Raw genomic sequence first — 144179 nt, 5'->3', positions numbered from 1 at the left:
ATATCCGCTCTCCCCGGACCCCGCGTTCACTATATCCGCTCTCCCCGGACCCCGCGTTCACTATATCCGGTCTCCCCGGACCCCGCATTCACTATATCCGCTCTCCCCGGACCCCGCATTCACTATATCCGCCCTCCCCGGACCCCGCGTTCACTATATCCGCTCTCCCCGGACCCCGCGTTCACTGTATCCGCTCTCCCCGGACCCCGCGTTCACTATATCCAGTCTCCCCGGACCCCGCGTTCACTACAGTGGGGATCGAAAGTTTGGGCACCCCAGCTAAAAATGTGTATTAATGTGCATAAAGAAGCCAAGGAAAGATGGAAAAATCTCCAAAAGGCATCAAATTACAGATTAGACATTCTTATAATATGTCAACAAAAGTTAGATTTTATTTCCATCATTTACACTTTCAAAATAACAGAAAACAAAAAAATGGCGTCTGCAAAAGTTTGGGCACCCTGCAGAGTTAATATCTTGTACTGCCCCCTTTGGCAAGTATCACGGCTTGTAAACGCTTTTTGTAGCCAGCCAAGAGTCTTTCAATTCTTGTTTGAGGTATCTTTGCCCATTCTTCCTTACAAAAGTCTTCCAGTTCTTTGAGATTTCTGGGCTGTCTGTCACGCACGGCTCTTTTAAGGTCTATCCATAGATTTTCAATGATGTTGAGGTCAGGAGATTGTGAAGGCCATGGCAAAACCTTCAGTTTACGCCTCTTGATGTAATCCCCCGTGGATTTCGAGGTGTGTTTAGGATCATTATCCATTTGTAGAAGCCATCCTCTCTTTAACTTCAACTTTTTCACAGATGACATCAAGTTACCATCCAAAATTTGCTGAAATGTTATTGAATCCATTTTTCCTTCTACTCGTGAGATGTTCCCTGTGCCACTGGCTGCAACACAACCCCAAAGCATGATTGATCCAACCCCATGCTTCACAGTTGGACAGAGGTTCTTTTCATTAAATTCTGTGCCCCTTCTTCTCCAAACGTACCTTTGCTCATTCCGGCCAAAAAGTTCAATTTTAACCTCATCGGTCCACAGAACTTGTTTCCAAAATGCATCAGGCTTGTCTATATGTTCATTTGCAAAGTTCAAACGATGATTTTTGTGGTGAGGACGTAGAAGAGGTTTTCTTCTGATGACTCTTCCATGAAGACCATATTTGTACAAGTATCTCTTTATAGTGGAATAGTGACCACAACTCCAGTGTCTGCCAGATCTTTCTGGAGGGATCGTGCAGTCAAACGTGGGTTTTGAATTGTTTTTCTCACAATCCTGCGAGCTGTTCTGTCTGATATTTTTCTTGGTCTTCCAGATGTTGCTTTAACTTCCACTGTTCCTGATGACTGCCATTTCTTAATTACATTCCGAACAGAGGATATTGACATCTGAAAAAGCTTTGCTATCTTCTTATAGCCTTCTCCAGCTTTGTGAGCGTCAACTATTTTCAGTTTCAGTTTTCTAGACAACTGCTTAGAAGAACCCATGGTGCTGATTGTTGGGGCAAGGTCAGATGAGTCTGGGCATTTAAAACCTTTGAGATTGACATCACCTGGTCTTCCCAGACGATGATTGAGAACAATCCATGACACTGGCAGGTCTCAGCTTGGCAAAGGGGGCAGTGCATGCTATAAATTCTGCAGGGTGCCCAAACTTTTGCAGACGCCATTCTTTTGTTTTCTGTTATTTTGAAAGTGTAAATGATGGAAATAAAATCTAACTTTTGTTGACATAATATAAGAATGTCTAATCTGTAATTTGATGCCTTTTGGAGATTTTTCCATCTTTCCTTAGCTTCTTTATGCACATTAATACAAATTTTTAGCTGGGGTGCCCAAACTTTCGATCCCCACTGTATTTCCGCTCTCCCCGGACCCCGCGTTCACAATATCCGCTCTCCCCGGACCCCGCGTTCACAATATCCGCTCTCCCCGGACCCCGCGTTCACTATATCCGCTCTCCCCGGACCCCGCATTCACTATATCCGCTCTCCCCGGACCCCGCATTCACTATATCCGCTCTCCCAGGACCCCGCATTCACTATATCCGCTCTCCCAGGACCCTGCATTCACTATATCCGCTCTCCCCGGACCCCGCGTTCACTATATCCGCTCTCCCCGGACCCCGCGTTCACTATATCCGCTCTCCCCGGACCCCGCGTTCACTATATCCGCTCTCCCCGGACCCTGCATTCACTATATCCGCTCTCCCCGGACCCCGCGTTCACAATATCCGCTCTCCCAGGACCCTTCATTCACTATATCCGCTCTCCCAGGACCCCGCATTCACTATATCCTCTCTCCCTGGACTCTGCGGCCAATTTTTGAAATCTATTCAACCCATGTATGGCTTGCTATAAAGGATCTGCTTGGCGCCGGATACCACAGATACCTTCAGAGGTCTCCTGGAGTCCATGCCTTGATGGGCTGTTTTGGCATCCAAAGGGGGAGCTGCTCAGTATGAGGTGGGTGGTCATCATGTGATGGCTGATCGGCGCGTACAACAATGGCTCATTATTCAGTTGAACACATCAGGAAGTCCAGCAGAGATGGGAGATGTGGAGGCCGATGAGGAACATTGTCAGTTTCTTATCAGGATGAGATGTGATGAGTTCACTGATAAATATTGCTGCAGAGGAGGCCATGCAAAGGCTGCAAAGTCGCTGTATCTCAGGGGGGTGCAGCCGGGGGGGGTTCCCTCTCTAGGGTGAGCTAAGATTGAACCTGTCATAGAACTTCCAATGTTGGCTTCTTCTAGACAATGCTGGTTCCCTGGCTGTCAGGGTCATCCTCCGGCTTCTCTGCTTAGCAAACCACTAGAGTACCCTTCACCCCTGAAACGCATTGCCTCGGTAACGGACTTTGGGAACCACTGAATTGGGACCGCTGGCATGGAGCCAGAGAAGACAGAACCATCTGCCTGTACAGTGCCGTCTGTCAGTGCCTCCAGACAGTGCTATCAGTCCGTGCTGCAAGTCAGTGCCACCCATCAGTGCCCATTGCTGCATATCAGTGTGTCATCAGTGCCTGCTCATCAATGCCCACCAGTGCCGCCTCATCAGTGCTGCCTCATCAGTGCCACCTCGTCAATGCCCACCAGTGTCGCCTCATCAGTGCCGACTATCAATGCCCATCAGTACCGCCTATCAGTGCCCATCATTGATGGCTGCAATCAGTGCATCATCAGTGCCTCCTCATCAGTGCCACCTCGTCAGTGCAGCCTTTCAGTGCCCATTTGTGCTACCTATCAGTGCTGCCTCATCACTGCCTATCAGTGCCCATCATTGCTGGCTGCATATCAGTGCATCATCAGTGCCTCCTCATCAATGCCCACCAGTGCCGCCTCATCAGTGCCACCTCGTCAGTGCAGCCTATCAGTGCCCATCTGTGCTACCTATCAGTGCCCATCAGTGCTGCCTCATCAGTGCCCATCAGTGCTGCCTATATCAGTACTGCCCATCAGTGCTGCCTATTAGTGCCCATCAGTGCTGCCTATCAGTGCCCATCAGTGCTGCCTCATCAGTGCCACCTCGTCAGTGCAGTCTATCAGTGCCCATCAGTACTACCTATCAGTGCTGCCTATCAGTGCCCATCATTGCTACATATCAGTGCATCATCAGTACCTCCTCATCAATGCCCACCAGTGCCGCCTCATCAGTGGTGCCTCATCGTCAGTGCCACCTCATCAGTGACCATCAGTGCAGCCTATCAGTGCCCATCAGTGCCACCTCATCAGTGCCCATCAGTGCTGCCTTTATCAGTGCTGCCTATCGGTGCCCATCAGTACCACTTATCAGTGCTTATCATTGCTACATATCGGTGCATCATCAGTGCCTCCTCATCAATGCCCACCAGTGCCACTTCGTCAGTGCAGCCTCTCAGTGCCCATCAGTGCTGCCTATCAGTGTCGCTTCATCAGAGCCCATCAGTGAAGGAGAAAAATTACCTGTTTGCAAATATTTATAATAGAAACAAAGAAAACCTTTTTTTTTCAATTGTTTTGCTGTGTTTTTGTTGTCATCCAAAGTGCAACAGCACTGAAAGCTGAAAATTGTCCTGGGCAGAAGGGGGCAGGGCGGACTGACCATTAGAGCTCTCGGGCACTGCCGGAGGACCCAGGGTCAGTAGGGGGCCCCATGAAATGCCCCTGGTACCTTTTTTATAGGCTTTTTTGGGTGTGCTTTGAGTGTGGGTGAGGACACATGATCCCCTATTGCCCGGGGGCCCCATGAGTTGTCAGTCCGCCCCCGGAAGGGGGTATAAGTGCCCGGTAGGCAAGAGGTTAAAAGTGACAAACAATCGTTGGGTTTAGATACACTGTAACACATGTTCCTGTAGTATACTGCATTCCTCCTGCGGGATGACGTCATGTCCGGGGATACTGAAATGGGAAGGGCGACTGTTTCTCCTCTGGTCAGGAAATGTGAGGTTTCATTTCTGCCTCATAGACAATTTCCCAAATCGTTGACTTTTTTGTTGTGAAACACCCAATCTATTTCATGACCGTGTAGCCGCTCGGCGTGTGACAAGCACATGACAGCGCATGCGTGCGTGCACATTAAATGATGATCTGTTAATAGAAGAAGGTGTTTCCTGTCTATCCCCGCAGACATGACCAGGGGCGGACTGACCATTTGGAAACTCAGGCACTGCCCGAGGGCCCGGGGTCAGTAGGGGGCCCCATGAGATGCCCCTGGTACCTTTTTCATAGGCTTTTTTGAGTTTGGGCAAGGACACAGGGGCCCCATGATCCCCTATTGCCCGGGGACCCCATGAGTTATCAGTCCACACCTGGACGGGGGTCTGAAGGGTAAATCCACCTTTGTTGAGAAAAAAAAAATTGTTCCCCTTTAGTTGATCGATGTACATTGTAGGAATTTTAATGAACGTTTGCAGCAGATTCCCACCTTTTGTGGTCCTGAAGAAAGAGCAATTTGTATCACCAGACCGGTTCCGAGTGGGAGGAGTCTGGTTCATTATCATGACCTGGTGCACTCTGGGTGTTCTCATGGGGAAAGCTGCAGGGGCTGCATCCCTTTAGACGTAATTAACCCTTGGTGGGGTATTTCACCCAAACTGAAATTCCTATTGCAGAGGATGCCTAAAACTTGACTTGTATCTTAGTGTGGATCTCTGGGGACAATTAGTGAGCTAATCACAAAGCAGGAAATGACATCTCTGGGGGGGAGGGGGCGTTCTGTACACCAGCAGTCTTAGGGGCGGACTGACCATTTGGGCATTTGGGCATTGCCCAAGGGCCCAGGTGCACCCAGTACCTTTCATAGGCTTTTTTGGGTGTGGTTTGAGTGTGGTAAGGACACAGGGGCCCCATGATCCCCTATTGCCCAGAGGCCCCGTGAGTTGTCAGTCCACCCCTGAGCAGTCTACAGAACACCTCCAGGATGCCATATTGAATTGAATTTTACAGAAAATATCAGCACTGAAGACTGAAAAAGAAAGGCAATTTTTTTTTATTAAAGCGAAATTCGAGCCACCCCCCCCCCCCCCCCACAGGGGCGAACTGACCATTCGGACACTCAGGCACTGGCCGAGAGCCCGGGGTCATTAGGGGGCCCCATGAGATGCCCCTGGTACCTTTCATAGGCTTTTTTGGGAGTGGTTTGAGTGTGGGCAAGGACACAGGGGCCCCATGATCCCCTATTGTCCGGGGGCCCCATGAGTTGTCAGTCCGCCCCTGCACCCCCCCCCCCCCATAAAAAAAGTAAAAGTCAGCAGATACAAATACTGCAGCCACTGACTTTAAATATTAGGGCGCTTATCTGTCTAGGGGTCCAGCGTTGTCCTCACCCCGAGATGATTCTTCAGTTGGCTGTCGGGTACTGGCGCCACCATCTTGACTAAGGGAAACCTTTTGGCTTCACAGCTGGTTTCCTACTGAGCATGCTCAAATCGTGCTGCACTTTGAGAATGGGCACACTTTCCAGAGGACTGCGACCCATTCACAAAGTGCAGTGTGATTTGAGCATGCCCAGTAGGAAACTGGCTGGAGGGAGGGCCAGAGGGCAGCTGAGGGGGGTGGGGGGGGGGGGCATAGAGGCAGAAAAGTGGGGTTTCCACTTTTGGGTGAAACTCCGCAACAGTCTTTGTGTAGCAATTGTATATATTGTATGATATTTTTTTTTTTAAATTTAAAATATATATATATTTTTTTTCAAATATTACATTTATTTATCTACTTTTAGGGCAACTTTTTTTGTTGTAGCAACAGGGTCACCTTAAGAGGACATTTGACCCACCGGGACCCCCATGGTGATCCTGGGACAGCTCTCCCTGGACAGCAAGAGGGTGCAAAAAAAAGTTACTCGCTTGAAGCAAAGGAAGTTCCGGAATATATATATATATATGGCGTCAATGAGAATTTATTATTTTTGATCAAATTAAATTGTATAAAAGCACCAAAAAAAAAAAAGAGGAAGTCACATGACTGCAGGAACAGGATGGAGGATATTGTATTATATATATTTCTGTATTCTGTTATACTTATCACCATCTTCTGTGTCATCTTCCCCAGCTGCCGGGACTTCTTCTTCTTATTATTTATGGAACTGCTAACCACACTTTTTCTTTTTTTCTGTCATTGTGATTTAACAGTTTTTTTTAACCCTTTTGCTGCATTAAACAAAAAAAACAAACAAAAAAAAAAGGTAGCCCTGGCATTCATATCATCTATTATATATCTATACGTGATATGTCGTATCTCCCAGAAGTGAGTCGTCCCCCTCCCCCGGACTGTATGTATATATATATATATATATATATATATATATACATATATATACAGTATCTCCCAGAAGTGTCCCCCCCTCCCCCGGACTGTGTATATATATATATACAGTATCTCCCAGAAGTGTGTCCCCCCCCTCCCCCGGACTGTATATATATATATATATATATATATATATACAGTTGTGGCCAAAATTATTCAACCCCCACTGAAATTGAGTGTTTTGGCCAGTTTGACATTGCTTTTGATCATTCAGTCATCTTGCTTACATTTACATTAAAGAGGCACTTGTAGGTCAGACAAATATAACATAACAGTTATAATGAAATAACCACAAATGTCTTTTCTGTGCTCACAGCATTATCAGTTTTATTCAACCCCCAAGTGACATTCAATCTTAGTACTTAGTACAGCATCCTTTTACAGTTATAACAGCTTTTAAACGTGAAGCATAGCTTGACACAAGTGTCTTGCAGCGATCTACGGGTATCTTCGCCCATTCTTCATGGGCAAAGGCCTCCAGTTCAGTCACATTCTTAGGCTTGCGCACTGCAACTGCTTTCTTTAAGTCCCACCAGAGGTTCTCAATCGGATTTAAGTCTGGTGACTGCGATGGCCACTCCAAAATGTTCCAGCCTTTCCTCTGCAACCATGCTCTAGTGGACTTGGAGGTATGCTTGGGATCATTGTCCTGTTGAAAGGTCCAACGTCTCCCAAGCCTCAGGTGTGTGACGGACTGCATCACGTTTCCATCCAATATCTCCTGGTACTGAAGAGAATTCATGGTACCTTGCACACGCTGAAGCTTCCCTGTACCTGCAGAAGCAAAACAGCCCCAAAGCATGATTGACCCTCCACCATGCTTCACAGTAGGCAAGGTGTTCTTTTCATCATAGGCCTTGTTCTTCCTCCTCCAAACATAGCGTTGATCCATGGGCCCAAACAGTTCTAATTTTGTTTCATCAGTCCACAGAACACTATCCCACAACTTTTGTGGTTTGTCCACATGGCTTTTGGCATACTGCAGTCGACTCTTCTTATTCTTTGGAGACAGCAAGGGGGTACGCCTGGGAGTTCTGGCACGGAGGCCTTCATTACGCAGTGTGCGTCTTATTGTCTGGGCTGAAACTTCTGTACCCACATCTGACAAATCTTTTCTCAGTTCCTCAGCAGTCACACGGGGACTTCTCTCCACTCTACGCTTCAGGTAGCGCACAGCAGTCGAAGTCAGCATCTTCTTTCTGCCACGACCAGGTAGCGTTTCAACAGTGCCCTTTGCCTTGAATTTGCGAATGATGCTTCCTAAGGTGTCTCTTGGTATGTTTAACATCTTTGCAATCTTCTTATAGCCATTGCCCTTCCTGTGAAGAGAAATCACCTCTTCTCTTGTCTTCCTGGACCATTCTCTTGCCTTCACCATGTTTGTAACCACACCAGTAAATGTCTAGAAGGAGCTGAGTATCACAGTCATTTTAAAGCTGCCTAATTGGTGCTTATTATGCTTGATTGCTGCTCGGTGACATCCACAGGTGTTTTCAATACCTGATGGAAAGCACCTGTATGAACCTCTGTTCTTCAGAGTGGTAGTCTTTAAGGGGTTGAATAATTGTGGCAATGAAGAAACCACATAAGAACCATTTACTACTGTATTACATAAACAATTGATGTCATTTTAGTTGCATTTGGGTAGTTACAACGTCCTTGTAGGATTTGATTCTGAATACAATTCCAAATGTACACTATAGTCCCTAAACCCCTTTACAGCATTGGGGGTTGAATAATTTTGGCCACAACTGTATATACAGTATCTCCCAGAAGTGTCCCCCCCTCCCCCGGACTGTGTATATATATATATATATATATATATATATATATACAGTATCTCCCAGAAGTGTCCCCCCCTCCCCCGGACTGTATATATATATATATACAGTATCTCCCAGAAGTGTCCCCCCCTCCCCCGGACTGTATATATATATATACAGTATCTCCCAGAAGTGTCCCCCCCTCCCCCGGACTGTATATATATATATATATATATATATACAGTATCTCCCAGAAGTGTGTCCCCCCCCTCCCCCGGACTGTATATATATATATATATATATATATATACAGTATCTCCCAGAAGTGTCCCCCCCTCCCCCGGACTGTATATATATATATATATACAGTATCTCCCAGAAGTGTCCCCCCCTCCCCCGGACTGTGTATATATATATATATATATATATATATATATACAGTATCTCCCAGAAGTGTCCCCCCCCCTCCCCCGGACTGTATATATATATATATATATATATATATAATATACAGTATCTCCCAGAAGTGTCCCCCCTCCCCCGGACTGTATGTATGTATGTATATGTATATATATATGTGTATGTGTATATGTATGTGTATATATATATATATATATATATTATATATATACACAGTATCTCCCAGAAGTGTGTCCCTCCCTCCCCCAGACTGTATACATAAATATATATATATATATATATACAGTATCTTCCAGAAGTGTGTCTCCCCCCCCCCTCACATTTGTATCAATATTTGATTCTCTCTTTTCGTGTGACAACACTGAAGAAATGACACTTTGTTACAATATGATGTAGTCAGTGTGTATATATATATAGACCCCGTTTAAATTTCAGCTGTTGAAAGAGGCACAAAGAGGGAAATGTTTTTTAAAAAAAATAAAATGAATAAATAACAAATTTGCAGAATGAACTGGCTAATGGGTGCGTGAACTCCCAATCAGGGCCCCTTTTTGCTTTTTCATTAAAAAGGTCTACCATGTTTTAGGATGAGAGTAGAAGCCTACCTTGGTCTGGGGTTTCCAAGCCTGGAACCCACATCCATCACCCGTTTCAAATGGAATTATTAACATTTTTGTTTTCCTTTTTTTTAATTTTATAATATTCTGTATACATTTATTACATTTAGGTTTAAAAAAATAAGACAGGCCGCCAAACCCAGCACTCCTGATGAAGCCCTAATAACCCTCGAAACACGTTGCCTCATTAAGATTAGACATATATGTGTATATATATATATATATATCATATATTAACATAGAACATTTTATTGATAAATGGACTTCCTTACTTGGAACTTTTCACTGCTCTGGCGCTCTTTGTTCCCTTTCATATAGCGGCCCTTTTGGTTTGAAAGCTTCTTATCCACAGTCACTGTACTTTAAAACATGGAACATGGAAGCCCCCTTGTCATGTATTTCATAGGGGATTTTTGCATTTTTTTTAGATATACATCCGTCACCCGTTTCATAATGAATTTTTTTTATTTTATTTTAATATTCTTTATCCATTTATTATATTCAGGTTTAAAAAAAAAAAAGACAGGCCACCAAATCAACTGCTGGACCAATCTCAGCACTCCTGACGAAGCCCTAATAACCCACAAAAAAAACGAATAACCCCTGAAACGTGTTGCCTTGTTAAAGAACATTTTATAGAAAAATGCATTTTTTAGTCACCCGTTTCAAAAGGAATTATTTGTTTATTATTTTTTTTTAATTATGTAATATTCTTTATCCATTTGTTATATTTAGGTTTAAAAAAAAGACAGGCCTCAAACTCAGCTGCTGGAGTGAACACAACACTCCTGATGAAGCCCTAATAACCCCCAAACCCCCAAAACATGTTGCCTTGTTAAAGAACACTTTATTGATAAATGCATTTTTTAGTCATCCGTTTCAAAAGGAATTGTTTGTTTATTCATTTTTTTTTATTATATATTCTTTATCCATTTATTATATTTAGGTTTAGAAAAAAAGACAGACCACCAAATCAGCTGCTGGAGTGAACCCAACACTCCTGATGAAGCCCTAATAACCCCAGAAACCCCCTAATAACCCCCAAAACATGTTGGCTTGTTAAAGAACATTTTATTGGTAAATGCATTTTTTAGTCACTCGTTTCAAAAGGATTTATTTGTTCTTTTTTTATTATATAATATTCGTTATCCATTTATTATATTTAAAAAAAAAAGACAGGCATCTACATCTACATCCGTCACCCGTTTCAAAAGGATTTGTTTATTCTTTTTTTTTTAAATTATTCTTATTATATAATATTCCTTATCCATTTATTAAACTTAAGTTAAAAAAAAATTAGACAGGCCTCCAAATCAGCTGCTGGAGTAAACCCACCACTCCTGATGAAGCCCTAATAACCCCCGAAACACGTTGCCTCATTAAAGAACATTTTATTGATAAATGGACTTCCTTACTTGGAACTTTCCACCTCTTTGGTGCTTTTTGTTCCCTTTCATATAGCAGCCCTTTTGGTTTGACATCTTTCTATCCACAGTCACTGTACTTTAAAACATGGAACCTCCTGGAAGCCCCCTTGTCACGCATTTCAGAGGGGATTGTTGCATTTTTTAGATATACATCCACATCCATCACCCGTTTCAAAAGAAATTATTTGTTTATTCTTTGTTTTTATTATTATTATATAATATTCTTTAACCATTTATTATATTTCAATAAAAAAAAAAGACAGGCCTCCAAATCAGCTGGTGTAGCAAACCCAACACTCCTGATGAAGCCCTAATAACCCCTGAAACACGTTGCCTCATTAAAGAACATTTAGTTGATAAATGGACTTCCGTACTTGGAACTTTCCACCGCTCTGGCACTCTTTGTTTCCCTTTCATATGACGGCCCTTTTGGTTTGAAAGCTTCTTATCCACAGTCATTGTACATGGAAAATGGAAGCCCCCTGGTCACGCATTTCATAGGGGATTTTTGCATTTTTTAGATATACATCCACATCCGTCACCCATTTCAAAAGGAATTATTTGTTTATTCTTTTTTTTTATTATTATATAATATTTTTTATATATTATACTTAAGTTAAAAAAAAAAATAGACAGGCCTCCAAATCAGCTGCTGAAGTAAACCCACCACTCCTGATGAAGCCCTAATAACCCTGAAACACGTTGCCTCGTTAAAGAACATTTTATTGATAAATGGACTTCCTTACTTGGAACTTTCCACCTCTTTGGCGCTTTTTGTTCCCTTTCATATAGCGGGCCTTTTGGTTTGAAAGCTTCCTATCCACAGCCATTGTACTTTAAAATATGGAACCTCCTGGAAGCTCCCTTGTCACGCATTTCATAGGGGATTTTTGCATTTTTATATATATATCCACATCTGTCCCCCATTTCAAAAGGAATTAGTTGTTTATTCTTTTTTTTAATTATTGTTATATAATTTAATATTTTTTTTTATTATTATATCATTTTTATTTATGATTTCATAGGGTATTTTTGCATTTTTATATATATATCCACATCTGTCACCCATTTCAAAAGGAATTAGTTGCTTAGTCTTTTTTTTTATTATTATTATATAATTTAATATTTTTTTTTTTATTATTATATAATTTTTATTTATAATTCATAAGGGATTTTTGCATTTTAATATATATATATCCACATCTGTCACCCATTTCAAAAGGAATTAGTTGTTTATTCTTTTTTATTATTATGATATAATTTAATATTTTTATTTTTTTATTATTATATAATTTTTATTTATAATTTCATAGGGGATTTTTGCATTTTTATATATATATATCCACATCTGTCCCCCATTTCAAAAGGAATTAGTTGTTTATTCTTTTTATTATTATTATTATTATTATTATATAATTTAATATTTATTTATTTTTATTATATCATTTTTATTTATAATTTCATAGGGGATTTTTGCATTTTTATATATACAGTGGGTATCGAACGTTTGGGCACCTCAGCTAAAAATTTGTATTTATGTGCATAAAGAAGCCAAGGAAAGATGGAAAAATCTCCAAAAGGCATCAAATTACAGATTAGACATTCTTATAATATGTCAACAAAAGTTAGATTTTATTTCCATCATTTACACTTTCCAAATAACAGAAAACAAAAAAATGGCATCTGCAAAAGTTTGGGCCCCCTGCAGAATTTATAGCATGCACTGCCCCCTTTGCCAAGCTGAGACCTGCCAGTGTCATGGATTGTTCTCAATCATCGTCTGGGAAGACCAGGTGATGTCAATCTCAAAGGTTTTAAATGCCCAGACTCATCTGACCTTGCCCCAACAATCAGCACCATGGCTTCTTCTAAGCAGTTGTCTAGAAAACTGAAACTGAAAATAGTTGACGCTCACAAAGCTGGAGAAGGCTATAAGAAGATGGCAAAGCGTTTTCAGATGTCAATATCCTCTGTTCGGAATGTAATTAGGAAATGGCAGTCATCAGGAACAGTGGAAGTTAAAGCAAGATCTGGAAGACCAAGAAAAATATCAGACAGAACAGCTCGCAGGATTGTGAGAAAAACAATTAAAAACCCACGTTTGACTGCACGATCCCTCCAGAAAGATCTGGCAGACACTGGAGTTGTGTTCACTATTCCACTATAAAGAGATACTTGTACAAATATGGTCTTCATGGAAGAGTCATCAGAAGAAAACCTCTTCTACGTCCTCACCACAAAAATCATCGTTTGAACTTTGCAAATGAACATATAGACAAGAACTTTTGGAAACAAGTTCTGTGGACCGATGAGGTTAAAATTGAACTTTTTGGCCGGAATGAGCAAAGGTACGTTTGGGGAAGAAGGGGCACAGAATTTAATGAAAAGAACCTCTGTCCAACTGTTAAGCATGGGGTTGGATCAATCATGCTTTGGGGTTGTGTTGCAGCCAGTGGCACAGGGAACATCTCACGAGTAGAAGGAAAAATGGATTCAATAAAATTTCAGCAAATTTTGGATGGTAACTTGATGCCATCTGTGAAAAAGCTGAAGTTAAAGAGAGGATGGCTTCTACAAATGGATAATGATCCTAAACACACCTCGAAATCCACGGGGGATTACATCAAGAGGCGTAAACTGAAGGTTTTGCCATGGCCTTCACAATCTCCTGACCTCAACATAATTGAAAATCTATGGATAGACCTTAAAAGAGCAGTGCGTGACAGACAGCCCAGAAATCTCAAAGAACTGGAAGACTTTTGTAAGGAAGAATGGGCAAAGATACCTCAAACAAGAATTGAAAGACTCTTGGCTGGCTACAAAAAGCGTTTACAAGCTGTGATACTTGCCAAAGGGGGCAGTACAAGATATTAACTCTGCAGGGTGCCCAAACTTTTGCAGACGCCATTTTTTTTGTTTTCTGTTATTTTGAAAGTGTAAATGATGGAAATAAAATCTAACTTTTGTTGACATATTATAAGAATGTCTAATCTGTAATTTGATGCCTTTTGGAGATTTTTCCATCTTTCCTTGGCTTCTTTATGCACATTAATACAAATTTTTAGCTGGGGTGCCCAAACTTTCCATCCCCACTGTACATCCACATCTGTCCCCCATTTCAAAAGGAATTAGTTGTTTATTCTTTTTATTATTATATCATTTTTATTTATAATTTCATAGGGGATTTTTGCATTTTATATATATATATTTATTTTTTTTTTTTACATTTTTTTCTATATTTATTGATTATGTTCAGGACTGAAAATTGCATTTCATAAAATTGGTTTTGTACCCGTTATGCTTTTTAATTTGCAAATTTTTTTTTCATATTTACCATGAGCAACCAGCAGGGGGTGAGCACCCTTCAAGAACAGTAGACAGAGGCTATTTTGCTGTGAAACAAACCTGAAGATCGGGTAGACCAAATGGAACCGACTACACAGGGAATCACATTCCTCTCCTCCAGCAGAGGCAGCGCTGCCTATCTTAGAGTCATTTATACACAGGCTGCCAACAAGCAGGCAGGCGCTGCTCTTTTTCGATAGCCGGTTTCCTCTTCGTCTGGCTGAGCTGATTCTGCCGTATTACAAGCAGCATAAAAATAGCAGCTTGCCCCTCCGTGCGCTTCCTCCGTGCGCTTCCCCCGTGCGCTCTGTCTGCACAAAAACCTCAGTCATGGTGAGTCACATCACATTACCAAAATGAGGAAAGTGCACTTGTTTGCGGTTGGGCGAGGAGAGCGGCACCTTCCGGTTTCCAGTCATCTGCAGCCCGTCCTTCCTAGAAGTCTACATAATTCTGCACCCCGGATGTCACCTTGTTTAATAACACGGCAGGAAGAGAAATGACAGGCAGACGGGTTTCAAAGAAAGATGATTTCTGATTGGCTGCTGCAATTGACTGCTTTTTTAAAATGATTATTCAAAAGTAATTATTTCAGCATATGGTGGGGAGACAATCATCCCGACTGTCCTGTCTCTCAGAACTCTAATGGGGAGATATATGTGCTGTACACCCGCTGTGTCCATTATGAGGGGTTCCCACCATCCCTGTGCTGAGTTCCCAGGTCTGTACGCCCGCTGTGCCCATTATGAGGGGTTCCCACCATCCCTGTGCCGAGTTCCCGGGTCTGTACGCCCGCTGTGCCCATTATGAGGGGTTCCCACCATCCCTGTGCTTAGTTCCCGGGTCTGTACACCAGCCGTGCCCATAATGAGGGGTTCCCACCATCCCTGTGCTGAGTTCCCGGGATCTCTTGTTACTGGGGGATCTAGTGGTGCTGGGGGTTTATTGTTGCTAGGGGGTCTATTGTTTCTGTGGGATCTATTGTTGGGGGTCTTTGTTGCTAGGGGGATCTATTGCTGCTGGAGGGGGGTCTATTGTTGCTAGGGGGATCTATAGGTTGCCAGGAGATCAATTGTTTCTGGGGGCCTATTGTTGCTAGGGGGATCGGTTGTTGAAGGGGTTTATTGTTGCTAGGGGGTCTATTGTTTCTGTGGGATCTATTGTTGGGGGGCTTTGTTGCTAGGGGGATCTATTGCTGCTGGGGGGGTCTATTGTTGCTAGGGGGATCTATAGGTTGCCAGGAGATCAATTGTTTCTGGGGGCCTATTGTTCCTAGGGGGATCAGTTGTTGAAGGGGTCTATTGTTGCTAGGGGAATCTATTGTTTCTGGGGGTCTATTGATACTAAGGGTGCTCTATTGTGGCTGGAAGGTGTCTATTGTTTCAGTGGGATCTATTGTTGCTAGGGGTAACTATTGTTGCTGGAGGGGGTCTTTTGTTGCCAGGTGATCTATTGTTACTGAGGGTCTTGTATTGTTGGTGGAGATCTATTGTTGCTGGAGGGTGTCTACTGTTTCTGGGGGGTCTGTTGTTGCCAGGGGATCTATTTTTGGGTGTCTATTGTTGCTAGGGGCATCTATTGCTGCTGGAGGGGGTCTATTATTGCTAAGGGAATCTATAGTTGCCAGAAGATCAATTGTTGCAGAGGTCTATTGTTGCTAGGGGATCTATTGTTGCTAATGCTGATCTATTGTTCCTAGAGGGGGTCTATTGTTTCTGTGGGATCTATTGTTGCTAGAGGAAACTATTGTTGCTGGAGGGGGTCTTTTGTTGCCAGGTGATCTATGTTACTGAGGGTCTTGTGCTGTTGGTGGAGATCTAATGTTGCTGGAGGGTGTCTAGTGTTTCTGGGGGGGTCTATTGTTGCCAGGGTATCTATTGTTGGGTGTCTATTGTTGCTAGGGGATCTATTGCTGCTGGAGGGGGGTTATATTGTTGCTAGGGGGATCTATAGTTGCCAGGAGATCAATTGTTGCAGGGGGCCTATTGTTACTAGGGGGATCTATTGTTGCCAGGGGAATCTATTGTTTCTGGGGGTCTATTGATACTAAGGGTGATCTATTGTTGCTGGAGGGGTCTCTGGTTGCTAGGGGGATATATCGTTGACAGGGGATCTGTTGTTGCTGGGGCTCTAGTGTTGCAGATGGAGATTGTTGTTGCTGGAAGGTGTCTATTTTTGCTTGGGGGGTCTATTGTTGCTAGGGGCGATCTATTGTTGCTGAAGGGGGTCTATTGTTAGTAAAGGGACCTATTGTTGCCAGGGATCTATTGTTGCTATGTATATTTATTGTTGCTGGAAGGGGTCATTGTTGCTGGGGGAAACTATTGTTGCTGGAGGTGGTCTTTTGTTGCCAGGTGATCTATTGTTGCTGAGGGTCTTGTGTTGCTGACGGGGATCTTTTTTTGCTGGAGGATGTCTACTGTTTCTGGGGGGGGGGGGGTCTTTTGTTGCCAGGGGATCTATTGTTGGGTGTCTATTGTTGTCAGGGGATCTATTGTTATTGGGGGTCTAGTGTTGCTGGTTCAGATCTATTGTTACTGGATGGGTCATTTTTGCTGGGGGTCTAGTGTTGCTAATGGAGATTTATTGTTGCTGGAGGGGTCATTGTTGCTGGGGGAAACTATTGTTGCTGGAGGTGGTCTTTTGTTGCCAGGTGATCTATTGTTGCTGAGGGTCTTGTGTTGCTGACGGGGATCTTTTTTTGCTGGAGGGTGTCTACTGTTTCTGGGGGGGGGGGTCTTTTGTTGCCAGGGGATCTATTGTTGGGTGTCTATTGTTGTCAGGGGATCTATTGTTATTGGGGGTCTAGTGTTGCTGGTTCAGATCTATTGTTACTGGATGGGTCATTTTTGCTGGGGGTCTAGTGTTGCTAATTGAGATTTATTGTTGCTGGAGGGGTCATTGTTGCTGGGGGAAACTATTGTTGCTGGAGGTGGTCTTTTGTTGCCAGGTGATCTATTGTTGCTGAGGGTCTTGTGTTGCTGATGGGGATCTTTTTTTGCTGGAGGGTGTCTACTGTTTCTGGGGGGGGGGTCTTTTGTTGCCAGGGGATCTATTGTTGGGTGTCTATTGTTAGGGGATCTATTGTTATTGGGGGTCTAGTGTTGCTGGTTCATATCTATTGTTACTGGATGGGTCATTGTTGCTGGGGGTCTAGTGTTGCTAATGGAGATCTATTGTTGCTGGAGGGCTCATTTTTACTGGGGGATCTATTGTAGCCAGGGGATCTATTGTTGCTGGGGGGGTCGATATCTGGTGGGTAGGGAACAAGGGGGGACTTGGAAGGGGGAGTCCCTGCACCTATTCCCTGAGAACATCCCTGCTGTGTAGCATAGTGACTGCGCTGCACGGCTCCTATCAGGTTCCATCTAGCAGTCGGGTCTCTGTGTGGGGGAGGTTTTATCTCGGCAGTCGTTGGTCAGCTGATCTCTCCGGAACACACAGATTCTACAATAAAACAGCAAATTATGGAAAATTGTGAACTTTGCACAAAAATAATGACTTCACTGGAAACACCCCGAAACAATTCTCTTTTGAAACCAAGATCCTCTTTTCTGGGCGTCGGCGGGTGTTTCCCCGCGTTCCTCCCCGCGTTCCTCCCCGCTCAGCGCTTTATCTCGATAAATCTTTTTGATTTTTTTTCTGCTTTTAGATGTTGCAGAAGTTTCAGCATTTGGGGTTCCGTCTCATTGGGCCAAAACATAAATGGCGGGATGAGCCCCGCCCGTTCCTGTCCAGTCCAGATGTTGCACCTCCTGAGGTTGCGCGGCTGCGCCGTCACGTGACCGTTTCCCGCATTTCACGTATTTGGCTATGAACCAGCAGAGGGGCATGAAAACGCAGGAGGCCACCGCAAGCCGTACGAAGTTCGAGACGGTGTGATCTCCTTCCGTTGTTCCTCCTGCAAGGACAGAGAAGACCGCAGAGGTGAAGACATTCTTTTCTACGACCTTAAAATGTAAATGTTCGGTTGGATTTCTATGTTCAGCCATTTCGGGATGAGGAAAGGCTGACCGTGGAGTCCACCAATGGGGGCGAGTGGTGGGAAGTCAAGTGTGTGCCGGGATTGTCTCTCGAAATGTTATCAATCGCTAGAGAACTGAAATCCTGGGTGGTGGTGTCCCAACCCAACGCTTCTCCCTCACCCTGACACCAAACCAGTACCCGACCCAACGCTTCACCCTCACCCTGACACCAAACCAGTACCCGACCCAACGCTTCACCCTGACACCAAACCAGTACCCGACCCAACGCTTCACCCTCACCCTGACACCAAACCAGTACCCGACCCAACGCTTCACCCTCACCCTGACACCAAACCAGTACCCAACGGTTCACCCTCACCCTAACACCAAACCAGTAACCGACCCAACGCTTCACCCTCACCCCGACACCAAACCAGTACCCGACCCAACGCTTCATCCTCACCCTGACACCAAACCAGTACCCGACCCAACGCTTCACCCTCACCCTGACACCAAACCAGTACCCGACCCAACGCTTCACCCTCACCCTGACACCAAACCAGTACCCAACGCTTCACCCTCACCCTGACACCAAACCAGTAACCGACCCAACGCTTCACCCTCACCCCGACACCAAATCAGTACCCGACCCAACGCTTCACCCTCACCCCGACACCAAACCAGTACCCGACCCAACGCTTCATCCTCACCCTGACACCAAACCAGTAACCGACCCAACGCTTCACCCTCACCCCGACACCAAACCAGTACCCGACCCAACGCTTCATCCTCACCCTGACACCAAACCAGTACCTGACCCAACACTTAACCCTCACCCTAACACCGAAACATTATTACAACCCAACGCTTCACCCTCACCCTAACACTTAAACCTGACTTTAAAACCGAACCCTCAATCTAACACTTAACCCAGACTATAAAACTGAGCCCTCACCCTAACACTTAACCCTGACTTTAAAACCGAACCCTCACCCCAACACTTAACCCTGACTTTAAAACCGAACCCTCACCCTAACACTGATTTTAAAACCGAACCCTCACCCTAACACTGATTTTAAAACCGAACCCTCACCCTAACATTGATTTTAAAACCGAACCCTCACCCTAACACTGACTTTAAAACCGAACCCTCACCCTAACACTTAAACCTGACTTTAAACCCTAACACTTAATCCTGACTTTGAAACCTAACCCTCACCCCAACACTTAACCCTGACTTAAAAACCGAACCCTCACCCTAACACTGATTTTAAAACCGAACCCTCACCCTAACACTTAATCCTGACTTTGAAACCGAACCCTCACCCTAACACTTAACCCAGACTTTAAAACTGTACCCTCACCTTAACACTTAACCCTGACTTTGAAACCGAAACCTCACCCCAACACCTAATCCTGACTTTAGAACCAGACCCTCAATCTAACACTTAATCCTGACTTTAAAACTGAACCCTCAACCTAACACTTAGCCCTGACTTTAAAACCGAACCCTCGCCCTAACACTTATTCCTGACTTTAAAACCGAACCCTCACCCTAACATTTAATCCTGACATTGAAACCGAACCCTCACCCCAACAGTTAACCTGACTTTGAAACCGAACCCTTAATCTAACACTTAACCCTGACTTTAAAACCGAACCCTCACCCTAACACTTAACCCTGACTTTAAAACCGAACCCTCACCCTAACACTTAACCCTGACTTTAAAACCGAACCCTCACCCCAACAGTTAACCCTGACTTTAAAACTGAACCCTCACCCTAACACTGATTTTAAAACCGAACCCTCACCCTAACACTTAACCCTGACTTTAAACCCTCACCCTAACACTTAACCCTGACTTTAAAATCGAACCCTCACCCTAACACTTAATCCTGACTTTAAAACCGAACCCTTAATCTAACACTTAACCCTGACTTTAAAACCGAACCCTCACCCTAACACTTAACCCTGACTTTAAAACCGAACCCTCACCCCAACAGTTAACCCTGACTTTAAAACTGAACCCTCACCCTAACACTGATTTTAAAACCGAACCCTCACCCCAACAGTTAACCCTGACTTTAAAACTGAACCCTCACCCTAACACTGATTTTAAAACCGAACCCTCACCCTAACACTGACTTTAAAATCGAACCCTCACCCTAACACTTAATCCAGACTTTGAAACCGAACCCTCACCCTAACACTTAACCCTGACTTTAAACCCTCACCCTAACACTTAACCCTGACTTTAAACCCTCACCCTAACACTTAATCCAGACTTTGAAACCGAACCCTCACATTAACACTTAACCCTGACTTTAAAACCGAACCCTCACCCTAACACTGATTTTAAAACCGAACCCTCACCCTAACACTGATTTTAAAACCGAACCCTCACCCTAACACTGATTTTAAAACCGAACCCTCACCCTAACACTGATTTTAAAACCGAACCCTCACCCTAACACTGATTTTAAAACCGAACCCTCACCCTAACACTGATTTTAAAACCGAACCCTCACCCTAACACTGATTTTAAAACCGAACCCTCACCCTAACACTGATTTTAAAACCGAACCCTCACCCTAACACTGATTTTAAAACCGAACCCTCACCCTAACACTGATTTTAAAACCGAACCCGAACCCTAACACTGATTTTAAAACCGAACCCGAACCCTAACACTTAACCCAAACCCCTAATGCTGGATTAACCCTTACACCACGGGATGCCAAAAATCCACTGATCACGCATGGCAGGGACGAGACGTTGTGCTGTTTATATCATTTTGGAGACGTTTGGACGGATGTATTATCGGGCTTGGGAGGGTAGCGAGCGCCCGAAGGAGAGAACGAATGCAGCGTGAGAAGTCCTGGAGGGAAAACTACGGCGGCATACATGTTTTCATGCTATCACTCACTGTAGCTACCCCCCCCCCCCCCTTTCCCCCCCTCAGTGTTTATATTTGTCTTGCATTTATGAATCTTTATTTTACAAAGTCCTGTTTTTTGTTTTTTTTTTGTTTTTTTTTATCGTCGGAAAGCAGCGTGTGATTGCTTTGTAAATATGTTTCCTGTTGGCGATTGTAACTTTGTTTCAGGAAACCGCATCGCGTGCGGAGCGTCGGCTTTCTTTTCTTTTTCTTTTTTTATGATGGTTTGTTGAAGTGCGACTTTATAGGAAGTGATTCCCACTGAGAAAATCAAATGGTGAGATGAAATAAAATATGTGTACGGTCGCTGCGTTACGCGGTATGTTCGCTCGTTTTATGGTTTTATTATTGCCTAAAAAGTGCCAAAATCACTCAACAATCTTGTATTGCTCTACAAAACCACACAAAGCAAAAAAAAAACGAGGTCAACTCTGATGGAAGTCGATGAGATGTCTAAACACAGCTGCAAAGACGATTACGATGATTTCCAAAGGTGGATTTATTAAGAATTTGCAGGGCTGTTCGCCTTGTGAAACTGCGTATATGTTCGTTCAAAATGGGGTGTCAAAATTAATGTTATTGATTTTCTATTTCCTATGATCACCAGCTCCATCTAGGGGTCATAATGGGGTATTTTCCTGAATCACTCTATGACAGGGGTGTCAAAATGAATGTTATTGATTTCCTATGATCATCAGCTCCATCTAGTGGTCATAATGGGGTATTTTCCTGAATTACTTTCTGACAGGGTTGTCAAAATGAATGTTATTGATTTCCTATGATCACCAGCTCCACCTAGTGGTCATAATGGGGTATTTTCCTGAATATATTCTGACAGGGGTGACAAAATGAATGTTATTGATTTCCTATGATCACCAGCTCCACCTAGTGGTCATAATGGGGTATTTTCCTGAATGACTTTCTGACAGGGGTGACAAAATGAATGTTATTGATTTCCTATGATCACCAGCTCCACCTAGTGGTCATAATGGGGTATTTTCCTGAATCACTCTGACAGGGGTGTCAAAATAATTGTTATTGATTTCCTATGATCATCAGCTCCATCTAGTGGTCATAATGGGGTAGTTTCCTGAATTACTTTCTGACAGGGGTGACAAAATGAATGTTATTGATTTCCTATGATCACCAGCTCCATCTAGGGGTCATAATGGGGTAGTTTCCTGAATTACTTTCTGACAGGGGTGACAAAATGAATGTTATTGATTTCCTATGATCACCAGCTCCATCTAGTGGTCATAATGGGGTATTTTCCTGAATCACTCTGACAGGGGTGTCAAAATAATTGTTATTGATTTCCTATGATCACCAGCTCCACCTAGTGGTCATAATGGGGTATTTTCCTGAATTACTTTCTGACAGGGGTGACAAAATGAATGTTATTGATTTCCTATGATCACCAGCTCCATCTAGTGGTCATAATGGGGTATTTTCCTGAATCACTCTATGACAGGGGTGTCAAAATAAATGTTATTGATTTCCTATGACGACCAGCTCCACCTAGTGGTCATAATGAGGTATTTTCCGGAATCACTCTGACAGGGGTGTCAAAATGAATGTTATTGATTTTCTATTTCCTATGATCACCAGCTCCATCTAGGGGTCATAATGGGGTATTTTCCTGAATCACTCTATGACAGGGGTGTCAAAATGAGTGTTATTGATTTCCTATGATCACCAGCTCCATCTAGGGGTCATAATGGGGTATTTTCTTGAATCACTCTGACAGGGGTGTCAAAATGAATGTTATTGATTTCCTATGTTCACCAGCTCCATCTAGTGGTCAAAAAGGAGTATTTTCCTCAATCACTTTATCAACAGGGGTGTCAAAATAAAAGTTATTGATTTCCCATGATCACCAGCTCCATCTAGTGGTCATAATGGTGTATTTTCCTGCATCACTCTATGACAGGGGTGTCAAACTGGTGGCTGTTGCCAAACTACAAATCCCATGAGGCATTGCAAGATTGACAGTTACAAGCATGGCTCCCAAAGGCAGGGGCATCATGAGACTTGTAGTTTTTCAACAGCTGAAGGGCCGCCAGTTTGACACCCCTGTCATAGAGTGATGCAGGAAAATACCCCACTATGACCACTAGATGGAGCTGGTGATCATAGGAAATCAATAACATTCATTTTGACACCCCTGTCAGAAAGTCATTCAGGAAAATACCCCATTATGACCGCTAGATGGAGCTGGTGATCATAGGAAATTAATAACCTTCATTTTGACACTCCTGTTATAGAGTGATGCAGGAAAATACACCATTATGACCACTAGGTGGAGCTGATGATCATAGGAAATCAATAATATTCATTTTGACACCCCTGTCAGAAAGTCATTCAGGAAAATATCCCATTATGACCACTAGATGGAGCTGGTGATCATAGGAAATCAATAACATTCATTTTGACACCCCTGTCAGAGTGATGCAGGAAAATACCCCATTATGACCACTAGATGGAGCTGATGATCATAGGAAATCATTAACATTCATTTTGACACCCCTGTCAGAGTGATGCTGGAAAGTACCCCATTATGACCTCTAGGTGGAGCTGATGATCATAGGAAATCAATACTCATTTTCTATTGTCCTCAGCGTCACCTAGTGGCCATGATGTGCTATTTTATCGATTTGACATGTTTCTGGGAGTCTCTCTGTTTGGTTTAGGCTGTCTTACCTGTTGAAGATAATTGCGGTGACCCAATCCTTTCTGTGTCTGAACCTTTGTAACCTGTTGAAAAGAAACAATTCCCAGCATAATGCAATCATTGTCTGCATTGTATTAACACTCTAATCATGCAGGGGTCTCCAAACTACGGCCCTCCAGCTGCTGAAGGACTACAAGTCCCATCATGCCTCTGCCTCTGGGAGTCTTGCCTGTGGCTGTCAGAGTCTTGCAAGGCCTCATGGGACTTGCAGTTCCTCAACACCTGGAGGGCCGTAGTTTTGAGACCCTTGCTGTAATGAAAGGAGCGGTCTACCCCAAAATCCTTATGGGTGGGCTCTGAAGGGTTTCTTATGTCTCGATGGCTTTGAGATCTCCCCAACTTGACTTCCCAGCTTGGTTTATCCATCAGCCCTGATCAGGACCTTGATGGGGGAGTCTCACTCCTGCTGCTAGAATCTCCTTCGGTTTAAAGGTTGAATACCCTTTGTAAGCCCCTCAATCTGCCTCCCCTGACCTCGGTAATAATAAGTCAAACATAAATGTAGTTAAAAAGGGACAAAAACGTTAAAGTAGGACTTCCTGAGGATGTTTCCAGCTCCACCCCTTTGTCCCATTGAATTTGATTTTGTATCAAAATGATTGATTTTGCTTTGAAGAAAATTCTCCACATTCTCCATCCAGCACCACAGGAGGAGATTAGCTAAATAAAAAAAAATGATGGGTGCACGCCATTTGTCCAGCTGAGAGCCATGTGATTGCCATGACAGTGCTAACATGGGAATCACATGACTTCTTTTTGTTTTTTAAATAAAGGGTAAGGTTTGGCATTAGGGTTGGTGTTAGTCTACATCTAACCCTACACCAATCCTAAAACTAACCCTATTGGTTACTGTAACATTACCCTGAAACCGAGCCCTAATGCTAACACTAATGGTAACCCTTCCCCTACTGGTAACCCTACTGGTAACCCTGGCCCTAATGGTAACCCTAGCCCTACTGGTAACCCTACTGGTAACCCTACTGGTAACCCTACTGGTAAGCCTAGCCCTACTGGTAACCCTACTGGTAACCCTAGCTCTAATGGTAACCCAGACCCTAATGGTAACCCTTGCCGTACTGGTAACCCTAGCCCTAATGGTAACACTAATGGTAATCCTCGCCCTAATGTTAACCCTCTCCTTAACAGTAATCCTAGCTCTTATGGTAACCCTCACCCGAACTGTAACCTGAGCCCTCATGAAAACCCTTGCCCTAATAGTAACCTTTGGCCTAATAGTAACCCTAACCCTAAGCATAACGCAAGCTCTAATGGTAACCCCTGCCCTCATGGTAACTCTCACCCTAATGTTAACCATTGCCCTAAGCGTAACCCTTTCCCTAACGGTAACCCTAGCTCTAATGGTGACCCTTTACCTAATGATAACTCTCACCCTAATGTTAACCGTTGCCCTAAGCATAACCCTAGCCCTAATGGTAACCCTTTACCTAATGATAACTCTCACCCTATTTGTAACCCTTGCCCTAATGGTTACCCTTGGCCTAATAGTAACCCTCGCCCTGAGCGTAACCCAAGCTCTAATGATAACCCTTGCCCTCATGGTAACCCTTTCCCTAACAGTAACCCTAGCTCAAATCCTAAAACTAACCCTATTGGTCACTCTAACATTAACCTGCAACCTAGCCCTAACACTAATGGTAACCCTTGCCCTCATGGCAACCCTCACCCTAATGGTAACCCTTGCCCTCATGGCAACCCTCACCCTAATGGTAACCCTTGCCCTCATGGCAACCCTCACCCTAATGGTAACCCTTGCCCTCATGGCAACCCTCACCCTAATGGTAACCCTTGCCCTCATGGCAACCCTCACCCTAATGGTAACCCTTGCCCTCATGGCAACCCTCACCCTAATGGTAACCCTTGCCCTCATGGCAACCCTCACCCTAATGGTAACCCTTGCCCTAAGCTTAACCCAAGCTCTAATGGTAACCCTCACCCTAATATTAACCCTTGCCCTCATGGTAACCATCACCCTAATTGTAACCTGAGCCCTCATGAAAACCCTAGCCCCAATGGTAACCCTAACCCCAATGGTAACCCTAGCTCTAATGGTAACCTGAGCCCCAATTGTAACCCAGGCCCTTATCAGCTCAGCATCACCACAATGGTAATCATGAGGGTAAGGGTTACAGTTACAACTTTTTGGTACAAGAACAGATCCAAAATAGTTGAAAGAACCCCCCCCCCCCACCCACCCAACCCTCAGAAGTAGATCAAAGCTTATTGCGCTGTTAAAAGCATACAAAAACCACCTGAGCCCTATTAACTCCAACGCATTTCACCAAATTAGCAAGATCTTCACCAAAATTTTAGGCAAAGATTTTTGCTATCCATCATAGTGAGCGTCACGTCTTTTCCTCCCTCCAGCCTTGATGCTTTTTCCTTCTCAAACAATACATTTTCTATTCAAAAGCGGAGGCGTGCGTTTGAATGAAAAAAAGGGCGGATTTGTATAAGAATGTCTGCGGACATGAACCGTAAAGTATTTAGGAAATAAATAATACACAAAATTGCTCAGTACGATATCAAGTATGAAAACAAGCAATTCTTCCAATGAGCCACGAGATGGCCCCAGCTACATTGTTTCATAGTATGAGTGGAATGTGATCTTTAGGAACAATGGAGCTTCAGCACATCACCGCCATCTCGTGGATTCTTTTGAGATTTCTTTTTTTTTTTTGTCTTTCATATTCGAAATACAGGCATACCTCGGTTTACAAATTTAATGCGTTTTGCGGGGGTTTTCGTATTGCGAAAAATTTGTAAACTGAAACGCGGTTTCCCATAGGCATGCATTGAAAGCCAATTCATCCATTCCGGAGGTCAGAAAAAAGTTAAGTATTTTATCCATTCAAAACTCTTTATAAAGTGCACTTTAAAGGCATAAATACTGTACAGGGACATGATTAAAAATGAGTTCGTAAATGCATTGAAAACCAATTAATCCGCACCGGAGGTCAGGCAAAAGTCAAAAAAAGTTTTATCTGTTCAAACTCTTTATAAAGTGCACTTTAAAGCCATAAAGGGACATGATTAAAAAAAAAATTCGCAAATGCATTGAAAACCAATTAATCCGTTCCGGAGGTCAGAAAAAGGTAAAAAAAAAGTGTTGTTCATTCAAAACTCTTTCTAAAGTGCACTTTAAAGGCATAAATACTGTACAGGGAGATGATTAAAATTTTTTTATAAATGCATTGAAAACCAATTAATCCGTTTTGTATTGTGAAAAAAAATCGTAGACCGAGACATTATTTTTAATGGGTTTTCATTTGTAAATTGAAAATTACGTTAACCGAGGCGTTCGTAAACCGAGGTACGCCTGTACATTAGTGGACATTAAGGAGCCTATCAAATGGATGATATTTCTATGAATCTTAGTTGAAAAATGCAGAAAATAAAACCTAACGTTTATGTTCTGTTTCCATTAAAAGTGAAGTATGGGCTTAAAAAAACCCAAAAATTATTTCACCCTGGTAAATGAAGCATCGATTCGATGCTGCATCTGTCCCCTGCCGGCTCTGTAATGAGAACTGAGCGATCAAGAACCACTGATCGCTCAGTTCTCCCTGTCAGTTACCAGCCCTCTGCTCTGCCCCGCCAGCGCTCACTGTGAAGGGAGTGGGAGGGGCTGGCTCAGGCTCTATGAAGATCACTTCAGGCTTCTAGGTGGATCCCAACCAGGGGCAGACTGACCATTTGGAAACTCGGGCACTGCCCGAGGGCCCGGGGTCAGTAGGGGGCCCCATGAGTTGCCCCTGGTACCTTTTTCAAAGGCTTTTTTGAGTTTGGGCAAGGACACAGGGGGCCCATGATCCCCTATTGCCCGGGAGCCCCATGAGTTTTCAGTCCGCCCCTGATCCCAACCACACGGTCATGATTCACTAATGGTAACCCTTGCCCTACTGGTAACCCTTGCCCTAATGGTAACCCTAGCTCTACTGGTAACCCTTGCCCTACTGGTAACCCTAGCTCTACTGGTAACCCTGGCCCTACTGGTAACCCTAGCTCTACTGGTAACCCTGGCCCTACTGGTAACCCTGGCCCTAATGGTAACCTTAGCCCTACTGGTAATTCTTGCCCTACTGGTAACCCTAGCTCTACTGGTAACCCTTGCCCTACTGGTAACCCTGGCCCTACTGGTAACCCTTGCCCTAATGGTAACCCTAGCTCTACTGGTAACCCTGGCCCTACTGGTAACCCTAGCTCTACTGGTAACCCTTGCCCTACTGGTAACCCTAGCTCTACTGGTAACCCTTGCCCTAATGGTAACCTTAGCCCTACTGGTAATCCTTGCCCTAATGGTAGGGCAAGGGTTACCAGTAGGGCAAGGGTTACCATTAGGGCAAGGGTTACCATTAGGGCTAGGGTTCTCCAGCCTGGACCAGTCCTGTGACGTCAGTCGACTGCGGGCTTAAGGGGAGAAGACAGGAGGGTGCTTCTAAGTGCAGTATTCCACTGTGTTTTATTACGAAAACAGTTAAAAACACTTACAAGATATGCAAGATCAGTGAGCTCATCAATGGTGAAGCCTGTGCGGGGTCCTGTCACTGTGGGTCTCTCTCATGCTGTGCCGGCCAGCAGCTGCAGGGGGGAGCAGAAAGCACAGGTCCAAGATGGCCGCCGCTCTTCTGGGATGCCTGGTAAAATGCACGCCGCCAGATTGGAGTGCACACACTGGAAGTTACATTAAAGGGGGCAGTGATGTGTTCAAGAGCATGCGAAATAAGCTCCTTCATCAAGACCTTGAGGTCTTCACCAGGCATCTGGAAGAGCGGCGTTTCCTTTCCACCAAGCAAGATCTATTGAGTCTATGAACCCCAACAGAAAAATCATGACTGCAATCAATTGGCTTTTTTTTTATCCTGTCAACTTTTGTCAAAAATACACTGCCAGTTTCTGAAGCACTTTTATATTTATGTTTTCTGTTTAACTTTTTCCTCTTGTAGGGAAATTTGATTTAGTGCAGTCTCATCAAGCGATTTTTATTCACTTGAGAATGTTTGGAGTTATACACTATAGGGCCAAAAGCCTGTGGACATCGGACCATCACGCCTACATGAACTTATTGGACATCCCATTCCAAACCATGGACATTAAATTGGAGCTGCCAACCCCCCTTTTTTTCTGGGACACCGTTGCTCAAGACTTTGTAGGGTGTCTGGGGGAATTAGCATCCATTGAGCCAAAAGAACATTTACAAGGGCAGGTGCTGATGATGAATAAGAAGACCTGGCTCACAATCAGAGTTCTAATTCATGCCAAAGGTGTTCACTAGGGTTAAGGTCAGGTGTGTGTAGGCCAATTGAGTTCCTCCACACCAAACTGGTCAAACCATGTCTTTATGGAGCTGGCCACCATTTATAAGGTCACGTACTGATGTTGGATGAGAAAACCTGGCTCACAATCAGAGTTCCAATTTATCCCAAAGGTGTTTGGTAGGGTTGAGGTCAGGGTTCTGTGCAGGACACTTGAGATCCTCCACACCCGACTGGTCAAACAATTGCTTTATGGAGCTGGCCACCATTTATAAGGTCACGTACTGATGTTGGATGAGAAAACCTGGCTCACAATCAGAGTTCCAATTTATCCCAAAGGTGTTTAGTAGGTTTGAGGTCAGGGCTCTGTGCAGGACACTTGAGATCCTCCACACCCAACTGGTCAAATCATGTCTGTACGTAGATGGCTTTGTACACAGGGGCAAAGTCATAGTGGAACATAAAAGGTTCTTCACCAAACTTTTACCACAAAGTTGAAAGAGAACATTTACCTTCAATGTCTCATGACAGCGTATGCCCATGGTTCATGATCCCCAGACCACTATGGGGTTTCGAAAGAGAGATCAGAGAAGAAACTTGTTTCCTTTCAGATTTTCTCTCTGTGACTGACACCTCATACAAAGTCATCTGCAGGGAGGAAGAGGAGTCACTGATCTGACTCCTTCATTTGTAAGGCTAGGGCAGTATAGTTTCAAACTAAGGCTGTAAAGTATCTGATTAGGATGTCATAGTGGCAGGTTAGGGCAGTATAGTGGTAGGTTAGGGTTGCCTTTGCAGGGAAACAACTAAAATCTGAGGGGGGGGCATAGCCCACCCCAGCACCCCCCTAGATCCAGCCATACTACTGGGCTATACTGCCTAACTTGCCTCTTGTATTCAGAATACCTGAACAGTAGCTGCATCCGATGCAGCCACTATCCATCTGAACATTTTCCATCCGGCTCCTTCATTTTTTTTATTCAAAGACCAAGTTTTGATCAGGAACTATCTGAAACTCACATAGTACATGGCCAGCATTATCGCTTTTAATTTCAGCTGATGTGTGAGAATGGAATATAAAGATAGTAGCCAGGTAACTTCAAAAGCTAGGTTGGAATATAAAGATATGGCATTAGAAGCAATATAGACAGCGCTTTACATAAATCTGTAGGCCCCTTGACTTTTCCAAATTTTTCAACAATGGTTTTACAACCATGACTGCCCAAAGAAGACCATCCATCAAACTCCAATAACTGGCTAAGGAACCAGCAGACCAATGGCAACACTGAAGGCGCTGTATTGGACCTCAGGTAGGATGGGACAACTATAACATGGACACTATACAAAGCCCGAAGACATTAGTTGTAACTTTAGTTAGTATGTAACTTACTGTACACTCGAAGGTCGTAGTACTGAGCACAAAGTTGGGTCTTGGTTGTTGCATTTCTCAGTGTACTTGCTGTATACATCCCTTGGTCTTCTCTGGTCAGCCCTGATATGTTCAGTGACCCATCTGCCATGGTGTACACTTTGCCTCGGTAACGTCTATCCCGTATCTCAATAAAGCCGCCCTTTCCAGTGGTGGCAAAATGGCGTCCAGCTGATAGCCAAGTGATCTCACCCATAACTCCATTGTGTTCTACTTTCAGGATGACATCTTTGCCCTCGGTACCATTCACAGTCCTTCTTTCTCCACATAGACTGTCACATAATATACCTGATAAGGGTTAAAACAGAAAAAGTCATAGATAACTGTTCATCTACTATGGCAAGATCTCTAGATGACTACCTGAGCATTACAGACAACAACCCTCAACATGGTTCACACTTAGAGTGATATTAACATTACATTATAACTAGGGATGAGTGGGCACTTTTATCTAACTTTGCATGGGCACTGTATGATGTGGCTTGGGTAATAAAGGGTTTAGGGTTACCATCATTGTTACAGGTAGGGTTAAAATTAGGTTTAGGGTTGGTGTCTTTTGGCACACCAACAGGTTCACGATAGTTTAAGAAGCTTCACCAACCATCTGGGGACATTTAAAGCCCATTTCATCCTAAGAAGCCACCAAAAATTCATCTTGGTTCAACCTTCCTATTGACTCCAATGCATGTTGACGAATTGGTATGGCATGGCTTTGGTAATAAAAGGGTTTAGGGTTACCATTATTGTTACAGGTAGGGTTAAAATTAGGTTTAGGGTTTGCGTCTTTTGGCACATTAGGTTCAGGATAGTAATTGCCAGATAGAGAAGCGTGATTGGTCACTCCAGAGAACATGTCTCCTCTGCTCTAGAGTCTAGTGGCGGCATGCTTTACACCACACTTTGCATTGCACTTGGTGATGGAAGGCTTGGATGCAGCTGCTCGGCCATGGAAACCCATTCCATGAAGCTCTCTACGCACTGTTGGTGGGCTCATCTGAAGGCCACACCAAGTTTGGAGGTCTTTAGCTTTTGACTCTGCAGACAGTTGGCGACTTCTGCGCACTGTGCGCTTCAGCATGCGCTGACCCCGCCCTGTCATGTGACGTGGCCTACCACTTGGTGGCTGAGTGGCTGTTGTTCCCAGTTGCTTCCACTTTGTTATAATCCCACTAACAGTTGATCGTGGAATATTTAGTGGCCAGGAAATGTCACGGATGGACTTATTGCCCAGGTGGCCACCTATCACGGGCCCACACTTGGAGTCACTGAGCTCCTGTGAGCGACCCATTCTTTCACCAATGTTTGTAGAAGCAGTCTGCATGCCTAGGGGATGGATTGTATACACCTGTATCCATGGAGGGGATTGGAACACCTGAATCACATGATTTGGAGGGCGGGGCCAATACTTTGGGCAATATAGTGTATTTTAAGGGTTCCTCTGTGTTGGAAAGGTTGGGAAAGGCTGATCTACAGTGTTACAGTATTTTTCTTTTTAAGTATTAATATCCAATTCTATTTTGTGTATTTAGAAATATATCCATCCCTTTTTTTGAAGCAATCTACAGAGTTGGCCGGAGCTAGTTCCCATAGACATCTATTCTATTTATTATTATTATTATTATTATACAGGATTTATTATTATTATTATTATTATTATTATTATACAGGATTTATGGCGCCAACAGTTTGCTCAGCGCTTTACAATATAACGGGAGACAATAAAGCAACAATACAGTTCAATACAAGAGGGATAGGAGGGCCTGATCCTTGGAGCTTACAATCTAGGATGTACCAAGTGATCTGCTGTGTGGTATTGTGGGAGAACCGATTCCCTCTCACATGGATGAGAAACGTTGTTGTCTTTTGGTTGGGGAAATGTGTTTTGTTGTATTGGCAGCTTTCCACATACATAGCGCCTGAGCGTCTCCTAGACGTCTGAATTACCAGCAAACTCAGCAACTTTCCCTGTTTGTGAACAAGTCACTGACCTCCTCCAAGGAGCCCGGCTTTCTGGGGGCCCAACGCCGTCCTCTCTCTCTTGACTTAGGAAATAAATGTAACATTTTGTTTAATAACATTAAAGCCCCAATGAACTTTCAGTTTAAATCAGCTAAATAAATTTAAGGCGCGTCCAGCTTGTTTGTTTCTTTTAAAAGCAGCCACAGCTTTTGTAGAAAAGCCGGTCCCCTGCCAGCATGCTGCAGAGAAATACCCTCTCACTCCATGTGGAAGCAGTGGTGTCTCTACAGAAGTCTGACATACCTTGTGGTAAGTAAGAGATTGAGCTCTCCAATTAGCGATGGGCTTCATGTTCAAGTCAGGTTCGACTCGAACAATCGGTGAACACAGGAACGGCACGGGCGTTCGACGGGCTATTCGCCCACCACGTCCCGCAATGCACTGCACCCTGACAGTGCATTGTGATTGGTCAAAGCAATGCACCTGACCACAGGTCAGGTGCAATGCTTTGACCAATCACAGCACGTGGTGACGTCCAGGGGCGGACTGACAACTCATGGGGCCCCCAGGCACTAGAGGATCATGGGGCCCCTGTGTCCTCGCCCACACTCAATCCACACCCAAAAAAGCCTATGAACGGTACCAGGGGCAGCTCATGGGGCCCCCTACTGACCCCGAGCCCTCAGGCAGTGCCCGAGTTCCCAAATGGTCAGTCCGCCCCTGGTGACATCACAATATATAAAAACTGTCATCGGGGGAGCAGCTGTCATATGGCGGGAGCCAGTGTCATGAGCGGACTGGTTTTCTTTTTTCCTTTTTTTGGGTAGCGGCGGTGGTGGGCACGGTGCTTGGCGTCGAATCTACCTCGGGGGACATTTTTGTAATTTTTGTTTTTGATAAAGGACTTGTCAAAAACTGTTTCCTGTTTTTTTTACAGTACACCTTTTTTTTGTGAATGATTAGCAGTACCATGTGCCCCATACTCATTCACATGGGGGGGGATGGAAACTGGGGGCCCCTTTGTTAAAGGGGGCTTCAAGATTAAGCCAACTGCCCACAGACCCCAAGAACCAGAGGCCACAGTTGTGGGGAAGATGCCTTTGTCCCCATCAACATGGGGGCAGCAAGGTGCTTTGGGGGAGCCTCCCTGCTCCAAGCACCCCCCCCATGTTGAGGGCATGTGAGCTGATATGGTTCGGGGGGGGGTGCTTGCTTGCCCCCCCCCTTTCCTGACCTGCCAGGTTGCATTCTCAGATAAGGGTCTGTTATGGATTTTGAGGAGCATTTTTTAAATTTTGGCATGGGGGTTCCCCTCAAATCATACCAGACCCCAAGGGCTTGGTATGGATGGGAGGGGGAACCCCACAGCATTTAAAAAAAAAATATTTTTAATTGTCGGGCAATGCCAGCAATTCTTTTTACATTCAGCTGACAGCTGAGACATAAATAAATGTCTCACTACTAAAATACCGTATGTGGTAAGATATCGCTCAGCTTGGCTCACCTTCGAACTTCGCAGTCGAACATTCTGTAGGTTCGGATGTTCGACCGCAAACCGAACAGAGGGGTGTTTGGCCCGTCACTATCTCCAATCAGCAGGTTACATGAGTATTGTTTGTCTTTAGATCTATAGGGCTGACTCTGCAGGAGGACCTGCCAGACCTCTGCAGGAGGACCAGAAGAAGTCCCTGCACTACTTTGGAAGAAAGATGACAGATCACATGGCTGACATTGTTGGGATCCAATGGTGGTGCGCCCTGTTAGCAATAGCCCACTATCAGCTGACTCTGATGCGCAGAAGAAGTCCCTGCACTACTTTGGAAGAAAGATGACAGTTCACATGACCGACATTGTTGGGATCCAATGGTGGTGCGCCCTGTTAGCAATAGCCCACTATCAGCTGACTCTGATGCGCAGAAGAAGTCCCTGCACTACTTTGGAAGAAAAATGACAGATCACATGACCGACATTGTTGGGATCCTTCCCAATGGTGGTGCGCCCAGTTAGCAATAGCCCAATATCAGCTGACTCTGATGCGTAGAAGAAGTCACTGCACTACTTTGGAAATTGCAGCTTGCATGAGAACCGTCGTGCCATTAGAATTAAAGGCACCTGCCCGTGGGTTCCACATTCCTCTGTATGGGTGGTGCGGCTGCAGGTATTTGTGCGGGTTCCGCAGCGGCACCAACTGCACAGATGTGATCCGATTGTCAAGGAGACTGATGGGGTTGCTTAGAAAAAAAAACAAACATACTGTACATACTGACCTCTAAGACTGAGAGATGACAGGCCACATGACCGATATTGTTGGGATCCTTCCCAATGGTGGTGCGCCCTGTTAGCAATAGCCCAATATCAGCTGACTCTGGGCCACAGGAGTACATTTATCAGTCAACAAAGAAGGCTTGGCCATACTTCTCTACTAAAACTCAACTGCAGAATATGAGCGCAATCTCCGCCCCCTCCAAATAAATTAATCAGGAGCCAATACCCACATGAAAGAAAAATCATATTTTAAATACATTTTAAAAATATTCTTCCTGAATATATTGACATATATTTGAAATACTACAATTTTGGCCGTATTCAATATATTTAAAAATATATTATAAATATATATATATATAAATAAATATATGTATATACTGCATGTTAAAATGAGTAGATGAGTTTTTTATATATTACAAAATATATCAAAAATATTTTTAAAAATCCAATTTTTGAAAATATATTCTTCAGATTTTTTTTAACATATAAAAAAACTCATTTTAACATATATTTTTACATATATTTGTAAATGCATTCCAAAAAATGTAGATTAAATGTATTTTTAAAAACATACAGTATATTTGAAAATGCATTTTTAAAAATATGTTTCATATATTTTGTAATAAAACGCATTTCAACATACGGTGTGTATATATATATATATATATATATATATATATATATATATATAAATTCATTGAATACAGCCAAAATTGTAGTATTTCTATATATTTGGGAAGAATATTTTTAAAATATATTTTTCTTCCATGTGGGTAAACCTTCCGGCATGTCTTTAGAGCATGGGAGGAAACCCGTGAAATCATAGAGAGACCACAAAAACTCCATGCAGGTAGCACCATGGTTAGTATTTGAACCAATGACCCTAGTGTTACAGAGCAGAATTATTGATCACAAAGCCACTGTGCTGCCCCCATCACTCCTCTGAGCCTTCTGTCGGGTGCCATACACATTTTTAAGACAATTTCTTGGAGTTGACCCCAAGGGCGGACTGACCATTTGGAAACTCGGGCACTGCCCGAGGGCCCGGGGTCAGTAGGGGGAACATGAGATGCCCCTGGTACCTTTTTCATAGGCTTTTTTGAGTTTGGGCAAGGACACAGGGGCCCCATGATCCCCTATTGCCCGGGGGCCCCATGAGTTGTCAGATCGCCCCTGGTTGACCCTTATGTGGGGTTTGAGTCTAGAATGGAGTTCAGATCTTGAAGAAATTTTGAATTTGTGTGTTTTTTTTTATTTATTTATTTTTAACTGACTCTGTAGCTGATTTAGAATTGGATGCACTACTCTTTGCATCACATAAAAAAAACAAAAAACAAGTTTTTGGATTTGTTTTTTGTACAAAAAAAATGTAAAAAATAAAGGACACAAAAATATAAATACCAAAATTTTCATGGAATCGGTACTTCGTACCTGTTGCCCGCAATGGTGCAATGCAAAAAAGTGTCTACATAGGAATAAATGAAGGTTAATAGGTCATAAATTACCTAAGAAGCAATTTCGTCTACATTCATCAGCTATATTTAAAATGGCCCATTTTTGTATTTTTTTGTTGGTATTTTTCCCAAACTACCTAATCGTTGTGTACTCAGCAGGCACACGTAGCCGTGTATTTTCTAGGCGGATTGTTGGGTTAAGGTGTCCATCCTTTTCTTCAGGTACAATGCCACATTTTCTAAAATAAACCCAAAATGTAAGAAAAAGCAACTCACATTTTTGGAGATAAAGGAAAAGGAAGCCCAAAAACAGATGAAGCATCTTCTTCCAGATCATCGGAGAGTTTGTGGTGAACTGAGAAGGAATCTATACTGTTGTGAAAAAGGAAGTTGTTTGTTTGGAAAGCAGGACAACTGCTGATGTTACACTGGGAGGGTTGGGCTAAGGATTAGGTAGGTTGATGGATTTGTGGCTTTTTGCATTTCTAGGCTACTGTCCTTTCTGGGCTTCAGTTGCCTGCTGGTACTCAGGTGACCCCGTGTCTTCCGTGTTGGATTTTGATACCTGGTCATTGGACCTGTTCCCACATGGCAGTGCCAGAGAGGGACAAGGATATATGATGAGAGCGGGATGAAGGTGAAGTCATTGGTTGGCAGTGGTACTGGTGTCCTATCCTGGCTCAGTCAGGAAAGACCAAAGGTCAATACAGTAGGTCAGCATCACGTGTATCTGTAGAACATACCTCTCAACCTTGACGTAAGATAAAAGGACACCATTTAGCAGAGCAAAATGTAATACTGACAACAGTTACGGAGACCACTACATACCAACATATGTTAATTATGGAGACCCTTACATACCATGAATATGAAGATCCTTACATACCATGAATATGAAGATCCTTACATACCATGAATATGGAGATCCTTACATACCATGAATATGGAGACCCTTATATACTAAGATTATGGAGATCCTTACATGCCATGATTATGGAGATCCTTACATACCATGAATATGGAGATCCTTACATACTAAGATTATGGAGATCCTTACATGCCATGATTATGGAGGCTTACATACTATGATTTAGGAGACACATACAGCCATGATTATAGAGACACTTACAATCCATGAGTAGGAAGACCCTTACATACCATGAATATGGAGACCCATAAATACCATGATTATGTAGATCCTTACCAAGATTATGGAGACCCTTGCATACCAATGATGAATGATCCTTACAAATCATGATTATGGAGACACTTACAAATTGTGATTATAGAGACCCCTACCCAGCACGATTATGGAGACACTTGCAAATCATAATTTTGGGGACACTTACAAACCATGATTATGGAGACCCTTGCAAACCATGATTATGGAGACCCTTGCAAACCATGATTATGGAAACTCTTACATACCATAATTATGGAGAGACATACAACAATGATTATGGAAACTCTTACAAATCATGATTTTGGGGACCCTTACATACCATGATTATGGAGACCCTTGCAAACCATGATTATGGAGACCCTTGCAAACCATGATTATGGAAACTCTTACATACCATAATTATGGAGAGACATACAACAATGATTATGGAAACTCTTACAAATCATGATTTTGGGGACCCTTACTCACTATGATTATGGAGAAACTTACAAATCATAATTATGGAGACCCTTACATACCATGATTATGGAGACCCTTACATACCATGATTTAGGAGACACATACAACCATGATTATAGAAACCTTACATACCATGATTATGGAGACCTTTACATACCATGATTATGGAGCCTCTTACATACCATGATTTAGGAGACACATACAACCATGATTATAGAGACCCTTACATACCATGATTATGAGGACCCTTGCATACCATGACTATGGAAACCCTTACATACCATGATTATGGAAACCCTCACATACCATGATTGTGGAGAAACACAACCATGATTATGGAGACACATAAAACCATGATTATGGAGACCCTTACGTATCCATGGCACATTAACCACTTCCCACCTGCTGTACACATTTATGTGGCAATATAGAGGTGGGCCTTATTTCGTACTGCCGCATATACATGCTTTGCTGGTTTCTGTTGGGAGTGCACTCAATCACCCCCCCCCCCCCAGCACTGTGACTGATGATTTTTGGATGCACGTTCTTATGAACATTTGTGGAAATTCTCATCGGTACATTTTATGGACTTGAAAGATTCAAAAAACCTTTTGCTTTTATCCTCTGATTTTTGAGTGAACGGACTTTCCTGAGCGAAAACAACATTTACTGATAGAAATTTGTTAGTCCGAGTCCTTCCAATGTTCCTGTCACCGGGGTAAAAGATGAATGTTGAGTTGACCCTACTAACGATTAGAAAATTGAACAAATGTTCTCATATTGAACATTTTCAAGAAAAATTCTTCTAGAGTATTTGTTTCCTTTCGTTGTTTTCTCACTTCTTGACCAGAGGTCAGAGAGTGAGCAGGTGGGGTGACCATGTATGTACTATGGGAACCAACCTGTTTCGGGTAGAAAAGATGGCAGGTTTGGCCTAGATGGATTGCTGGCAGATTGGGTTTGTCTACGGTTGCCATGCGGTGGAAAAAATGTGTTTGTATGTCATCCAGGGACGGACTGACCATTTGGAAACTCGGTCAGTAGGGGCCCCAAGAGATGTCCCTGGTACCTTTTTCATAGGCTTTTTTGAGTTTGGTCAAGGACACAGGGGCCCCATGATCCCCTATTGCCCGGGGGCCCCATGAGTTGTCATTCCGCCCCTGATGTCATCTATTGTGAAAAAAAAAATCCAAGACAAGCAATAGCATAATCCAAGGCTATATTTCCTGAGTCTAAATCATCAAACAATCCATTGAACAAACCTTTCTCTTCCCCACCGATATCTGCGGGAAGATGAGTTAGTATCGGAGAGCTGACCGGGGGGGTCTGAACAGTCTATACATACTCTATATGGACTGTATTTCCAGCTGTGGATCACATGCACTGCTACTGCTACTGTCTGTAGTTTCAAGTTCACTTTTATTTTCTTCAAAATATCACGAGTTCACAATAAAACACGTTTAAACGTAAACAAACAGAAATGGTCATAAATGTTGTCCAATCACATGCAGCTCATGCCTGCCATATAGACATCGGGACTCCTCTAAGAGTTCAGAAAATGTCCAGAAGTAACTTTAAAATTTCACATCAGACACGGGTATGTTTTAAAGGAACATTCGAGTATATACATAGTAACCAGCAGTAAATGGGCTTTAAAACAAGTCCTCCCCAACCTCTGTAGCTGCAGGCGTTGTGGATCAATTCATCTTCAAAGTTCGTAGCAGAGGCACTGAAGTGATATAAGTTGTTCTCTCAACAGCTCAGCTGCTCTCCCTATCAGAGGCAGTTACCCAGCAGCTACGTTTATCCCACTCCCTCTCCCAGCATTGACTCAGCAGCTCAGTTGCCTCTGCTCCCCCTCCCAGCAGTGACTCAGCAGCTCAGTTGCCTCTGCTCCCCCTCCCAGCAGTGACTCAGCAGCTCAGTTGCCTCTGCTCCCCCTCCCAGCAGTGACTCAGCAGCTCAGTTGCCTCTGCTCCCCCTCCCAGCAGTGACTCAGCAGGTCAGTTGCCTCTGCTCAACCTCCCAGCAGTGACTCAGCAGCTCAGTTGCCTCTGCTCCCCCTCCCAGCAGTGACTCAGCAGTTCAGTTGCCTCTGCTCCCCCTCCCAGCAGTGACCTAGATGCTTACTGCTCATCCTGCCCCCCCACCATCAGGGACTCAGCAGCTCAGTTGCCTCTGGTCTCCCTCTCAGCAGGCACTTAGAAGTTTACAGGTCATCCTGTTCCCCTCCCCCCCCCCCCCAGGAAGGACTTGGCAGCCCAGTCCCCACCCTTCTGGTAATGACACACCTTCCTGCCCCCCATTATCCAGTAGTGACACGGCAGCTCAGTGCCCCCTTCTTTTTACCTTACTGAAATGACTCAAGAACTCAGCTCACCCTGCTCCCCTTCCCAGCAATGACCAATCGGCTCAGCTCAGCTCAGCTCCCCCCAGGAGTCGCTCAGAAGCTCAGTTCTGCCTGCTCCCCCTCCCAGCAGTGATACAGCAGCTCAGTTCCCCTGCCCCCCCCCCCCCCCCAGCAGTGATGTAGCAGCTCAGCTCCCCCTGCTCCCCCTCCCAGCAATGACACAAGAGCTCTACTTCCACTGCTAACCCCGCCCAGCAGCACAGCCCCCACCAGTCCCAGCAGTGACACAGTAGCTCAGCTCACCCTGCCCCTCCGCTCTGAGCAGTAACTCAAGAACTCAGCTCACCCTGCTCCCCTTCCCAGCAATCACCAATCAGCTCAGCTCCCCCCCAGCAGTCGCTCAGAAGCTCAGTTCTCCCAGCTCCCCCTCCCAACAGTGATGCAACAGCTCAGCTCCTCCCATCATTGACGCAGCAGTTCAGCACCCCCGGCTCCCCCTCTCAGCAGTGACGCAGCAGTTCAGCTCCTCCCAGCAGTGACACAGCAGTTCAGCACCCCCGACTCCCCCTCCCAGCAGTGACACAGCAGTTCAGCACCCCCGGCTCCCCCTCCCAGCAGTGATGCAGCAGCTCAGCTCCTCCCAGCAGTGACACAGCAGTTCAGCACCCCCGGCTCCCCCTCCCAGCAATTACGCAGCAGTTCAGCACCCCCAGCTCCCCCTTCCAGCAGTGACGCAGCAGTTCAGCACCCCCGGCTCCCCTCCCAGCAGTGATGCAGCAGTTCAGCACCCCCAGCTCCCCCTTCCAGCAGTGACGCAGCAGTTCAGCACCCCCGGCTCCCCCTCCCAGCAGTGATGCAGCAGTTCAGCACCCCCAGCTCCCCCTCCCAGCAATGACGCAGCAGTTCAGCACCCCCAGCTCCCCCTTCCAGCAGTGACGCAGCAGTTCAGCACCCCCGGCTCCCCCTCCCAGCAGTGACGCAGCAGTTCAGCACCCCCGGCTCCCCCTCCCAGCAGTGACGCAGCAGTTCAGCACCCCCGGCTCCCCCTCCCAGCAGTGACGCATCAGCTCAGCTCCTCCCTCCAATGACATAAAACCAGAGTTCCCCTTTAAGGTCCTCGCTATATAGCTACTGGTAGGGTGCCGGGGGGGGGGGGGAGGGGGGACAGAAGCCCCTCACTGCAGAGTGATAAGATGCTAAAGCCAGAAAATTTTCTGTGATTTCCCAGCACCGTGTGGACGGCGGCGGCGTTAGTGACAGGATACGCGCTCTCTGGTGCGTGCGCTATGTCAGCCGAGTTCTGAATGGCTCTGCATAGTACAGGAGGGGGTGTGCAGTGTGCAGGAGGAAGCTTTACCGCACGCTTCCCATGGACTTCATGTCAGCTTTCGATAAGGGCCTTTGCTAAAGAGTTTCTAAGCAATCTTTTTTTTGCAGTTGTATTTTTTTCTGCTTTGTCATACACCTTCTGTTATCTGCAGGAACTACAGTTCATGGGGCCCCATAGCAAAATGTTGGTGGGGCCCCCCTCAGGGTTCTCTCTGAATGGCAATATCAGTCGCAATAATAGTGTGACCCTAAGGCTTGGTTCACACCGCCGTGACCTGGGATATGACTTGTGAGACCCCCAAGTCGCATGACATGTGAAATCCCATGTTAGTCAATGAGAGCCGTCTTAATTAGCTTCTATCCGACTCGTGCCCATAGACTTTAATGCAAGTCGCCTCCAAGTCAGATCCTCATCTATATTGATGTGTGACTTCCATCCGACTTGTGCCCGTAGACTTTAATAGAAGTCGCCTCCAAGTCGGATCCTCATCTATATTGATGTGTGACTTCTATCCGACTCGTGCCCGTAGACTTTAATAGAAGTCGCCTCCAAGTTGGATCCTCATCTATATTGATGTGTGACTTCTATCTGACTCGTGCGCATAGACTTTAATAGAAGTCGCCTCTAAGTCGGATCCTCATCTATATTGATGTGTGACTTCTTTCTGACTTGTTCCCATAGACTTTAATGGAAGTCGCCTCCAAGTCGGATCCTTATCTATAGTGATGTGTGGCTTCTACCCAACTCGTGCCCATAGACTTTAATGGAAGTCGCCTCCAAGTCGGATCCTCGTCTATATTGATGTGTGACTTCTATCCGACTTGTGCCCATAGACTTTAATGGCAGTAACCTCCAAGTCGGATCCTCGTCTATATTGATGTGTGACTTCTATCCGACTTGTGCCCATAGACTTTAATAGAAGTCGCCTCCAAGTCGGATCCTCGTCTATATTGATGTGTGACTTCTATCCGACTCGTGCCCATAGACTTTAATAGAAGTCGCCTGCAAGTCGGATCTTCATCTATATTGATGTGATTTGGATCTGACATTACAGGACATCACGTTCTGATTGGCCACAGACAAAGTTGCATGGCATGAAAGTCGTATCAAAGTTGTACTCAAGTCGCCAGCAAATCGCCAAGAAGTTGCCAGGTAAAGTCACACCGTAAGTCGCACAACTGTCAGGGTGCAGTAGTGTGAACGGAGCCTAATGTACACTCCCCGGCCACTGTATTAGGTCCACCTTGCTAGTCCCGGGTTGGACCCCCTTTTACCTTCATTCTTCGTGGCATAGAGTCAGCAAGGTGTTGGAAACATTCCTCAGAGATGTTGCTCCATGTTGACCCGATAGCATCACGCAGTGGCTACAGTATATAAAGATATAAAATTAATTTTATATTATTACATAGTGCTAATGCCTGACAAAGATTGTCACATACATGTACTCCTGCGCTGGAAGATGGACCCCACAAAGACTAGAACCACATGTCGGATGCCTAGAAAATGCACGCCTTGCTGCTCCCAACGGACCAGGGGAATGTACTGCATGCCAAGAAATGTTTCGAGGACTTGCCTCTTTCCCAAATTTTAAACCCTACCAGGTATTTTTTTTTGTTAACAAAAAAATGACATATTCTAATTTTATATTATTACCTTTACAACATATAATACAGTATTTAAAAAATAAATACATAATAATAATAAATAAATACATTTTCTATTTATTTTATTATTTATTTCAGGTACTTATATACCGCCATCAATGTACGCAGCACTTTACATATATATTGTACATTCACATCAGTCCCTAACCCTCAAGGGGCGTACAATCTAAGGTCCCTAACTCACATTCATACATACACATACTAGGGACAATTTAGACAGGAGCCAATTAACCCCCCAGCATGTCTTTGGAGTGTGGGAGGAAACTGGAGTACCCGGAGGAAAGCCACCCAGTCACAGGGAGAACATGCAAACTCCAGGCAGGAAGTCGAACCAGCGACCCTAGTACTGCCAGGTGGAAGTGCTAACCATTTAGCCACTGTGCTGCCCAATATATATATATATATATATATATATATATATATATACAGTATTTAAAAAATAAATACAGGATAATATTAATAAATAAATTATATATATATATATATATATATATAATATTTAAAAAATAAAGACATAATAATAATAATAATAATACAAAAATTTATATATATATACGGTATTTAAAAAGTAAATACATAATAATAAAAAAAATTATATATATATACGGTATTTAAAAAATAAATACATAATAATAAAAACAATTATATATATATATATACGGTATTTAAAAAATAAATACATAATAAAAAAAATTATATATATATATACGGTATTTAAAAAATAAATACATAATAAAAAAAATTATATATATATATATATATACGGTATTTAAAAAATAAATACATAATAAAAAAATTATATATATATATAAGGTATTTAAAAAATAAATACATAATAATAAAAAAAATTATATATATATATATATATATATATATATATATACGGTATTTAAAAAATAAATACATAATAAAAAAATTATATATATATACGGTATTTAAAAAATGAATACATAATAATAAAATTTTTTTTATATATATATATATATATATACAGTATTTAAAAAATAAATACATAATAATAAAAAAATTTATATATATATATATATACGGTATTTAAAAAATAAATACATAATAAAAAAATTATATATATATATATATATACGGTATTTAAAAAATAAATACATAATAATAAAAAAAAATTATATATATATATATATGGTATTTAAAAAATAAATACATAATAAAAAAATTATATATATACGGTATTTAAAAAATAAATACATAATAATAAAAAAAATTATATATATACGGTATTTAAAAAATAAATACATAATAAAAAAATTATATATATATACGGTATTTTAATAATAAATACATAATAATAAAAAAAATTATATATATATATATATATATATATATATACGGTATTTAAAAAATAAATACATAATAAAAACATTATATATATATATATACGGTATTTAAAAAATAAATACATAATAAAAAAATTATATATATATATACGGTATTTAAAAAATAAATACATAATAATAAAAAAATTATATATATATATGGTATTTAAAAAATAAATACATAATAATAAGAAGAAATAAATAAAAAATAAATAAATAAATACATATAGATATATAATTAATTTTATATTATTACATAATTGCTAATGCTCCTATGCAAAATTATTCTATGAACATAATGCAAAGGTCTTGGTGACTTTTTCAGGACTGCACATATTAAATGTCTTCTCACTCCTTCACACTCTGGCTTTTTTCAGGCTCAGTAACAATGTATTGATCTGGCCAAGAAGAGAAAGCTAGGGGGATGCAAAGGAAATCTGGGACTGGGAGCAGCATGAGCCCACGGCGTGTTCCTGTGCATCTGACGTCAGTGTTCCTGGGATGGAGATGTCAGACAACCCCCTCAGTGAGGCCCCACACCAGCCACATGGAGTTGGTCTGCTGACTTCTGCAATGTCATTGTTCTGAAGGGGTGAGTGTAACCTTGTTCTTCTCTAACCTACAACCAGGGATTCCTGGAGCACTAAGGCCCCTTCATAGGTCCTTGGGGGTCCCCTGAGCAGTTGCAGATTGATCTCCTACCTGACACAGTCCTCAATGTAACGCCTGGTGTGAGAATATCAGACGAACGATCGTCCATTTTTTGGGTGGGTTTCTTGTCATGTTAGACTCCCTATCGAAAATGAAGAGGTTTCTCAGCTTCTCCTACAACAGAATACGACTTCGGAAGAAACGACAGGGATTGTGTTTTCACATGAAAACTGCACTGATTAAATGAAAATCGTACAAGAAAAATGTTCATGTTTGTCGCTTGGGATATTTCCGGATGAATTGTGGTGATCGGCTCTCGAAATCAGATTATTGTACGATCGATTCAACAGCAGAATTATTTACGCGATTTTCTGACCGTGTGTACTAGGCTTTAGGGGCACGACACTGACCATCAGTCCAAAGGGTGACTGCAATTTTAAAAATCTGTGTTTGTTTTTTGGCCATTATTATTACGCAGTATTTTAATGTTTATTACTAAATAATAATAATACAAATAATAATAGTAATAATAATAATCACCATCATAAATCATCATCATTGTTTTTTGGCCATTAATTAAGTGAATGCACAGTACTTAAAGTGCTATATTTATGCCTGTACTAAATAATAATAATAATAATAAAATAATAATCATAATCATTAATAATAATAATAATAATAATAATAATCACCATAATACATAATAATAATAATAATACAAATAATAATAGTAATAATCATCATCATGAATACTACTACTACTAATAATAATAATCACCATCATAAATCATCATCATTGTTTTTTGGCCATTAATTAAGTGAATGCACAGTACATAAAGTGCTATATTTATGCCTGTACTAAATAATAATAATAGTAATAATAATAATAATAATAATAATAAAATAATAATCATAATCACGAATAATAATCACAATCACACATAATAATAATAATAATAATAATAATAATAATAATAAGGGTTCCTCCAAGGGTTTCTGACCGTGTGTACTAGGCTTTAGGGTCAGGACACTGACCATCAGTCCAAAGGGTCGCTGCAATTTTAAAAATCTGTGTTTGTTTTTTGGCCATTATTATTACTCAGTATTTTAATGTTTATTACTGAATGTTTATTACTAAATAATAATAATACAAATAATAATAGTAATAATCTTCATCATCATCATGAATAATACTACTACTACCACTACTACTACTAATAATAATAATAATAATAATCACCATCATAAATCATCATCATTGTTTTTGGCCATTAATTAAGTGAATGTACAGTACATAAAGTGCTATATTTATGCCTGTACTACATAAAAATAATAAAAATTATAATAAAAAATTATAATCATAATCACGAATAATAATCACAATCATAAGAAATAATATTAATAACAATAATAATAATAAGGGTTCCTCCAAGGGTTTCTGACTGGCTTTAGGGGCACAACACTGACCATCAGTCCAAAGGGTGACTGCAATTTTAAAAATCTGTGTTTGTTTTTTGGCCATTAACTAAGTGAATGCACAGTACCTGTACTAAATAATAATAATAATAATAATAATAATAATAATAATAATAATAACAATAATAAAAAAAAATAATAATAGTCTGTGTTTGTTTTTTGGCCATTATTATTACACAGTATTTTAATGTTTATTACTGAATGTTTATTGCTAAATAATAATAATAATAATACAAGTAATAATAATAATCACCATCATACATAATAAGAATAATATCAATAATAATACATAATAATAATAAGGGTTCCTCCAAGGGTTTCTGACTGGCTTTAGGGGCAGGACACTGACCATCAGTCCAAAGGGTGACTGCAATTTTAAAAATCTGTGTTTGTTTTTTGGCCGTTATTATTACAAAGTGTTTTAATGTTTATTACTGAAAATTATTTTGTTGCACTGAGCTGGTGGTGTGAAAGATAAATACCCTCTGGGTGCCATATTCACTAAACAGTGTGCTTTTTTTATTATTTTAATAAGTATTATATCTAAAACCCAATGATCATGCTAATGCACCAACTGCTATAGATAAAATCATTTTAGTAAGGGTTTTTGAGACCTGAATATTATTTCAAATTAAGTGAATGTACAGTACATAAAGCACTGTATAAATTGGCAGTGCATTATTTATTCCTGTAATAAATAATAATAATAAAAATAATAATAATAATCATCTTCATAATGAATAATACTAATAATCACCATCATGCAAAATAATAATAATAAGGTTTCCTCCAAGGGTTTCTGACCATGTGTACTAGGCTTCAGGGGCAGGACATTGACCATCTGTCCAAATGGTCACTGCAATTTTAAAAATCTGTGTTTGTTTTTTGGCCATTAATTAAGTAAATGCACAGTACATAAAGTGCTATATTTATACCTGTACAAAATAATTATAATAATAGTAATAATAATAATAAAAAAAAAAATCATCATCACGAATAATAATAATAACCACCATAATACATAATAATAATAATAATAATACATAATAATAATAATACATAATAATAATAATAATAATAATACATAATAATAAGGGTTCCTCCAAGGGTTTCTGACTGGCTTTAGGGGCAGGACACTGACCATCAGTCCAAAGGGTCGCTGCAATTTTGAAAATCTGTGTTTGTTTTTTGGCCATTATTATTACACAGCATTTTAATGTTTATTACTGAAAATTATTTTGTTGCACTGAGCTGGTGGTGTGAAAGATAAATACCCTCTGGGTGCCATATTCACTAAACAGTGTGCTTTTTTATTATTATTATTTTTTTTTTAAAAGAAACTTTATTGGGTTTTATTGTACACACAAAATAACCAACGATGAGGTTTGTCAGTATTCATAGCGTGGCAACATGCCATATCAGAGGAATAAATTCCAGGATAACAATTTTACTCATAAACATATTACAGAAGCCCCGAAAGAATCCGAGAGGGAGTAGAGAAGTTTGAAAAGAAGAGTATCTATGGGAAAATATAGAACATGTAATATATCAGGGTACAAGGGCTTGAAGTTAAAATATGCAGGATTTCGAAAAATCACATATATATATATATAATCATACGTAAAGCAAAAAGAATAAGCGACGTGAGCAATGTTAACCATTTGTCATATCTAGAGATGAGCGAATCGAACATGACGAAGTGGAATTCGTTCCGAAGATTTGGAAAAATTCTATTCGCGACGAATCTGAAGATTAGCAAACTTCGGATGCACGAATCGAATTTTCCCAAAAATGGCGGCGACATGTGTGGCGACGGAGAAAATAGACAGAGAAGATGGGGCGGGGATCTCTGGGAAGGCGCGCAGACAAGGCGCGCTGACCCATAATGCATTCATGACATGTGATCGCATTAGCCAATCAGCAGCCAGCCAGCACTGTGTAATGGTGGAGCTATAAATCGCGGCCATCTTAGAATTCTCCATTAGCCTCCGGTCATTCAAGAGAGACAGACCTGTGTGTGACCCTGCTCAGTGGGTCAGGGCAATAAAGCTCCCGGTTCGCAGGTTGTTCCGTCTTATGGATGGAAGTACGACGGTATATGATCTTCTTCGCACCCACGGCATTACCTCGTAGAATTTCTGCATTGCATCTGCAATCACAACGCTGACTTCCCGGATCGCCACTCAGCCATTGGACTCTTGATAGTCGTCTCCCCACACTGCTGCTGGGGGGACTTTTTAACCTAGGCCTGTGTATGGCCTTCAATTGAAGCTGCTTCTGCTCCGCCACTCTGCCATTGGACTCTTGATAGTCGTCTCCCCACGCTGCTGCTGGGGGGACTTTTTAACATAGGCCTCTGTATGGCCTTCAATTTAAGCTGCTTACGCTTCGCCACTCTGCCATGGGCCCCTGTACCGCCTCCTCATGCTGCTGCCAGGTCCAGAGTGTGTCATGGGTCCCTGTACGGCCTCCCATTGCTGCTGCCTCCACCGCCACCCTGCGCCATGTGCCTCTGTCGTCTGCTCACGCTGCTGACAGGTCCATACTGATTCATGGCCCCCTGTACTGGCTCCTCATGAACGTGGTTCAGCGGGTTTGCATCACTTAACGGCAAATCGTTGACAAACGCTGGGACGTTCAGTGTTGTGCGCATTAAGCCAGACACCAAAGGGCAGCACAGACCTGTTATTACTCGCTCAAGCATGGCTGAACAAAACCAGTCTCTACCACAAATTGGACCCAGACCTGCCCAGGGTCTCGTAACTAGATTGCACGGAGGAGTAGAGTTCGTTATTGGAATTAACTGTGAGGGACTTTTAAACCTAGGCCTGTGTATGGCCTTCAATTGAAGCTGCTTCTGCTCCGCCACTCTGCCATTGGACTCTTGATAGTCGTCTCCCCACGCTGCTGCTGGGGGGACTTTTTAACATAGGCCTCTGTATGGCCTTCAATTTTAGCTGCTTAGGCTGGCCATACATTATACAATTATCTGCAGATTTTCTGCCCAATTTCCTTTAGATTTACCTTCAACTATGTAGTGCAAGGGCCTGCCTAATTGGATACAACTGAAAGTGTTGTTTAGGTTTGTCCTCCTATTATATGGTTTTTGGTAAATCTAAACCAAAAATCTGCAGATAATTGTATAATGTATGGCCAGCCTTACGCTCCGCCACTCTGCCATGGGCCCCTGTACCGCCTCCTCATGCTGCTGCCAGGCCCGTAATCTGCCATGGGCCCCTGTACCGCCTCCTCATGCTGCTGCCAGGCCCGTAATCTGCCATGGGCCCCCGTACCGACTCCTCATGCTGCTGCCAGGCCTGTAATCTGTCATGGGCCCCTGTACCGCCTCCTCATGCTGCTGCCAGGTCTAGAGTGTGTCATGGGTCCCTGTACGGCCTCCCATTGCTGCTGTCTCCATCGCCGCACTCTGCCATGTGCCACTTTCAGGTCTCCTCACACTGCTGGTGGGTTCCATTTTGTCATAGGGTGCTGTATGGCCTCCCATTGCTGCTGCCTCCACCGCCACACTGTGGCTCCACACTCTGGTTTTGGCCCCGTGACTGGCCAAATGAGTGAAGTGTGCGGTGATTCTAAGATCGACGGCACTCATCTGCATGTCATACTGACTGACAGTATTATTTCTCTTCCCCAGCAGACTCCAAGGGCATTTAAATTAAAGGTACAGTGTTCTGCACTAATATAAAGGCTCTCTGAAGCCTAGAAACACCCTTTTAATAAGTTAAATTCGCAGCAAATATATTCGGCTCGAAGCGAATTTATTCAGCGAATTCGGCGAATCAGCCGAACCGAATTTTTGAATAATTCGCTCATCTCTAGTCATATCGACCAATAGGGAGGTCATCGTGCATGAGAGTAAGAAGTGAAGGGAAAGTGAAAATATAGGATAGAGATATAACAGTAGGAACATAAGACCAAGGAGTTGGAAAAGCCAGCATATAAAGAATATCCCAAAAGGGAAGGAAAGAGGGAGAACTGGAGTACAAGAAGTTATGTACCAAAAGTCTGAGGCCAGAGGACCATGAAAACATGCCAGGATATAGAGATTAGGATAAAAAAATTAATAGACTGATAAAGTAATAATATAGTAAAGTATAGTGAGAAGCAGCGCATCAGTATGTATATAGATGTGCTAGTAGGGGACCACTTCATATAGGTCAGCAAGGAAAATAAGAGAGAGAGTAATAAGCCAGAGTGGCGAAGTGGAAGGAGAGCAAAGCGAGAGCAAAGAAGATTTCTGAGAGGAACACAGCATTAATAATGTAGCAATCAGTTGACCCCTTGAGCAATAGTAACACCATGCATCAGGAATACCCTGGAAACTAGCTTAAATCTAGTTTAGAAAACCATGAGAGGGGTGCTGGGGCTCCAAACTAGGGAGTACTTTTGAAACATATTGACCCCACTTGCGGTTGAACTTTTCCACTCCTGTTGTAGAAGGAGCTATATGCAGACCAAGCCGATCCAATCAAAGTAGAAAGTTGAGTTCCAATTTGACGTCCGAGATGGTAGGCGGACAGTTGGAGACCCATTTTTCAATATAGACCTTCTCGCCGCCATCAAGCAAATGGATAGCCATGGTTTGGTTGCTCTGAACAAAGCAAGATGGCGGTGTGGGGCAGCAGACACTGATATTTCCAAATTGCCAAAGAGAAGAAGCAGCGGGTCCCTAGGTAACTGGAGAGTAGTGATGAAAAGCACAAAGTTCAAAAGTTGGTTCCAGAAGACACAGACCCGTGGACAATTCCAAAATCTGTGGTGAAGTGACGGTTTATATGAACCACAGAGCGGACATGTAGAGATCAATGAGTCTGCTCGGGAGTACAGGCAAGGCATATAGGCATGGTGCATAATTTTGAATTGCTGCTCCCTCCAAAATTCGTTCGTATTGAACGCACAGGTAGTATTAAAACCTGTGAGCATTTGCTCCGCGGTGAAGGCATTGTCAAAGTCTCGTATCCACGTTTTGACGGAAGAATAAGATTCCAGCGGTTTTGCATAGTGCATAGATAGTTGACCATATATATTGGATATGTTGTATTTTTGATTCCTTACAAGGACTTCTATCATAGTAGAGCAAAAGCGAGTGGACTTGTTTTGCACTATGGATTTCATATAATTCCTAACTTGCAAAATATACAAAAAATGATGGGAAGGTAAGTCAAACGAGCTAAGAATTTGTTGGAACGGAAGGGGGGATCCTGATGCTGAGTCATACAACTGACTTACAAGTCTAAGGCCCTGGTTATACCACTTTTCATAAGCTGCACGATGTTGAGAGACAGAAAAGGAAGGATTGTGATGGATAGGGAGATAGCGAGACAGCCAGGGAGAAACTCCTAGTCTACGTCTGACCTCCCTCCATGTGAAGAGGGTATCCCGTATGAGTGGATTGTGTTTAAGATGTGGAGGAAGTGAGGCAGAATTAGAATGTAAAAGGGCCGACAGATCATATGGGCTCACCATGGCAGATTCGAGTCGGTAATTAGAAAACACGGACGAACGGGAGATCCAATCTACACATACCCGTAAAATACAAGATAGATTGTAGAGCCTAATGTTGGGAAGGCCCAGACCACCCTCACATCTAGGAAGAAACAACTTATATATAGCTATTCGCGGACGGCGCCCCCTCCATAAGAAACTAGAAATCGCTTTATTCAGCCTGACTATATCCGTATGTTTGAGCAGGAGAGGGATAGTTTGAAGAGGATACAGAAGCTTCGGAAAACTCGTCATCTTGAAGAGGTGGGCTCTACCCATAAGTGATAATGGCAGTTCTTTCCACATTTCCAATTCCCCTAAAATTTTTTGGATTACTGGTGAATAGTTAAGAGAATAAAGGGACGAGGCTAATTTCCCAATTTTAATACCTAGATAAGTGATATGGTTCGTATTAATTTTAAAGAGTGAGTTGCCAGCCCACTCAGGGAGTCGAGCGTGATATAAGGGCAGAACGTCACTTTTCGTAAAATTAATACGGAGACCCGGGCAGCACCGAAAATCTGCAAAAACGGACTGAATGTACGGTAAGTCTAGAGTCGGGTTGGAGGTGAATATTAGTATGTTGTCCGCAAATAAAGCTAGACAAAGATCCTGTTGGGCAATTTGAATGCCATGAAGTTGTGATTGAAACAACAAGAAGCGGGCTAAGGGTTCTAAAGCTAAGTTGAAAAGCAGGGGGGACAATGGACAGCCCTGTCTTATTCCCTTATGTAATGGAATGGGATTGGATATTTTCCCCGCCGCCACTACCTGAGCTGTCGGGGCGGAATACATAGCCTGAATTAAACGCGTGAATGGTCCGGAAAAGCCAAATTTAGTGAGGACCGAATAAAGCCATTGAAAACTTACATTGTCAAAAGCTTTTTCAGCGTCGAGGGAAACAATCGCTAGATCCTGTAATGGGTTATTTTTAGCCTGATGTAGAACTGTGAGCACTTTGCGAATATTTGATGTGGCCGAGCGCCCCTTTATAAAGCCCGCTTGAGAAGGATGAATAAGGGTGGGCAAAATGATGGCCAAACGGTTAGCTACAATTATAGAAAGAATCTTTGCATCTAGATTAAGGAGAGAAATGGGACGATAAGAACCAGGGTCCGAGGGGTCCTTGCCTTTTTTGGCTATTAATTTAATGTGGGCTTGGGAAGCTGATGGAAGATACACCCCACTCTCCTGAATAGACTGATATACCAGCTGTAGAGTAGGAGAGAGGGTTTTATCCATAAATTTATAAAATTCAGAGGTGTACCCGTCCGGGCCTGGAGCTTTACCATTGGCTAAGGAACTAATAGCTAGACAAATATCCGCTTGTGATATCGGGGCATTTAGAGATTGCAGTGCTATTGGATCTATTTGTGGTAGATGTACGCTGTCAAGAAAGGAGTGCGCCCGTGCCTGGTCTATAGGGTCCGACCCATATAAATTTGCGTAAAAACTTTCCAGAATAGATATAATCTCTTCCGAAGATTGTTTAAGTATCCCCTGAGAATCCTTTGAAGAGGTGAATTGCGTGGGGGTAAAAGGCTTCCTACACATGCGCGCCAGAAGTTTGCCTGGTTTGTTACCAAACCTGTGATACTGTAAGTCAAGGTATGAGTGATGAAGTGTTTCCTGTGCTGCCGCCCATGTGTCGAACTGGTTTTTAGCGTCCGCCCAAGCTGTCCTATTGTCCTGCGTATTTGAGTCCGTCATCCTGCGCTGAGTCAGTCTAAGAAGGTTACTAGCCTCCGTGAAATGGTGCAGAATTTTTTTTTATATGCGGACGTAAAAGCAATAATTTTACCACGTAATACCGCCTTCCCCGTATCCCAAAATAAATTTGGATTAGAGACATGAGCCGCATTAGTAGATTGGAAATCTGCCCAGGTGTCTTGTAGCTGCCGGGAAAGCTCCTGATTATTTGCCAAAAACGAGGGGAAGTGCCATATCCTAGGGTGCGGTGTAGGATCTAAGAAATTTATAATGATAGAAATTGGAGAGTGATCCGATATGGCCATGTCATGTATGGTAGATGATACAACATGTTGCAACGTTGTGGGGTTGCAAAAAATATAATCGATTCGTGAGAAAGAGTGGTGAACGGGAGAATAGAAAGTATAATCTCTACTGTCTGGGTGTGTCAAGCGCCATATATCAGTAAATTGCATAGCTTCAACGAAACTACCAAGTAATGTGGGCGTTGGACGGGGAGGCTGAGTAGAGCGAGAGTCTCGGTCAACACTCTGCGATTTATCCTCCTGCTCCTGCATAACAGAATTAAAATCACCTCCCATGACAAGCGGCTTGTGGATATAGGGTGCCAACCTTGAAGACAGGCCCTGAAAAACCTGCCTCGTCGGGGAGTTGGGTGCATATATGTTGGCAAGGACCAACTCTTGGGGTCCTATTTTGACATGTGCTGCTATGAAACGGCCTTCGGCATCTGCATCCACAGAGACCAATTCAGGATTAAGTCTCTTGTGAATAAGAATAAGTACCCCTGCTTTATTATTAAGGGAAGAGGAGCCGAAGACGTGACCCACCCAGAGTTTTCGCATACGGACAAAGTCAGGCTGTGTGAGATGAGTGAAAAAAAGGGGGAGAGAACAATGTTCTTGGACAACTTGCCAGCCAGCTTGCTAACAACCGAATTAACCTGTCTAACAGTATGCGTTTATAACAGGGGTTTAGTTAGCACACATTTGCAAATACATACGTAAGCCACAGAGCCACGACACGGCACCCTGATCATCTGTGGTCCTAACTCTAAAATTTATGAGTCCCCATAGTAGAGGCACATGCATTTAATGGATAGATCAAGGGCAGGTGGACCTGAGGGAGCCACCCCTCTTAAAGGCAAAGGAGTGCACTGGACCCCAGCATGTAGCACAATGGCAACCAGGGCCCTAGTGCACCCACGTACCAAAAACTCAAACATGCATAAAAGTGGCCACCCGCCCAAGTCTATAACTGGCTTATGAAGCAAGGACACATAAACAGGCATCACATAGTGAAAAAAAGGGGGAGAGAACAATGTTCTTGGACAACTTGCCAGCCAGCTTGCTAACAACCGAATTAACCTGTCTAACAGTATGCGTTTATAACAGGGGTTTAGTTAGCACACATTTGCAAATACATACGTAAGCCACAGAGCCACGACACGGCACCCTGATCATCTGTGGTCCTAACTCTAAAATTTATGAGTCCCCATAGTAGAGGCACATGCATTTAATGGATAGGTCCACCTGCCCTTGATCTATCCATTAAATGCATGTGCCTCTACTATGGGGACTCATAAATTTTAGAGTTAGGACCACAGATGATCAGGGTGCCGTGTCGTGGCTCTGTGGCTTACGTATGTATTTGCAAATGTGTGCTAACTAAACCCCTGTTATAAACGCATACTGTTAGACAGGTTAATTCGGTTGTTAGCAAGCTGGCTGGCAAGTTGTCCAAGAACATTGTTCTCTCCCCCTTTTTTTCACTATGTGATGCCTGTTTATGTGTCCTTGCTTCATAAGCCAGTTATAGACTTGGGCGGGTGGCCACTTTTATGCATGTGTGAGATAAGTCTCTTAGAGTAGAGCTATATCCGCGCATAAGCGCCGCAGATGCTACCATGCGTTTGTGAGGAGATCTGAGGCCTTTAACATTCCAGGAAAAAATACGTGTCATTCTAGCTGGGATAAGGTATGTGATAAGAAGATACGGGACTTACCAATTAGAGATGTAGTAACAATTAGCGCTGCTTCATTAGGCGGATGTGGGTGGTGTAAATCTGGTCTCAGAAGACGACGGAGATCTCCAAAGAAGAAGAAGTGGGATTGGAGAGAAAAAAGAGGAGAGAAAGCGAAGACAAGAGCAGGGGCCCTAGTAAAGCCCAACAAAAATACAAAACATATAGTATACCAAAACAGTATAAAGGACTTCACGTCATTCCGCATGCTGTATAGACCAACATCAGCGTGACCGGGAGTAGCAGTGAAAGGAGCCTGCCCCTGGGACCAAGTTATAATTACTAAGGATACGTGAGGTCGTCCCTCAAACGAATTCCCGACAGCGGCTCCAGCACCCCTCCCCCGCAGCACTGCTGATGTATGGAGCAAGGCCAATGCGGGAAGGAAGAAGTAAAATTCAGGCATATATGTAAATAAAACATGACATTGAAGTAGGTGACAATGCAAAGGCCTTGTGCCAAACAGATAATACATACCGTATATACTCGAGTATAAGCCGACCCGAATATAAGCCGAGGTACCTAATTTTACCACAAAAAACTGGGAAAAACTATTGACTCGAGTATAAGCCGAGGGTGGGAACAGCAGTGGGAAGAATCGTGCCTCATCATTGGTGTCAGTGGGAGAAATAGTGCCCCATCATTGGTATCAGTGGGAGGAATAGTGCCCCATCATTGGTGTCAGTGGGAGGAATAGTGCCCCATCATTGGTGTCAGTGGGAGGAATAGTGCCCCATCATTGGTATCAGTGGGAGGAATAGTGCCTCATCATTGGTGTCAGTGGGAGAAATAGTGCCCCATCATTGGTATCAGTGGGAGGAATAGTGCCCCATCATTGGTGTCAGTGGGAGGAATAGTGCCCCATCATTGGTGTCAGTGGGAGGAATAGTGCCCCATCATTGGTGTCAGTGGGAGGAATAGTGCCCCATCATTGGTGTCAGTGGGAGGAATAGTGCCCCATCATTGGTATCAGTGGGAGGAATAGTGCCCCATCATTGGTGTCAGTGGAAGGAATAGCGCCCCATCATTGGTGTCAGTGGGAGGAATAGTGCCCCATCATTGGTGTCAGTGGGAGGAATAGCGCCCCATCATTGGTGTCAGTGGGAGGAATAGCGCCCCATCATTGGTATCAGTGGGAGGAATAGTGCCCCATCATTGGTGTCAGTGGGAGGAATAGCGCCCCATCATTGGTGTCAGTGGGAGGAATAGTGCCCCATCATTGGTATCAGTGGGAGGAATAGTGCCCCATCATTGGTGTCAGTGGGAGGAATAGCGCCCCATCATTGGTGTCAGTGGGAGGAATAGTGCCCCATCATTGGTATCAGTGGCAGGAATAGTGCCCCATCATTAGTATCAGTGGGGGGAATAGCACCCCATTATTGGTGTCAGTGCAATAGTGCCCCATCTTTGGTGTCAGTGGGAGGAATAGTGTCCCATCATTGGTGTCAGTGGGAGGAATAGTGTCCCAACATTGGTGTCAGTGGGAGGAATAGTATCCCATCATTGGTGTCAGTGGGGGGGTGGAGGAATAGTGCCCCATCTTTGGTATCAGTGGGGGGGAGGAAAAGTGCCCCATCGTTGGTGTCAGTGGGGGGTGGAATAGTGCCCCATCATTGGTGTCAGTGGGGGGGGGGAGGAATAGTGCCCAATCGTTGGTGTCAGTGGGGGGGAGGAAAAGTGCCCCATCGTTGGTGTCAGTGGGAGGAATAATGCCCCATCATTGGTATCAGTGACACCAATGATGGGGCACTATTCCTCCCACTGACACTTGCTGACCCCTGTTCCAGTATGGTGCTGCTGCAGCCAGCATATGTGGTTGCAGCAGCACCTAAGCACACACACTTACCTGCATCTCCTTCACTCGATTTTCGCGGGGCCGCTCAGCTCCGCCTCCTCGCCGGTGAGAATGCGGAGCCGAGCAGCCACGCGAACATCCAGTGGACGAACCGAATGAAGGAGCAGCCGCGCTTCCAGGACCGGATCGTCGTGGGACCGGAGCCAGGTAAGAGACAGCAGCCCCCTGCCCACCCCTGTACTTACCGTAGTTTCCCTTCTGTTGGAAGGGGGGGGGAGCCATCTGCAGACGTTGACTCGAGTATAAGCCGAGGGGGCCGTTTTTCTAGCGCTGAACAACCGAACAGGCTCAGACTTTAGAATGTGTGAGCATTTCAGTATGCAAAAAAATACCATTCAAAAAATAAAAAATACCAATAGAAAGCTCTTTCACCAGAGCCAATCGGATCAAGAGAAAAGCTTGAAGCTTTAATGTAGAGACCAATGGCCTCCTAGACCTTCAAGGCGGACGAGCTTTAGAGGAAGATGGAATGATGCGTTGACGTTTAGGTGGGTCTTTGCGGGGACTGCGTTGATCTCTGGGCCCAAAATTTCTACCCGCCTGCTGTGTTGCCGGATCCCCTTCGGCTAGGTGATCTCGGAGATATTGGTGGGCTTCTTCAGGATGGACAAAAGATTTAGAGGCCCCAGATGGTGCAGTGAACCATAACGTGGCCGGATACGCCAATGTGAACTTTATTCCTCTCTGATAAAGAGTGGCACATACTTGCTGGAATGCTTTCCGTTTACGCGACACTTCCTGCGAGTAGTCCGCAAATAGCAGTAATTTGTGACCCTCAATCTGCAGAGAGCGTGAGTTACGGAAAGAGGTGAGGATCGCTACGCGGTCAGCATAATTGAGATAGCGGACAATCACTGAGCGTGGCGTTCGGCGCTCGGTAGACGGAGGCCCCAGGCGGTGAGCTCTCTCGACCTGGCAGGAGGAGGATAGGCCTAACGCCGCCGGGATCCGTGTTGAGCATAAATCGGGGAGAGATCCAGTATTGAAAGATTCTGGAAGACCCACAATGCGTAGGTTATTCCTACGTGATCGATTTTCCAAATCTTCGATTTTATCCGAAATACTTTGCTGTATACTATTGGATTGTGATGTACCCGCTTGCATTGAATGGACTTCATCTTCTAAATCAGATAAACGCTGTTCAGCCTCAGATAATCGTTTAGAACAGTGGTCGGCAAGCCGCGGCTCGCGAGCCACATGCGGCTCTTTGCACACTTTAATGCGGCTCTTCTGTGTGCCGGGCGCCCGCTCCCCTCCCTCCTCTCGGGCGGCCGCCCCAAAAGTCAGGACTCTGCAGCTAGCCCAGCAATGGGCAAACTACGGCCCGGCGGACCTTCTAATCCGGCCCGCGGAGCGTGGCAAACATTGGCTGTCAGGATGTAGGCGGGGCAGCATGACGAACTCCTCTCCTCTCACAGTCCGCCCTGAAGACCGGAACGGCGCGGGAACACGGCGAGAGGAACGCGCGGAGCAAAGGTAAGTGAATTGACACAATATGGGGAATGAATTACTATAGGGGGGATGAATTACTATATGGGGGATGAATTACTATATGGGGGATGAATTACTATGGGGGATGAATTACTATATGGGGGATGAATTACTATATGGGGGATGAATTACTATGGGGGATGAATTACTATGGGGGATGAATTACTATATGGGGGATGAATTACTATATGGGGGATGTATTACTATATGGGGGATGAATTACTATATGGGGGATGAATTACTATAGGGGGGATGAATTACTATATGGGGGATGAATTACTATGGGGGATGAATTACTATATGGGGGATGAATTACTGTATGGGGGATGAATTACTATGGGGGATGAATTACTATGGGGGATGAATTACTATATGGGGGATGAATTACTATGGGGGATGAATTACTATGGGGGATGAATTACTATATGGGGGATGAATTACTATATGGGGGATGAATTACTATTGGGGGTTGAATTACTATTGGGGATGAATTACTATATGGGGGATGAATTACTATATGGGGGATGAATTACTATGGGGGATGAATTACTATGTGGGGGATGAATTACTATGGGGGATGAATTACTATATGGGGGATGAATTACTATGGGGGATGAATTACTATATGGGGGATGAATTACTATATGGGGGATGAATTACTATGGGGGATGAATTACTATATGGGGGATGAATTACAATATGGGGGATGAATTACTATGGGGGATGAATTACTATGGGGGATGAATTACTATATGGGGGATGTATTTTCAGTTTTAAAAATGTGGCTCTCAAAATAAATTTCAATCGTGGTTTTGGCGAGATTTGGCTCAGTTGAAAAAAAAGGTTGCCCACCACTGGTTTAGAATGATCGCTTAGATCCTTTCTCAGCTGTTCAATGCCCATTGTGACTGCTCTATCTACAGCCTGAGTAATATTAGGGAGCAAAATAGAAGACACTGCCTGTGCTATCTTGTTATACTGCTCATTAAGGCAGTCAGTGCCAAAAGGGAGTGGAGAGGCAGTGAGGAGGTTGGAGGGAGATTCCATTTTGTCTGCTCCCTGAGTGTGATCTCGCTCCTTGCCTGTGTCCATACTGTGACAGGCATCGTCGGCCATCTTGGCTGCAGGAGGGGGAGAGCCGCCGACTCGTGGCCGGACTGCGCCGGCAGAAGGTACCGCTCCATGCCGGGGCCACTGCCAGAAGGTAAGGGACACCCGAGGGCTGAAGAGCGGGGACCCCGAGGCAGTTAGCGGGTGTTGTATAGCCGGGATCCCGGGAGCCACGGGTCCCGCGTGTTACAGCATCCGGCGCCGGAACCGGAAGTTTTTTTATTATTTTAATAAGTGTTATATTTAAAACCTAATGATCATGCTAATGCACCAACTGCTATAGATAAAATAATTTTAGTAAGGGTTTTTGAGACCTGAATATTAGTTCAAATTAAGTGAATGTACATTACATAAAGTGTTGTGTAATTTGGCAGTGCTATATTTATTCCTGTAATATATAATAATAATAAAAATAATAGTAATTATAATAATCCTCATCATTATCATGAATAATAATAATAATAATCGCCATCATAAATAATAGTAATACAAAATGTAATATTAATAAAATATAATATGATATATATGTAATCTATAATAATAAAAATATTAGTAATTATAATAATCCTCATCATCATCACGAATAATAATAATAATCACCATCATAAATATAATAATAATAATAATCACCATCATAAATATAATAATAATATTAATAATCACCATCATAAATAATAATAAGGGTTCCTCCAGGTTAAAAAGGCTGCAAAAAACATAATTTGTCAGAAAAGGATCTTGCAATGTCTAATCAATATAAATTACTAAGAGTAAAGCACAATTAAAGTGTATATATAGACCAAATTTTTATTTACGTTATGGATAATGTAGGCAAGAACTAAAATCCTTAGATTATATTTTGCTGCCTCAAACACAAATGTGCAGCGTTGCAAATGTTTAGGATTTTTTTTATGTTTAAGGTTTTTATTGGTGTTTTTGTGCCATCAGCTATTATATTGATTCTCATTGAGCGCTGATACACATTTATTGATTTTGCTGCCTTCATGAATCTTCAATGCTTGAAAAAAAACTAAAAGAAAATGTAAAAAATGATTTTAAAACATAAAATGAACAGAAAATTGCTCTGTGAGAACAGCCCAGCCCTTCCTTCCTTCCGTGGTGAAGACGAAAGTGAAAGTACGTCTCCCTCCCACTTTCTCACATCAGCTGCATCTTGCGACCCGTTGTTCTAGTTCTACCTTCCACAACAGGCCTATGGCTCCCATCCATCATTAACGGTAACTTATCTGGCAAGGCAAAGGGCACGGCATTGGATTTTGGTAACCGTAGACACATGTCCATGGAAACTCCCTGTCAATATTCTTCATCGGTAATGTTGGTTTCATATAATACTCGTACAATATTGAACTTTTTTATGCTTTTCTCTAGTAGAGGTTCCCGTAACCGGTGACATCAAGGATGGACCAGCCATCAAGGTCCAAGGATGAAGGTCAGTTTAGCCACCATCCAATACCATATTCCTCTGTATTCAGTAAATAAGTGCAAAGTCATTCATAACACTACTTTTTTATTGTTTTGGGCAAGCGGGGCAGGACACAAGGCTGGTGGCACCAAATTTTTGGATCTTCGCTATTATTTAGAAGACCAGAAGATCTGTTTCAAAAAGAAATCTAAACCATCATCTTGATGCCATCTAGTTTAATAAAGAGCTGCCATTCTCATTACCTCGCCATCACCTCCCTGAGCTATATTTATCGTCTCCGCATCCTTCCTCTTTTCTCTAGTAGTCGGTTGCAAACCACAGATATGTCTTCATGAACCATGTAGTTGTAGAGTTCAACTTCAACTAGGGGTTTTGGTTTGGGTATGAGGTTCCTCTGGGGCGCTCGAAATGCAGCATCCATATGGTGATGACGCACAAATCTATCTTTCTGCTCCTCATCTCACCCCTTCAGTCTCCTCCTCACCTCACCACTTCAGTTTCCTCCTCACCTCACCACTTCAGTCTCCTCCTCACCTCACCCCCTTCAGTCTCCTCCTCACCTCACCCCCTTCAGTCTCCTCCTCACCTCACCCCTTCAGTCTCCTCCTCACCTCACCCCTTCAGTCTCCTCCTCACCTCACCACTTCAGTCTCCTCTCGTATTACTAACCTACTAAGTGACATATTGGCATGGATGGCACTCCACTTCCTCAAACTCAATCTTTCCACAGCGGAGCTCATACTATTCCCCCCAGCCCATGCCCCCTCCCTTGACTTCTCCATCAAGATCAACAACACAACCATCAGTCCCTCCCCTCATGCCAGGGTACTAGGTGTAATCGTAGACTCCCATCTGTCCTTTCAGCCCCAAATCCAATCGATGTCCAGATATTGTAGACTTCACCTCCGCAACATCTCCAACCTCCAACATCTCCAAGATACGACCGTTCCTAACCTCAGAAACCACTAAGCAACTTATTCACTCCCTGGTTATCTCTCGCCTTGACTATTGTAACTCCCTCCTCATTGGCCGACCTCATCGCAGGCTATCCCCTCTTAAGTCTATCATGAATGCTGCTGTCAGACTCATCCACCTTACTAACCGTTCTGTATATGCCACCCCTCTCTGCCAATCCCTCCACTAGCCTCCATTCAGTGTCCTCCACCCCTCTCTGCCAATCCCTCCAGTGTCCTCCATCCCTCTCTGCCAATCCCTCCACTGGCCTACACTCAGTGTCCTCCGTCCCTCTCTGCCAATCCCTTCATTGGTCTACACTCAGTGTCCTCCACCCCTCTCGGCCAATCCCTCCACTTGCCTCCATTCAGTGTCCTCCACCCCTCTCTGCCAATCCCTCCACTGGCCTCCATTCAGTGTCCTCCATCCCTCTCGGCCAATCCCTCCACTGGCCTCCACCCAGTGTCATCCACCCCTCTCTGCCAATCCCTCCACTGGCCTTCATTCAGTGTCCTCCACCCCTCTCTGCCAATCCCTCCACTGGCCTCCACCCAGTGTCCTCCATCCCTCTCTGCCAATCCCTCCACTGGCCTCCACCCAGTGTCCTCTATTCCCCTCTGCCAATCCCTCCACTGACCTCCACTCAGTGTCCTCCATCCTTCTCTGCCAATCCCTCCACTGGCCTCCATCCAGTATCATCCATTCCTCTCTGCCAATCCCTCCACTGGCTTCCCATTGCCTAACAAATAAAATTCAAAATATTAACAATAACATATAAAGCCATTTAGAACTCCGTCCCAAATTACATCACCAATCTTGTCTCTAAATATCACCCAAACCGTACTCTCTGCTCCTCCCATGACCTCCTGCTCTCTAGCTCCCTTGTCTCCTCCTCCCATGCTCATCTCCAGGACTTCTCCAGAGCCTTCCCTATCCTCTGGAACTCTCTACACCAATCTAACAGACTATCGCCTACTCTGCCCACTTTTAGTTGATCTCTGAAAACCTCTCTCTTCAGGGAAGCCTATCCCGCCTTCAGCTAATAACGGAATCTTCTATTTCTCCTACCAGACCATCCACCAGAGTTATTACCTTTTGTACCACTAGCCCCTCCCTCTTAGATTGTAAGCTCCCAGGATCAGGGCCCTCCTAATGCTCTTGTATTGAACTGTATTGTTGCTGTATTGTCCCCCATTATATTTTTTCCTGGGGACTGCCTGTAGTAAAATTCTTGTCTGTACTCTTTATCTTTAGTACATTTTGGCCTATTCTCTTTCATTAAAAATGTCCCACTACTGGACAAATGTACACTACTGTATTCAACTTAAGAACAAACCTACAGACATTTTGTTTGTAACCCAAAGAGAGCCTTCTACTAACACCCCCCTCCCTGGCCAAGAGAGCCTTCCTCTACCACCGTCCCCCCTACACCCACCACCAAGGCGAGATAGAGAAAGACACTCATCTTCACAGCTCCAAACATCTCCGGGAGCGAGATTCAGGCTCTGCTTACACCGTCAAGCAGCCCGCACCCTCTCTTGGATCCCACCTGGTCCCCATGCTACGTGTGCCCCTACTTCCGGGGGTGGTGGTGCTGCCCCACCCGGAAAAATGTCACCCTAGGCAAACACCTTGTTTGCCTCTCGGTAAATATCTTCCCTCTGCCCTACATGTCCTCACCAAGAACTGGTGTTACCTTTGTTTCATATCTAAGGTATTTCTCACTGTAACTTCATACGTTCCATCACAGATAACCTCCGGGAGTTCAGGCAAAAACTGAATATGAAATGCATGAACTGCGGATGATGTATGAATACTACAGACATCTTGTTCGTAACCCGAAGAGAGCTGTCAAGGTCCTACCTTTCTTCAGAGCTTGTGCATCTCCATGAGCTGGCCTCCATCTTGGTTTTCTGCAAAGCATGGTGGGAACCTTTATGCCTTCAGGCTTCTGCGGCTCCTCCTCAGAAGGGTGTGGTTGAGCACATTTAAACCTGCTGTCTGCAAGTGTGCTCTGCACTTGTGTCCTGTATGTTGCCCTGTTGCAAGCTCTTGTGTTGTTCCCATTGCTCTCCTGGTAACCGACTCGGCTTGGACAAGACTACTCTCTGCGTTAACCCTTTATCTGACCTCCCGTTGTTGAACCCGGCCCGTGACCTGAGTCTTCTTTGCCTACCGTCTAGTACTGTCTGCTCCATTGTTATTGACCCGGCTTGTCTGACTACTCTACTCGTGATCCCATCTAGCTCCCACCAGCTGTACGCCATTGGCGGCAGTCGTTATCGCAGCTGGGGTCACTCGGGGGCCGCGACCTGGTCTCAGGCTGCGTCAAGTCCATCCCCACCATCAGGGGCCCTGGTGAAGGGTAGCCTGGGGCTTAGACTCCGCGCCCGGAGGGACTCTGGTCTGTGGGTAGTGGCTGTCGTCAGTCGCAGCGTGACCGTACCATAGGCCTGCCTGCCCATTCCATCGTTCCTGCCCTGACATTACACAAGTGCCATGAATCCTGACGGTGCAGGTACGCCTTCGATCCCTATGTTACTCGCCAGACTCGACCAACAGGATCGCTTGTTGGATCAGTTCGCTCAGGCGTTGCAGGCTCTGCTTGCACGCACAGCGCACCTTACCACTGGGGCTATTAGGTCAGTTGTTACTCCGGTGGACTCTCCCACTGTTGCTCCGGTTGTTGCACCTACCTCTGCATCTGTTGCGGAACCCGCGGTACCCAGAGGTATGACTGGTTCAGCCCCTCTTCCTCAGCGCTTTGGGGGGGAACCGAGTCAGTGTCGTGGTTTTCTTAACCAAGTGGGGATTTACTTTGAATTAATACCTCACGCTTTCCCTACTGAGAGGGCAAAAGTGGGCTTCCTAATCTCGCTGCTCTCTGATAGGGCCTTGGCCTGGGCTAATCCCTTATGGGAGAGGAATGACCCGGTGATTCACGTGTTTACCCGTTTCGTTGCCTCCTTCCGTACGGTATTCGACGTACCCGCTCGCTCCGCTTCTGCTGCCAAATTGCTCATGTCCATGCATCAGGGTTCACAAACCGTTGCCGAGTACGCCATCGAATTTCGTACTTTGGCGGCAGAGGTGGGTTGGAACAATGAGGCTCTAGTGGCTGCTTTCTCTCATGGTCTCTCTGATGCGTTGAAGGACGAGATCGCAGCCAAAGAACTGCCTGTGGAGTTAGAGGCACTCATCTCCTTCCTAATCTTGATTGACACCAGGCTCAGAGAGAGGCCTTCATTTAAGGAGCGGCTGCGGAGGCCTCCTAACCGTTTGGCGCCTACGTTTTCTGTCCCACCCGTGCCTCCCTCTCCTCCCACGCCTCCTGGGGATGGTTTGTCTGGTAGTGAGCCCATGCAGCTGGGGTTTGCTCGCCTTTCCGAGGGGGAGCGGGCCTCTCGGCGTCGGGAGGGTCGCTGCCTGTACTGTGGACTCGGGGGGCATTTTCGGCAGTCCTGTCCGGTCCGTCCGGGAAACGCCCGCACCTGAGATCCTGTCGGGGGCAGATCTTGGGTGGAGTTTCCTCGTCCCCGGTTTCCCGTAAAGATAGACCGCTTATCACCGTTGTCCTCTCTTGGGCAGGAGGCTCGGTGACGGCCCAGGCGCTGGTAGACTCTGGGGCTGGCAGTTTGTTTATGGACAGTTCGTTTGTGGCCCAGTACTCCATTCCTCTGCAGGCTCGAGAGACTCCATTGGTTCTCGAGGCGATAGATGGCAGGCCCTTGCAGCCATCGCAGGTTACCCACGAGACCCTGCCGGTGGAGGTAGCTATTGGGGCTGTTCACAAGGAATTGGCCTGTTTCCAGGTAATTTCTTCCCCGCACTACTCCGTGGTTTTGGGCTATCCCTGGCTTCAGAGGCACAATCCGACCTTTGATTGGCGATCGGCCGAGATTCTCTCATGGTCACCACGGTGTGGGGCTGGTTGCATCCGTGGTCCGGTTAAGGTGCTGTGCACCTCCTCGGACTCTGTGCTGCCCACTGAATATGGGGAGTACCTGGACGTGTTTGACAAGGTGCGCGCCGGTGCCCTGCCTCCTCATCGTCCATACGATTGTGCCATAACCTTACAAACTGGTGCTACTCCTCCGCGTGGCAGGGTGTATCCTCTTTCGGTGGCAGAGAATCAGGCCATGGAGGAATACGTTGCGGATGCGCTTTCCCGGGGGCACATTCGCAAGTCTACGTCTCCAGCAGGAGCTGGGGTTTTTTTTGTGAAAAAGAAGGGAGGTGAGCTGAGACCCTGCATTGATTTTAGGGGTCTCAATCGGATCACGATTAAAAATGCTTATCCTATTCCGTTGATCACCGAGTTGTTTGACCGCCTCAAGGGAGCAACGGTCTTTACTAAGCTCGACCTTAGGGCTGCCTACAACCTTGTACGGATCAAGGAGGGCGATGAGTGGAAGACCGCGTTCAACACCAGAACCGGCCACTATGAATACCTGGTTATGCCCTTTGGGTTGTGTAACGCACCCGCGGTCTTTCAGGAGTTTATTAACGATGTCTTACGTGACTTGTTGCAGCAGTGCGTGGTGGTTTACTTGGACGACATCCTGGTTTACTCTGCGTCTATGGAGACTCATATCCAGGATGTTAAGCGGGTGCTGCAACGGTTACGTGAAAACAAGCTTTTCTGTAAGCTCGAGAAGTGTGAATTTCACCAATCCCAGGTTGCCTTTTTAGGCTACATCATTTCCCCGATGGGTTTTTCTATGGACCCTGAGAAGGTTTCAGCGGTTCTGCAGTGGCCTCGTCCCAGTGGTCTTCGGTCCATTCAGCGCTTTTTGGGATTTGCCAACTATTATCGGAAGTTTATCAGGAACTTTTCCACATTGGCAAAGCCTCTCTCAGATCTGACCAAGAAGGGCAGTAACCCTCACGAGTGGTCACCCGAGGCCATCTCAGCTTTCAAGGCTCTGAAAGCCGCCTTCACTTCGGCCCCAATTCTGTCTCATCCCAATCCTGGGTTGCCTTTTGTTCTCGAGGTTGATGCATCTGAGACAGGAGTAGGCGCCCTCTTGTCCCAGCGTCGGTCACCCGAGGGACCCCTACTTCCTTGTGGGTTCTACTCCAAGAAGCTTTCCTCTGCAGAGTGCAACTACCAGATTGGAGACAGGGAGTTGTTGGCCATTATTCTGGCTCTCAAGGAATGGAGGCACCTGCTTGAGGGTTCTGTGGTCCCGGTCCTAGTTCTCACTGACCACAAGAACCTCACATATCTCTCGGAGGCTAAGAGGTTGACACCCCGTCAGGCCAGGTGGGCTCTGTTTTTGTCACGTTTTAACTATGTGGTCTCTTACTTGCCTGGTTCCAAGAATGTCAGGGCTGATGCCTTGTCGCGGCAATACTCTGAGCTGTCCAGGGAGGACACTGAGCCGACCTCGGTCATTCCTCCAAACCAGATCCTGGCTGCCATTCGTACCAACCTGACTTCTCCCCTTGGGGAGCAGATTTTGGCGGCTCAAACTAACGCTCCCCCTGAGAGACCTGCTGGAAGATGTTTTGTACCTGAGGGATTGCGTACCCGCTTGCTACGTACCTACCATAATGCCAAGACTGCCGGTCATCCTGGTAGGAACCAATTGTCCTGGGTCGTTTCTCGGTTATTCTGGTGGCCATCTCTCCGTTCTGACATCGCCTCATATGTAGCAGCTTGTTCGGTCTGTGCCCAGAATAAATCTCCTCGGCACCTTCCATTGGGCCTTCTGCAACCCATTCCCAATGGGGAGCGTCCCTGGTCACACCTGGGAATGGATTTTATTGTGGATCTTCCTGCGTCTCAAGGTCATACGGTCATTCTTATGGTGATCGATCGTTTTTCTAAGATGTGCCATTGCGTTCCATTCAAGAAATTGCCGACTGCACAGGAACTGGCTACGGTTTTCGCCAAGGAGATCTTTCGCTTGCACGGGTTGCCCAAGGTGATTGTCTCGGACCGTGGGAGCCAGTTTGTGTCCAGGTTCTGGTGCGCCTTCTGCTCCCAGTTGGGTATCGAGCTTTCCTTCTCTTCGGCCTACCACCCTCAGTCCAATGGGGCTGCAGAGCGTTCCAACCAGGCCCTGGAACAATTCCTTCGTTGCTATATATCGGATCATCAGGACAACTGGGCCGATCTCCTGCCATGGGCAGAGTTTGCGAGGAACTCGGCTGTCAACTCCTCCTCTGGGATGTCCCCCTTCATGGCCAACTATGGGTTCCAACCCGCTGTATTGCCTGAGTTGTTCTCTCCACAGGACATTCCGGCTGTGGATAACCACCTGGCTGCTCTGCGCTCCTCATGGGGGCAGATTCAGAGGTCCTTGAAGGACTCAGCACAGCGCCAGAAGCTCCAGGCTGATCGTAGACGGTTGCCCGCTCCCTCATACCAGGTCGGAGATCGGGTGTGGTTGTCCACTCGCAACCTTAAGCTTCGGGTGCCCACACCAAAGCTGGCCCCCCGTTTTGTTGGTCCTTTCCGCATTCTTCGCAGGGTGAACCCGGTTGCCTATGCCCTTGCTCTTCCTCCTGGGATGCACATCTCCAATGTCTTCCACGTATCCCTGTTGAAACCTCTGATCTGTAATCGCTTTACTGCCTCTCTGCCTCGTCCTCGTCCTATCAGGGTCGACGGTCATGAGGAGTATGAGGTGAGCCGCATCTTGGATTCTCGGTTGGTCCGCGGTCGGGTACAGTTTTTGGTCCATTGGCGTGGTTATGGTCCCGAGGAACGTTCCTGGGTTCCTTCCGCGGATGTTCATGCTCCTGCCCTCCTCCGCGCTTTTCACGCCCGATTTCCTCAGAAAACTTTTGTGGAGCCACGGAGGGGGAGGGGCCCTTGAGGAGGAGGTACTGTCAAGGTCCTACCTTTCTTCAGAGCTTGTGCATCTCCATGAGCTGGCCTCCATCTTGGTTTTCTGCAAAGCATGGTGGGAACCTTTATGCCTTCAGGCTTCTGCGGCTCCTCCTCAGAAGGGTGTGGTTGAGCACATTTAAACCTGCTGTCTGCAAGTGTGCTCTGCACTTGTGTCCTGTATGTTGCCCTGTTGCAAGCTCTTGTGTTGTTCCCATTGCTCTCCTGGTAACCGACTCGGCTTGGACAAGACTACTCTCTGCGTTAACCCTTTATCTGACCTCCCGTTGTTGAACCCGGCCCGTGACCTGAGTCTTCTTTGCCTACCGTCTAGTACTGTCTGCTCCATTGTTATTGACCCGGCTTGTCTGACTACTCTACTCGTGATCCCATCTAGCTCCCACCAGCTGTACGCCATTGGCGGCAGTCGTTATCGCAGCTGGGGTCACTCGGGGGCCGCGACCTGGTCTCAGGCTGCGTCAAGTCCATCCCCACCATCAGGGGCCCTGGTGAAGGGTAGCCTGGGGCTTAGACTCCGCGCCCGGAGGGACTCTGGTCTGTGGGTAGTGGCTGTCGTCAGTCGCAGCGTGACCGTACCATAGGCCTGCCTGCCCATTCCATCGTTCCTGCCCTGACAAGAGCCTACTACTAACATCCCCCTCCCTGGCCAAGAGAGCCTTCCTCTACCACCGCCCCCCGTACACCCGCCACCAAGGCCAGATAGAGAAAGACATTCACCTTCACAGCTCCAATCATCTCCGGGAGCAAGATTTGGGCTCTGCTTACATTGTCAAGCAACCCGCACCCTCTCTTGGATCCCAGCTGGTCCCCATGCTACGTGTGCCCCTACTTCCAGGGGTGGTGGTGCCGCCCCTCCCGGAAAAATGCCACCCTAGGCAAACACCTTGTTTGCCTCTCGGTAAATACTTTCCCTCTGCCCTACATGTCCTCACCAAGGACTGGTGTTACCTTTGTTTCATATCTAAGCCATTTCTCACTGTAACTTCATACGTTCCATCACAGATAACCTCCGGGAGTTCAGTCAAAAACTGAATATGAAATGCATGAACTGTGGATGATGTATGAATACTACAGACATCTTGTTCGTAACCCTAAGAGAGCCTACTACTAACATCTCCCTCCCTGGCCAAGAGAGCCTTCCTCTACCACCGCCCCCCGTACACCCGCCACCAAGGCGAGATAGAGAAAGACATTCACCTTCACAGCTCCAAACATCTCCGGGAGCAAGCTCTGCTTACATTGTCAAGCAACCCGCACCCTCTCTTGGATCCCACCTGGTCCCCATGCTACGTGTGCCCCTACTTCCAAGGGTGGTGGTGCCGCCCCTCCCGGAAAAATGCCACCCTCGGCCCCTGACCTACATGTACTCACTGGTGTTACCTTTGTTTCATATCTAAGCTATTTCTCACTGTAACTTCATACGTTCCATCACAGAGAACCTCCGGGAGTTCAGTCAAAAACTTACTGACTATGAAATGCATGAACTACGGATGATATATGAATACTTCAGAGATGATCTGATCTACGTCGCCCAGATCTTGAACACTCACAGTTTCCTGGCAGAGTTGAAATCCCGAAATGTTCCAAATGTGGAGGTATGAAAATGTTCTCAAAGGTGCAGCCATTCCTATCCAGTGAAGTCTATGTAAACCCACAATATATTCTTCGGTATGTTTGGCACCATGTCTCGTGTATAGTTTTATTAAGCAAATGCTGTATTGTGAATCTATTGCATATAAAGTTTCTTACCTGCTGATTTGGGCAGAAAAGCACGTTCTGTCGCAGGCTAACAAAGCCAAGACATTGGCACTCAATTAGCAGAAGCATTGTCAACCTGCCATTTGCTGATGGGCCAACTGAAGGATCTACCTATCAGGTCTACCCTATAGTCAAACCAAAGGAGCTTCATATCGGATCTATCAGATAGGCCAGGGGTGTTCAACCTTTTTGAAGAGCGAGGGCCACCTAAGAGATTTGGTAACCATGCCAGGGGAGGGCCACTTAAGAGATTTGGTAACCATGCCAGGGGAGGGCCACCTAAGAGATTTGGTAACCATGCTAGGGGAGGGCCACTTAAGAGATTTGGTAACCATGCCAGGGGAGGGCCACTTAAGAGATTTGGTAGCCATGCCAGGGGAGGGTCACTTAAGAGATTTGATAACCATGCCAGGGGAGGGCCACTTAAGAGATTTGGTAACCATGCCAGGGCAGGGCCACTTAAGAGATTTGGTAGCCATGCCAGGGGAGGGCCACTTAAGAGATTTGGTAACCATGCCAGGGGAGGGCCACTTCAAAGATTTGGTAACCGTGCCAGGGGAGGGCCACTTAAGAGATTTGGTAACCATGCCAGGGGAGGGTCACTTAAGAGATTTGGTAGCCATGCCAGGCGAGGGCCAATTAAGAGATTTGGTAGCCATGCCAGAGGAGGGCCACTTAAGAGATTTGGTAGCCATGCCAGGGGAGGGCCACTTAAGAGATTTGGTAGCCATGCCAGGGGAAGGACACTTAAGCGATTTGATAGCAATGCCAGGGGAGGGCCACTTAAGAGATTTGGTAACCATGCCAGGGGAGGGCCACTTAAGAGATTTGGTAACCATGCCAGGGGAGGGTCACTTAAGAGATTTGGTAGCCATGCCAGGGGAGGGCCACTTAAGAGATTTGGAAGCAATGCCAGGGGAGGGCCACTTAAGAGATTTGGTAGCCATGCCAGGGGAGGGCCACTTAAGAGATTTGATAACCATGCCAGGGGAGGGCCACTTAAGAGATTTGGTAGCCATGCCAGGGGAAGGACACTTAAGCGATTTGGTAGCAATGCCAGGGGAGGGCCACTTAAGGGATTTGGTAGCCATGCCATGGGAAGGCCACTTAAGAGATTTGGTAGCCATGCCAGGGGAGGGCCACTTAAGAGATTTGGTAACCATGCCAGGGGAGGGCCACTTAAAAGATTTTTTGGTAACCATGCCAGGGGAGGGCCACTTAAAAGATTTTTTGGTAACCATGCCAGGGGAGGGCCACTTAAAAGATTTTTTGGTAACCAGTCATGTGCTACAATGGACTTAAATGGTTCAGAATTTTGATTTTTCTTTTAAACATTTGGAATTGCATAATGAACATTTTCCTCCTGCAGCCACTGAATGCCGGTAAGGGGGAGAAGAGAAGCTGGCTTTTCAGTGGTTGCAGGAGGAAAATGGAGAGGATTGGTTCCTGTATATGCTGCCCCACCACCCTTCCTGTCAAAGTGTAAAACAGAATGTGACAGGGAGGCCGCATGGGCCCCCTGGAGCATGGGGCGAGGTTGCCATTGTGACTCCTGATGCTACATCAGTGGTTGGGGTGTGTGGTAGAAACACATCTCAACTATGGGGTTTTACCACCACCCCCCAAGCTGTAAAGGAGCCCTTACTGTCATGATCCCCCTATTAGGCTGCTTTCACACTGATGCACTATGGTTTCCCTGCACCGTGGGTGCAGCGCAGTGCATCTGAGGCTTTCCGGTAGGTTAGCTGTGCTTTGCCATAGACTTCTATTATATCTTGCAAGTGTGGCGCACCAAATCTCCCGTATTTAGGATTTTAGTGCACTTTTCAGAAGGAGCATCAAACCTGCAGGATATAATAGAAGTGCATGGGTCAGTGTATCTAACCTGCAGGAAAGCCGCATGTTCCTGCTCTGCACTTGATTAGTGTGAAGGCACCCTAATAGCTATTATAGGTCTAATATGCCCACTGCAAAAGTGCAGTGTATGCGTTGTTTAATGCCCCGACCTTCTTTTCCTTTTTCAGCTTCTGCTGGCATCGTTTTCAGTCTCCAGGCCACTAGGAAGGTCTCAGGCAGGGGCGGACTGACCATTTGGAAACTTGGGCACTGCCAGAGGGCCCGGGGTCAGTAGGGGGCCCCATGAGATGCCCCTTGTACCTTTTTCATAGGCTTTTTTGAGTTTGGGCAAGGACACAGGGACCCCATGATCCCCTATTGCCCGGGGGCCCCATGAGTTGTCAGTCCGCCCCTGGTCTCAAGTGAAGTGCACTTGGTATCACTCCACCAAGGACCCTGGGAACCAATCAGGTGTAGGCTGCAGTGAACATTTGCTGACTAAGAACATGATAGGAGGAGATATGTCTGAGATGACCTCATGAAACTTCTTCTGCTCCTTCACTGTCCAATCACAGGCTGGGGGTAGGGAGGAGACCAGGCTGTTTTACCGCCTAATCAAACCACCTGTATTGCCTCCCCACCACCTTAGATAGGAGTTTTGGTTGGAGTTCAATGTACTTGCTTGTATTTTACAGTCCGTTAATTCACAGAAAGTTCTACTGGTACGTGGAACCAACTATCCAAGGTTGTAGACTAAGCCAGCCATGTTTTCTGTTCTGAGACCTTGACTTCTCCTCCCTTCATCTCTGACGTCCTTGTGTTGAAACAGAATTACGAATCAATGAAAGAAAGCCTCGGAGCCTCCGTGTTTTCAGAGACGTTGGTACAGGATGTCTTGGAAGCCGGAAAAAATGCTGTGATAGGATTCTTGGAAAGTCTCTACAGTCTACAGACCAGTCACCCTCATCACAATTTACTTGCAGTTCTTTGGGAAATCCAGAACGTTGAAAGTAACGTATTATTATGAACTAGTTTGTATTATATGTATCATAAAATGTATCTCAAGCAGAAACGTTTTTATTGTTTAGTTTTGGACGGAGTGTTGAGGAATTAGAACACTTCAGTTTTCATAGCTGCCTTCTAGAAATAGTATGCTCGATGTTTGTCCTGGTGACCATTGCCACCAGGACTGAAAAAGAGGGACATTCCAAAAATGTTCATTTCTTTCCAGAACAGGAATAGAGGGAAAATAATCCAATAGGGACACTTGATCTGGTGACAACTGTTTAGGAGCCTCTCGTTGGATAGATTTCCTGTTGCATCTACAGAACAGGAAGTAGAGCGACATATTTCCAATGGGACTTGTTGCAATAATTTGTGCCTTTTATTCAGCTTTAATGATTCAGTAAGTGATTATTAGTACACTGCTCAAAAAATGAAAGGAACACTTTAAAAACACATCAGATCTCAATGGGGAAAAATATCATGCTGGATATCTATAGTAATATGGACGGGGTAATGTGTTAGGAACATAAGGATGCCCCATCATTGGATGGAAATGAAAATGATCGAGGACTGAATTCAAAAACATCCCGAAAATCAAAGTGAAAAAAATGATGCAGCTGGCAAGTCCATTTTGCTGAAATGTCATTGCAGCAACTCAAAATGGTACTCAGTAGTTTGTATGGCACCCACTAGAGCAGGGGCAGACAACCTGAGAGCCGCAGGACTACAAGTTCCATCATGCCTCTGCAAGTCATAGCTGTAACTGTCAGTTTTGTAATCTTTGCAATGCCTCATGGGAAATGTAGTTCCACAACAGCTAGAGAGCCACAGGTTGCCTACCCCTGCCCTAGAAGATGTCGGGCCATCAGGCCACCCTCATGAAGTCTGTTTTGATTGTTTGGTGGTCAGAGACATTCACACCAGTGGCCTGATGGAGGTCATTTTGTAGGGCTCTGGCAGGGCTCATCCTGTCCCTCCTTGCACAAAGGAGCAGATACCGTTCCTGCTGATGGGTTAAGGACCTTCTACGGCCCTGTCCAGCCCTCCTAGAGGAACTGCCTGTCTCCTGGAATCTTCTCCATGCTCTCGCCTCCTGGAATCTCCTCCATGCTCTCGCCTCCTGGAATCTCCTCCATGCTCTCGCCTCCTGGAATCTCCTCCATGCTCTTGTCTCCTGGAATCTCCTCCATGCTCTTGTCTCCTGGAATCTCCTCCATGCTCTTGTCTCCTGGAATCTCCTCCATGCTCCTGTCTCCTGGAATCTCCTCCCATGCTCTTGAGACTGTGCTGGGAGACACAACAAACCTTTTGGCAATGTCAGGTATTCATGTGTCATCCTGGAGGAGTTGGACTGCCTGTGCAACCTCTGTACGGTCCAGGTATGGCCTCATGCTACCAGTAGTGACACTGACCCAAGCCAAATGCAAAACTATTGAAAAACAGTCAGAAAAGATGAGTTGGGAAAAAAATGTCAGTGGCCTCCACCTGTAAAACCATTCCTGTTTTGGGGGTGGTCTCACTGTTGCCCATCCAGTGCACCTGTTGTTAATTTTATGAACACCAAAGCAGCTGAAACTGATGAACACCCCCCTCTGGAACTTACCTGACCAGATCAATATCCCAGGAGTTTCATTGACTTGATGCTAGACTCGGATTACAAAGTCTTCCTTCCATTTTTTTGAGCAGTGTATTATACATAATTTATATAGCTCCATCAGTTTAAGTAGAGCTTTACAATATGAAGGGAGACAGTACAAATACAATACAATATAATAGGGTTAGGGGGGCTCCGCTCATAAGAGCTTGCAATCTAACAGTGAGGGCAGGTGATACAAAAGGTAATAACTGTGGGGGATGAGCTGATGGAACAATTAAAAGTTCAGTTGTTAGGTGGAGGTGGGATAGGCTTCCCTGAAGAGATGCGTTTTCATGGATCTCCTAAAGGTGGACAGAGTGGGAGATTGCTGGAGAGACTGAAGAGTTCCAGAGGATGGGAGCAGCTCTGAAGAAGTTCTGGAGATTAGCATGGGAGGAGGAGACAAGAGATCTGGAGAACAGGAGATCTTGGGAGAAGCAGTGAGGATGGATTGGGTGATATATTGAGACAAGATTGGTGATGTAGCTGGGGGCATGGTTGTGTGGTTGTTTTTGTTAGCATTTTGAATTATATTCGTTGGGGCGATGGGAAGCCAATGGAGAAACTGGCAGAGAGGGGTGTCGGACACTGAGTGGTGGGTACGGTAGATGAGTTTGGCAGCAGCATTCATGATAGCCCAAAGAAAGGATAGTCTACGTAGATGTTGGCCTATGAGATGGAGGTTGCAAGAGTCAAGACCAGAGATAACAAGGGAGCCAGTGGGTATCAATGGGATCATTACTGAAGGACAGTCAACAATAAGCCCCCAATCTACTCCCTCATGTCTGTATATCTTTGGACAGTCCTGTGATTAATGTGCAAACATTTTTTTTTTGCCTATGATCTTGTCCAATTTAGTAACGACACTGAAAGAACAAATAATAATGGATGAATACGGACACTCTCTTGATCCAGAAATGAAAGGTAAGCAATACAATGGATGGATGGACGAATGATAAATGAATGAGTGAATAGATGGATGAATGAAAGGATGGGTGGATGGATGAATGGACAGATGGATGGATGGAGAGGGCAATAGAAAAGTGGATGGATGTGGGAAGGGACAGGATAATGGCAAACTCCATCACTACCTTTGAATGTTGAAATTCTGCCTGTTGAAACATCCTGAAATCAGCCTGTTGTGGTAGGCTCTTGAAAACGACATGATACACACACACATTTATATATATATATATTGAATATGACCAAAATTGTAGCATTTCAAATATATGGCAATATATTTGGGAAGAATATTTTTAAAATATATTTCAGATATATTTTTCTTTCATATGGGTATCTGAAATATAAGATGTACATTTTTAATATTTCCAGCCAGCAGGGGGAGATCTAGTCTCCCTTTCACATTTACCAGCATATTGTAAGCTGCTCTGTTGAAAAAAACAAACAAAAAGGAAGCATGCTTACAGAGCATGGTAGGTAAAGCTTCAATTTACAGACACATTTACATTAGAAGAGTGGCTCCTACCCCTCCCATGCCTTTCCTGCCTCAAAGAGAGAGAGAGCACCAGGAGCTACTTGCCTTCAGACTCTCTCTCTCTCTCTCTCTTTAGAAAACACAGACTGTTTTGTGACTTTATTGTCACTAGAGATGAGCGAATCGAACATGACGAAGTGGAATTCGTTCCGAAGATTTGGAAAAATTCTATTTGCGACAAATCCGAAGATTAGCAAACTTCGGATGCACGAATCGAATTTTCCCAAAAATGGCGGCGACATGTGTGGCGACGGAGAAAATGGACAGAGAAGATGGGGCGGGGATCTCTGGGAAGGCGCGCAGACAAGGCGCGCTGACCCATAATGCATTCATGACATGTGATCGCATTAGCCAATCAGCAGCCAGCCAGCACTGTGTAATGGTGGAGCTATAAATCGCGGCCATCTTAGAATTCTCCATTAGCCTCCGGTCATTCAAGAGAGACAGACCTGTGTGTATTAAGGGACAGAGTTAGGGCCACAGAGACTTTAGGGCCACAGAATTGTTACTCAGGGACACAGAATCTGTCGTCTGCTCACGCTGCTGACGGCTTCCGCTTTTTAACCTAGGCCTGTGTATGGCTTCAGAATAATGCTGCCTACACCGCCACCCTGCGCCATGTGCCTCTGTCGTCTGCTCACGCTGCTGCCTGGTCCATACTGATTCATGGCCCCCTGTACCGGCTCCTCATGAACGTGGTTCAGCGGGTTTGCATCACTTAACGGCAAATCGTTGACAAACGCTGGGACGTTCAGTGTTGTGCGCATTAAGCCAGACACCAAAGGGCAGCACAGACCTGTTATTACTCGCTCAAGCATGGCTGAACAAAACCAGTCTCTACCACAAATTGGACCCAGACCTGCCCAGGGTCTCGTAAGTAGATTGCACGGAGGAGTAGAGTTCGTTATTGGAATTAACTGTGAGGGACTTTTAAACCTAGGCCTGTGTATGGCCTTCAATTGAAGCTGCTTCTGCTCCGCCACTCTGCCATTGGACTCTTGATAGTCGTCTCCCCACGCTGCTGCTGGGGGGACTTTTTAACATAGGCCTCTGTATGGCCTTCAATTTTAGCTGCTTACGCTCCGCCACTCTGCCATGGGCCCCTGTACCGCCTCCTCATGCTGCTGCCAGGCCCGTAATCTGCCATGGGCCCCCGTACCGACTCCTCATGCTGCTGCCAGGCCCGTAATCTGTCATGAGCCCCTGTACCGCCTCCTCATGCTGCTGCCAGGTCCAGAGTGTGTCATGGGTCCCTGTACGGCCTCCCATTGCTGCTGTCTCCATCGCCACACTCTGCCATGTGCCACTTTCAGGTCTCCTCACACTGCTGGTGGGTTCCATTTTGTCATAGGGTGCTGTATGGCCTCCCATTGCTGCTGCCTCCACCGCCACACTGTGGCTCCACACTCTGGTTTTGGCCCCGTGACTGCCCAAATGAGTGAAGTGTGCGGTGATTCTAAGATCGACGGCACTCATCTGCATGTCATACTGACTGACAGTATTATTTCTCTTCCCCAGCAGACTCCAAGGGCATTTAAATTAACGGTACAGTGTTCTGCACTAATATAAAGGCTCTCTGAAGCCTAGAAACACCCTTTTTATAAGTTAAATTCGCAGCAAATATATTCGGCTCGAAGCAAATTTATTCGGCGAATTCGGCGAATCAGCCGAACCGAATTTTTGAATAATTCGCTCATCTCTAATTGTCACGGGTGAATTCTGCAAGAAATGTCATTTTTTTATACAAAATACATATCTAAATGTAAAAGCTGCACCCTACCCAAGCTGTGGCTTTTTTTTGCCACCCTTAACTTCTAGCCACCCATGAAATGGGTTAAAGCTCTCCCTCTTTGCCATCGCACATATGTGTCCATGGGTGTCCATGGGCAGCAGAACTCACTCACTGCATGCTCCCGGCACAGTGAAGGAATTGTCAAAGACAACTTTCTGCCTATACTAAAGATCAGCTCCCGATCATGTGACCACTGTGACAGTGATCACATGATGGCCCGATCCTTCCTGCCCCATGGACATACAGATCCTGTTTAAGGCATGTTGGTGCTGAACAGGAAGGGGTTAAATCTCTTTAACTCTTGCTGGCCATGCCTGCTACAGGAATGAAAAACAGGAGACACTCTAGAGCAGGGCTTGAAAAAGCCATTCGCCCGCTCGCCAAACGCGTGGAGAAATCCCTCTGTGGCGAGCAGCAAGCACAGATGAAGCATGGAGCGACTGCACCTGCGCTCCAAGCCTCATTGTGAAGCCGAGTTCTGGTTAACAACTTCTGGTTTACGCGGCACCACCGCTGAGGGGACAAGTGCAGGAGAGGTCCACTTTCCTCCTCTGAGAGGAGACACCCTCTCCACCGCCGTGGTGGACTCGGAGGGACTAGGAGTAAGTACTGTATACAACATCTCACTATAATGAAGTACAGGGGAGCTTGGATATACATTACTGTGTACAGTTTTATATTTTGGACTCTTTATTCTAAAGAAAAATTTAATTTCATAAGCTTTAAGGGGGCGTGGTTGAGGGCGGGCTGGGGTGGGGTTTGGGTTGGGCAGGGGGTGGGTTTGGGGGCGGACTTGGGCAAGGTTGGGTAGGGCAACTGGTGGAGAGTAAGTTTTGTGACCGGCTAGTAGGTCTGGACTCAAAATTTTAACCCCTGCTCTAGAGTCACACTTGTCATCTCTATGATCAATTGCTAAGGATTTAGACAAAATCGCGGTTGGCATTTTAGAAGGAAAATTAATTTACATCTTTGTATTTTTTTTGGCCAGAAATCCAAGATAAGCACAAACAATATCTGCTGGATACAACTCAGAATTTAGTGGAGTGTAAGCCACCGGGAACCACCCTGAAGAGTCAAGATTTTCCCATTTCAGAACGTTTTGTTAATCTGGTTTTGGTGTCCACAGAGCAACTTAGACATCGTACTCAGCACGAGCTGATAGAGATTGGGGAAAAACACGAAAGCTACTTGTGTAAGACTCAAAGAAGATTGGAGCGAGTTTCTCTTAAAAGGCTCTTCCGCTGGTGCCGTCAAATAAAACAAGTGCCGAATGTGATCATAATCAGTGGTGTACCAGGAGTAGGGAAGACCACCCTAATGCAGAAGTTTGTCTGTGATTGGGTGAACAGAAAGCTCTATCAGCGATTTTCTTTTGTTTTCTTCTTTAAATTCCGGGAGCTCAACCGGCTGGAAGAAGTCAGCTTGGAGGAGATGATCCTTCAACAGTATCCATATCTAAATTCTCAGCTTGAAAATATCTTAAAGGTCCCGGAACAGCTTTTATTTATATTTGATGGCTTAGATGAAAGTCGCCACCAAATAGACTTTGCATCCAGACCTCCGAACGCCAACACAAAGCAGAAGCAAGGCCTTGGTGAGATTTTGGTTAACTTGTTGAGGCAATCTCTTCTAAAGGGTTGCTCTTTGCTGTTAACCAGTAGACCAGCCAAACTGGCCTCCATTGATCCTTACATTTTTCAGCTATTTTGTGAGGTCATGGGATTTTTTCATGAAGAAAGGAAGACGTACTTTGGGCAATTTTTTATTAACGACAATGATTTGGCCTTACGGGCTTATAATCACGTGAGGGACAATGAAGCTCTGTATACTTTCTGCTACATCCCATCGTATTGCTGGATCATCTGCACAGTCTTATCGATGTGCTTCAAATCTCAACAAACAAAGTGCAATCAGTCAGAATTATGTTTGCCAAAAACAGTGACTCAACTTTTTGTGATTTTCATCAGCAACATTCTGACCAATCATTCCCAGGAGATAGAGAGGGTGAAAGCCAAAAAACTGTTGAAGGATATTGGATGGTTGGCAGAGTTTGGGGTAATGAACCACATGATTGTATTTGAGAAACATGATCTGGAATCATTTGCTGTGGACACATCATTGCATCTCTTAACAAGTTTTATGGTGGAATCCAAGCAGCTTCCTTATGTCAACTATTCCTTCTTACATCTTACTGTTCAGGAGTTCTTGGCTGCTTTGGTCCATCATGTGGACCAGAAACCTGAAAAATTACTGAAAGTACTGGAAAAAGCCAAATCAAAGTCTTCTCGAGATGGCCATGCTGAAATATTTCTTCGTTTCCTTTTTGGTCTGACCGATGGCTCTACCAAAGCTCTTCTAAAACAATCACCTCTCCATCAAGGCTCTTCTAACATATTCGTTTTCTCCGATGAAGTTTCCAAAAACGTCATCACTTTGCTCCATCACCTCTCCCCACTAGTTAAGAAGACATCAAAGGATGCTTGGGAAAGGAGGGAGACTTTAAATATTTTCAACTACCTCTTTGAATCTCGAAATAAAGAACTAGTGTCACAAATATTAGGGCAAAACCTGAAAATTGATTTTTCAAGATTCAGCCTGACACCCCTTGACTGCACAGTGTTGGCTTTCATTTTGAAATCATGCAAAGAACCTGAAAGCCTCGATCTAGAGAAATGTTTCCTTGAAACGGAATGCTGGGAGAGACTGTCCCCGGGTCTTCACGCAGTGCAGACGCTTCGGTAGGTAAATCATTTTTTTTTATGTTTGTATTTCAATTAAATAATTAGCCATTTTATTACGTGTTATTAAAGTGGATCTAAACTCAACTCCCTTGCTACGTTTGTCGGCACCTGGCATCTTCCCTGGGTTTGGGATCTATGGCCATCTTGACGTAACTCTCAGAATGACATAACTCCCACACAATAGTTTATTCGTTCTGGCACTGATGTATGCCGGGAAGGAAGATGCATGTCTCTTCTGCAATAATGTGCCGGCCTACCAGCATTTTTTTTACATTTTCAGTTTAGTTCTGCTTTAAACAAATACTAAATCGTAAGTTGGATATTTGATTTTGGCAGAAGCCATTTGTTTGCGTTGTCCATTGACGTCTTCTCATGTTGGCTCTGGTGTTGAGCTCTTTCCATTGGAAATCTCAGCTTGGGCCCCAATCAAAGTTATTGGAAGGCCAAGGAAGGGAGCTGTGGAAGGTCAAAATAGAGAGCTGCATTCATTGATATTGTGGAAGGGCAGCTTTGCTGTTAAAAAAAAAAAAAGATTTTGATTGAGCATTTAAACAAGAACCAGTCCAACATTTTTTGGTTTTTTAGATTGGGGGAGAGAAGTTGGACCTTAGTCACTTTTTTGTTTTTGTGTCCTCCACGATTTCTGGCTTGTTGTTGTCCACATCTCCGTAAAAGGTATTTTCCTTATTTCCTATCTTGGTGACACAACAGTGAGTAAGGGGTAATCTCCCCAATGTGTACACCATAAAACATAACTCATTCTTCCAGTATTTCCAAAAGTAATTAGAAAAAACGTTTTGGCTGTACTTCTATTTTAAGTATATTATATTTGCTAAAACCCAACTCCAGCCAATTTGTTTTTAATTGCATTTGGATGGTGTGGGGAAGGCATAGATCCCCTGTCAGGGTCATCTCAATAGGGAGTTTTCCTCGCATTTCTTGTCAGGACAGAAAGAGATGGGAAATATCTGTAATGCCCCCTAGCTTAACTAGAGAATTTTCATTTTTTTAGATGGAGGCTGAGTAGCAGCCTGGGGATGAGGCAGCCTGTGTGTGGGACAGTAGTTCACTTCAGGACGGGCTAAGGAGGTTCTGCAGGTCAGAGCTTCTGGAACCCTCCCACCTTTCCAGAAACTCGAGGAACTTTTTGGAAGAGGGGCGGAGGCGGGGAGGAGGCTCAGATCTGCATACTTGAGGGTCCCTGGCCAATCCCCTGGCAGGAGGCTGGGCATGGTGACCAAGATAACCCTTAAGTATGACAGAGCATGGGGAGGAGTTCTGTGAGTGTCAGGTGGAAGATGGAGTGAGGAGCTGGAGTGTTGAGCCTGGGAGGAGGCTCACCTACAGGTAGGATTCTGAAAAAGAGGACCTCCACTGTACCACGATCTCCTAGGGAGGACATCTCGAGCAGCAGGGAAGGAGCCATCCCAGCAAAAGGCCTGAAGGCCGGAAGGCAGCCACCAACCCACCAAGTTGACAGGGAAAGGACAGTGTGAATACTCTTACACCCCCTGGGCCAGATAAGGGCAGTCAGGTGAAAAACCCAACTATCTTCTCATCTGGGACTGCTTAACCAGGAAATATCCTCAGTACAGCTGGATGAGGAGGGGATTCATCCGGGGAATGAGGAGGTACACCAAAGAGCTTTGAATGCTCTTAGAGGAGAGACTATTTTTGTCCACATTTGTGCACATAGTTGCAAAGTTCTAAAGCTCCCTTGGGCATCCCATATACCATTCAACCCTTAATAAAATCACAAAACCAAGCTCAAGGACTGTTTAACGACTCCTGCGTGATGCCTGGCTGTGCAGAGCTTTGGGGGGACCCAAAACTTACGACTCCTAAGGGGGCAGTGCTACATATCTAAAATGGGGACAAATCCAAAGACCAAGGTTTAGAACTAATGATAATGTTTTTATTGTTGTCCATGCCTTCCTTCCATTTTCACTCTTTCTTACTCTTTCTAAAACAAAAAAAATACTGGCTTGGGTTGGCATAGTTTAAAAGGTTGAATAAAAAGACCCAGATCTACCCAGTGGTAGACCAGTGATGGTTAAGCTTTGAAGGTATGAATGTACACTTAAAATATTTCGGACTGGAGTCCTAACACTAAAATATTTTTCTTTTTCATTAATCTACCTTTATAGACTGAATTTGAACGAATTGAAGGATGACGACATTCAGTTTATAGCTAAAGCGTTAGCCCATCCTGACTGCAAAATCCAGAATCTCAGGTAACGTAAACCTTGGAGAACCTAAAATATGTGTGAAAAATTTGATTCCTGTGATATCTCACTTCTTTCTAGATCTTAGCACTGACCCATCTGTCCTGAGATCTGGTTGAGTCAAAAAAAAAATATTGAGATGTTGGCCCTATAAAAGCAGACTAAGGTCTCCTCACTGGTTGATCAAGTTTGAAATCTAAACAGCATGGGTGGAGGAATCTCCCCTGCCGGCTATTGTAATTTGACGCCCGTCACCCATGGCTGTCAGAATGCCCAAACAGTGGCTGCAACTGATTGGCTGCAGTCATTGCTCTGCCATCCATTTACCACCCTGATCCTTCAATTTGCAGACCAAAGGATGTGGTGCTGATAGAGTCACTCATGGCTTGAATTTCAACTAGCTCATCGGGAACCGACTGAAGTTCACTCTGTGAATAGTCTGCTTAAGAGCCCCATTTACAGTGCAGTGGTACGGCCTTACGAGATGGAGGATAACCATGTTGTGTGAGCTAATAGTCATGTGCCTAGCCTCAACTCCGCAGATCTCTATGCAGAGAGAACTCAATGGAACACCACTGGCTCCCATGAACCTCATGGTATGGAGTAAACCCTCTGGTGCCCAGCAAAGAGTGGTTAGTTCTAGACAATCTCTGCACTAAACTGGCTTCTATGACAATCAAGACCTCTCTTCCTTGGCCAAGTTTGTGCCGAACCTCAAAAAAAAGTGTCCAAGGAAGGCGGGGGCAACATGGGCAAACATGGGCCCAAACTGTGCAATGGACAATAAAAAACAATACATCAGGTGGCAATGGTTCAATAGTTAGGACCTTTAGATGTTTAACCTGACCTATCAGTAGAGTAAATGGACAGTCCAACCTGATTTTACCAGTAGATCAGATCATACGGACACTCTGACATTGTAATAGTGTAATGCAGGGGTCTCCAAACATTCTAAACAAAGGACCAGTTTACTGTCCTTCAGGCTTTAGGGGGCTGGACCAGGGGCAGACTGACAACTCATGGGGCCCCCGGGCAATAGGGGATCATGGGGCCCCTGTGACCTTGCTCACACTCAAACCACACCCAAAAAAGCCTATGAAGGGTACCAGGGGCATCTCATGGGGCCCCCTACTGACCCCGGGCCCTCAGGCAGTTTTGAAATGGTCAGTCCGTCCCTGGGCTGGACTGTGACCAGTAGAAGCAGAAAATGTGCTGTAGGCAATGGGAGTGAGCAGTACCCTATTTTTGGTAATAGAGAAATAGTGTCCCATCATTGGTGTCAGTGGGAGGAATAGTGTCCCATCATTGGTGTCAGTGGGAGGAATAGTGCCCCATCATTGGTGTCAGTGGAGGAATAGTCCCCCATCATTGGTGTCAGTGGGAGGAATAGTGCTCCATCATTGGTATCAGTGGAGGAATAGTGTCCCATCGTTGGTATCAGTGGGAGGAATAGTGCCCCATCATTGGTGTCAGTGGGAGGAATAGTGCCCCAACATTGGTGTCAATGGGAGGAATAGTGCTCCATCATTGGTGTCAGTGGGAGGAATAGTGCCCCATCATTGGTATCAGTGGGAGGAATAGTGCCCCATCATTGGTATCAGTGGGAGGAATAGTGTCCCATCATTGGTATCAGTGGGAGGAATAGTGCCCCATCATTGGTGTCAGTGGGAGGAATAGTGTCCCATCGTTGGTATCAGTGGGAGGAATAGTGCCCCATCATTGGTATCAGTGGGAGGAATAGTGCCCCATCATTGGTGTCAGTGGGAGGAATAGTGTCCCATCGTTGGTATCAGTGGGAGGAATAGTGCCCCATCATTGGTGTCAGTGAGAGGAATAGTGCCCATCATTGGTGTCAGTGGGAGGAATAGTGTCCCATCATTGGTATCAGTGGGAGGAATAGTGTCCCATCATTGGTATCAGTGGGAGGAATAGTGTCCCATCATTGGTATCAGTGGCAGGAATAGTGCCCCATCATTGGTGTCAGTGGGAGGAATAGTGTCCCATCATTGGTATCAGTGGGAGGAATAGTGCCCCATCATTGGTGTCAGTGGGAGGAATAGTGTCCCATCATTGGTATCAGTGGGAGGAATAGTGCCCCATCATTGGTGTCAGTGAGAGGAATAGTGCCCCATCATTGGTATCAGTGGGAGGAATAGTGCCCCATCATTGGTATCAGTGGGAGGAATATTGCCCCATCATTGGTGTCAGTGGGAGGAATAGTGCCCCATCATTGGTATCAGTGGGTGGAATAGTGCCCCATCATTGGTATCAGTGGGAGGAATAGTGTCCAATTGTTTGTGTCAGTGGGAGGAATAGTGTCCAATTGTTGATGTCAGTGGGAGGAATAGTGTCCCATTGTTGGTGTCAGTGGGAGGAATAGTGCCCCATCATTGGTATCAGTGGGAGGAATAGTGCCCCATCATTGGTGTCAGTGGGAGGAATAGTGCCCCATCATTGGTGTCAATGGGGGGAATAGAGTCCAATTGTTTGTGTCAGTGGGAGAAATAGTGTCCCATTGTTGGTGTCAGTGGGAGAAATAGTGTCCCATTGTTGGTGTCAGTGGGTGGAATAGTTCCCTGTCATTGGTGTCAATGGGTGGATTAGTGTCCCATTGTTGGTGTCAGTGGGAGGAATAGTGTCCCATTGTGGATGTCAATGGGAGGAATAGTGTCCCATTGTTGGTGTCAGTGGGTGGATTAGTTCCCTATCGTTGGTGTCAATGGGGGGAATATCGTCCATTTGTTTGTGTCAGTGGGAGGAATAGTGTCCCATTGTTGGTGTCAGTGGGAGGAATAGTGCCCCATCATTGGTGTCAGTGGGTGGAATAGTGCCCCATCATTGGTGTCAGTGGGTGGAATAGTTCCCTATCATTGGTATCAAAGGGGGGAATAGCGTCCAATTGTTGGTGTCAGTTGGAGGAATAGTGTCCAGATGTTATAAAGCCTTCGTAAATGCGGATGAAATGAGCTTTTTACCTTTTCGTGTTTTAATTCTTGCATTTATTAAATATTATTGCTTGCTTCACACGGCCACTGCTTATGTATGATGAGCATCCAGCCTGTGCCAAGTGGGGATCATTTTAAAGCATTGATATTACTGGAGTTTACCAGTCATAAGATGCTTCTATCAGTGTCCAGCAGAGCACTGGTTAAAGCTTGTAGGAGGAGTCTTCTTTCTGCTCTAGGAGAATGCAGAACCCCTGACCCTCTGTCTGGACAGTGCTGATTGACCCTGTGCTGATCACATGCACTCTCCCATGAAAAAAACCAAACTCTCTAGCAATACACACCAAACTGAGCATGTGCTGTGTGACCCCCCACGATATGTCTTATCAGAAGATAAGAGGAGGACAATAGAAGAAGGGGAGGATCAGAGAAGGCAGGATCAAACAGCTTTTTTACACCATGCAGAGGATTAACTCCTTATGTTGCACAGTGAGTATAACAAGCATGCTTTACTGTGTATACAGACTGATTGTACCGTTGTGGGTTGAAGTACGGTAAATGTTTTTAGTAGTGGTGGTTTTGTTTAATTTTTATTGAACGCTTATCATGTAAAAAATCGTTCATTTCTTCAGTGATTTGTTGTTTTTTTGTCCTCTACAGTATGACTAATAATGATCTGACCAGCAAGTGCTGCTCTTCCTTGGCATCTGCAATCTATAGAAACGTTTCCCTGACGTTCCTGGACCTGACCTTTAACAATCTGACGGGTCCCCACTTCAGCGACCTCATCGATGCTCTGTCCAGCCCAACATGTAGTGTAAAGCATCTTGAGTGAGTATACGAAGAGGACCCGCCCCCCCCGACATAAAACCACCAATAACATGTGAATTTGTGTACATGGACAAGTATGGGTGCCTATGTCTATGTGGATGAGATGGACCGCATGACGTTATGTGCCTGATCTCCCGCATGTGGCATCAGGGCTGCTGTTAGAAACCTATACGGCCAACCTGACAGGCCCCCCCCCCCTGAAAAAAAACCCAGTTTGCTATGCTTCAGTTATGAATGAACACAGTGATGGATCGGCACCGATCACCCATTGTGTTCATTCAGGAAAGAAAAGGCTGGTAAATGTGACATAGTGTGTGAGTGTAAATTTATCTGGTGCCCATGCAAGATGAGGCGCCATGTGCTTCGCCTCGGGCATGCCCAGTATCACGATACCTCAGATCTTGTGAGATCCCGCAGTTTAGTTACGAGATCTCCTCGAAGGCCAAGGTGACATTGCCTTCCCAGGGGGCATCTGTGTGACCCGAGCTATGTCACCACCACCAGATTTTTTTGTAAAGTGGTTGTAAACCTCAGACATAAAATATGAACAAAGCACATCCCTCTATAGTGTGTTCCTGCCTCAGTCCAGAGCACTAAGGGGAAGATTTATGAACACCGGAGAGTGCAAAATCTGATGCAGCTCTGCATAGAAACCAATCAGCTTCCATTTATTTTTTTTTATCGTGAAAGCTTAACCGCTTCCCGACCGCCCTATAGCAGAACTACTGCTACAGGGCGCAGGACTGCACAAAATCGCGTATATGTATGTGATTTTACATATCTGGGTAGGGGGCGCTCATGTGCCCTACCCGTGCCACCACTGGCGGCTACAGCTGTTGATCACTGGGTCCCGGACGGAGATTCCCCACTGGCACCCAGTGATCGCTGAGGAACACTGAAGGGGCAGAGGTCTGTATGCAAACAATACAGATCTCTCCCCTGTCACCTCCAGCATGCTGCTTTGTATGGCTCTGCATAGCAGTATGCTTACACTGTAAAACACACCCAGCTCACAGTTAACCCTTTGATGGCCCCAGATGTTAACCCCTTCCTGCCTAGTGCCATTAGTACAGTATCAGTGCTTTTTATTAGCACTGATCACTGTATTGGTGTCACTGGAGATGTCAGTGACACAAAGTCAGCCCCCCCCCCCCAGTCTCAAAATGCCCACCGCAGTCCCGCTATAAGTCGCTGATCGCTGCCATAACTAGTATAAAAAAAATCCCAGTATATATATATCGCCATTTGTAGACACTATAACTTTCATGTAAACCAATTAATTTACACGTATTGTGATTTTTTTTAGCTGAATACATTTTGGCCTAAATTTATGACGAAATTTGATTTTTAACATTTTTTTACTGGACGTATTTATTAGCAAAAAGTCCAAAATATTGTTGTTTTTTTTTTCAAAATTGTCTTTTTTTTTATAGGGCAAAAAATAAAATAAAATACCACCAAAAGAAAGCCCTATTTGTGGGAAAAAAAGGACGTAAATTCAATTTGGGTGCAGCGTTGCATGACCGCGCAATTGTCAGTTAAAATAATGCAGCGCTATATCTCAAAAAATGGCCTGGTCAGGAAGGGGGGGGGGGATCCTCAGGAGGGCAAGGGGTTAACTGAACAAGCTGAAGTTAGAAGCTGATTGGTTACCACGCAAAGCTGCACCAGATTTTGCACTCTCCAGTTTTAGTAAGTGTCATTTCTGTCTTCTGCCTCTGCTATCTGCAAGAGTCGCTTCGGGCAAATTTTACTGACACCAAGCGAAAAAAAAAAAAAGGTGACATCTGTCTATTTTTAAAAATATATTTTTTTTAAATATATTCTTTAGATTTTTTTTAATATCTAAAAAAGTAATTTTAACACAGATTTTTACATATATTTGTAAATACATTCCAAAAATGTAGATTTGTATTTTTAAAGACATACAGTATATCGGAAATGTATATTTAGAAATATTTTTCATATATTTTGTAACAAAAACGCATTTCAACATGCAGTATATGTGTATATATATATATATATATATATATATATATATATATATATATATATATATTTTTTTTTTTTTAATATATTGAATATGGCCAAAATTGTAGCATTTCAAATATATGGCAATACATTTGGGAAGAATATTTTATATTAATATTTTGTTAATATTTAAAATATATTTTTCTGCCATATGGGAGGTGCATGCACATGTCACAGCAGATGCCTGGTCAGGAAGGGGGGGGGGGAATCCTCTGGAGGGCGAGGGTTTAACTGAACAAGCTGAAATTACAAGCTGATTGGTTACCACGCAAAGCTGCACCAGATTTTGCACTCTCCAGTTTTAGTAAGTCAACCCCCCTAAGTGTCATTTCTGTCTTCTGTCTCTGCTATCTGCAAGAGTCGCTTCTGAGAAGTTTTACTGACACCAAGCGAAAAAAAAAAAAGGTGACATCTGTCTATTTTTAAAAATATACATTTTTTAAAATATATTCTTCAGTTTTTTTTAAATATATAAAAAAGTAATTTTAACACATATTTTTACATATATTTGTAAATACATTCCAAAAATGTAGATTTGTATTTTTATATATATATATATATATATATATATATATATATATAATGTGTGTGCGTGTGTAGATATATATATATATATATATATATATATTTTATATATTTATTTTTTATATGTATATATATATATATATATATATATTTTTTTTTTTTTTTTTTTGTATTTGTAGATTTGTATTTTTATTTATATTTATATATATATATATATGTGTGTGTGTAGATAGATAGATAGAGATATATATATATATATATTATATATTTATTTTTTTATATACATATTTTTATATATATATATATATATATATATATATATATATATATATATATATATATTTTTTTTTTTTTTATCTACATCTACAAATGTAGATTTGTATTTTTATTTATATTTATATATATATATATATGTGTGTGTGTAGATAGATAGATAGATAGATAGATAGAGATATATATATATATATATATATATTTAATTTTTTTTTATTTTTTTTTTTAATCTACATCTACAAATGTAGATTTGTATTTTTATTTATATTATATATATATATATATATATATATATATTATATTGAAATATATTTTTAAATATATTGACTATGGCCACAATTTGTAACATTTCAAATATATGGCAATATATTTGGGAAGAATATTTTTTAAAATATATTTCAAATATATTTTTCTTCCATATGGGAGGTGCATGCACGTGGCACAGCAGATGCCGTGGGCCCGCACTAGCGTGAACCAGGCGTACGAGCGTGGAATAACAGCGACGTGGTTTCATTTGTTCATGTAATAAAGAGCCGTAACCTGTACTGCTGGTTTACACTTTCTTTCAGGCTCTGTGCCCTCAAACTGACCCGTGACGATTCCCAATGTTTGGTCTCACTGAGTAACAACAAAAACCTCGAATACCTGAATCTGAGTCATAATAGCATCACCGACGCGGGTTCAAGACACATAAAGGACCTGATAGAGAAATCCTCCAGCCTGAAAAACATCATGTGAGTAATGTGTGATTTTCGGGGTGGGAATTCAGTCCTCTGTAGGTCGATCATTTTCATTTCCATCAAACGATGGGGCGTCCTAACGTTCCTCACCCATCCCCCGTCCATGTCAGTATGGAGATCCAGCAGGAGATTCCTCCCCATTGATATCTGATGTTTTCCAAAGTCTTCCTTTCATTTTTTTGAGCCGTGTATTTCAAGTAAAGAGCTGCTCCACCATTTGTAAACTAGGACAATGATATGCAAAAAAGGAAACCATAAATTGGATTCCATCGGAGCACTTAACAGGGTATCAGTAGGTCCATCCTGTTGCCGCAACCATCAGAACAGGAAGCCACAGACATGTCTACTGATGTTCTCTCAAGTGCTGCTATGGAACTTCTGTGGCTGTCAGGCTCTACTTTTTGCTTGCCTACTGCATTGGGTGGCGCCATGACCTACCATGTGGTTTCGGCCTCTTTTACAAAAAAGGCCACTGGTGATTATAGGACTTCAAGAAATAGCCCCTGAGGTTGAGCAATTCTTGAAATGCGTCAGTTTTGGGCTCCGTCGATTCTGGGTTGTTAACAGCTTCACTACCCTTGAGGTTAGGGGCAAATACAACCCATGATAAGGGTCAGGCACACCATTTTTTAAAATTTGTTACCATACGGATCACATCAGATGATGGACATGTTTTTAGAACTTTATGAATGAAGAATATTTGTTTTATGTATATCTGTGTGATTCATTTGGTACTCAAATAATCCTCTGCCACCCATGCAACCAATTGATGGTCCCTGATTTGGAGCAAAGTCCCTCTCTATTCCTCATTTGGCCCTCATTTTGGACTGAACTATATAGTTGTATATAAAATGCACTATTTATCTTTCAAAAAGTGTTTGAACCTTGCTAAACGGTGCTAAACTTAACATAATTAATGATTAAGTCGATGACGAAACGCGTCGAGGGTAGTGACGTCAAGACGTTTTACCGGAACCGGAAGTTTACTGGAGGCCATCTTGGAGAAGGGAAAATCGTGGAGTTATACTTGGACGTTTCCCTGGATGGTTGTGAGACTCCTTCTATTCCCTATTAAGCGGTTTTAAATCTTTTATCATGTGAGCAGTTTACATTAAAGTATATTTGATATATCTATCTGGCGGTATTATACTATGTCCTGTGTGTTCTCTTGGAGATGAATACAAACAGAGTGTCTGAGGAGATCAGAGAGTACCGTGGTAACAAGAGAGGTCTGAAGTAAAATCTATGAGAGGACTAGCCTGGAAAGTTCCTGAAGCATTTTGAAGCATATTATTTTGGGATAGTTGGTAAGGGTACCCTTACTACGAATAGAAGTGTGCACTAAACTTTGCTGTGGCGTTGATGTGGCACTGCTGAGCGTTATATACATTCATTTTTTTTCACTGATTCACGTTTGTTTCACGTTTTTCACTATTTTTTCACGGATATTCACTATATAAATTATATGGAAATTGTGATGTATAAAGGGTAATGCACTATGTGATTTTCCTTTTTTTGAGGTGGATATATTTTGGGACATCGTTGGAAGAAATTTTTGGACTTTTAGTTGGTGGATTGTACATAAATTTGAGTGGACTGTATTTTGTCGTGGACTGGATATATAAAAAAATAATAATTTTCATTTTTGGGATAAAGGTATATAGAGATATTATATCTCACAGTTATTGTATATTAGGATAAATTTGTAAATTCAATTCACTGTCACTTTATATGATTTTGCACACCTTTAGGGAAGGGTGTTGATGGTGTTATAGGGCATTTATTTTATTTTGGAGGTGGTTACTTTCTAATGCTTAGCATATGTCATTGACCGCGCCTTCTACTCTAATCAATGTCTCAGTGAGGAAGTATTTCCAATCAGGGCCACCAGCCTCATATACACTATATTGCCAAAAGTCTTGGGCCAGCCCTCCAAATCATGTGATTCAGGTGTTCCAATCCCCTCCCAATCATGTGATTCAGGTGTTCCAATCCCCTCCATGGCCACAGGTGTATACAATCAAGCCCCTAGGCATGCAGACTGCTTCTACAAACATTGGTGAAAGAATGGGTCGCTCTCAGGAGCTCAGTGACTCCAAGCATGGTCCCGTGATAGGTGGCCACCTGGGCAATAAGTCCATCCGTGACATTTCCTGGCTACTAAATATTCCACGCTCAACTGTTAGTGGGATTATAACAAAGTGGGAGCAACTGGGAACAACAGCAACTCAGCCACCAAGTGGTAGGCCACGTCACATGACAGGGCGGGGTCAGCGCATGCTGAAGCGCACAGTGCGCAGAAGTTGCCAACTGTCTGCAGAGTCAATAGCTAAAGACCTCCAAACTTGGTGTGGCCTTCAGATGAGCCCAACAGCAGTGCGTAGAGAGCTTCATGGAATGGGTTTCCATGGCCGAGCAGCTGCATCCAAGCCTTCCATCACCAAGTGCAATGCAAAGCATCGGATGCCGTGGTGTAAAGCACGCCGCCACTGGACTCTAGAGCAGAGGAGACGTGTTCTCTGGAGTGACTAATCACGCTTCTCTGTCTGGCAATCCGATGGACATATCTGTGCTTGGCGGTGGCCAGGAGAACAATACTTGCCTGACTGCATTGTGCCAAGTGTAAAGTTTGGTGGGGGAGGATTATGGTGTGGGGTTGTTTTTCAGGGGTTGGGCTTGGCCCCCTAGTTCCAGTGAAGGGAACTCTTAAGGCGACATTTTGGACAATTTCATGCTCCCAACTTTGACGTGTCTGGGTTTGGCTGTTACCAGGAGAACGGTACTTGCCTGACTGCATTGTGCCAAGTGTAAAGTTTGGTGGAGGGGGGATTATGGTGTGGGGGTGTTTTTCAGGGGTTGGGCTTGGCCCCCTAGTTTCAGTGGAGGGAAGTCTTAAGGCAATATTTTGGACAATTTCATGCTCTCAACTTTGTGGGAGGAGTTTGGGGATGGCCCCTTCCTGTTCCAACATGACTGCACACCAGTGCACAAAACAAGGTCCATAAAGACATGGAGGAGCCAGTTTGGGGTGAAGGAACTTGACTGTCCTGCACAGAGTCCTGACCTCAACCCCATAGAACACCTTTGGGATGAATTAGAGCGGAGACTGCGAGCCAGGCCTCCTCCCCCGACATCAGTGCCTGACCTGACAAATGTGCTTCTGGAAGAATGGTCCAACCTTCCCATAGACACCCTCCTAAACCTCGTGGACGGCCTTCCCAGAAGAGTTGAAGCTGTTATAGCTGCAAAGGGCGGGGCCAACTCAATATTGAACCCTACGGACTAAGACTGGGGGGCCATTAAAGGTCATATGTGTGGAAAGGGCGGGGCCAACTCAATATTGAACCCTACGGACTAAGACTGGGAGGCCATTTGAGTTCATGTGCGTGTAAAGGCCAGCTTACCAATACTTTTGGCAATATAGTGTACATTTGGCTACTCATGTGGAGTGAATGGATGTACCTACCTGGTCTTTCGATGCGTTTTATATTGAATTAAAACGTTTTTTGTCTCCATCTTCTAGGGTTGGTGCCAATGGATTTTCTGAAGAAGTTGTTAAGGAGCTGCAAGACCTTACAAAGACCCGCCAAGGTCTCATAATCGATGTATGGCAAAGTCATGCTGAGAATTCAGCTCTTCCTGAAAATGTGACAAATATATGAGTGTTTTATATTGTAATATTTATTAAAAAGCATGGATATTGTACAGTCCTTTACTCTTTTTTTTTGGGGGGGGGGAATAATAAAGTCGGCTTTTGATAACAAGTTTTTGACACTCCTGATACAATATGACATAACCAACATTAATTAAGCAGTACAAAGGGAGTTGCTTCTGGAGGTGTGAACGGTATACCCAAAAAAGAAGATTTAGAAGAACGCAAAAAAAAAAAAAGTAAATAATTTGATACATTTTAACTTTTTGTCTCTGATATTTCCTCACCACCACCATCATCTCTAGACCAGTCCCCTGAAGACTTTCTGTTCTCTGCTGAGAGGTGTAGAATGACACCGAAAAACATGAACTCTCTTTCCCGAAGCCCAAAATGTCAAAGATCTGCCCCCTAGGGGTGTGTCATCAAACATACAGGAGAAAGAGGCCACACAACGGCACACATTAGCAGTCCCGAATCTTCTGAAGCGTTCAGGTCCTGCCTATCGCTGGAGGAACAAGACCTGCTATTTCACATGACTGTACCGATGACTCCAAAATGGAGAATGGATGGGGGAGAGGGGGGATTTGTGTTCCAATGTGGTGGAAGTGGTGGAGAAAGGAGGGTAGAAATGGGAAGGGGAACAGAAAACCTGGAGTTAGATAGGAGGAGAAAGCAGATTGACAGAGAGATGACCCCATTCACTGTGCTGCTTCTCCTTTCACTTTCCAGTCACAGGTTGGGGGCTCGTCCGGGATGACCTTGGCACAGAGGAGGTGGGTTTTCATGATGCCGTCTTTTAGTAGGACTCAGCGGAAATGGAAAATTTAAAGCCGAATTCTGGACAGGTATAACAACACAAATAAAATCAGCTCTGTCATCTTTAAAATATCAATAAATGTAATTTTACATAAAAGCAGTGTAAGCACATGAATGTGACCAGATATCGGTGCCTGTACAGCAGGGCTAGAGTGAGAGAGGAAGGAGCAGCACAAGGAGCAGGGGCGGACTGACCACTTGGAAACTCGGGCACTGCCCGAGGGCCCGGGGTCAGTAGGGGGCCCCATGAAATGCCCCTGGTACCTTTTTCATAGGATTTTTTGAGTTTGGGCAAGGACACAGGGGCCCCATGATCCCCTATTGCCCGGGGGCCCCATGAGTTGTCAGTCTGCCCCTGACAAGGAGCAAATAATTTCATGAGCTGAGAAGAATTCTGATAGTAGAAAGCAGATTGACAGAAAGATGACCCCTTCACTGTGCTGCTTCTCCTTTCACTTTCCAGTCACAGGTTGGGGGCTCGTCCGGGATGACCTTGGCACAGAGGAGGTGGGTCTTCATGATGCTGGCCATCAGACTGAGAACATCCAGTGGCAGAGAAAAAACTGCAGTGGAAATCTCATTATTAAAGTTGAATATTGGTGCAGAAGACGTTATTTTTAATGTATTTTTTAATTGGCTATTCATTGTTTTTTTTTTTTTTGACTGGAGTTAAAAAAAAAATGCACATAAAATGTCATAATAAGGGAAAAAAAACACCCTAAGCAGCACCTTCATACTGACCCTCCATGTAACACTAACCGACTTTGTAACCCCAACACTTACACTCACTCTACCCCTCCCTGAACAATAACCCACCTCTTTATCCCAACCTACCTGGTAACATTAACAGTAACCCTCCCTGCAACCCTAACACTGTCCATCCTTGTAATACCAACACTAACCCTCCCAGTAACCCTAACCATAACCCTTAACACTAACCCTCCCTCTAATCCCAACACTAACCCTCCCTGTAACCCTAACACTAACCCTTAACTCTAACCCTCCCTCTAATCCCAACACTAACCCTCCCTGTAACTCTGACACTGTCCATCCCTGTGATCCCAACACTAACCCTCCCTGTAACCCTAACACTAACCCTTAACTCTAACCCTCCCTGTAACCCTAACACTAATCCTCCCTGTAATCCCAACACTGACCCTCCCTGTAACCCTAACACTAATCCTCCCTGTAATCCCAACACTGACCCTCCCTGTAACCCTAACACTAATCCTCCCTGTAATCCCAACACTGACCCTCCCTGTAATCCCAACACTAACCCTCCCTGTAACCCCAACACTAACCCTCCCTGTAACCCCAACACTAACCCTCCCTGTAACCCCAACACTAACCTTCCCTGTAACCCCAACACTAACCCTCCCTGTAACCCCAACACTAACCCTCCCTGTAACCCCAACATTAACCCTCCCTGTGACCCCAACACTGACCCTCCCTGTAATCCCAACACTAACCCTCCCTGTAACCCCAACACTAACCCTCCCTGTAACCCCAACATTAACCCTCCCTGTAACCCCAACATTAACCCTCCCTGTAACCCCAACATTAACCCTCCCTGTGACCCCAACACTGACCCTCCCTGTAATCCCAACACTAACCCTCCCTGTAACCCCAACACTAACCCTCCCTGTGACCCCAACACTGACCCTCCCTGTAATCCCAACACTAACCCTCCCTGTAACCCCAACACTAACCCTCCCTGTGACCCCAACATTAACCTTCCCTGTAACCCCAACACTAACCCTCCCTGTAACCCCAACACTAACCCTCCCTGTGACCCCAACACTGACCCTCCCTGTAATCCCAACACTAACCCTCCCTGTAACCCCAACAATAACCCTCCCTGTAACCCCAACACTGACCCTCCCTGTAACCCCAACACTAACCCTCCCTGTAACCCCAACACTAACCCTCCCTGTAACCCCAACACTGACCCTCCCTGTAACCCCAACACTGACCCTCTCACACTTCCCCCCTGTGTAGCCAATAATAATATTCAGCATATTTTTTTCAGTAGAAAATAAAATACACAAACTATACAATAGCCTGACTGAGACCCCCCAACAAACTCATTCATTCTCAGTGAAGCTGAACACTTTTTGCATTACTGCTTTCACCCTAGATCTCACAAGATCCCAGAAGGGGGAGGAGTCTCCAAACAGATGAGTGTAATGTACAGTGTATGCATGAGAAGTGGCGCATGACGTCACGCGCGTCACGTCACGCACAGAAGGACAATACACTCATCTTTTTAAAAAAATAAAAGCTTTTTCTTTGGTGCTCAAGATCTAGCAGCAAGATCTCATCTCTGGTGACGTAGCCTTCCCAGGGGGTAACTATAAGGCCCTGGCTGTGATCAGTGGAGCAAATACGCATCGTTCTTTACACCACACCGCCCGGCTGCGTTTGTGCGCATGCGCATTCGCACTGGTGCGGCTTAATGACACGAGGTGGCTACTCCAGGAGGCAGAGGGGTTTAGCCTAGGACAGAAACCTGGAAGTGCGCAAAAATAAACACAACGGTTAAAAATAGAAAAAAAAATAGAAAAATATATGTAGCTTTCATGAAAGGGGGGGTGGTAAAATAAAACAAGGTTGTTAGAGTGAGTTTAGTTCCGCTTTAAGTGCATCCATGGGCAGCTGACGTCTGACTGCTGGCTGGATCATCTGCCACGTGCTTCACATTGCTGAAGGAAATGATGGGTTTGTGCAACGGCAATGAAAGTGAAACATGGTGGTGACGTAGGACTTCCCTTCCCCCGTCCGGGGATCAGATTTGGGTAAACAGGCCGGCTGGATCCTGCTCTGCCTTCGGATGAATGAACCGGTAAGATGCCCTTGTCATTCACATCATAGGGACACCTACATCCAATCAGAATGGCCGGGGACTGTAGGGAGCCATGACCTTGTACAGGTAGTCAGGGGACCCGGAAGAGGTGGAAGGAGCACCAGGTACCCCCGGCTGAGCGGGCTCACTTAGGCTCTGTTCACACCTACGCAGTTTGCATTTGATCCGCTTCTGCGGTGCGTTTTGCGTTTTTGAATTTGGGTTTTTGATGCGTTTCACATTTTTTTTCTTGTTGCTAGGCAGATTTAAAATGCACAACGTGTCAAAAACGCATGACATGCTTTTCTGTAGCGTCCCCATTGCAGTCTATACAACAAAAAACGCAACTTTTTTTCGATCAAAAAAGTCTCTGACCCTTCCCAAAAAACGCAGCGGATGAAATTGCGCAGAGGTGAACGTGCTCCATAGGAAACCATGTTAAATGGATTGCTGTGCGTTTCTGCAAAACGCATAGGTGTGAACCTAGACTTGTGCAGGCCATAGACAGTTCGTTCATCGGCAGATTTTTTGTCCAAAAAATGAAACATCGTTCTGTAATCCGATGTTGCCACCGATGAGTTCGAAAATCGGCCATTTTTCACAAATTTTCCAGCATGACCAATAAACGAAACAAGGAGGAACCGCGAAAATTGCCCGATGCCATTGCCCCACTAACACTGCGAAAATCGGCCGATAAACGAACCGTCTATGGCCTGCATTAGGCTCTGTTCACACCAATGCGTTTTTTAGTGCTTTTTTGCAGAAACGCACAGCAGTCAATTTAGCACGACTTCCTATGGGACACATTCACCTCTCGGCTTTTTTTGAGCTGCTGCGTTTTTGGAAAGGGGCGGGGACTTTTTTAAAAGCAAAAAGGGGGAAAGCGGGGAATGCGGGAAAACGTGGGGGAATGTGGGGGAACTTGGGGGAATGCGGGGGAACGTGGGGGAACGCGGGGGAACGCAGGGGTATGCAGTAAAATGTGGGGGAACGCAGGGGAATGCGGGGAATGTGGGGGAATGTGGGGGTGCTAGGGGCTCATGCAATGCCTCTTTCACATTAACCCTCCGTGTAATACTAATCGTCTTTGTAACCCTAACACTTCCCATTGCTCTTCCTGCAACTATAACACTGACCCTCCCCCCGTGCTTCTTTCACCAACTCTCCATTTAAACCTAACACTAACCCTCCCTGTAACCCCAACACTAACCCTCCCTGTAACCCCAATACTAACCCTCCCTGTAACCCCAACACTAACCCTCCCTGTAACCCCAACGCTGACCCTCCCTGTAATCCCAACACTAACCCTCCCTGTAACCCCAACACTAATCCTCCCTGTAACCCCAACACTGACCCTCCCTGTAACCCCAACACTAACCCTCCCTGTAACCCCAACACTAACCCTCCCTGTAACCCCAACACTAACCCTCCCTGTAACCCCAACACTAACCCTCCCTGTAACCCTAACAATAACCCTCCCTGTAACCCCAACACTAACCCTCCCTGTAACCCTAACAAAAACCCTCCTTGTAACCCAAACACTAACGCTGCCTGTAACCCTAACACTAACCCTCCCTGTAACCCCAACACTACCCCTCCCTGTAAACCCAACACTGACCCTCCCTGTAACCCCAACACTAACCCTCCCTGTAACCCCAACACTAACCCTCCCTGTAACACCAACACTAATCCCCCTGTAACCCCAACACTAACTCTCCCTGTAACCCCAACACTAATCCCCCTGTAACCCCAACACTGACCCTCCCTGTAACCCCAACACTAACCCTCCCTGTAGCACCAACACTAATCCCCCTGTAACCCCAACACTAACCCTCCCTGTAACCCCAACACTAATCCCCCTGTAACCCCAACACTAATCCTCCCTGTAACCCAAACACTAACGCTCCCTGTAACCCCAACACTAATCCCCCTGTAACCCCAACACTAACCCTCCCTGTAATCCCAACACTAACCCTCCCTGTAACCCCAACACTACCCCTCCCTGTAACCCCAACACTGACCCTCCCTGTAACCCCAACACTAACCCTCCCTGTAACCCAACACTAACCCTCCCTGTAACCCCAACACCTGTATAGCCCAGCACAGGACATATTTAGTTTGTGTAAGAACAGCGTTTAAGAAAAATAAATCCCTCCCTGTATCGGGTATAATAGTATCTTTGTATTCAACATTTCAGTGGGAAAATGTACAGATTGCAATCTAGGTCGACAGAGACCTGAAAACAAATGAATTTGTTCTCAGTGAAGCTGAACAGCTTCCATTTTACTGATTCCCAACCTGAAGAAACCAGTTTTCAGTGGATTTTCCCTTTCACTCCTCTGTTCTCCAATGTATGTGTGATGATGCAAGCATGTGCTTTGTCCTTTACGGGTCTCGTATATCCACTCGTCTAGCAACCATTGACGTCTCTTCAAAGGCTCCAATCTGATTCAAATTCTGAAATATGACAGCTGGAATGTGAAAGTACGATTCCTATTGAATGGTTGTGCGGAACGAATGGTAATTCTTGTACTAACATGTTACTATGTAATGCTATCTCAGGTCAGAACATACAACTACTCAAGCGGAGGAGGAGGACATGGACCAGGTAGATGCTGGAGGTGCAATGAACCTGGTGGAGAGCTGAAAATGAACGGAGAGAGGCAAGATCTCACCGGATACATTCATTGACAAGTTTGGTGAGGTACCAACACTGACCCTCCCTGTAACTCCAACACTGACCCTCCCTGTAACCCCAACACTGACCCTCCCTGTGACCCCAACACTGACCCTCCCTGTGACCCCAACACTAACCCTCCCTGTGACCCCAACACTAACCTTCCCTGTGACCCCAACACTAACCCTCCCTGTAACCCCAACACTAACCCTCCCTGTAACCCCAACACTAACCTTCCCTGTAACCCAACACTAACCCTCCCTGTGACCCCAACACTAACCTTCCCTGTGACCCCAACACTGACCCTCCCTGTGACCCCAACACTAACCCTCCCTGTAACCCCAACACTAACCCTCCCTGTAACCCCAACACTAACCTTCCCTGTAACCCAACACTAACCCTCCCTGTAACCCCAACACTAACCTTCCCTGTAACCCCAACACTAACCCCCCTGTAACCCCAACACTAACCCTCCCTGTAACCAAACACTAACCCTCCCTGTAACCCCAACACTGACCCTCCCTGTGACCCCAACACTAACCCTCCCTGTAACCCCAACACTAACACTCCCTGTAACCCCAACACTGACCCTCCCTGTAAACCCAACACTAACCCTCCCTGTAATCCTAACACTAACCCTTCCTGTAACCCCAACACTATCCCTCCCTGTAACCCCAACACTAACCCTTCCCTGTAACCCCAACACTCACCCTCCCTGTAACCCCAACACTAACCTTCCCTGTAACCCCAACACTAACCCTCCCTGTAACCCAACACTAACCCTTCCTGTAACCCAACACTAACCTTCCCTGTAACCCCAACACTAACCTTCCCTGTAACCCCAACACTAACCCTCCCTGTAACCCCAACACTAACCCTCCCTGTAACCCCAACACTAACCTTCCCTGTAACCCCAACACTAACCCTCCCTGTAACCCCAACACTAACTCTCCCTGTAACCCCAACACTAACTCTCCATGTAACAACAACACTAATCCTCCCTGTAACCCCAACACTAACCCTCCCTGCGACCCTAACACTAACCCTCCCTGTAACTCAACACTAACCTTCCCTGTAACCCCAACACTAATCCTCCCTGTAACCCCAACACTAACCCTCCATGTAACAACAACACTAACCCTCCCTGTAACAACAACACTAACCCTCCCTGTAACCCCAACACTAACCCTCCATGTAACCCCAACACTAACCCTTCCCTGTAACCCAACACTGACCCTCCCTGTAACCCAACACTAACCCTCCCTGTAACCCAACACTAACCCTCCCTGTAACCCCAACACTGGCCCTCCCTGTAACCCCAACACTAACCCTCCCTGTCACCCCAACACTGACCCTCCCTGTAACCCCAACACCTGTATAGCCCAGCACAGGACATATTTAGTTTGTGTAAGAACAGCGTTTAAGAAAATAAAATCCCTCCCTGTATCGGGTATAATAGTATCTTTGTATTCAACATTTCAGTGGGAAAATGTACAGATTGCAATCTAGGTCGACAGAGACCTGAAAACAAATGAATTTGTTCTCAGTGAAGCTGAACAGCTTCCATTTTACTGATTCCCAACCTGAAGAAACCAGTTTTCAGTGGATTTTCCCTTTCACTCCTCTGTTCTCCAATGTACGTGTGATGATGCAAGCATGTGCTTTGTCCTTTACGGGTCTTGTATATCCACTCGTCTAGCAACCATTGACGTCTCTTCAAAGGCTCCAATCCGATTCAAATTCTGAAATATGACAGCTGGAATGTGAAAGTACGATTCCTATTGAATGGTTGTGCGGAACGAATGGTAATTCTTGTACTAACATGTTACTATGTAATGCTATCTCAGGTCAGAACATACAACTACTCAAGCGGAGGAGGAGGACACGGACCAGGTAGATGCTGGAGGTGAAATGAACCTGGTGGAGAGCTGAAAATGAACGGAGAGAGGCAAGATCTCACCGGATACATTCATTGACAAGTTTGGTGAGGTACCAACACTGACCCTCCCTGTAACCCCAACACTAACCCTCCCTGTAACCCCAACACTAACCCTCCCTGTGACTGCAACACTGACCCTCCCTGTGACCCCAACACCAACCCTCCCTGTGACCCCAACACTAACCCTCCCTGTAACCCCAACACTGACCCTCCCTGTAACCCCAACACTGACCCTCCCTGTGACCCCAACACTAACCCTCCCTGTAACCCAACACTAACCTTCCCTGTAACCCCAACACTGACCCTCCCTGTGACCCCAACACTAACCTTCCCTGTAACCCCAACACTGACCCTCCCTGTAACCCCAACACTGACCCTCCCTGTAACCCCAACACTAACCTTCCCTGTAACCCTAACACTGACCCTCCCTGTAACCCCAACACTAACCTTCCCTGTAACCCCAAAACTAACCTTCCCTGTAACCCAACACTAACCTTCCCTGTAACCCCAACACTAACCCTCCCTGTAACCCCAACACTGACCCTCCCTGTAACCCAACACTAACCTTCCCTGTAACCCCAACACTAACCTTCCCTGTAACCCCAACACTAACCCTCCCTGTAACCCCAACACTAACCTTCCCTGTAACCCCAACACTAACCCTCCCTGTAACCCCAACACTGACCCTCCCTGTAACCCCAACACTAACCTTCCCTGTAACCCCAACACTAACCCTCCCTGTAACCCCAACACTAACCCTCCCTGTGACTGCAACACAGACCCTCCCTGTGACCCCAACACCAACCCTCCCTGTGACCCCAACACTAACCCTTCTGCAGGTAACACCTATATAGCCCAGGGCCGACAACAGCGAGAAAAAAACTCAGACACCTTCACAGCTGCAAACATCTCCGGGAACGAGAGTTGGGCACTGCATATGCCATCAAGCAGCCCACAGCCTCTCTCGGATCCCACCTGGTCCCCATGCGATGTGTGTTCCTTCTTCTGGGGGGCAGCGCTGTCCCCCTGAAAAATTCCGCCCTTGGCAAATGCCTTGTTTGCCTGGTCAACGACCATTTTGATACACCATAAGCTATGTTTTGGTTACGGTTTTTGCATACGATGTGCAACCGCTTTAGATTTAGATTGTAAGCTGCTGATCTCATGCATCTGTTTTCAAACAGATGTCAGCGGTTACAATGTATACCTGGAAAATTGTTCATTAAAAATGTATTGAAAGGAAAAGTACATTTTAAGTGCATTTATTTAAAATAAAAAACCTTGTCAATGAGTAAGAATGAGGTTCGGGTTGGTTGCCGCCAAGTCTGGTGCTAGACTCACCAGAAAAGGCCAACAAGGACTGAGGAGGGATTGAAATGAGTCTATGAATATGTTACTGTGGAGCTTCCTAGGCCAGGAACGAGATGAAAGGGGCTGTTTGGAGTTTCTATACCCTGTATGATTTGGGAGCATATAGAATGAGAAAGAGGTGAAGGAGGAGTAGATGGACATAGAGAGGGAGGTGGAAGTGAAGGAGGAAGGGGAAAAAGAGTAGGTGGAAGATAAGAGGGGGTGGTAGTAGAGGTGAAGGAGGTAAGGGACTAGGAGTAGATGGAGGATGAGTGGGAGGAGGAAGTAGAGGTGAAGGAGGTCGAGGAGGAGCAGTAGATGGACAATGAGGGGGAGCAGGAAGTATAAGTGAAGAAGGAAAGGGAGAAGGAAGAGGAGGGGAGCTATCTCAGCAGCTTGACTAACTCTGAGTTCCAGAATGTGGGGTGAGGAGGTTGGCAGGTAGCTGATGTTGGCACTGCATTTCTGCTAGGAGAATGCCAGCTGGGTATGACCACCTAAAGTAGCCACAAACCCTTCTGTGACCTGATGAAGGAGCTCTTTGAAGCCAGGGTACTTCATGGTGAACTACTGAATCATCAGGTTGCAGACATAAGCCACGCATGGTACACTGGTGGCTTTTCTCAGGTGAAGGGCAGGTTGGTGCCATTGTCACACAAGGAATGAGGGGGGCAGCCACCTCTCAGCCTGGGTTTGTGTGGCTTCTGTTCCCCAGACATACAAGCTGCAAAACAGCCTGGCATTGGCCTTGGATGTTGCATATGCCCTGGGTACTTGGAGGGAGGGGGGGGGCTACTGGCTTTAAGGAGTCAGAGGATGGGGCCAACGAGGAGGAGGAAGTACTGATGAGTGTGCTGTCCCCACTGGACCAGACACATGGTGGTACCACCAGTTCATGTGTTGTACCCCATCCTGCATCCTTCCCAGATGGCAGAAGATTGACCAGTATGGTGTGAAAAATCAGTAACATCCCTGCCCATGCTCACTGGACAACTTGTCCTTGGTCATGTGTACCCTGCTGCTGACAGTGTGGTCCACTGACACAGACACACTACGTTCCACATGTTGGTGAAGAGCAGAGATGGGTTTTCACAAAATAATGGAGGCTTGGTACCTGTCACTGTAGTCTGGCATGGGCCACAAACTTGGTGGTTTCTATGAGCTGGGAACTAAAATAGGAGCAGCTACAAAGCCAACAGTTGGCCATTTCTATGAGCTGGGAACCAGAATAGGAGTAGCTGCAAAGCCAACAGTTGGCCGTTTCTATGAGCTGGGAACTAGAATAAGTGCAGCTACAAAGCCAGCAGTTTTGCCAAGATGGCATTAAGAGGCTGGACATGAGGGTGATTTGGGGACATTTATTCTTCTGTTCAAGCAGTAGGATCTCAGTAGGAAAACTGAGGTTAGCAAGGCTAGGCCTAAATTTACTAGAGACAAAAGGCACATGATGTGGCTTTCTTACAAGAATTAAAATACTGCAGAGGATGCCACCATGTACAGTTAGCCAGAACAGGGCAGTTTTTTCAGGAATAATATGCCAAAATGTACTAATTAGGAGGCCGCAGACAATACAGTGTGTAAAATTGTCCAGCAGCATGACGAGCTTATTAGAGATATAGAGTGACAGACAGTGTCAGATGACTAACATGGTACATAGTTTGGCTGAAAAAAAGACAAAAATCCATCTAGTTCAACCAAAAAAAAAGCATAGTAGATAGTAGGCCTAACTGATAGAAGGCCTAACTGGTGTATGTCTAACTTTTATTTTCTCTATGGCCATAGGGATTGTGGTGAATGATGCTTTGAGGTGGTTTGGGTGCACACTGTTCTTGCAGTACGTTTTTTTTTTCCTTCAAACAATGTAGTGGTGTTGTCTCTCTTAATGCAAAGCTTTATCTTTCAGTGATAAACCTAATATTGATTACAGAAGATGGACCAAACACCTGAAGAACAAGCTGAAGGTTAGCCCCCCTCCAGTTCTATATCTTGATATCATTTTGCAAATGTTTCAAAGTTTTAATGTTAAATTCCAGGCAGATATAAAATACACAAATTAGTGCAGTTCTGTATTCAGTAATAAATTCCTATTTTTTAAAAGCAAGCAGCGTAAGTATTGGAATTGATATCAACCTCTTCCAGTCCCATTATAGCAGGGGTCTCCAAATTTTCTAAACAAAGGGTCGGTTTACTGTCCTTCAGACTTTAGGAGGGCTGGAGTGGCTAGTTGGAGTAGAAAATGTCCCAGCATCAGTAGGAGTAAAAAAAATTACATAGTGTTTGTAGTCAGTGGAAGTTGGAATAGTGTCCAGTCATTGGTGTCAGTAGGAGGAATAGTGCCCCATCATTGGTATCAGTAGGAGGAATAGTGCCCCATCATTGGTGTCAGTGGAAGGAATAGTGCCCCATCATTGGTGTCAGTGGGAGGAATAGTGCCCCATCATTGGTGTCAGTGGGAGGAATAGTGCCCCATCATTGGTGTCAGTGGGAGGAATAGTGCCCCATCATTGGTGTCAGTAGGAGGAATAGTGCCCCATCATTGGTATCAGTGGGTGGAATAGTGCCCCATCATTGGTATCAGTGGGAGGAATAGTGCCCCATCATTGGTGTCAGTGGGAGGAATAGTGCCCCATCATTGGTGTCAGTAGGAGGAATAGTGCCCCATCATTGGTATCAGTGGGAGGAATAGTGCCCCATCATTGGTGTCAGTGGGAGGAATAGTGCCCCATCATTGGTATCAGTAAGAGGAATAATGACCCATCATTGGTATTACTAGGAGGAATAATGACCCATCATTGGTATTAGTGAAAGGAATAGTGACCCATCATTGGTATTACTGGGAGGAATAGTGACCCATCATTGGTGTCAGTGGGATAAAAAAGTGTCCCATCATTGGTATTACTAGGAGGAATAGTGCCCCATCATTGGTATTAGTGGGAGGAACAGTGCCCCATCATTGGCATCAGTGGGAGGAATAGTGACCCATCATTGGTGTCAGTGGGAGGAATAGTGCCCCATCATTGGTATTAATGGGAGGAATCGTGCCCCATCATTGGTGTCAGTGGGAGGAATAGTGCCCCATTATTGGTATCAGTGGGAGGAATAGTGCCCCATTATTGGTGTCAGTGGGAGGAATAGTGCCCCATCATTGGTGTCAGTGGGAGGAATGGTGCCCCATTATTGGTATCAGAGGAAGGAATAGTGCCCCATCTTTGGTATTAGTTGGAGGAATAGTGCCCTATCATTGGTATCAGTGGGAGGAATAGTGCCCCATCATTGGTGTCAGTGGGAGGAATGGTGCCCCATTATTGGTATCAGAGGAAGGAATAGTGCCCCATCTTTGGTATTAGTTGGAGGAATAGTGCCCCATCTTTGGTATTAGTTGGAGGAATAGTACCGAATTGTTTATATCAGTGGGAGGAATTGTGTCCCATCATTGGTGTCAGTTGAAGAAAAAATGCCCCATAGTTAGTGCCAGTGGAAGAAATGGTGTCTCCTTGTTGGTGTCAGTGAGAGGAATAGTACCCTGAGAGCCGGAAAGAGGCAAGCAAAGGGCCACATTTGGCCCACGGACCGCAGTTTGGAGACCACTGCTTTATAGCAAGACTGGGGGAGGGAGAAGCAGCCCAAGGAATCAGATGGGTGTACTGCAGTGCAAGGAGCATGTGAATAGGAGAAGAGAGCAGACTGACAGAAAAATGAGCTTATCAGTCTACTCCCTCTAAATTCATTGTCCAGGTTTCAGGTGGGAAAGAGACCTGTAAGTGAAAATGAAACTGCAGCAGAGAAAGATCAGGTTCCCTGCTGTGTAAATCTCAGAACTGCCTGGAGTTCTGCTTTAAAGTAGACACACCCTTAAGGCTACACATACACTGGAAGTGCCTTAGACATTAACTCTACTGGCTGCAAACAAAAGCGCTAAACGTGGCAAAAACGCCTGTAAACGTGTTCACCCACATTTAGATGCCTTTAGCACTTGGACGTTTAGTTATTTCATTGGCCAGAGTACTCACCATTGAAACGAATAAACGCCCGAGCGCTAAACGCGGCTAGCACTTAGGCGCGTTTACATATACGTTTTTGCCACGTCTAGCTTTTTTTGGCCAAAATGTTCCTCTCCTAACTGCGATTCTTCTACGTTCAGGAGAGGGACGTTTAACTGCTCCTAAACTCTGGTAAAAGCATATATGTAGATGGACACGTAGATGGATACGTAGGACATGTAAGACACGTAGATGGATTCGTAGGACATGTAGGACACGTAGATGGATACGTAGGACATGTAGATGGATACGTATGGACACGTAGGATACTTAGATGGATACGTAGGACATGTAGGACACGTAGATGGATACATAGGACATGTAGGACACGTAGATGGATACGTAGGACATGTAGGACACGTAGATGGATACGTAGGACATGTAGGACACGTAGATGGATACGTAGGACATGTAGGACACGTAGATGGATACGTAGGACATGTAGGACACGTAGATGGATACGTAGGACATGTAGGACACGTAGATGGATACGTAGGACATGTAGGACACGTAGATGGATACGTAGGACATGTAGGACACTTAGATGGATACGTAGGACATGTAGGACACGTAGATGGGTACGTAGGACATGTAGGACATGTAGATGGATACGTAGGACATGTAGGACACGTAGATGGATACGTATGGACACGTAGGATACTTAGATGGATACGTAGGACATGTAGGACACATAGATGGATACATAGGACATGTAGGACACGTAGATGGATACGTAGGACATGTAGGACACGTAGATGGATACGTAGGACATGTAGGACACGTAGATGGATACGTAGGACATGTAGGACACTTAGATGGATACGTAGGACATGTAGGACACTTATATGGGTACGTAGGACATGTAGGACACGTAGATGGATACGTAGGACATGTAGGACACGTAGATGGATACGTAGGACATGTAGGACACTTAGCTGGATACGTAGGACATGTAGGACACTTAGATGGGTACGTAGGACATGTAGGACACGTAGATGGATACGTAGGATATGTAGGACACGTAGATGGATACGTAGGACATGTAGGACACTTAGATGGGTACGTAGGACATGTAGGACACGTAGATGGATACGTAGGACATGTAGGACACGTAGATGGATACGTAGGACATGTAGGACACGTAGATGCATACGTAGGACATGTAGATGGATACGTAGGACATGTAGGACACTTAGATGGGTACGTAGGACATGTAGGACACGTAGATGGATACGTAGGACATGTAGGACACGTAGATGGATACGTAGGACATGTAGGACACGTAGATGGATACATAGGACATGTAGGACACTTAGATGGGTACGTAGGACATGTAGGACATGTAGATGGATACGTAGGACATGTAGGACACGTAGATGGATACGTAGGACATGTAGGACACGTAGATGGATACGTAGGACATGTAGGACACGTAGATGGATACGTATGGACACGTAGGCTTTTATTGAGTTGAGTTCAGGGGCTTTGGCCAAAAAAACCCACCAAAAGTTCCTAAATTCACATTTAGAAGAGGCAGTGGACATGATGTAATGGCTTGAACTTTTCATTATTATTACCCAGAAGATCTGCAGAAGTTCCGTCAGAGGCTGTCCAAATATGAAATGCATGAGCTGAGGATAATGTATGAATATTTCAGAGATGACCTGGTCTACATTGCCCAGGTCTTGGAAACTCAGAGCTTCTTGGCCGAGCTGAAATCCCGAACTGATCTAAATGCGGAGGTAAGGTGACGTGGTCCTTGAACTGCCTTCTATTGGATAAATTATCAAGTGCAGAACCTATATTATTTAATTAGTTTGTGTGTAGACCTATGTTGAACTGAAGTGATGGGTTGAACACCCTCCCGTGTTCGGTTTGCGGTCAAACATTTGAACCTAATGTATGTTTGACAGTGAACTTCGTACTCAATGCAAGTCTATGGGACTCGAATTTGTAAACTCAAAAGTGGCCGTTTTAAAGGCTTCTATGCAAATTATTGGCCATAAAAGGGGTATGGAGACTCGGGGACCGCCCTGTCCATAAAAGGGGTATGGGGACTCGGGGACTGCCCTGTCCATAAAAGGGGAATGGGGACTCGGGGACCGCCCTGTCCAAAAAGGGGTATGGGGACTTGGATACTGCCCTATCCATAAAAGGAGTATGGGGACTCGGGGACCGCCCTGTCCATAAAAGGGGTATGGGGACTTGGGGACCGCCCTATCCATAAAAGGGGTATGGGGACTCAGGGACCACCCTGTCCATAAAAGGGGTATGGGGACTTGGGGACCGCCCTATGCATAAAAAGGTATGGGAAGTCAAAGACCACCCTGTCCATAAAAGGGGTATGGGGACTTGGGGACCGCCCTATCCATAAAAGGGGTATGGGGACTCGGGGACCGCCCTGTCCATAAAAGGGGTATGGGGACTCGGGGACCGCCCTGTCCATAAAAGGGGTATGGGGACTCGGATACTGCCCTGTCCATAAAAGGAGTATGGGGACTCAGGGACCGCCCTGTCCATAAAAGGGGTATGGGGATTGGGGACCACCCTATCCATAAAAGGGGTATGGGGACTAGGGGACCACCCTGTCCATAAAAGGGGTATGGGGACCCGGGGTCCACCCTGTCCATAAAAGGGGTATGGGGACTCGGGGACCGCCCTGTCCATAAAAGGGATATGGGGACTCGGGGACCGCCCTGTCCATAAAAACGGTATGGGGACTCAGGGACCGCCCTGTCCATAAAAGGGGTATGGGGACTCGGGGACCGCCCTGTCCATAAAAGGGGTATGGGGACTCGGGGACCGCCCTGGGGGACAGGAATCAGTCAAAAATGTTTTTAAAAGGGCAGTCATTTTTCATTGCTTAAAGTAAAAAAAAAACAGAAAGAAAAATTCCTTTAAATACAGTATCATGCCTGGGGGGGGGGCCTTAAACTCCCTGCAAAGTTGCACATCTGTACAATATATAGAACCAGCTGCAGCAGGACTGACATTTTTATAAAAAAAAAAAAAAACAGCGTGGGGTTCCCCCCCAGTCCTGGTAGGAAGGTTAGGAGGAACCCCACAGTAATACATTTTTTTAAAAGTGTATGGAGTTCCCCCTTAAAGCCATACCAGGCCCTATAGGCGCCATTCACACTTGTACGACTCTAAAGTTGCAAGACTTTGGAGTGCAACTTTGGTGCAACTTTAATGCAACTTTGACGCAACTCTGGATGGGTGCAACTTGGATACGACTTTGGCTTTCATTAATGATAATGGACAACTATTGCATGTATAACATTCAGGTGCAACTTTCATAGGACTTTTGAGGGTTTTCATTGCAGTCTATGGCACTCAAGTTGCAGGTTGCAAGTCGTACCAAAGTAGTGCATGAACTACTTTGAAGCTGCTGCAACTTGAAGTCACACAGATATGAATGGTACCCATTGGGAAACATAGGGTGGGGGGGTGACTTGTCATGAGACTTTGGACCACAAAGTTGCATGACAAGTTGAATGGGCTCTTAGGCCTTGTAGGACTTTTAAGGGAAATCCCACCCCCCAAAAATGGGGGGCGAAAGTGTGGGGTCCCCCCTCATTCCTACCAGACCCCTGATCTGAGCACAGGCCAGGCAGGGAAGGAAAGGGGGGGGGGATTAATGAGTGCCCCAACCCCCCTCCACTCGAGGCTTACCATGTGCCCTCAGCATTAGGATGGTGTCACCGATGGGGACAAGGGCCTCTTTCCCACAACCCTGGCCCGATGGTTGTGGGGGTCTGTGGGCAGGGGAGCTCATTAGCATCAGGACACCCCTTTAAGTAAGGGGGCACCCTGATACTACCCCCCCCCCCCACTGTGAATGAGTAAGGGGTTATTAAGGGGTTAAACAAAATAAAGATGCCAGACTTTTGAAAAATTCCTTTGTTGAACAAAAAACAAAACAACAGTTTTTGACAAGTCTTATTTATTTATTTAAAAAAAAATGGTTTCATTGTTGTAATCCATCATCAATCACGGCGTCCAGGATTGTCATGACAAAACCGACTCACCAAAATACAAAAAAGAAACCCGAACAAGGCTGCTGTTAGAAACCATGGGACCCTATACAGCCAAGATGACAAAAAAAAAAAAGTTTACTATGCTTCGGTTATGAGTTAACACAGCGAATGATGGGTACAAATCACTCCTTGTGTTCACTCAGGAATGAATGCGGCTGGTAAATGTGACCCTTCCTCTACTCTCCATCCTGAAGGATCCTATTGTGTGATTGCAGCTGCTGGTGGCAAGGAGAGAAGGGAAGCCGGAGGCTTATACAGAATTTGTTAATTTGTAAAAATATGAAAATCATAGCAGAGACAACGCTGCAAAAATAAATAAATAAATAAGAATATTTTAATTAAATTAGAAAAAACAACAAAAAGTTCCCTTTTGTGATGTGAACGGCACAAGCTGAGTGGTTACTTGACTGTATCTTCGTTCTTCGCTCTTCCTGTTGCGTAATCACAGAACGAGAATTCCCATCCCCCGCTACGATGTCCTCTTCGTAGACCAGATTGGCAAAGTTTATCATTTGTACCTTCAGTGCCCGCGCACGTTTTCACCGTCCAGTCATCCATATTTTGTCTTGAAACGTTTTAATTTCCTACCTTTTATTCGATCTCAAATGCCTTTCTAGCACTACGAGTCGATGAAAAGGGACCTCGGAACCTCTGTATTTTCTGAGAGATTGGTGCAGGATGTTCTTGAAAAAGGAAGAGAAGCTGTGATAGGATTTTTGGAATGTCTCTATTCCCTGCAGACCAATCACCCTCATCACAATTTACTCGCGGTTCTTGGTGAAATCCAACACGTTGAAGGTAACATATTACTCCAGATTTTTTTTTTTTTATTTTAAAGTTTAGGAAAGCCTCCTTAATTGGCAAAATAATGGAAAAATTTTTATTGTGTGGATCTATGATGTTTGGATATACGAGCAGCGGTGTATTTACCTCAAGGCAAACAAGGCTTTTGCCTAGGGCAGCAATTTTCAGGGGGGCCAGCATCACCACCCTGAAAGAAGGGACATATGTGGCAGGGAAGGGGACCTGTTGAGGCTCCCCCATGGAATCCCAGGAGGCTGCGTGCTGCTGGAGGGTGTAAACCTCCCGCACAAGGAAGGAAGACACTGGGCTTGGCTCTGGGAATGGCCGGCTGCTTTCCGGAGAGGTTGAGGTTAGTACTTGGTGGCGGCAGGAAGGGGGTTTGTTGGTGGAGAGTGGCAGCAGTGGGGCCCAGGTGGTGGTGGGGGGCACCCAATTAGTGCTTGGTGGAGGCTGGGGCTGGGAGGGGGTTTGTTGGTGGAGAGAGGAGGCGGTGGGTCCCAGGTGGTCTTTGTGGGCATTCATGTCTACCCCCCAAATGTTTGTTGGTGAATACCAAAATAATCATCTCTTATGGCAATGACTTCTTTTATTAATGATCTTGTTTTCCGTAGCTCACCATCTGGAACATCAAATACTGGTGGATACATCTGGATACTCAATGACTCCTGAAATAAAAGGTAAATAATTCATAACAGCAAAATATTCATAACATCAAAATTCGACTGGCTTTATATTTGTACATGAATCCTTTAGGCTCCATCAGGGGCGGACTGACCATTCGAGCAATCAGGCACTGCCCGAGGGCCCGGGGTCAGTAGGGGGCCCCATAAAATGCCGCTTGTACCTTTTATAGGCTTTTTTGGGTGTATTTTGAGTGTGGGCAAGGACACAGGGGCCCCATGATCCCCAATTGCCCGAGGGCCCCATGAGTTGTCAGTCCGCCCCTGGGCTCCATGTATACGGAACGTTTGGAAAACTCTTCTGAACAATGGAAACTGACTGCTGGAAAACGTAGGTTAACAAACGTCTGTTTAGCCGCGTTTATGCGCGTTTGTGTTTAGAAGCGTTTTTTAAAGATAACCTCAAAAGACCTTCCAAAATGCCCAGAATGCACTGAAAAACAGTAAAAAATTAACTATTTCAGACATTTTGAGAAAAATAGAGAGAGCAGAAGCAGAGAGAGCAGTATGTGTGGAGATGACCGGTCTTTTCTGGTTTTATTCACTATGGATCCCATCATGAGCATAATGCGGAGCGTTCTACCATTTTTTCCTTCACGTGAAACATGGAACTGACTGTGTCAGTGTGCCGGGTCCATTTGAATACATGGAAAAAGCTTTGCATGCATTTCTGATGATGAAAAAAGGCTCCGGACAGCTTCTGGATATGGAACAGTTAACCACTTCCCGTCTGGCCCATGTATATAAATGGCAAGATGTCACTTCTGATTTTTTTTTCCCACTGATTGCTTTTACAGCCTTTATTGGTGTAAAAGCAATCATTTCTCCTTCTCTCTGGCTGCATTCTTGCAGCCATTGAGAAATACTGTGTGAGCTGTGATTGGTCACAGCTTGTCACATGGTACAGGGAGCGCACATAAGCAGGGAATCGGGGAGGACTTTTATAAATGACCACCCGCCCCTACACTGCTCCCGTCTGGCCGTTTATATACATGGGCTGGACGGGAGAAGTGTAGGGGTGGGTGGTCATTAATAAACATCCTCCCCACTTCCCTGCTTGTGCGCGCTCCCTGGGAGTGCGCAGCACCGTGATCTGGTGTACCGATCGTTGTAAGGGACCTCTGTGTGAGGTCCTGATCATGTGATCACTGATTGGTCAATCAGTGATCACATGAATAGTAGTAAGCAAGATGCAGGGGCGGACTGACAACTCATGGGGCCCCCGGGCAATAGGGGATCATGGGGCCCCTGTGTCCTTGCCCAAACTCAAAAAAGCCTATGAAAAAGGTACCAGGGGCGGACTGACAACTCATGGGGCCCCCGGGCAATAGGGGATCATGGGGCCCCTGTGTCCTTGCCCAAACTCAAAAAAGCCTATGAAAAAGGTACCAGGGGCATCTCATGGGGCCCCCTACTGACCCCGGGCCCTCGGGCAGTGCCCGAGTTTCCAAATGGTCAGTCCGCCCCTGGCAAGATGTCACTTATGACATCATTGCTTACTACGTGTGAAATCTGTGAATGATCACAGAGATAACATGGTACAGGGCTATTCACAACAGCCTTGTACCATGTGACAAGCTGTGACCAATCACAGCTCACACAGTAGTTCTCAATGGCTGCAAGAATGCAGCCAGAGAGAAGGAGAAATAATTGCTTTTACAGCCTTTATGGGTGTAAAAGCAATCAGTGTAAAAAAAAAAAAAAATCTTCATCACCCCCCACAAGTAGTACAGTGTCACTATGGTGACGACTGTACTGCTAGGGTGACAGTATGTTAAAAAAACATAAATAATAATATAAAAAAAAAATAAAAAATTTGATAAGAAAAACACTTTTTTTTCAACATTTTTAGACTTTTTCCATTTATATAGCAAAAAAAAAAAAAAAAAATCCCAGTGGTGAATAAATACCACCAAAATAAAGTTTTAGTGGTTTCAAAAACTAAAAAATGCTAAAAAAATTCATACGGGTACAGTGTTGCATGACCGCGCAATTGTCATTCAAAGTGTGATAGCGCTGAAAGCTGACAATTGTCCTGGGCAGGAAAGGGGTGAAAGTGTCCGGACTTGAAGTGGTTAAAAAATGCTTACAAACGCGGTTGGCCGCGTTTACACGCATTTGGCATTTGAAATGCTGATAAAATCTACTCCTGAACGCAAGTTTGGTGCGTTAAAAAAAAATGACTGTCAACTCAACTGCCTATAGAGGACGATGTGTACATGGACACATACAGGGGGGCAAAAAAGTATTTAGTCACCACCAATTGTGCAAGTTCTCCCACTTACAAAGATGAGAGAGGCCTGTAATTGGCATCATAGGGAGACCTCAACTATGAGAGACAAAATGAGAAAACAAATCCAGACAATCACATTGGCTGATTTGGAAAGAATTTATTTGCAAATGATGGTGGAAAATAAGTATTTGATCACCTACAAACAAGCAAGATTTCTGGCTCTCACAGACCTGTACCTTCTTCTTTAAGAGGCTCCTCTGTCCTGCACTCATTACCTGTATCAATGGCACCTGTTTGAACTTGTTATCAGTATAAAAGACACCTGTCCACAACCTCAAACAGTCACACTCCAAACTCCACTATGGTGAAGACCAAAGAGCTGTCGAAGGACACCAGAAACAAAATTGTAGACCTGCACCAGGCTGGGAAGACTGAATCTGCAATAGGCAAGCAGCTTGGTGTGAACAAATCAACTGTGGGAGCAATAATTAGAAAATGGAAGACATACAAGACCACTGATAATCTCCCTCGATCTGGGGCTCCATGCAAGATCTCACCCCGTGGGGTCAAAATGATCACAAGAACGGTGAGCAAAAATCCCAGGACCACACGGGGGGACCTAGTGAATGAGCTGCAGAGAGCTGGGACCAACGTAACAAAGGCTACCATCAGTAACACACTACGCCGCCAGGGACTCAGATCCTGCAGTGCCAGACGTGTCCCCCCTGCTTAAGCCAGTACATGTCCGGGCCCGTCTGAAGTTTGCTAGAGAGCATTTGGATGATCCAGAAGAGGATTGGGAGAATGTCATATGGTCAGATGAAACCAAAATAGAACTGTTTGGTAGAAACACAACTCGTCGTGTTTGAAGGAGAGAGAATGCTGAGTTGCATCCAAAGAACACCATACCTACTGTGAAGCATGGGGGTGGCAACATCATGCTTTGGGGCTGTTTCTCCGCAAAGGGACCAGGATGACTGATCCATGTACAGGACAGAATGAATGGGGCCATGTATCGTGAGATTTTGAGTGCAAACCTCCTTCCATCAGCAAGGGCATTGAAGATGAAACGTGGCTGGGTCTTCCAACATGACAATGATCCCAAACATACCGACCGGCCAATGAAGGAGTGGCTTCGTAAGAAGCATTTCAAGGTCCTGGAGTGGCCTAGCCAGTCTCCAGATCTGAACCCCATAGAAAACCTTTGGAGGGAGTTGAAAGTCCGTGTTGCCCAGCGACAGCCCCAAAACATCACTGCTCTAGAGGAGATCTGCATGGAGGATGGGCCAACATACCAGCAACAGTGTGTGCCAACCTTGTGAAGACTTCCAGGAAACGTCTGACCTCTGTCATTGCCAACAAAGGATATATAACAAAGTATTGACATGAATTTTTCAAAAATTCGATTCGCCTGATTCGCCGAAAAAATTCGATTCGATTTGAATTTATTCGCCGCGAATTTTACTTATAAAAAGGGTTTCTAGGCTTCAGAGAGCCTTTATATTAGTGCAGAACACTGTACCTTTAATTTAAATGCCCTTGGAGTCTGCTGGGGAAGAGAAATAATACTGTCAGTCAGTATGACATGCAGATGAGTGCCGTCGATCTTAGAATCACCGCACACTTCACTCATTTGGGCAGTCACGGGGCCAAAGAAGAAGAAGGAGAAGAAGAAGAAGAAGAAGAATGAAAAGAATGAAAAGAAGAAGAAGAAGAAGAAGAAGAATGAAAAGAATGAAAAGAAGAAGAAGAATGAAAAGAATGAAAAGAATGAGAAGAAGAAGAAGAATGAAAAGAATGAAAAGAAGAAGAAGAAGAAGAATGAAAAGAATGAAAAGAAGAATGAAAAGAATGAAAAGAAGAATGAAAATAAGAAGAAGAATGAAAAGAAGAATGAAAGGAATGAAAAGAAGAATGAAAATAAGAAGAATAATGAAAAGAAGAATGAAAAGAATGAAAAGAAGAATGAAAATAAGAAGAAGAATGAAAAGAAGAATGAAAAGAAGAATGAAAAGAATGAAAAGAAAAATGAAAAGAAGAAGAAGAATGAAAAGAATGAAAAGAAGAATGAAAAGAAGAAGAATGAAAAGAAGAATGAAAAGAATGAAAAGAAGAATGAAAAGAAGAAGAAGAATGAAAAGAAGAATGAAAAGAATGAAAAGAAGAATGAAAATAAGAAGAAGAATGAAAAGAAGAATGAAAATAAGAAGAAGAATGAAAAGAAGAATGAAAAGAATGAAAAGAAGAATGAAAAGAAGAATGAAAAGAATGACAAGAAGAATGAAAAGAAGAATAAAAATAAGAAGAAGAATGAAAAGAAGAATGAAAGGAAGAATGAAAATAAGAAGAAGAATGAAAAGAAGAATGAAAAGAATGAAAAGAAGAATGAAAATAAGAAGAAGAAGAATGAAAATAAGAATAATTCCAGTAAAGCAAAAAGTGTATGTGCAGAGTTCCTCTATTTCTGACAGTTCTCTGACAGTTCTTTCACATTTACAGCGATTGAAACATTGTATCTATTTGTTTCCTAATAAAAACATCTGTATCCTAAATGGAAACAAATACATACAATGTTTCAACCGCTGGAAATGTGAAAGAACTGTCAGACAGCTGTCAGAAATAGCGGAGCTCTCTGCAGGGACATTTTTGCCGGCTGTAGAAGGGATGAAAACGGCCGATCAGGAAAAATTCGATTCGACCATCCGAAGTCGGCAAAAATTCGGATTCGCCGCGAATCGAATTTTTCCTGAAATTCGAAACGAATTCCACTTCGCCTGATTCGATTCGCTCATCTCTAATATTCACCAAATACTTATTTTCCACCATAATTTGCAAATAAATTCTTTCCAGATCAGCCAATGAGATTGTCTGGATTTGTTTTCTCATTTTGTCTCTCATAGTTGAGGTCTCCCTATGATGCCAATTACAGGCCTCTCTCATCTTTGTAAGTGGGAGAACTTGCACAATTGGTGGCTGACTAAATACTTTTTGCCCCACTGTAGGGAAACATTAGGGAGAGTTCAGGGGCTGCTGAAAAAAACGCAGAAAAGCTCCTGAACGTCAGTTTATCAGCTGCAGTATACATGGAGCCCTAAGGATCTGCAACTTTCCTGCCATCTTTACAAAAAGAAAAAAGGTACTTTATGTACTGGAGGGGCTGGTTAAATATTAAATATCTATCACTGAGGTCAGTTTGGTGATTGGGACAGCGCTCCTGTGACCTCGCTCCTGAGACCTCGCTCCTGTGACCTCGCTCCTGTGAAGCAGCTAGGGTTGAGTGAACTTGAGATCGCTCATTTTGCTGAACTTTCAGAAAACAATTGCGCAATTTTTTTCAGAGAAGAAAAAGCCAAACTGTTCCGGGCATTCAGTAAAAGATTTATTTGGCAAGCTAAGTACACTTTACGCTTAGACTCCCTTTCTGACTTGTCCACCTAGTAAATCAGTTCCCCCCAATAATAAAAAGCAGATTTAAAGATTATCCACTTGCCCTCCAGAGGATTCCCCCCCCCCCCCCTTCCTGACCAGGCCATTTTTTTTTACTTCCTGCAATATGGATGCCAGGTGCAAGGTTATTATATTAACTAACTTTTTTACCAACATATATATATATATATATATATATAGTGACAGTGCCAAGTCCTACCACTGGAAGTAGAAGTGACATGGGGTTCTCATGTATACAGAGTGCAGGGCTCCACAATCTCAATTTAGGGCGGAAAAACTGATCTTTTGTTTTTTTTTCCAGCTTTTGGTATTCCTGAATTGGGTTCTGGAATTCGAAGTCTTTGAAGAGCTTTGGGAGGGGGGAAGTCTACAACCCATTGCTTGGGTCTTACTGGAGACCGTCAGGCTGTGGGTACAGGTGTGCATGATGAATGACAGGCTTAGGCATAGTTTAGGGATCCCGTTAGGAGACAGGTGTGCTCCACTCAAGAGACAGTACTCCATGCTGGAGACAGGAGGTTCCTTTTCCAGAGGGATGAGAGTTGAGACAGCTACCCGAGTCTGGAGGACTGAGAGATGAGATGACTAGGAGAGTCCTGAGGGAATCTAGAGGTCTCAGTGGACTGAGAAAGCCCAGGGTATCAGGAGGTCCACTATCAAGAGACCAGGAGAGCTGGAAGAGGGACACGGGAACACAGAGGTACTGTGTGAGATGTTGTCATTCACCTGATTGGAGACTGAAATGATGAGGTCGGCCTCACTTGTGTCACTAGCCCTGACCCCACTGGAAGTGGAACAGAGGGTGTCTAGGGACCAGGGGGACAAGAGCGCCAGCAGATGTTGTTTGCAGCTCTTGTAGTTGGAGACTTTGGTAGACTGATGGACCTCCGATTCAGGCACAGTAGTGGTATGCAGAGCTGGTATGGTAGATCGCCAGGTGTGCACTAGAGCAAGGCAGGAAGCAGGGAAGGGAGACAGGAGCAATGTCATAGGAATAGCCAGGGTCATCAACGGGCGGACAGCGAGGTAGCAAATCATAAGCAAGCCAAAGTCAGGAGCAGAGCCGAAGTCAGGAACCAGTATCAAGCAGGGGAGTAATCAGAGTCAGGTCAGGAACAAGCTGGGTCAGCGAAAAGGAAATCACAAAGGAATGTGCGGGAAACAGAGAACAGCTGAAGACCAGTCAGCACTCAGCACAGGCAGAGGCACCTTTTAAATAGTCCGTCTGGCACCAATCTTCGACGTGCGTGATCATGCATTTCTGTGCGCATGCGCACGTCCATTCGCCAGCCGTCTCACGGGAATTCCCTTACAGATGGTCTCACCAGCCAACATCCAAGGTATAAGGCCCAGGAAGTGGCGCTGCTAAAGCAGGGTGAAAACCCCCTGCTTGGACAACTACTTTTATTTAATAAAAGCGGGACTCACTAAAAACACTTCTACCACTGAGCTAACAATCCCCAAATATCACAATAGATAGAGCCCTGAGTAATAAGGTGAACCTCATTTTTTACTGAAAGGTTTCTTTAAAGCTGACTTCCAGGAATTCAGCAACGTTTGCAAAAAGCACAGGCACACTATGAGTGAAGTCCAGTTAGGTGCATGTCACCTCCAGGACATATCTCTATTACCTATATGTGACAGGTTTCTTGCACTCCCAGATGATCCACTCCAGCTGCGAGAGAAGAGAAGCCCACATGGAAGCTTTGCCCAGCCCTCTCCACTGCTGTCCATTCACAGAAGCCTTTGTATTGTGTGAATTCATTCACAAAATGCAAGGGCTTCTGTGAATGGGCAGAAGGAGGGGAGAGGTGGGCATAGCAGTTCCAGCGACTCTGCTCTTGAAGAACCCGAGATCACAGCGAGCAGATTCAGAGCTACAGAAGTTATCTTTCTGGAGCGCAAAAAATTTGTCAAATGGAAATGATAGAGATAAGTCTAGAGGTGGCAGGCACCTTGTTGGACTCATGGTATGCCTGCAGTTTTTACAAAGTAACTGAATTCTTGAAATTCTAGTTTAAGTCTAGAACTAAATACCAGAATGCTTCTGTGATAAATTGGTGCAAACGGTCTAAACTCAGAACATGTTTTTCATCTGTTACAATGTATTGAAAAGTGATATACCTTTCTATGTTTCGTTGCAAGAAATCCAAGGAGCGCACAAGCAATATCTTCTGGATACAACTCAGACTTTAATGGAATGCAAGCCACCAGGAACCACCCTGGAGAGTCAAAGTTTTCTCATTTCAGAGCGTTATGTGAATTTGGTTGTCGTGTCCACGGACAAATTTAGACATCGTACTCAGCACGAGCTGATAGAGATTGGGGAAAAACATGAAAGCTACTTGTGTAAGACTCAAAGAGGATTGGAGCGAGTTTCTCCCAAAAGGCTCTTCCGCTGGTGCCATCAAATAAAGCGTGTGCCGAACGTCATAATGATCAGTGGTGTACCAGGAGTAGGGAAGACCACCCTAATGCAGAAGTTTGTCTGTGATTGGGTGAACGGAAAGCTCTATCAGAGATTTTCCTTTGTTTTCTTCTTCAAATTCCGGGAGCTCAACCGACTGGAAAAAGTCAGCGTGGAGGAGATGATCCTTCACCAGTATCCATATCTAAGTTCGCATCTTGAAAACATCCTCGAAAATCCGGAACAGCTTTTATTTATCTTTGATGGCTTAGATGAAAGTCGCCACCAAATGGATTTTGCATCAAGTCCTCTGTACACCAATACAAAGCAGAAAGAAGACCTTGGTGTGATCTTGGTTAACTTGTTGAGGCAATCTCTTCTCAAGGGTTGTTCTGTGCTGATAACCAGTAGACCAGCCAAACTGGCCTCCATTGGTGCCGACATTTTTCAATTTGTTTGTGAGGTCATGGGATTTTTTCCCAAAGAAAGAAAGATGTACTTCATCCAGTTTTTTGGAAACAGAGATCTGTCTGAAAGGGCTTTTAATCATGTGAAGGACAATGAAGCATTGTATACCTTCTGTTACATCCCGGCCTATTGCTGGATCATCTGTACAGTGTTGTCGATGTGCTTCAAAGTCCAACCAGAACAGAACCCAGCAGTATCGTTGCCCAAAACTGTGACACAGCTCTTTGTCGCATTTATCTGCAACATTCTGACCAATCACACCCAGGAGATAGACTATGCCAGGAACTCACTGATGCCTCTCGGATGGTTGGCAGAATATGGGGTAATGAACCAGATCATTGTGTTTGATCAACGACATTTGGGATCATTCAACGTGAAGACTTCTTCACACCTCTTCACAAGTTTTATGGTGGAATCCACTCAGTCCTCTTATGCTAATTTTTCATTTTTACATCTCACTGTTCAGGAGTTCATGGCTGCTTTAGTCCATCACATTGACTATGACCCTGAAAAATTACAGATATCTCTTAAAGCCAAATTGTTTCAAGATGGGCGTGCAGAAATATTTCTTCGCTTTCTGTTTGGCCTGTCTGATAATTCCACCAGGGCTCTTCTGAAGACCTTCTTGAATTTCTCCACCGAAGCTTCCAAAAATGTCATCAAATGGCTCCATGAGCAGTCTCCGCTAGTCCATAAGTTGCCAAAGAATGCTTGTGACAGGAGGGAGACTTTAAATATTTTCAACTACCTCTTTGAATCTCGAAACAAACATTTAGTGTTAGAGATTCTTGGTCAAAACATGACGTTTGATTTTTCAAGGTTCAACCTGACCCCCCTTGACTGCACAGTGTTGGCTTTCATTTTGATATCATGTGAGGAGACTGAATGTCTTGATTTGGAGAAATGTTATCTTGAAACAGAATGCTGGGAGAGACTTTCACCGGGTCTTCATGCTGTCCAGAAACTTCGGTGGGTACATTTTAATCTACTTCGCTTTTGTAAGGGAAATATGTAATAAGCGCTTTATTATTTTAGTCCATTAACCTCCATTTTTGACAAGAAAATGATGTAGGAATTTAACAAGGTGGGAACATATTACAAAAGGACTAAGATAAGGAGCACAAAAAGAGACCTCAACAAAAACGTATCAAATTGCAGATAGAATCAGTGAAAGATCAAGGATTTTACATGCATGCTTGCAGTATTTTCCTTTTATAGAGGCAAACTTTTTTCACTTGCAATCAGGGGTGGACTGACAACTCACGGGCAGGGGTGGACTGACCATTTGGAAACTCGGGCACTGCCTGAGAGCCCGGGGTCAGTAGGAGGCCCCATGAGATGCCCCTGGTACCTTTTTCATAGGCTTTTTTGAGTTTGGGCAAGGACACAGGGGCCCCATGATCCCCTATTGCCCGGGGGCCCCATGAGTTGTCAGTCCGCCCCTGCTCACGGGGCCCCCTGGCAATAGGTGATCATGGGGCCCGTGTCCTTTCCCACACTCGAAGCACATTCATAAAAGCCTATAAAAGGTACCAGTGGCATTTCATGGGGCCCCCTACTGACCCCAGGCCCTCGAGCAGTGCCCGAGTGCACGAATGGTCAGTCCGCCCCTGCTTGCAATGGACCTTTGAACTTGCTTGAAAATTTGACTACTTCAGAAAGAGCCAATATTTTAGTACCGCCCGCTCCTTCCATACATGTCATTGCCCTCTCCTCTTCTGGGAGTATCTTTTGACTTTTGACACTGGTCTAGCTCCTCCTCCCATCCCCTCACCAGAACCCCCCTTCATAACAAAGTCCCCCGTCACATTGGAGGCCCCCATAAATTCAGAGGTCTCCCCTCCGTATCAGAGTTCCCTTCACATCAGAGGCCCCCTATCACATCAGAGGCCCCCTATCACATCAGAGGCCCCCTATCACATTAGAGCCCCCCATTACATCAGAACCCCCTTTCACATCACAGTCCCCCATCACATTAGAGGCCCCCATAACTTCAGAGGTCTCCCCTCCATATCAGAGTTCCCTTCATGTCAGAGGCCCCCATATCATCAGAGGCCCCCTATCACATCAGAGCCCCCCATTACATCAGAACCCCCCTTCACATCACAGTCCCCCATCACATTAGAGGTCCCCATAACTTCAGAGGTCTCCCCTCCATATTAGAGTTCCCTTCACGTCAGATGCCCCCTATCACTTCAGAGGCCCCCCCCATTACATCAGAACCCCCCTTCACATCACAGTCCCCCATCACATTAGAGGTCCCCATAACTTCAGAGGTCTCCCCTCCATATCAGAGGCCCCTTATCAGATCAGAGGCTCCCCATCAGGGGCGGACTGACAACTCATGGGGCCCCCGGGCAATAGGGGATCATGGGGCCCCTGTGTCCTTGCCCAAACTCAAAAAAGCCTATGAAAAAGGTACTAGGGACATTTCATGGGGCCCCCTACTGACCCCGGGCCCTCAGGCAGTGCCCGAGTTTCCAAATGGTCAGTCCGCCCCTGCTCCCCATTACATCAGAACCCCCCTTCTCATCACAGTCCCCGTCACATTAGAGGCCCCCATAACTTCAGAGGTCTCCCCTCCATATCAGAGTTCCCTTCATGTCAGAGGCCCCCTATATCATCAGAGGCCCCCCCCATTACATCAGAACCCCCCTTCACATCACAGTCCCCCATCACATTAGAAGACCCCATAACTTCAGAGGTCTCCCCTCCATATCAGAGTTCCCTTCACATCAGAGGCCCCCTATCACATCAGAGTCCCCCCCCTTTACATCAGAACCCCCCTTCACATCACAGTCCCCCATCACATTAGAAGCCCCCATAACTTCAGAGGTCTCCCCTCCATATCAGAGTCCCTTCATGTCAGAGGCCCCCTATCACATCATAGGCCCCCCCCATTACATCAGAACCCCCCTGCGCATCACAGTCCCCCATCACATTAGAAGCCCCCATAACTTCAGAGGTCTCCCCTCCATATCAGAGTTCCCATCATGTCAGAGGCCCCTTATTAGATCAGAGGCTCCCCATCAGGGGCGGACTGACAACTCATGGGGCCCCCGGGCAATAGGGGATCATGGGGCCCCTGTGTCCTTGCCCAAACTAAAAAAAGCCTATGAAAAAGGTACCAGGGACATTTCATGGGGCCCCCTACTGACCCCGGGCCCTTGGGCAGTGCCCGAGTTTCCAAATGGTCAGTCCGCCCCTGCTCCCCATTACATCAGAACCCCCCTTCTCATCACAGTCCCCCGTCACATTAGAGGCCCCCATAACTTCAGAGGTCTCCCCTCCATATCAGAGTACCCTTCATGTCAGAGGCCCCCTATATCATCAGAGGCCCCCCCATTACATAAGAACCCCCCTTCACATCACAGTCCCCCCATCACATTAGAGGCCCCCATAACTTCAGAGGTCTCCCCTCCATTTTAGAGTTCCCTTCATGTCAGAGGCCCCCTATCACATCAGAGGCCCCCCATTACATCAGAACCCCCCTTCACATCACAGTCCCCCGTCACATTAGAGGCCCCCATAATGTCAGAGGTCTCCCCTCCATTTTAGAGTTCCCTTCACGTCAGAGGCCCCCTATCACATCAGAGGCCCCCCCCCATTACATCAGAACCCCCCTTCACATCACAGTCCCTCGTCACATTAGAGGCCCCCATAACTTCAGAGGTTCCCCATCACATCAGAGTCCCTACTTCACATCAAAGGCCACCTATCACATCAGAGTTCCCCCTATAAATCAGAGGCCCCTATCACATAGTATACTCCCTGTTTCATCAGGGTCTCCCCATCGTGTTCTGCCATTTGTTCGTGTGTAAAAAAAAACTTTTTGTCACCACCTCGTATTAGTAAATTAGCACCAGCACATGTTATATTTTTCTAATTCACTCTACAGACTAATGTCCAATGAAATGAAGGATGCAGATATGCCTTCCATAGCTTCTGCATTAGATCAGCCTGACTGCAAGATTCAGAATCTAAGGTAACCTTTTGCTACAGCCTGGAATACTTTGATGTTTAATTCTAACCAGAATAATTTTTTTTTTAGTTTTGCATAAAGTGGGGAAAAATTACAATTTCAGGTTTTTATTTTTGTCTACCCCAGTGTGGGTAGATTCCCTTAGTTTCTATCTCTATGATGCCTGTATAGGAATTTGGGGAGCAGTTATCACATGGACAGGATAACATAGACAGCAATGTTAACATTGTCAGAAGTTATTATTATTATTATACAGGATTTATATATTATTATTATTATACAGGATTTATTATTATTATACAGGATTTATATATTATTATTATTATTATTATTATACAGGATTTATATATTATTATTATTATTATACAGGATTTATATATTATTATTATTATACAGGATTTATTATTATTATACAGGATTTATATATTATTATTATTATTATTATACAGGATTTAAATATTATTATTATTATTATACAGGATTTATATATTATTATTATACAGGATTTATGGCGCCAACAGTTTGCTCAGCGCTTTACAATATAACGGGAGACAATACAGCAACAATACAGTTCAATACAAGAGGGATAGGAGGGCCTGCTCCTTGGAGCTTACAATCTAGGAGGGAGGTGCTAGTGGTACAAAAGGTAGTAACTGTGGGGGATGGACTGGTAGGAGGAGTAGAAGATTCTATTATTAGCTGAGGGCAGGATAGGCTTCCCTGAAGAGAGGTTTTCAGAGATCGCCTAAAAGTGAGCAGAGTAGGAGATAGTCTGATAAATTAGGGTAGAGAGTTCCAGAGGATGGGGAAGCTCTGAAGAAGTCCTGGAGACGAGCATGGGAGGAGGAGACAAGGGAGCTAGAGAGCGGGAGGTTGTGCGAGGAGCGGAGAGTACGGTTTGGGTGGTATTTGGAGACAAGATTGGTGATGTAATTAGGGGCGGAGTTATAAATGGCTTTATATGTGATTGTTAATGTTTTGAATTTTATCCGTTGGGCAATGGGAAGCCAGTGGAGGGATTGGCAGAGAGGGGTGGAGGACACTGAGTGGAGGCCAGTGGAGGGATTGGCAGAGAGGGGTGGAGGACACTGAGTGGAGGCCAGTGGAGGGATTGGCAGAGAGGGGTGGAGGACACTGAGTGGAGGCCAGTGGAGGGATTGGCAGAGAGGGGTGGCAGATACGGAATGGTTAGCAAGGTGGATGAGTCTGGCAGCAGCATTTATGATAGACTGAAGAGGGGATAGCCTGCGATGAGGTCGGCCAATGAGGAGGGAGTTACAATTGTCAAGGCGAGAGATAACAAGGGAGTGAATAAGTTGCTTAGTAGTTTCCGAGGTTAAAAACCCTAACCCAGCGGTTCTCAACCTGGGGGTCGCGACCCCTTTGGGGGTCGAACGACCATTTCCCAGGGGTCGCCTAAGACCATCGGAAAACACATATTTCCGATGGTCTTAGGAACCGAGACACCGCTGCAGTCTCCGGCGATGTGTGGGCGGGATGAAACGCTGCTGTCACCCGGCCACACCTCCAAGATCGCTCAGCAGCTCCGCCTCCTCGCCGCTGATTGGCCACCGGAACTGTAGCTCAGGAGAGGCACACAGGTGGCCAATCACCGGCGAGGAGGTGGAGCTTGGAGAGGAGGAGCCAAGCGGCAGCGCGCGGACATCAAAGAAGACCGAGGGAGCGAGTGAAGAGGAGAGCGGCCAGAGAAGGAAGACAGCTGACAGGTAAGTGAGAGAGCGAGCCCAGGCTGGAGCAGGGGTCAGCAAGGTAAGTATCATTGGTGTCAGTGGGAGGAATAGTGCCCCATCATTTGTGTCACTAATACCAACGATGGGGCACTATTCCTCCCCCCACTGACACCAACGATGGGGCACTATTCCTCCCCCCACTGACACCAACGATGGGGCACTATTCCTCCCCCCACTGACACCAACGATGGGGCACTATTCCTCCCCCCACTGACACCAACGATGTGGCACTATTCCTCCCCCCACTGACACCAACGATGTGGCACTATTCCTCCCCCCCACTGACACCAACGATGTGGCACTATTCCTCCCCCCCACTGACACCAACGATGGGGCAGTATTCCTCCCCCCACTGACACCAACGATGGGGCAGTATTCCTCCCCCCACTGACACCAACGATGGGGCAGTATTCCTCCCCCCACTGACACCAACGATGGGGCAGTATTCCTCCCCCCACTGACACCAACGATGGGGCAGTATTCCTCCCCCCACTGACACCAACGATGGGGCAGTATTCCTCCCCCCACTGACACCAACGATGGGGCAGTATTCCTCCCCCCACTGACACCAACGATGGGGCAGTATTCCTCCCCCCACTGACACCAACGATGGGGCAGTATTCCTCCCCCCACTGACACCAACGATGGGGCAGTATTCCTCCCCCCACTGACACCAACGATGGGGCAGTATTCCTCCCCCCACTGACACCAACGATGGGGCAGTATTCCTCCCCCCACTGACACCAACGATGGGGCAGTATTCCTCCCCCCACTGACACCAACGATGGGGCACTATTTCCCCCCCCCCCGACCCCAATGATGGGGCACTATTCTCCCCTCCACCACACTGACATCAATGATGGGGCACTATTCCTCCCACTGACACCAATGATGGGGCACTATTCCTCCCCCCACTGACACCAACGATGGGGCACTATTTCCCCCCCCCCCCCCCGACCCCAATGATGGGGCACTATTCTCCCCTCCACCACACTGACATCAATGATGGGGCACTATTCCTCCCACTGACACCAATGATGGGGCACTATTCCTCCCCCCACTGACACCAACGATGGGACACTATTTCCCCCCCCCCCGACCCCAATGATGGGGCACTATTCTCCCCTCCACCACACTGACCCCAATGATGGGGCACTATTCTCCCCTCCACCACACTGACACCAATGATGGGGCACTATTCCTCCCACTGACACCAATGATGGGGCACTATTCCTCCCACTGACACCAATGATGGGGCACTACTCCCCCCACTGACACCAGTGATGGGGCACTACTCCCCCCACTGACACCAGTGATGGGGCACTACTCCCCCCACTGACACCAGTGATGGGGCACTATTCCTCCCACTGACACCAATGATGGTGCACTACTCCCCCCACTGACACCAATGATGGGGCACTACTCCCCCCACTGACACCAATGATGGGGCACTACTCCCCCCACTGACACCAATGATGGGGCACTATTCCTCCCACTGACACCAATGATGTGGCACTATTCCTCCCACTGACACCAGTGATGGAGCACTACTCCTCCCACTGACACCAGTGATGGGGCACTACTCCCCCCACTGACACCAGTGATGGAGCACTACTCCCCCCACTGACACTAGTGATGGGGCACTACTCCCCCCACTGACACCAATGATGGGGCACTACTCCTCCCACTGACACCAATGATGGGGCACTACTCCTCCCACTGACACCAACGATGGGGCACTACTCCTCCCACTGACACCAACGATGGGGCACTATTCCCCCCACTGATACCAACAATGGGGCACTATTCATCCCACTGACATCAGTGACGGGGCACTATTCCTCCCACTGATACCAACAATGGGGCACTATTCATCCCACTGACATCAGTGATGGGGCACTACTCCTTCCACTGACACCAATGACATGGCACTACTCCTCCCACTGCAAAATTACAGTTATGAAGTAGCAATGAAAATAATTTTATGGTTGGGGGTCACCACAACATGAGGAACTGTATTAAGGGGTCGCGGCATTAGAAAGGTTGAGAACCACTGCCCTAACCCTTTCTTACTTTGCTAAAACTGATTTTGCTTTTGCCCCATGAAGGGATTTCCCATCACTTTCTGCCCTGACAGGGGAAATCCCAACAATTTTATAGTCCCACACTGAAACAGACATGCTATAAACTAAAACTCCATTACTGAGTCTAGATAGTGTGATTCTTGGCCAACATTAGGACAATGGTGACTGTCTCATGATATCAGAAATGTTGGTTGATGACATGTTTTTTCTATACCCTACCTCTTCTCTACAGCTTGAGTTCGAATTCACTGACACACACTGCTTGTAAACACTTGGCATGTAAAATGACAAATAACCATTCCTTGAAGACACTCGACTTGTCCTACAACAATCTGAATGGCCCTCATTTCCAGGACTTGATGGTGGCTCTGTCAAGGCCGACATGCAGAACAGAAAAACTTCTGTGAGTATATACGGCATCCTGTTTTAGAAAGCTACAGTACAAAAATGTTTAAATCTGGATATCCATACCTTAAAGTGAAGCTGTTACCAAAGTATGCTCTCACAAACCTCTGTAGCCAAGCATACAGTGAAGCAATTCATCCTCAAAGTTCACAGAAGAACTTTCAGAAAGTTGCAGTACAGAAATGTTTTAGTCTGGAGATCCATAGCTTAAAGTGAAGCTGTTACCAAAGTATGCCCTCACAGACCTCTGTAGCCGAAGGGACAGCGAAGCAATTCATCCTCAAAGTTCACAGCAGAACTTTTGGAAAGTTGCAGTACAGAAATGTTTTAGTCTGGAGATCTATAGCTTAAAGTGTACCTGTTACCAAAGTGGGCCCTTCCTAAACTCTGTAGCCAAAGGTACAGTAAAAAAATTCATCCTCAAAGTCCACAGCAGAACTTTCAGAAAGCTACAGTACAGAAATGTTTAAATCTGGATATCCATAGCTTAAAGTGAAGCTGTTACCAAAGTATGCCCTCACAAACCTCTGTAGTCAAAGGTACAGTGAAGCAATTCATCCTCAAAGTTCACAGCAGAGCTTTCAGAAAGCTACAGTACAGAAATGTTTTAATCTGGAGATCCATAGCTTAAAGTGAACCTGTTACCAAAGTATGCCCTCACAAACCTAAATAGCCAAAGGTACAGTGAAGCAATTCATCCTCAAAGTTCACAGCAGAACTTTCAGAAAGCTGCAGTTCAGAAATGTTTTAGTATGGAGATCCATAGCTTAAAGTGAACCTGTTACCAAAGTGGGCCTTCACTAACCTCTGTAGCTGAGGGTACAGTGAAGCAATTCATCCTTAAAGTTGACAGCAGAACTTTAAGAAAGCTGCAGTACAGAAATGTTTTAGTCTGGAGAACCATAGCTTAAAGTGAACCTGTTACCAAAGTGGGCCCTCACTACCCTCTGTAGCCGAAAGTACAGTGAAGTAATTCATCCTCAAAGTTCACAGCAGAGCTTTCAGAAAGCTACAGTACAGAAATGTTCCAATCTGGAGATCCATAGCTTAAAGTGAACCTGTTACCAAAGTGGGCCCTCACTAACCTCTGTAGCCGAAGGTACAGTAGAGCGATTCATCCTCAAAGATTACAGGAAAACTTTCAGCAGCTCATCTTAACACACCTCCCCCATCTCAGAGATCATGCTGTGTTTTACGTTAGAGGTTAGAAAGCTAGAAGGCTGCAAAGTCACCACTTAGAGGGGGGAACAGGGAAAACTGAGCTGCTTTGTCACTGCTGAGAAGAAGAGCTAGGTGAGCTGAGCATCTGAGTCACTGCTGGATGGAGGAGCAGGGTGAGCTGAGCTGCCCAATGCTGGGAGGGGAAAGCAGAAATGAAACAGAATTGCAAATATTTCATCTCTATTCCTGTCATTAAGGCTTCGTTTCAGGGGTACCATATGCCAAGGAGCTTCCAGTGCCCTTGATATTTAGTCTCTGTTTGCCTTTAGGGCATTTTTCCCTTTTTTGGTGAGTTTCCCGGAAACAGCAATTGAAAACAATTAAAAAGAATATCCCAGACGGGGAGCAGTATCCAACACCAAGGTCAACAAATATGGAAATATGGGCTGGACTTTAAGGCCAATGGTAGGGAGGTGTGTAATGTGTAGCCTAGGGGCCCAGCTGGTTTTTACCATCAACTGTCTTTCAAGTATAGGGATGATCAAAATCAGGGGCGGACTGACAACTCATGGGGCCCCTGGGCAATAGGGGATCATGGGGCCCCTGTGTCCTTGCCCAAACTCAAAAAAGCCTATGAAAAAGGTACCAGGAGCATCTCATGGGGCCTACTGACCCCGGGCCCACGGGCAGTGCTCGAGTTTCCAAATGGTCAGTCCGCCCCTGATCAGAATGTTATATTAAAAATGTATATCATCATTCCTCCGGATGGGCATGAGTCTAAAAGCTTTCTCCCAACTGGCTGGCAAGGGTCACATGACACGATGTGTTTGCTGGTGAACACGACTTCTCGTTTTCCTCTAAACAGATTCCTAAAACTGATTTTGCAACACCTCAAGAAATGTAGAGTGTGCAGAACTGCCAATTCCTCTTTTGTATCTAAGGCTAGATGTTCTAATCCTTTAGAAACAAATACATCGCCCTTCAGATTGCAGATTTTGTGCCAATGACTGGTTTTTAGGATCTAAAAATGAAGCCTTACATCCTTCTTTGCAGGCTCTATCACACCCATCTAACACACGAAGATTCCCAGTTCTTGGAGCTCCTGAGCAGCAACCCAAGTCTCACCTTGCTAAACGTAGGCTTCAACAACATCACTGATGCTGGTTCAGAACACATCATCGCCCTTATAGAGAATTCTTCCAGCCTAACAGTGGTCAGGTATGTAGAAAAGAGGCATTGGGTGGAATATATAGGGTATCAGCGAAACCATTTCATGGAGATATTTGAGCAAACTTCAAGTCAATTGACTAAGGCTACCGAAACACATTGAGTTGTTAGGGTCCTGTCCACGGCAGAAGTTCTGGAAGATCTGGCAGTTCTGCCAGTACTCTGCATGGCCACAGAAGGACACATCAGCCTCAGTCTGGTGCCAGACGGCCTTTATAAGGAGGCTCATTACTTCCTCAAGTTGCTGGATGATCTCTAGCTACCCGTGCCCTGTTCCTGTTTCCTTTGACTTGACCTGTGATTTCCTGTTACCGACTCGGCTTGCTCCTGGACCTGTCGACTCTGCCTTACCCTTGATCTGACCTCGGCCTGGCTTACGGATACTCTCTCTCTCTTGCTCCTCTGTGTATGACCTCGGCTATCCCATCTGACTACGTCTGCTCTGATTCCCACCTGGTACCTGACCTTGGCTTGAACCAACTACCCAATAAACATCTAAATCCCGGAAGGGCTTGCATACCACGCACACTTTGGGCCAGACTCCTGCTGTCCCACTCTCAGGGGAGTCCGGAACTTAGCAGCAAGGGAAGCCCTCTCTCCATTGGCCTCCATCACGTGATATGAGTAGTATGCAACAAGAGATTTGCCCATCCTTGTGGCAAAACATGGATGAGATTCCTTAAGAGAAGAGAATGAGCTTCACACAGTCTCAGGAAACTTGTTGGTAGAGCATCCAAAAGATGAGGCTCTCATTTTGTGGATTTAGTAAAAAGGGATACTGCATTTGGTGAGGGACACATTATGAAAACATGTTCTGCTAGTTCTTGGTCCAAGAAAGAAGAGACAGAACCCCACTGACCTTTCTTTATAGCTAACATACCCCTCAACTATTCCAGATCCAACAGAACCCACAGACATGGCTAGATGCTTGTGCCAACATTAAAGGTGACCTGTACATATAGAAAAATGCTAGTTCCCTGGCTGGCGCTGGCTGAAATACTTGAAGTCAATGACCCATAACCTTCTAAACATACTCATTTTTGGCTGCCTCTGGCTGTGGTATGCTCAGTTGTTGGGGGGTGCAGTGTGGTGCGGTGGCAGTCCAGTTACAAATAACAAAACTTGCCTTGCATTGCCGCTGCAGTTTGAGCTCTACCTTCCCTGACCCGAGATGGCCGTCAGAGTCACATGGGACAGCAACATCCAAACAGATCACTTTCCAGTAACCCAGGAAACCATAGACTAGTAGGTTCCTCCTGACTTCTTCTCCTTCTGCATTGCCGCTGCAGTTTGAGCTCTACCTTCCCTGACCCGAGATGGCCGTCATAGTCACATGTGACAGCAACATCCAAACAGATCATCTTCCAGTAACCCAGGAAACCATAGACTAGTAGGTTCCTCCTGACTTCTTCTCCTTCTGCATTGCCGCTGCAGTTTGAGCTCTACCTTCCCTGACCCAAGATGGCCGTCAGAGTCACATGGGACAGCAACATCCAACCAGATCGCTCTCCAGTAACCCAGGAAACCATAGACTAGTAGGTTCCTCCTAACTTCCTCTCCTTCTGCATTGCCGCTGAAGTTTGAGCTCTACCTTCCCTGACCCAAGATGGCCATCAGAGTCACATGGGACAGCAACATCCAACCACATCACTTTCCAGTAACCCAGGAAACCATAGACTAGGAGGTTCCTCCTAACTTTCTCTCCTTCTCATTGCCTCTGCAGTTTGAGCTCTACCTTCCCTGACCCAAGATGGCCATCAGAGTCACATGGGACAGCAACATCCAACCACATCACTTTCCAGTAACCCAGTAAACTATAGACTAGTAGGTTCCTCCTAACTTCCTCTCCTTCTGCATTGCCGCTGAAGTTTGAGCTCTACCTTCCCTGACCCAAGATGGCCATCAGAGTCACATGGGACAGCAACATCCAACCACATCACTTTCCAGTAACCCAGGAAACCATAGACTAGGAGGTTCCTCCTAACTTCCTCTCCTTCTTCATTGCCTCTGCGGTTTGAGCTCTACCTTACCTGACCCGAGATGGCCGTCAGAGTCACATGGGACAGCAACATCCAACCACATCACTTTCCAGTAAACCAGGAAACCATAGACTAGTAGGTTCCTCCTAACTTCCTCTCCTTCTTCATTGCCTCTGCGGTTTGAGCTCTACTTTCAGCGGAGGAAAGAGATTGCACCTGGCTACACGGTCACTGACCCAAAACAAGTATTCAGAATGGACAGTCAGAGCGAAGTCAGAACTCTATATGTATACTTGTTCTGGGTATTGACTCCAAAATAACTGAAGCCAATGCCAGCTAATGTTTTTAGAGGGACATTTACAGTGGTGGCTTCCATGCTTCTGTTAGGACACATACAGTATACTTTAATTTTGGGACTGGATAACATCTGGCCTTTCGTTTCTCACATGTGCTGGACAATTTCCATTTCGGTGAATGTTTTTTTCCGGCTTTATTTTTCAGACTTCGTGTAAATGGCTTTTCCCAAGAAGTAAGGAGTCGCTTTCAAGGCCTAAAGAACAAAGCAAATTTGAGTGTCAATGTGCCGTAAAAGGACTACATGGACCTCTAAGGACGTCAGTTTTGAAGAAAAACGTATTATGATGAGTCTTGTGTTGGTAATCTGAAATATATTTCCAAGATGAGTTGGCCTATCATGGTGCCCATGCCTATTACCGTTTACTGGACTGTGTGACATGGGGTGGTTAACTCTCATGGTAGATGTGTTATTTTAGTGAGTCCACGGCAGGCAGGAACTATTTTTAAGGGCTTGGTAGCCCACTTTTATTTAAAAGAAGGCAAAAGTTCACAAATGAATGATTTCCCGCGCAGGGGATCTTTTCCAACTTCAACAGAAATCCACACAGGAAAATGCTGAGCTACCTGGCTCATAAGCTCACTCAGGTTCAATTGCAGTACCTCCCCTGGATACCTGGCTCTCTAGCCTTTAGATACAGCACCCTACTGCACGGGTGTCAAACTGGCAGCCCTCCAGCTGTTGCCAAAATACAAGTCCCATGAGGCATTGCAAGATTGACAGTTGCAAGCATGACTCCCAAAGGTAGAGGCATGATGGGACTTGTAGTTTTGCAACAGCTGGAGGGCCACCAGTTTGACACCCCTGCCGTACTGTAAGGCCCAACTCTGGCCTATGGATGGTGGTTGTCTGGACACCCCTCGATAGGAGCCGACATGACTCCTGGAATTGAGACCTCTGTCTCTTGGCTTTTGGCTGGATCCTGTGACCCTTCAAGGAGACCTTCCATCTCCCCAACTGGGAACCCTCAGATATTCTCAGACCCAAGTATATAACGACACCTTACAGCTGTGTATTCCAGACTACAGGTGTCTACCAAAACCCAGACACAGGCTTGAATGTTCTGATCCAGAGCTGCAGAAACAACAGCTTTCCCTGCCCAGAAACACTAGTCTTGGATGTCGTATTTACTCTAAATAACAATCCTGTGTCACGTTTTCCTATCTTCTCAAAGTGACAACGTCTCATCCTGTCACAACTGGTACCAGTAAAAAACCATTGTTGATATCGAGTTTGGAAGATGGTCAGGACGACCTGATAAACACCAACTGTGGCACCGTTCAAGCCGATGGGTGATCTCTTCCCTGGACCCACTGAGAAACAGGTACTGGTTTGTTCATATGCTGCTCCACATGGCTAGTTCAAATGGTTAGAAAGGAAGTGAAAGGTGGCCTCAGTCTGTGTGTCTCCAGCAAATCCATCCCAACGCGTTTCGTCCTGACCACTGGGGCAATATGGACAATAGCAGGCTCTGCAAGCTGATGGCAAGGGCAGGGGCAGACAAACAGAGTCCAGGTTCCATAAAGGTAAATGGATCAAGGCTGAACAATTACAGAAGTAACAGGCAGATACGATCTGGACTCGCCCAGGCAAGTTGCATGCAAATAATGCATCAATATGTCTGAATATTCCCAGGCATGAACAGACAGACAGAAGTCAGAGATGGACAGGCAGACCTCTATCCAGGCTGATGGCTGGGATTCACACAGACGAGCTGCATGCCAACACAGTCCAACCAATATGCAGGAATAATCCATGGCATGAACAGTCAAACAGAAGTCATAGATGGACAGACAGACCTGTACGCAGGGCATGAGCAAACAGACAAACCTTTTGATTTGGTTTCAGGCTTCAGGTTCTGACTTCACTTTAAAATTCACTAATGAGGTCAGGTGTGCTCAACAGAGACATGAGCTGCAGTACTGAGTTAGGACCAGCAGGTGGCAAAGCTTCAAAGTTGGATAAAAAAGGGTCAGCTGGACTTTGTGCATTTTGTAAATAGTGGGCATTGTTAAACAGTGGTTTTTGAGAGATTGTTTTTTGCCGTTTATATGTTTTATTTATATTTTTACTATTTCAATAAAATATTTGTTTTACAAATCAACATTTAATTACTAGAGAGATTGCAGCAGAAGCTGTTCACTTTCAAACTCTCTGGGTAACTGATACTTAGTATAGAAATTACTTTGCAAAGCAGGCGGAAAAGAAGAAGGGAGGAGGGAGGGGGTGGAGTCTCCTCTCTGACTTTTTGAGCTGAGTATGTTATTTTCAGCTGTAACGATTAAAGCGGATCTTCACCGTCATGATGGACTTTCATCCTATCCACCCATCCTCCCCTCCGCTCTCTAATTAGAAGTGTGCTACCATTGAGGGGGTACTATTCCCTCCACTGACACCAATGACGGGGCACTATTCCTCCCACTGATACCAATGATGGGGCACTATTCCTCCCACTGACACCAGTGATGGGGCACTATTCCTCCCACTGACACCAATGATGGGGCACTATTCCTCCCACTGATACCAATGATGGGGCACTATTCCTCCCACTGGCACCAATGACGGGGCACTATTCCTCCCACTGATACCAGTGATGGGACACTATTCCTCCCACTGACACCAATGATGGGGCACTATTCCTCCCACTGACACCAGTGATGGGGCACTATTTCTCCCACTGATACCAATGACGGGGCACTATTCCTCCCACTGACACCAATGATGGGGCACTATTCCTCCCACTGACACCAATAATGGGGCACTATTCCTCCCACTGGCACCAATGATGGGGCATTATTCCTCCCACTGACACCAATGATGGGACACTATTCCTCCCACTGGCACCAATGACGGGGCACTATTCCTCCCACTGACACCAGTGACGGGACACTATTCCTCCCACTGGCACCAAAGATGGGGCACTATTTCTCCCACTGATACCAATGATGGGGCACTATTCCTCCCACTGACACCAATGATGGAGCACTATTCCTCCCACTGACACCAATGATGGGGCACTATTCCTCCCACTGACACCAATGATGGGGCACTATTCCTCCCACTGACACCAATGATGGGGCACTATTCCTCCCACTGACACCAATGATGGGGCACTATTCCTCCCACTGACACCAATGATGGGGCACTATTCCTCCCACTGACACCAATGATGGGGCACTATTCCTCCCACTGACACCAATGATGGGACACTATTCCTCCCACTGATACCAATGACGGGGCACTATTCCTCCCACTGATACCAATGACGGGGCACTATTCCTCTCACTGATACCAACGACGGGGCACTATTCCTCCCACTGACACCAATGATGGGGCACTATTCCTCCCACTGACACCAATGATGGGGCACTATTCCTCCCACTGACACCAATGATGGGACACTATTCCTCCCACTGACACCAATGATGGGGCACTATTCCTCCCACTGACACCAATGATGGGGCACTATTCCTCCCACTGACACCAATGATGGGACACTATTCCTCCCACTGATACCAATGACAGGGCACTATTCCTCCCACTGATACCAATGATGGGGCACTATTCCTCCCACTGACACCAATGATGGGGCACTATTCCTCCCACTGACACCAATGATGGGGCACTATTCCCCCCACTGACACCAATGATGGGGCACTATTCCTCACACTGATACCAATGATGAGACACTATTCCTCCCACTGACACCAATGATGAGACACTATTCCTCACACTGACACCAATGAGGAGGCACTATTCCTTCCACTGAAACCAACAATGAGACACTATTCCTCACACTGACACCAATGAGGAGGCACTATTCCTTCCACTGAAACCAACAATGGGGCTATTCCTACCACTGACATCAATGATAGGGCACTATTTCTCCCACTAACACCTGTACATTTTCTACTCCAACTGGCCACAATCTGCCCCCCCTAAAGCCTGAAGGACAGTAAACTGGCCCTGGTACAGGGGGAGAACTTGTGCTAACTTCAGGTTCTGGAGCAAAATGATCCATTTCTTTTTTATGGTGTTTATTATCCCACAGTAGTTGTGTATCGAACTTGACATATTCATTCTTGGTATTTGGACATAATTCAGTTTTGGGTGAACGCTCCAGGCATTGTAAATAGGCCACTTTATTACTTCCATTGTACAGTATGTCCTTTATACAGAAATGTCTGTTTCAGGATTGCAGTTGATATAGTTGTGTTATCTATTCTTCTTGTTTGTTGCATCTCTTTTGTAAATAGCAAAACTGACCAATGCCATCTTTATAGCATCGTGGACCCCTGGGCAAAGGGGTACTGGGGCCCCTACCAGGGAGATGATGACCTGACCAAAAGTGGGCGTGACTAATTATGCATATTGGGCGTGGCTTTTTAGTCTGATTAGAAACGACAAATAAATACAACCAGGGAATTACCCCAAACTCCCTGTATACACTACCCCCTGTACTGCCCCCTGTATACACTGACCCCTGTACTGCCCCCTGTACTAACCCCTGTATACACTGACCCCTGTACTGCCCCCTGTATACACTGACCCCTGTACTGCCCCCTGTACTAACCCCTGTATACACTGACCCCTGTACTGCCCCCTGTATTGACCCCTGTATACACTACCCCCTGTACTGCCCCCTGTATTGACCCCTGTATACACTACCCCCTGTACTGCTCCTGTATACACTGCCCCCTGTATACACTACCCCCCTGTACTGCCCCTGTACTGACCCCTGTATACACTGACCCCTTTTCTGCCCCCTGTAAACACTCCCCCCTGTATACACTGATCCCTGTATACACTGACCTTTGTACTGCCCCCTGTAAACACTGCCTCCTGTACTGCCCCTGTATACACTGCCCACTGTACTGCCCCCTGCATACACTGCCCCCTGTACTTCCCCCTGTTCTGCCCCCCGCATACACAGCCCCCAGTACTGCCCCCTGTATACACTGACCCCTGTACTGCCCCCTGTATACACTGCCCCTCGTATACACTGCCCCCTGTACTGCCCCCTGTATACACTGCCCCACAAATACACTGACCCCTGTATACACAGCCCCCTGTACTGCCCCCTGTATACACTGACCCCTGTACTGCCCCCTGTATACACTGCCCCCTGTACTGCCCCCTCTATACACTGCCCCACAAATACACTGACCCCTGTATACACAGCCCCCTGTACTGCCCCCTGTATACACTGCCCCCTGTACTGCCCCCTGTATACACTGCCCCACAAATACACAGCCCCCTGTATACACAGCCCCCTGTATACACTCACCCCTGTATACAAGGGTATTCCTGTCATAAAGTCACGTGACTAGTGACGAAGCGCGTCGGAGAGGAATGTGCGGATGACATCACGACGTTGCCATTCATCGGGATAGCGGTTGTAGTACTCTACAGACGGCTTTTGGAAAAACATTACAGCAGGCAATAGCATTCATTAAGTGGCCCCGTGCTTTGCTTTGCATTACAATACAGATGGGGTCTGTTTTGAGCATGTGCAGGACTCTGCTGCTGAGATGATACTGCCACCTTCTGTTTAATCAGTACATCGCTGGATCTTCATCATACCTGGTGCAAAATACACCTCCGGAACGTGAGTGTATATCATATGTTTAATTGATGAATAAAAGCATAAAAGGATAAAGCGCTATCATATACACATACAGTTGCAAGAAAAAGTATGTGAACCCCTTGGGATTACGTGGAGTTTTGCATGAATTGGGCATAAAATGTGCTCTGAGCATCATCTAAGTCACAACAATAGAAGAACACAGTCTGCTGAACATAATACTACACAAACATTAGATGTTGCCATGGTTTAATTGCACATAACATGTAAACATTCACAGTGCAGGGAGGAAAAAGTATGTGAACCTTTGGACTTAATAACTGGTTGACCCTCCTTTGTCAGCAATAACCTCAACCAAACGTTTCCTGTAGTTGCAGATCAGACCTGCACAACGATCTGGAGTCATTTTGGACCACTCCTCTTCACAAAACTGTTTCAGTGTACCAATATTCTTGGGATGTCTGGTGTGAATCGCTCTCTTAAGGTCATGCCACAGCATTTCAATCTGGTTGAGGTCAGGACTCTGACTGGGCCACTCCAGAAGACGTAATCTGTGCTGTTGCAGCCATTGTTTTGTTGAATTACTTGTATGCTTTGGGTCATTGTCCTGTTGCATCACCCATCCTCTGCGGAGCTTCAGTTGGCGGACAGATGGTCGTACGTTTTCCTGCAAAATGTCTTGATAAACTCTGGAATTCATTTTCCCATCAATGACAACAATCCGTCCAGGCCCTGAGGCAGCAAAGCAGCCCCAAACCATGATGCTCCCTCCGCCATGTTTCACAGTGGGGATGAGGTTTTGATGTTGGTGTGCTGGGCCTTTTTTTCTCCACACATAGTGTTGTGTGTTCTTCCCAAACAACTCAATCTTGGTTTCATCTGTCCACAGTATATTTTGCCAGTAGTGCTGTGGAACATCCAGGTGCTCTTTTGCAAACTTCAAACGTGCTGCAATATTCTTTTTGGACAGCAATGGCTTCCTCCGTGGTGTCCTCCCATGTACTCCATTCTTGTTTAATGTTTTCCTTATTGTAGATGTGTCAACAAAAATGTTAGCATGTGCCAGATATTTCTGTAGGTCTTTAGCTGACACTCTGGGATTCTTCTTTACCTCATGCAGCATTCTGCGCTGTGCTCTTGCAGTCATTTTTACAGGACAACCACACCTAGGGAGAGTAGCAACAGTGCTAAACTTTCTCCATTTGTAGACAGTCTGTCTTACCGTGGACACATGAACATCAAGGCTCAAGGAGATACTTTTGTAACCCTTTCCAGCTTCATGCAAGTCAACAATTCTTGATGGTAGGTCTTCTGAGAGCTCTTTTCTGCAAGGCATGGTTCACATCAGACAGTGCTTCTTGAAACCAGTAAACCCAAAACAGGTGTGTGTTTTTTAAGGGCAGGACAGCTGTCAGCAACACATCCAATATCATCACACTGATTGGAGTCAAGGTTGGCTCACTCCTGGCTCCAATTAGCTCTGGGAGAAGTCATTAAGCTAGGGCCTCACATACTTTTTCCTCCCTGCACTGTGAATGTTTACATGTTATGTGCAATTAAACCATGGCAACATCTAATGTTTGTGTAGTATTATGTTCAGCAGACTGTGTTCTTCTATTGTTGTGACTTAGATGACGTTCAGAGCACATTTTATGCTCAATTCATGCAAAACTCAACGTAATCCCAAGGGGTTCACATACTTTTTCTTGCAACTGTATATACACTGACCCCTGTATACACTGCCCCACCCTCTCTAAACACTGCCCCCTGTACACACATTGTCCCATGTATACACTGCCCCTTGTACTGCCCTCTGTATACACACTGACCCATGTATACACTGCCCCATATATTCACTGCTCCCTGTATACACTGCCCCCAGTATACACTGCCCTCTGTATATAATGACCCCTGTATACACTGACCTCTGTATACACTGCCCCACCCTTTATAAACACTTCTCCTTGTATACACTGCCCCCTGTATACACACTGACCCATGTATACACTGCCCCCTGTACTGACCCCTGTATACACTGCCCCACCCTCTCTAAACACTGCCCTCCTGTATACACTGCCCCACCCTCTCTAAACACTGCCCTCCTGTATACACTGCCCCACCATCTCTAAACACTGACCCCTGTATACACTGCCCCCATATATACACGGCCCCATATATACACTGACCCCTGTATACATTTCCCCATATATACACTGCCCCATATATACACTGGCCCCTGTATACACTGCCCCACCCTCTCTAAACACTGCCCCCTGTATACACTGCCCCCTGTATACACACTGCCCCATATATACACTAAAATAAATTGAATAACTCAAGTGCTACCTAGGGTGAAATTAAAACAAAAAAATTACAATTAAATACTGTAGCTGCTAGTGCACACAACACGTCTCAGTGGGGCAAATTATTCAATCATAACGTGAAATGAAAAAATGCTGCGCTACATGAAACAATGGCACAATCCTTACTGTATATAACCAAAAAACTAAGTGAAAAAATACAACATATATATATATATATTAGAAGATAAAATAGTAGAAAAAAGATTAATAGTGACATAAAGTAAATAAATATATATATATATATATATATATATATATATATATATAATGTAT

At 45.2% G+C, this 144179-nt stretch overlaps 2 protein-coding genes across 4 annotated transcripts; both read left to right on the top strand.

Annotated features, from left to right (window-relative positions):
• Positions 1 to 45133: 45133 nt before the first annotated feature.
• Positions 45134 to 95330, top strand: LOC149456351 (NACHT, LRR and PYD domains-containing protein 12-like). Of its 3 annotated transcripts, none has more exons than XM_089685140.1 (11): positions 45134 to 45307; positions 61923 to 61980; positions 71222 to 71382; positions 74211 to 74391; positions 76881 to 76946; positions 80298 to 82047; positions 84198 to 84284; positions 87881 to 88051; positions 91450 to 91614; positions 93141 to 93276; positions 95144 to 95330. In XM_089685140.1, exons 2-11 carry the CDS (start codon positions 61950 to 61952, stop codon positions 95165 to 95167), a joined length of 2772 nt encoding a protein of 923 aa, XP_089541266.1. In that variant the 5' UTR covers positions 45134 to 45307; positions 61923 to 61949; the 3' UTR covers positions 95168 to 95330. The 3 variants fall into 3 exon arrangements, with proteins under 3 accessions (XP_089541266.1, XP_089541267.1, XP_089541269.1); XM_089685141.1 differs by having other exon boundaries at positions 61920 to 61980; XM_089685143.1 differs by lacking the exon at positions 93141 to 93276 and having other exon boundaries at positions 45147 to 45307.
• Positions 95331 to 105741: 10411 nt separating this feature from the next.
• LOC149456350 (NACHT, LRR and PYD domains-containing protein 3-like) lies at positions 105742 to 136626 on the top strand. Its single transcript, XM_089685149.1, has 9 exons — positions 105742 to 105775; positions 110518 to 110678; positions 113594 to 113774; positions 114392 to 114457; positions 122286 to 123984; positions 126914 to 127000; positions 131065 to 131235; positions 133452 to 133616; positions 136106 to 136626. Exons 1-9 carry the CDS (start codon positions 105742 to 105744, stop codon positions 136191 to 136193), a joined length of 2652 nt encoding a protein of 883 aa, XP_089541275.1. The 3' UTR covers positions 136194 to 136626.
• The last annotated feature ends 7553 nt before the right edge of the window (positions 136627 to 144179 follow it).

Source organism: Staurois parvus, unplaced genomic scaffold (assembly GCF_062004578.1).
Source record: "Staurois parvus isolate SC_StPar_1 unplaced genomic scaffold, SC_StPar_1.0 ptg000363l, whole genome shotgun sequence".
Lineage (NCBI taxonomy): Eukaryota > Metazoa > Chordata > Amphibia > Anura > Ranidae > Staurois > Staurois parvus.
The sequence above is the reverse complement of the archived record's forward strand: the minus strand, read 5'-3'. Positions and strand labels throughout refer to the sequence as shown.

Excerpts from the sequence above, each read along its gene's own strand:
- LOC149456350 (XM_089685149.1), top strand. The coding sequence starts at position 105,742 with ATGAGTGTGCTGTCCCCACTGGACCAGACACATG. Across the intron at positions 110,679-113,593 it reads GAACTGATCTAAATGCGGAG|CACTACGAGTCGATGAAAAG; the intron begins GTAAGGTGACGT and ends ATGCCTTTCTAG. Across the intron at positions 123,985-126,913 it reads CATGCTGTCCAGAAACTTCG|ACTAATGTCCAATGAAATGA; the intron begins GTGGGTACATTT and ends TTCACTCTACAG.
- LOC149456351 (XM_089685140.1), top strand. The coding sequence starts at position 61,950 with ATGGACCAGCCATCAAGGTCCAAGGATGAAG. Across the intron at positions 82,048-84,197 it reads CACGCAGTGCAGACGCTTCG|ACTGAATTTGAACGAATTGA; the intron begins GTAGGTAAATCA and ends CTACCTTTATAG. Across the intron at positions 93,277-95,143 it reads TTTTCATTTTTGGGATAAAG|GGTTGGTGCCAATGGATTTT; the intron begins GTATATAGAGAT and ends TCCATCTTCTAG.